The sequence below is a fragment of the Magallana gigas genome, chromosome 2 (assembly GCF_963853765.1).
Source record: "Magallana gigas chromosome 2, xbMagGiga1.1, whole genome shotgun sequence".
NCBI classification, from domain to species: Eukaryota; Metazoa; Mollusca; class Bivalvia; order Ostreida; family Ostreidae; genus Magallana; species Magallana gigas.
Window position 1 is genome coordinate 31805597 of NC_088854.1, and position 144179 is coordinate 31949775.

Below are 144179 nucleotides of genomic sequence, written 5' to 3' on the forward strand. Positions count from 1 at the left end.
AAAACCAAATTGTGCATCAGTAATGACATCATTTTCATCTGACCATGTTATAAGTCTGTTGTTCAATACGGAAGTAAAAAGTTTACACATGTTGCTAACAAGGCTGATTCCTCTATAATTATTAGGATCAGATTTATCTCCCTTTTTAAAAATAGGCACAATAATAGAAGAAGACCATGATTCAGGAAAGAAACCTGTTTGAAGTATACAATTAAAAAGTCTATGTAGGATAGGCAACAAATATTCTTCGAATTCAATGAAATATTCATTAAGTAAACAGTCGTCACCATGTGATTTACCTTTTTTTAATTTCTTAATAACTACTTTAATTTCTTCAACATCAATATCCTTATCCAGTTCTTCAAAAATACAATCTTCAGCATCATTGGAGATATCATTATCAATAGTAACATTGCTTTGTGAAGTTAATTTAAAATGGTCAAAAAACTCACTTAGTTGCACATTAGATTTAAAATTAGATTTTCGTTTAAATTTTGCAAAAAATTGCTTAGGATTATTTTTCTTAAGAATTTCTAGTCTTTGACCTTCATGCAATAAATACTGTCTTTTGCATTTAGCTTCACAAAGCTTATATGTGCGCCGGCTTCATTACACCGGCGTGAACTTCTCAATGATAAAGAGCATCATTTAATAGATTATTCAGGTGCTGATTGGATGAAAAGTGGGTTATGCTTTAAGAGTGAATACAAAAATATGGGCAGCGGAAAGGGCAAAAAATACATTTTTACAAAATCAACGATAAACTAAATTCAACAATCTAAAATAATATTATCAATGACCATAAATGCAAAACCAACAGTCTTCTTTGCAAAATAAATGTACATAAAAATCAACCAAAGGTATTTAAATACAAATCAAACACAAAAAGTAAAACCAACAGACATAAATGTAAAACGAACATACATCAACATGAAACAAGCGGACGCACAAATAAACGCCAGGTGGCGTTTTTTGGGAAGCAATATACGTCATCGATTATTGGAATCCGGGATGGTTCGCACCTATTCTGTTTCGCCCTGAGATGTTTCGCACCTGCCTCGGAGCGAAACATCTCACTGTATTTAGATATTTTTCTCGTATTATCATTCCTCTGAAATTAATTATTACCTATACAAGAATTGAAATATGGGTTTTTTTTAAAAAACCTATTGAAACAGTGCTTGTCTTTATGCATGCACCGCCAATTAAGAGAGCGTTCTTGCTTGATTAGGATTTTTATTTACTAATTTTATTAAGCCATGTCGTTTTTTATGGTCCAGAACAAGAGGTGTGAACTGTGTTGTTATAACATTTATAGCCTGTCATTCACTTGAGAATTACCTGTATTTTTATGATGAAAAATTTGGGAATGTTAATTACAAATGTAAAATATTATATTGTTAGCATAGCTCTGTTTTGGGGATCATTTAATTACATAAATTATCAGCTTGAACTTTACATTACCCACCCCCCCCCCCCCCTCCCCTGTATCCATTTTTTAAACTACGCCTATTGCCAGTCTTATTCTTATGGAAAAAGTCAAACTCGTTAAAATTTTTATTTCTATCCGACTTTTTTCTATTCTATAAATTGTTTATTTACCGGATGGCAGTAAATACAAAATTTACAAAGATGTCAAGTTGTAAATTTTGCATTACTTCCACCCAGTAAAATTAAAGTGATACGAAATGCAACAAATGACTGACAAATTGTACGTGAATAGAGGCGTGAAAATTTGGTTTGCTATAAATATCTATATAGATGTGCCATAGCCTGACGGAAACGGAAAGTCATAAAATAAACATTCTGTTTAAATTGTTATCATCAAATATGCATTAATTAATGCATACAATGTTTTCTATAACGAAGTTTGATTTATTTTCCTACAGTCTTATGCATTGTCTGTACAAGTAGTTTGAAGAAAATTTAAGCATGGCAGTATTCATGTCGCACTGGCGTCGGAAGCAAATTGAAAGTGGGGGGGGGGGGGGGGGGGGGAGGGGGGACTGATCCTCAGAAATATTGAGAGAGAAAAAACTAATTCCCAAAATCATAAAAATCCTAATCCGTGGGGGAGGGGGGGGGGGGTAAGGGTGGGGGGAGTAAACCTATACTTCCAAAAGAAAAAATCTAACCTACATTAAAAATTATTTTCCCCCAAATCATGAAAAATCTTAATCCGTGGTGGGGGGTGGGGGGTGGGTGGTGGGCTAGTATGCCTAAGACTCCAACTTCTCAATCGTTCAAGGTACATTAAGGAACAATTATATTTCCTGCGAGAAAAAGTGGGGGGGGGGGGGGGGGGGGGCTGAACCGTCTATTCTGCTATGTGCCTAATGGTTAGGTCTAACTTTGCAAAAAGCCTCCCCCCCTGGTTCCGAAGCCTATGTGTCGATAAGCTTGAAGTATTCTGATACATGCACTTGATTTTAATTCACAATGTACATATGTCTTGTAGCATTTTAAAAATGTTTTTTTCAGATATTTGTATATCATCATGTTTATGGGTAACAAATAAATGACTTTTTTTTTATAAACAGGTCATTAAAATATTATTTATAATTTTAAATAAATCCTAATAAATAAATGGGAATGGAAATAATATTTAACCCCACCTTTGCTATAAGAATAAAACTGGTAAAAATCGTAGTTAAATAGTGGATGCAGTTGGGTAATGTAAAGTTCAAGCAGATACCGGTAATTTATGTAATTAAATGGTCCCCAAAATAGATCTATGCTAACTATATATACATGTACATTTCTAATTACATCAACACTCCATTACATTACATTATATTACAGTCAGATGTTTTGCTCCGAGGCAGGTGCGAAACATTGACGTGGGAAACATCTCAGGGCGAAACAGAATAGGTGCAAACCATCCCGGATTCCAATAATCGATGACGTATATTGCTTCCCAAAAAACGCCACCTGGCGTTTATTTGTGCGTCCGCTTGTTTCATGTTGATGTATGTTCGTTTTACATTTATGTCTGTTGGTTTTACTTTTTGTGTTTGATTTGTATTTAAATACCTTTGGTTGATTTTTATGTACATTTATTTTGCAAAGAAGACTGTTGGTTTTGCATTTATGGTCATTGATAATATTATTTTAGATTGCTGAATTTAGTTTATCGTTGATTTTGTAAAAATGTATTTTTTGCCCTTTCCGCTGCCCATACAAAAATTTAAGTTTTTTAAAATGCAACTCAATTACGTAAGCGGAAAAAGAAAAGTCAATATTCCGCAAGGACCGAAATCCGTATCAGCACCAAACATCTGACTTTCAATTTATTTATTCTCTCAAAACCATATAAATGGTTCAAGAGGTACAAGACATATACATATATACAAACAGTCTGGATGAACAGAGCTGGATCAATTTGCTTGTGGAGAACAGATTTCATACATTTTAATTATGAAAAACATAGTTTTTGTTTAAATACACAATCCGACAAAAGATTACAGAACTTTATAGTAATTGGTTTAGCCTAGTATTTTCTTGCTACAAAATCTTTTCTTATTGAAAATAATACAATGTATGTTACATTCTAACAGGTAATGAAATTCGTCCCCAATTTGATTATTATTATACAGATTGCAAACTTTTTCGTGACGTTGTAAATTATATATTTCATCGACCAACATCTATATAAGAAGATGTCGATTACTTGTTGTAAATTTGAAAGTGAACGCACAAGATTGTAAGTTTGCAGGAATCCTCGACACGAATCAATTGGGATTTAAATGTCTATAACCTCGAAAGGCTACGTACAGGTGGCAGGGGATAGTTTCGAACGAAAATTTTGAAATAAAGGGAGAACCTGGGGTTTGGCTGGTTATTTGAGGTGTATAAATTGCTAGAATATTTATTGCATTCATTTTGTGGATAGAGGAGCTCATGTCAATTTCATTGATATATGACACTTTAATGCTGGTAGCACTTTTCATCAGATATGGAATGAAAATGCGAAACTGTGGACAAAATTTTCACTTTCGGTTTTGTGCTTGAAAAGTAGGGTGGGTTCAGAACACGAAATGTCACTCGAAAAGAAGGTGATTGACCCCCTATCAATTGGTACTTATTTGCATGGGTATACATTAAGCTACCAATCCTATGGTAGTTTATGGCAGTTGCTCGGGACTGGAGCGTGGTGCTGGACCCGTGAAAATGTGAAAAAAGGAAAAAATTTCAGAAATTTTTTAGACCATCCCTGGCTATTCTATATAGTGCTATTTGTAAGTTGTACTTGTTTTATTCTGAAATGTTTAAAAATTCTCAAGAGTCGGGACCATGTGTCCCCTGCGTGCAAACCAATTTTAGCAAATTTAAAAATCCACTGAAAAATTAAATCACATATATGAGCACTATCTGCCTCACATTTCCTCGACCAAAAATAAACTATCCCCTGCCACCACAGGTTTCAACAAAAATACATTATGTTGAGAGTCGAAGTACATGGCGATTCCGGTTATTAAAAAACTCACAAGCTTTCAAAAAATGGCAATGAGAGGTAAACCGATAACTAGTTGGAAATGTTAATGCAAACATATTTTAAATGAAGTTATATTGTGTATATCCTAAAAAAGCTAGTAATAAGAAAAGAAAATAGTTTTCATTCAGCAGATCTAGAAATCAATAACAACAAATTAAAATATACCGGCATATTATAATTCAACATCATGTTATAATAACAAACATTTAAAGCAATTTTTTTTTTAAAAGACCACCAGTTGGATATGAACCCAAAACACTGAATGTTTGTATTCACTAATCTAGGACGAAACCACTGAGCCATGCGAGACTTGTCAATATGCTCTATAAAGTACTGTTTGAAACAACATTGTCATATCAATGGACTTTAAAATAATTTGAAAAAGTACATAATTAGTCATCTCTGGGTCATCTCTCCATCTTTTTTTAAAAAGCGACATTTTTAATGTTGAAATATGTTATCTTTCCACGTTTCAAAGTGGAGAGAAGACCCAGAGACAACAAAATCATTTAAAAACAGTTGTAAATAAGTAGGATTTTGCATGAATTGCATCGTGTTGCTATATTTAGACCCCTATTATGATAAAACCTTTTGCATTTCAAATATTTTTCCACTTATTCCACATCCAACAGAAACCAAATAACGGTTATAATTCGAAAAATATTCAAAATTAATTGATGAAATTTTCACTCTCCTTGTGCGCCCAGATTCCTGCCGAATGTACATCTTAAGCGCCCACTTTCTTTCAGAAGAATATTTCTAAACTTTCTAAGTAATGCATTTCAGTGTTTTCCACAAACTAACTTGTTGTGTTAAAAAACTTTTAAGTGTTTTAAAAATTATGTTTCTGATTCCTTTAATTTACTGGGGTTGTTGATATCACTAAATTCCATTTTTGTAAGAACTGATCTATAAGCTTCTGATTAATTGAAGCACTTATCCATTTGGCACTGTGAAAATTTTGAACCATCCAAATATTACTTATTTCTGTTGTGTAAAAAATATTATGTATACATGATATCCATGGATTGGTGGACTGGTTATTGGTATATCTATTATACAAATGATATAGATGCATTTAAACAATTCTACACAATTTGTTATCATTTCCGTATATCAGTCTTCTCCAAAACGGTATCATTTTTTGTGAAAATACGTACATACAAATGGGTAAAGAGAAGAGATGACAGTATAGCATTTTGACTTTAAATTTGTTAAAAAAATTATTGAAATTTTTCTAGAAAATGGAAATCCGTTGGTTTCTTCGTATACCAAGATACCGGTTCTTAATTTAATAGGATTAAAAAATAAGGAAAACACTTTTTATTTTCATTATTTAAAAGATGTAAATCAGTTTCTAGAACTTAGATTCAAATAATGATGAAACTATATATTACACAGTCTCTCACCATACGAATAATTATCGCTAATTGCAATAAATTTTCTGACCCCCCCCCCCCCCAAATTAAAATTTAAAAATCTGCTCTATGTATAAATCAAAAACGAAACTTATGAGTAGAAAATTAATCGTATATTATGGATGGCTCAAATCATTTTAATGATGTAGAATGTTTTTGAAAAGCAAAATGTAGTTCATTTCAGTCATTAAATAACAATAATGGATTATTATATCAATGTCAGTGTCTATATACTAGGGCAGAATTTTGCTTTACTTTTACTTGAATATCAAATAGTTTGTCCTTCATTAATCTGCTTTGCTTTCTGTCTATCGACTAGTACTGACTGACAGACTCTCTCATATATGTTGTTGGGTATTCCTTGAATAATGAACCGAGCATTTTTTATTTTATAATTACGACAGAAATACCGAAAAGGCATTATGCAATACTGCCCGTGTTCTCCCTAACCCAGTTTGATCACGGATTTTGATTAAAATTATAGAAGCAAACATTGCAAAGTCGGCGATATTTTTGGCACACCATTGCTCTATTTAACCATTGTCTTTCGCAATGCCCAACCTAAAATTTATTGTTCATTTTCTACACCTTTGCACATGCTGCAATTTCTAAAAAAATCAAGTTTATTCCAAATGTTTATTATCGACTGGAAAGTAGAACAATGGAATTTTCCTGTCAATTATTTTTATATCATTAACGTGTTACGAGTTTTGCTGACCAGGTACATGCATTTACTCCGCCAGCACCGGCATTCCAATAGATACGTATAACGAATTTAACCATTTCTAGAAAAATATGAATTTTGATTTCAATATATATAGAGACCATCATATGTGAATTTTGTACAAATTATGCATATGTAAGTTATCATATGATAAATGGTCATTCAAACATGCTTACAGCTTTCATAAAACCAAGAGATGATTATTTAAGTTCCATTCAACGTTATTTCACTTTCGCGTACACTGAAATGCCAATATTGTCAGTAGTACCTTTTCTCACCAGTACCTCAGAAGAGTAACTAAATTATGAAAGTTTTCTTCGATAGACCAAATGCTTTTTACGCTCTGCATTTATGAAGAGTTGCAACCTGTTTTATGCGATTTAAAAAAAAATCAGTCACGAATGCGGCATTCTAGTGGTCATTTTTTTTTTTTACAAACCTTTATACAAGAAACTCTTGATACAGCAACTCTGTTTTATTACAATGGTCAGACTGAGAAATATACACAAGAAGTTTTCAACATTTCACATGGCGATTGTTATGAACATGTTTAATTCCAAAATCAATAAACAGCTATTCGAACATTGTTGGCACCACCTGAACCTGTTGGGTAGGACATTGCAACCACTGTATTAGAGGAAGGTTCCATCCAGACGGTTTTTGTAGTGCCGCCATTTTGTGATGTCGACATCATGGCCATTTGATTAATCGTGTTTGTTTGTGGCATTCTGTTTACCATCCCTGTCACTATGTTATTAGCAGGCATATTTGTCATGGTGTTCATCATGTTTGGTTCAGGCGCTGGTGCCATATTATTCATCATGTTTGGACCAGACATTGGTGCCATATTATTCATCATGTTTGGAACAGTCATTGGCGCCATATTATTCATCATGTTTGGAACAGACATCGGTGCCATATTATTCATCATGTTTGGTGCTGAAATTGGCGCCATATTATTAATAATGTTTGGTTGAGAAATTGGCGCTATATTATTCATCATGTTAGGTTCAGGCATTGGAGCCATATTATTCATCATGTTTGGTACAGACATAGGCGGCATTGGAGCCATATTATTTATCATGTTTGGTACAGACATAGGCGCCATATTATTCATCATGTTAGGTTCAGGCATTGGAGCCATATTATTCATCATGTTTGGTTCAGGCGCTGGTGCCATATTATTTATCATGTTCGAAACAGACATCGGTGCCATATTATTTATCATGTTTGGTTCAGGCGCTGGTGCCATATTATTCATCATGATTGGTTCTGGTACCGGGGGCATCTTGTTCACCATATTCAATCCTGCGTTCATTGGATTCATTCTATTTTGTCCCGACATCATACCATTCATCATGTTAGGCGTTGATCCCATCATATTGTTAGATCTACCCATGTTATTCATCGTATGCGCTGCCATAGGGCCCGACTCATGCATAACCATAGACATCATTTGGTTTTTCATCTTCATCATCATTATTTGTTCCATTGTGAAAGGTATCATCTTTCTGCCCTGCTGTGTGACGACTCCTCGCATCAGCGGAAGTGTCCCCACGGCAGTCTTCATTCGGGACATTGGCATCGGCAGAACAACCATTGTATCAGTGCTCCAGGATGCCGTCTGGCAGAGGTGGGGCATTCTGACCACCATGGGAGGTTGAGGTGGCTTCCTTCTCATGTTGATGAGACTGTTTGGATTGGGATTCCCTGCATTCGTTGGCCGAGAAAAATCTGTTCCTGGTCTACCCTGCTCGCCAAGAAAGGGGGCCATAGCCAACCGATTTGGGTTCTGGACCGCTTCCATTGCAGGATTGTTCGGAGCCCCTCCGGCGCCATTAGGACGAGCATTAGGATTTGGGTTCGAATTGGTTACACTGTGGATCCCATTACCACTTCCGGAAGGACTAATGATAGGTTCCATGCCCATAAAGCCCTGAGGCGAAACGGCTGTGGTCAACAGCAAAAATGACAGTATTCCAACTTGGAACTCCATGGTGGAAAGACTGTGGGCGCGAGACCTACGAAATAATGTCATTTGTATCAAACCGTTTGAATGTATAGATATTCAACGATAAATGATTTTCAAATCAATAATAAACATAATTTAACAACAAAAGTCAAAAGGGTAAGACACTAGTTCTATATACACGTGTACATGTATATTATATCTAAAAGGATCAAGAGCAAACGGTAGAACGTAGGCAAATCCAATTCCTATTGTATGTACATTTCACCTCTTTGTTTATGAGAAAACTTCGCAATCTTTGCTATATAGCCAAGGGTTTTCGGTACACTTCGCTCGCCTTAAATTGAGAAACCGAAAACCCTTGGCTAGCGAAGATGCAAAGTACAAAATGCATTTCTATTACCTTTTTTCAAATTTAAAAAAAGTAAATTTGTTAGAATTTCCAAACTGAGCAATGTAATCTCAACACGTGTCTTGTAGGTCACATGTTTTATACCTGTATTGTATTATCAATTATTTAAAATAGATCAGATATCTTCTCTCTTGCAAGATGTTTTACACCTAAGACTCTATTAACATTTAATTTTACAGGAGTGGAATACTAGAGTTTGACAAGTCAGCGACACCTGAACTACAAAGAAAATAATTAATTTGAAATATGATGTCTGCTTCTCATCCTGTTTTGTGACAAAAATTTCATGCGATTTAAATTCCAAACAAAAGAAGTACATTTTGACTAAAATGATTAAAAGATATTCATTAAAACATCGGTGAAGAATTGACAAATGACTAAACTACATGTAAATCATTTCAGTCTTTTTATTTGGCATTTACCCTTAGCATCTGATGTTTTATAGAAAATAGTATCAACACAATTGTATATTTAATATCTTTTCTAAAATTATGGAAAAATAATAAAAAAAAACAACTTACCAGTTTAAGAACTGCCACAGACGATGACTTTACTGCAACTAGAAAAGGTCTAAGCAATTAATTTATAATTGCACTTTTTCATTTGCGAAACAAAGGGGTACCATTAAGGAAAATCGAATACTTAATATAACAGAAGTCATATGTAAACAGGTACGTCTATGCGCCAAGCTAACTTGATTTCAGGTTTCATAAATTCAAATTCCAACGATTTTTACCCTTAAAATTAATTCTTAACTACATTCAGGTATATGTTTTTTTCATGAATGATTAAAAACTTTATATTAAAATATCAAGTCTGATCCTTTAGATAACCCTAATGAAACTGATGAGTGAAAGGAAATGAAGTCTTGTAATGTACGTGTTAATTTCTCGTCAGACATCCTTTCAATGTCGGCTGCGTTCAAAAACACATGTTTCATGATAAAAATATTCACGGGTTCTATATGTGTTTCAGCTAATTTCTTGTCACTTCGAGGTCTTTTTGATCGTTTTTTTTTTAGAAATGACCAAGCACACACACCGTACTCCGAAATGTCTTTTTCATGACATGGTACATTTTAAACGGTGTCGAAATCCATCTTAGGAGGAATTATCCAGAATTGCTGGATGACTTGGCAAGATTTTGCGCACCTTTTAAAAAGTACTTAATACCACTTAATCAAGAACAGTCCAAGTAAACTCGATAAGTCTAAATTGTTGTCTTTGGTGATGATGAAACTAACACGACAATCCATTACTTTATATTCAAGAATTATTGTGATAATTTAAGGAATCAATACGTATACAGAGAAATATTCGTCCTCATTTAGTTTTCGCCCCTTTTCGCTCTTGTCGTCAGCTGGCGAATTTTTGACTGGACAAATTCAAAACAATTTTTGAATAACTGGGATAATTAGAAAAAGTATCTATTTCTATGTGTGGCAGAGCGAATTCAAGACGGAGCAAGGAGCAAAAAAGTTTGCAAGGAACTTCAATGCCTTTTCTTTTATAGAGTGGGTCTGAGCGCCATATAATGGTAATCAGACCGATTTCATTCAACAACAAGAGGCCCAGGGGCCACATCGCTCACCTGAGCAACAATTGCCTTAATTCTGATCAAATTAGCATTACAGTATCAAAATATCTTGACAACTAAGTACAATAGATCTTGCTAAAAAAAATTGAAAATCTGCCAATTTTTATCCACCTCTTTCTTTTGGTAAATACCTAGCCCCTTTTGTTGTTGTACCTGTAAGATGATTTTTCTCTTTTCCTATATACCCCCCCCCCCCATTTTGTTGCCCCATTTTTCTCTAGGGTATCATGGTTTTATCAAACTTATATCTGCATAACCTGTGCTTTCACACTAAGTACTTAGTTTTGGACCGAAAAACTTTCCCAGAATATTTTTAAAGATTTTCTCGATACATGTATATGTAAAAATTCAAACCGCCATCACGGCCCCGCCCTACCACTAGGGACTTTGATTTTGAATTTACAATACCCGAGGATGCCTCTACACAAGTTAAAGCTTTCCTGGCCAAATGGTCTTAAAAAAGAAGATTTTTAAAGATTTTCTCTATATATTCCTATGTAAAAATTCATCCTCCCACTGTGGCCTCACCATACCACTGGACTATTATTTTAACAAACTTGAATCTATACGATTTGGAAATGCTTCCACTCAGATTTGGGCTTTCCTGGCCTAATAGTTTTTGAGAAGAAGATTTTTAATATATATTCCTATGTAAAACTTGATCCCCCCATTTTGGCCCCACCCTACCCCCGGGGACCATGATTTGAATGAGCTTGAATCTACACTACCTGAAGATGATTCCATTATAATTTGAGCTTTTCTGGCCTAATAGGTTTTGAAGATTTTTTAAGATTTTCTCTATATATTCCTATGTAAAAATTCATCCCCCTATTGTGGCCCCACCCTACCCCCGGGGACCATGATTTGAAAGAATTTGAATCTTCACTATCTGAGGATGCTTCCACTCAAATTTGAGCTTTTCTGGCCTAATAGTTTTTGAGAAGAAGATTTTTTAAGATTTTCTCTATATATTCCTATGTAAAACTTAATCCCCCAATTGTAGCCCCACCCTACCCCCAGGGACCATGATTTGAACAAATTTGAATCTACACTACCTGTGGATGCTCCCATTTTAATTTGAGCTTTTCTGGCCCAATAGTTTTTGAGAAGAAGATTTTTAAAGATTTTCTCTATATATTCCTATGTAAAACTTGATCCCCCAATGGTGGCCCCACCCTACCCCCGGGGACCATGATTTGAACAAATTTGAATCTACACTACCTGTGGATGCTTCCATTTTAATTTGAGCTTTCCTGGCCCAATAGTTTTTGAGAAGAAGATTTTTAAAGATTGTCTCTATATATTCCTATGTAAAACTTGATCCCCTTTTTGTGGCCCCTCCCTACCCCCGGGGACCATGATTTGAACAAACTTGAATCTACACTATCTGAGGATGCCTCCACACAAGTTTTAGCTTTTCAGACCAAATAGTTTTTGAGAAGAAGATTTTTGAAAAATACCAACAAATTTTCAATAATTCTCAATTATCTCCCCTTTAAAGAGGGCGTGGCCCTTCATTTGAACAAACTTGAATCCCCTTCACCTAGTGGTGCTTTGTGCCAAATTTGGTTGAAATCTGCTCAGTGGTTCTTGAATGTGAAAAGTTAACAACGACGACAACGACTACGACAACGACTACGACAACGACAGACAACGGACAAATTGTGATCAGAAAAGCTCACTTGAGCCTTTGGCTCAGGTGAGCTTAAAACGTGGAGAGATGACGCACTATACTTTTAAAATGTCATTTTGAATCCCAACAATTGAACGTTTTAGAAAAATAATACAAGTCCGTGAATTCGAGGCCATAGTCTCATACTAGTATAGCATTTAAACGGACATGAAATGGCGCAGTGGTTAGAGCACCAGACATTAGGTAACTTTATAGAACTAGGGTTTTTAGGTTGTGGGTTCGACACCACCATTTTTCCTTTCGTAAACTTCTATTATAACATATCAAATAAACTTAATTGAATTTTTTTTTATAATTGTATTTTACAAATAAACCAAATGGGCATTTGCGCTATCTTGTTCCCCCATATTCAAATTTTGCACAGTTATTTCCCAAAGTTTTGAGCAAGGAACATGGAATAACATAAAAAGTTTAACAATTGATCCTCAAGCCATTTCATGGCAGAACACCCCAAAAAAATTAAAATGCAGCACTAGTCAATGATTTATTGTATTGATGGAAAAATTAAACAAATCCTTCTTATAATATTTATCGTAATTTATTGTAAAATCTTGTTCATGTCATACAAGTCACAGAACATAGCATACGATGAAACACAATCAAAACACCTGCCATTTCACCTTATTCTCAACAAAGCTAGTAAAGATTGTGTATGTCTATGTATGAAAAGACACCCATATTCATCAGTTCACCAATATCCATCACTACATGTCTTTTTACACTATGTGTAATATACACTTTTACACGTTAATGGTTAATTGATCACAATCAAACAACTGATGCCAGTGTCCACCCCTCCCCCTCCATTCAACAAATCTCTCTCTACTGCGGTAGAGCCAGTAGAGTCTGTTGCTTTGATGGTAAATATGTCACATTTCGTGATTTAGCTAGATCTGTGGCGATTTCTTCCGCGGCCTCCATCTTTCTAAGTTCTACGATACCATCGCCGTAGTGCTTGAAGGCCTCAGCTATAAGTCTGGCACCCTCTGCATCACCTTCTGCTGAAATGACAGCCGCTCTCTTTACCATCTCGGCCTGTGTTGGAGAGGAGGAAAAACATTCTCTTATTTGAGATGATCAAAAGACAATTACAATCCAACTAAAAACTAAAATAAATTCATGAATAACCAACTACCTAAATAACTTAATGAACTTAAATAAATTATGAAAATTGTTTCCCCTAAAAAGGTAGAAAATTCTTACTAATATACACAATGCAAGCTTGATTCTATCTGTGGATTCCCTTCATGTTTGCTTCCGATCCTTAAAACTTTTTTCTTTTTCCAAAATTAGCTAATGCTTCATATTCAAATTTAACAATCTTAGCCATATAATTGCTTCATAATATTTTATATATTTCTATGTAAAATTAGACACCCCAAAATTGATGTGCTGGTAGTCCCTCTATGACCTCCAGAATTTGCAGTATTCATGTAGTTTTAAAAAAATTGACATTTTTCCAACTTGTAATTTCTACCAGTGTATAAATTTTAAATAACTATCACCATTTCTCTTTAGATTTTTTTTTCAACATGATTGTGTATATTCTTTCTACACTTGGATTCCCTCCTCTATTCTTATAATGGATTAAAGAATAACTTGACTCATCAGAAAATTCTTAAACTAGCTTCACTATATTCTTGATATTAATTTCACATAGTATAGCTTCGACCTTTTTCACTCAATATGTTTTTTTAATCATACATCTCTTATTTAAATCTGACCATCTCCCCAACACCCCTTTCTGATCCCAGTGGTTACTATATGACAACTTTGATATCCTGTGTACTTGCTTTCTTTTACATCAATATATTTACATTTTCCAGTGTCTTTACCTGTGAAAACGCTACGTATTGATTTTGTACTATATAACCCATAAAGCCAAATTGAGGCGCCAACGGGGTTTGCTGATTTATATTTAAATATTTAATTGTACGCTGTGTTAAAATTATGTAAATATAAGTAACAAGTAAACATTCATTGAATATTATGAGGTGATAATTTTGGGCTTCATGATAGATTTGATCACGCCCCGACCAAAATTATCACCTCATAATACTCAAAGAATGATTCCTTATTCCTTGTATAATATCTCATGACCTTAATTTTCTTCAGAATTTGTTTTTCTTAGAAAAACTGCCCCTTCCCTCACCAGCACATTGTTCCATTCCTGTATCTTTTTTGGAACGAAGATGGTACATGGATGTGAAACATCCTCAAATGAGCTTCTTTTTACATTAATTTTACAAACACTTCTATTTGCTTTAAAATTGATTTTCTTTCCTTCTATGTAAAGTTGAAATTTTACCCTTTTAGATCTGGAGTGGTAAAAATTCAATGTTGTGAGAAAATTAAGATTTTTTCTCTGATAGGCCTTAGGGGAAATATAAATGCACCTACTTAAAGTATGCTCACATATAAAGTCTACAATATTATGGAATGGTGTTTTGGGGAGAATGATAAAAACCAATTGTTTTTTTTTTAATTTATAGTTTGAATTAGTTTGGCCCATCTAACCCAAGGAAAAAAAAATCTTGGATGCATGCACCTCTGCATGTTTGTACTGTAAGCTCCTTTTAAAATGTTCGGCATAAACACTGGAACGTTTATTTTATTTTGCCTTTTTCTTACAACTAATCTTGCTTGGACTGTGTGTATGTTATGCGTATACATTTTAGCTTGAATAGCAACATTAATTAATTCTTCAGGAGAAATGCCGAATCATCTTACCTTTTCTACATTATATCTGGCCCGCTCCGCATCTTGCTGGGATACTTGTTTCATCTCAACAGCTAGTGTGAATTCTCTTCCAAATGTTAAATGTGTCTAAAAGTCAATAAAATATTTTCAAAGATATATAAACACTGAAAAATATTTTAAAGTATAAACAGTCAAGAAATTGATGAAGACAAAGCAAAAACATGAATCATTTTCTTTAAAATACAGGTATGGGTGTTGGATTAGTTGGAAACAGTTGAACATTTGACTATAAAGTATGTATTTAAAAAGGTACTTGATAGCTTTCAGAAACCCTTCATCTTGTTACATCTATTTTATATAAATAATGACAGCTGTATTTATTGTCGTCATACCAAAGAAATATCATCTAAGATTATTCCAAACTGTGAGGCTCTAGTGATGAGTTCTTCACTGACTTTTTGGGACACAATTTCTCTCTGTGTGATCATTTCACTGGCATCAAACTGTGCCTGTATTAAAGAAAATGTTGTTAGAAGACAGAAAATGCAAATCAATGATCAGTTTATTAATGTAAGTTTCTGCTTTGAAAAAAAAAAATGAAATCTGCACATAAAAGGGACCTAATATTTAGCTCTACGAGAAAATATGGGTTGACATGCCATAGTTGGAATTTCACATATACAAAAATTTTTTTGCTATTTACAATGCACTAAAAACTTGCACTCATTTCTGACTGATTTACCTAGCTACTAAACATTTAAGATATTTTGTCCAAATATTTGATAGAAAAAAATCCTCAGATAAATACTGTCGCTTTACTTTCCTCTATAACTTTTTAAAATGTCCTAAATATCTCTGTATATTGAAGAAATGGTATTTCTTTACACGTTAAAATTCACAATCTGCATGTACATATACAATTTCACTTTCTGAGGTCAATGAGGTTGTTTAAAAGAAAGTCTGAGGCTAATTAATTGAAGACATCAGTGGTAAATTTTCGTAAAAATATTTCGGGATCTCATCCACTGAATGAATAAAGCTACAGATCTGCAATACCTAAAATTGAAATCTGACAATCAAAAAATTCAAAATGCATTCTCTGCTTACCACAACTGCTTTTAGGACTTCATTTGTGATAGAGGGTAGAACTCTGTCATCATAATCTAGACCAAGGTTTGTGTAAATTTTGGGTAGCTCATTCACAACAGGTCGGAACAGAATACGTAATGTGATGTTAACATTCTGTAAATCTGTAAAACAAGACAATTGTGTGTTAATGAAATGAAGACAGAAGTCTTAATATCCTGATATTGTAAACAATATAAGATAAGTAAATATATTCCTGATAGATAGCTGAAGTAACATTCATTAACGTAATTATGTTTTAAAAAAGCATTTCTCTTTTTCTCTAATCTTTTTATCTCACGCTATTTCTGAATATATACCTAGAAAAAGACTTTCTACTTGCCTTTACTTCCAGTGATTACGGAGACATTTCTTGGCCGAGACCTGCAGTCAAATATGATTGGTCTCTGTACCCAGGGGACAAGAAAATGAGTTCCCTCTCCTGAAACTTTCTCTTGAACTCCTCTAAATCTGTCAAAAAGCACAGCTCTATGCCCTCCCTCAACTGTAATTATAAACCAAAGAAATGTTACTCCTACAATATAATGCAGTCATGATTTGGTGTTTCTAAGCAGTCATGTCTTTTGTGTTTCATAACAATTATAAATATATAAAGATCTAAATAACAGTAGTAGTAAATCATGACAAACAACCTTAAACTTAATCTAAATCTTTGAACACCAAAAACTTCAAAAAGATAGCTTGCAAATTAAATTTATACCTAAAATTTCTGATGAAACTATGTTAAATTTGGTTTTGTAAGCATACTCCGGTATCACCTAATTTATGCACTTACCATTATAAAGTGCGAGGTTTACAACGCTGCCAAGGCCAGCGACAGCAACACCAAGTGTTCCTAATTTGGTGAAAAAGCTAGACATTCTGTGCCAACTCTGTTAGATAGCTAATAAATGATAACGCAATAATATTTCTCCAAGGTCGCTACCACATGGAGTCGGTATTGACTGTATAAACCGGAACCGGAAATCAGTAAAAATGGGTTTGAATGAAATAAATTTCTTATAAGCAACAAAAAAATTAAATCCAAAGCAATCTATAATAAAAGGTTAAAACGTGTAAAAATGCATGTAAAAATTTAAAATGAAATAATTTTTAATTGTATGTAATTGATTTAAATTTTCTCCCTCACTGTACATGTCCTCATATAGCCGTGATCGTATAGTGGTTAGTACTTCGCGTTGTGGCCGCGACAACCCAGGTTCGAATCCTGGTCACGGCAGTGGCTGTGCAGTCGCTGTTGCGGCAGAGGATGACATTTTTTTTTAACACTGGAAGAATTTTTCAAGGATGCCAATATTTATTAGGCCTTGCAGATAAGAAACAACAATTTGATAAACCCATTCATGGTACCCAACTGACAAGCATTCTAAAAAATGGAAATTATCCATTTACGTAGTTCAGTTTATTTTCCTAAAGTATGTGGTGATGAATTAAATAAATCAAGTTCTTTTATGTAATACTGTTATGAGGTAAATGTCAAAAGAATTATTGTAATTTTTAGCTTGTTTTCACTTTAAGGTATGGCATATATGTTTTGAAAAAAAGGATACAAGGAAAGACAAAAAATGAATTTTTCACGAAAGATTTGGGTGTACATGTATATATTCAGCAAACCCGATCACTTTGGTTTATTTACAGAACACTCACATTACTCCAACTTTTCGACTGAATTGTATAATTTTGAAAACACTGTATAAGACGTACATCACAGATAAAATTCCATGGATCAAATACCAAGTTTTATCAAATTTAATCCTCTACCCGTTTAATGTGATCTCTCCAACTGTTGCAAAGAATGAGATTAAATTTTGTTTTAAAATTGTAAAATCTGCATGACAGTTTTTCCAATAAGCACACATTTTTCTTCAAACTGTCAGGAACGCTTATTAATCCTTAGGGGGGGGTTCTTTAAATTCATTGATTATTAAAATTAAACAATTTAACAACGGCTATCGCCTCAGTGTTGATTAGGGTGTATTGTACACCTCACCTGGCTCGGGCTCATTCAAGCAGGCAGCTTTGGTAGGCTTGACGTTTCACAAGGGCCCATACGTGGTTGGCATTGTAGGGTAATTGCCCAAATAATGGCATTAAGCGGATTCCAAATTACTACGATTTACCAGTGACTCAAAAAAAAAACCCTTTGAATAGCTGCATTTGTTTATACAACTGTTGTTCAGATGGAATGAAATTTGAAACCATAGCGAAGAAATCGTGTCCATTTTCTGGATAAAGTTCTGCCGGCCATCTGACCGTGTATATTTCATTTTTTGAGGGAATACATTTTCATTTTTTTCTGGTGTTGGATTGTGAAATTTCATTTTGTCTTTGGACACATATTGGAGAAACCTTAAATTACTCAAGCTATTTAAATTTTCAGCTGGAATGTTTAAATAATTATTTTTCTGCGGGAATATATTGTGTCTTTGGAGAAAAAGAGTGTAATTAGTTTTTTTTTCTTCTGCCGGTAATGGGTTTCTAACTGCCGTTACGGACACTAAAATCTGGGTAATACTACCGCAGTATAGGCCTATTCCCCAACCTGATTGCGAATTGATTTTTTGACAACAGCAGGAATTCCGAACATATTTTGGGATCGATTTTGCTTTCCCGTTGGAAATACAGGTAGGAAAATATTTATTCTTATTCAATACCTCTTAGAGGAACGTTCATTTTTTAAGTTTTGGGGAGATGCATGTGTGTGTGTGTGGGGTAGGGGGGTGAGGATGATGGCAGTCCCTGAAAATCACTATTTGCGAATAATGGTCTGCAATGGTTATCTTGGATTTTCCATTACTTCCTCTGTTAATATTGCATGTATTAATGAAAAACAATATTTTATACTACCAAAATGGGTAAGAGACCATATAGCAAAATTGTTATTGTGTTTGCACACGAAATGTGCATGTTGCATAAGACAAATCCTGTTCAAGCCCCCTTTTTCCCTGACCAACAATCAAGAATCCAATAATAAAAGAATCGAGCTTGTCGATGGCCTCGAACATGCAAATCTGACACTCCATTATATAGCCCTTTTTCATTTACTTTCTACCTATAGCCTCTTCAGTTCTGTGTATGTAAGGATTTAATGTGCATTTATATTGAGCATTGAGAGCGCATTATGTTGCCTTCAAAAAGACGTCCATTTAACTCAGTACATGTCAAGTGCAGTGAAGAGACTTGTATTATATATATAAAAGCTTAATACCCATTCTAAGATGATAAATGATATAAAAGGAAAAAAAGACAGATATAAAAGATTTCATTGGTAATCCAAAGATATGAACTCCGGTAAACTTGAGACGAAGATTTATAGACATGATGTGCTCTTTAAGACACGTACACAACCTACCCCCTTTGCTCATGGTTCGCGGAATTGTAAGCTGAGAAACAAGGAATGTCAAAATCTGTTCTGGAAGAGTGAAAGTTGTGCATTGATTAGAATCATGACTATAATTAAGTCTAAGCATAAATGTACATGTGCTCGTTAAAGAGCCCCCAAAGTGAATTAAAAACAGTTTACTTTAATTTACTTTTTGAAAAATGTTTTTAATATATATAAAAATCGTCCATACATTCATTGTGGTTTTAAACAAGCAAATGGTACACAATACTTTGAACAACATCCATCAAAACCTGCTATGCTCTATCGAGTGCTTTATATCTGGGGCAATTATGCGGAGCCTGATATTACAAATCAATTTTCATAAATTTCACCCCCTAACACCTAATTGTGGCCCATGGCACTCGATCCTTTGTTGAATTCGGGTTAGTAATGCAAAGGCTCTCAAGCAAGAGTGATAAGGCAAGGCATTTGGTAAATGAGGGACCCCATTAAAGATCTTATAAGAGAACCTTGAAAAAAAAAGTACTTATTAATTTTCGTTCTAATGCTAATGGACAAGGAGTTGTAGCCAAGATCAGAAGTTGGGAAGGGGGATTGTCCCATTAGCGTTTACAATAGGTTCTGTAAAAATACCAACGTTTCTGCTTGAGTAGCTAAGCGGTTTTGTTTAACCATTATTTAACCTTTTGGCTGACGTGTATAGATAAACTGACCGATTGTTATCAGCTGTTAAGATTTAATTCTTGCTTTGCGATTGTTATCTGCCATAAGATATGATCCTACCCGCCACAGAAATCTTATATCAATGAAGTTTGCACGCAGTTAATGATTCCAAATGAAGAAAAAAGAGGGAGGCACATGCATGTACTCTTAGTTAGTGGGTCGATGGAAATCTCGTATTGCTTCTCTTTGATCTCATTCAAAAATCAAAACACAAACCCACGCATCTTCAAAGACATTCAGGGATTACTTCAATGCCAGTAACAAATATTCAAGCATGATTTTAAGAGAAAATCAAAACGTGTGTTATATCAGTTTAAACTAGGCTGGTTTTTTTTTTTTACGGTGCAACCATCTTCATGGCATGCATTGAAATAATTGACAAATTTTCAAATCTTGGTGTCCCATTATTTATCGAAACTATTTAAATAGATACATGTACCATTTTTATGAAAATGTGAACTGACGTGTAAATATTCTATGCATGGGTTTTTACATTTTATTCGTTTGGCGACGATTATGCTGAAATTATAGAAATTTGATGGGGTTTCGTTTCAAGCCTATGTAATTTTTGTAACAAAGAATAAAAGGAAGAAAGAAAAAGCTAATGGGAATTCCTAGAGCATTTCCCATGTGTTATTTGAAAGATAAACTTAGAATTATGGAATTGATGGAATATTTGGCAAGAACGTTTTAATATTTGTATGGACAATTATTTGCCAGGTGTTGACATACGATCTAGGTATATGCGTACTCTTCAAGATCATTTTGCAATTTTAATGATTCTGCTACATACACCAAGTTGAAGTAAATTTTGAATCGAATCGTTTGGATAGAAAGCCGGCATAGTTGATGAAGAGTCATTCTTTAGGAACAATGCCAATATCGAATTTTTCAAGGACTTCGTCCATAATTCATACAAGAGTTGTTGGAAAGGGAAGGGGTAATTGTTTGAACACGTGTGCGACAAATTAGGTAGATCAGGTGTGATACGGGTATGTCAATTTTTGTAAAAGTTAACGTAAACCTGTTCAATCCATAATCCATGCATGTTCTCGATATTTCGGAGAAACGATTTGCACTCGCGGCGTAATTGCAATATCAAAACAGCAGGTCAGGAACTTCATGATCAATTGATTTCGATTTCATTTTCAGAGTTCTTTGTCATTCCGTATGTACAGAGTTTGGATTTCGCACTTTTGATTAAGCAGAAAATTAGCTGCTTTTGGCAGTTTTCACCGAGGGAAGCATTGTCCGCTCCGACATACAAAAATCCAAGTGAGCGAGCAATTTCGGTTAATCTTCTCCAGAACCTTTCAAATACATAAGTAAAATTTTTCCAGAGAGCCTTTGTCACCGACAGCTAGTTTAATCTACTGCTGTTTGCTCTATTTCTATAATCTAAATTACACGTCTTGAAAGAAAATTATTATCTGCAGCGCACAACGTTGGTCGCGGTTGGAATATTGATTTTTGTTTTGTTTAAAATACTTCTACAAAGAAAAAATAATTAATGGTCTTTGCGATAAATGTCAACATTGCCTGAACACAAGAAAGATATAAAAAAAATCTTTTGTTCTACGGCGCTAAATTTTTTTTTTATCTCTGTTGGATGGTAGTTTATTTTTACAATTGAAAATTGGACAAAGCAAGTCCTTTGAAAAAGCTTCCCAATCTTAAAAAATGGTGGGGGTCTTTAGAAACACCAAAGAAATACTATAGTATATAAACAATGTTCGCTTAATGCTGCACAGTTTAAGTTGGCACTCCAAATATATCAAACTTGTGATATCATTTTATCGGTAAATTATATGTCGTCACGAATAAAATAAATAAATAAAAAAATAAATAAATCTTTATGATGGGCGCTGAAGGTGTTAGAAACTGATAGGATATTTTGTTACAAAAATATAGGTAAATGCAATTGAAAATTGTTTTTTTTTTTTTTTTTTTTTTTTTTTTTTACACTTAATAGCTAAATCAATAAAACAAAGACAACCCTGTTCCAAGTTTGGCTCGACTCCCCCGTTACTTCGTCACTGTCACCTCTGTTCATTTTTTTCATTACTATGTTACATCCTTAATAGAATTTCAAACAATCTATTAAACAAATTTGTTATTGATATGTTTCAAATTTGCTGAATTTCAAACTATCTATTGCAACCAAATCAAGGTTAACCACTCAACAAACCCCTGTTAAATAAAATGCATCGTTCTTTACTCTAGCAGTATTTAACTTAACGCGTCACTGCAAACGTAAGAAACACATATAAAAAGAGAGTCCATTAGTTTAAGGGACGTCATAAAATGGGCAGATGGGGCAATTTAATACTTATCGTTTTCCATTGTTTTCAAGTTTTGTAAGAAAATTGATGACAACCTTTTCAAAATAAAAATTGCACAGTATAATTAATTTTTGACTGTCGATGTGTGAACACCCCACTGCGGATCAGGATCACGCCATACGCCTCAAACATGAAATGTTGCACGAAACCTCAAGAGATTCTCGTTTTCAACACTTACAAACATTTTACTATTGCATTATATATCATAATTCAAAGAAAGTTTACCCCTAAAAATTACCGATCGCGTTTCATAGGACCGGTACTCAATCTCGTGATCGCGTGATCGGTTTTGATTAATTTTTTGTCGTATGTTTTGTTTTTACTACAACTTGTTAAATTTGCAATATGACAGTTTATATATGACTTTTAAAAAAAATCATAATACTATAACAAAATGGCCTCAAAATTATATAAGTAAGCCAATGTATGGTATATAAATTCTTGCCTCATTTATCAAAGTGTTTATGACAAAAAAAAATAGATCATCGAGAATCAAAATTTGTACATGACAATTTGAAATTTTGATTTTTAATAATTTAAGGACAAATTTACGCACCTTGCACATCCTCAACTTCCGCTTCTTGAGGGACACCACAGCATGGTACAACCGATACCTGTGTTCTATTCAAAACACGACGTAAAATACCAGTACAATAGTCAAGATACTTTTCTACACTGTACACATTGTTATAGCTGTAGGTTACATCAAGTCATACTCAAATGGACATCCCCATGTATATATGTTTCTGTTTTTGTTTTCTTGACTTTTCCCCCCTCTCTTTTCTGTTTTTTTTTCTCCGATGCCAAGTGGCAATAGGCTAATATAGTTTTTCTTTTCTTCTTTGTGTGTGTGTGTGTGTGTGTGTGTGTGTGTGGTGTGTGTAATGATGTTTGTATATTGTTCTTTGTAAAATTTCATGCCACAATCTCCTAAGGGAGGAAATAAAGAAAGAATGATATATATGATTTAAAAAAAACCATAATACTATAACAAAATGGCCACATAATTACATAAGTAAGCCAATGTATGGTATATAAATTCTTGCCTCATTTATCATAGTGTTTTTTTTGTTTTTTGTTTTTAACAAAAAATAGATCATCGAGAATCAAAATTTGTACATGACAATTTGAAATTTTGATTTTTAATAAGCTAAACTTACATAAAGGACAGTGACTACATGTACTTTCAATTATGCCGTAGAGGCAAATAGTACTGTATGAATCTTTATTTTGGAGTTAAGAGTGAGAGTAAAGTCACTCTGTTGATTGAAAGCAGTGTCATTGATTATAATTGACCAAACAAGTTATTTAATGAATGAAGTTCTCGTTGCTCGGTCCGTGCCCAAGCATGCATATATTTAACCAAATCTCATGACACGATTAACCCATTTACAGAAGAAATCACACGGATTAAAGTTGTAGTACAAACGCCTGTTTGGCAAACAAAAGAACATTCACACTGACTTGTTTTAAATGCCCCCCTATGTTTTTTAATTTGACTTTCTCATTACCTTTGTAATGGAATTAGCTAAATCGAATCCAGGATCTGGGCAGCTAGGTACCAGGCGAAGAGGTTCCCTGGAATCGGTCGAAAACAAAGCTAAGTATAAAAACACCGAGCCGGGTAATGGAAAAGAACGTAAATAAATATATTTACTACAAATAAATCTCTAAAACACCCGGCAGGCACAAGTTGTCATATTTTATCAGAAAACATCTGAAAGAAAAACAAGAAAAGTGGTTGGAGAACATCACCCCTATATGTACATGTAACAAATTTGACACACTTCGTTTACTGTTGAAAAATTAACCTGGAGCAATCTACCCTCCTATAATTTTCAGTATTCAAAAATAGGGGCAATGTACCTATTGGGGAGGCAATAACACTGAGGTAATTTGGCTATATTTGAAAGTATTTAGGGGAAATGATTGCACTTTACGATATATTAAAATGCACCTTAATTGGTTAATAAAATATTACGACTCGATGCTCTTCGCTGCAGGTCAAACGTGTCATGATTTTCCAACCTTGTAGGTATTAATTTGATTTTTTACAATGACGAGTATCTTTCAAATCTAGTTTGTAGGCTCAAAACTATATGCTATCTCAGAATGACTGTGTAAAATCAGCAAAGTTTAATTAGTCCTGTAAATGACGTGTAATTCATTATAAAGAAACACCCGATTGACAGGTCGAATCCTTGGCATCGGTAAACACCTTATAAAAGATCTCCTAACAGGTCATTTTGTCTGCCTCGTGAATAAAATACTAATATGCGTTGTCAGTGCTTATTTGTTATGATCATTCGTGATGCATACAGTACCTGATAATTCTCCCCCTTCATTTATTTTAAGAGAGATATTTTTTTACACTAAACTACAAAAAAGAACAACGAATTAAGAGCTTAAATTTAGACGGTTTTCCTAAAAATTTGCGTATGCTATCAATTTAGGCATAGCGGAAAAGCAGGGACTTTATATATATACATGTACTTCCCGGTAGTATATTATGTACCTGAAGGGAGCTTGTAAATTTCTATTCATTAAAAGAAACTGACACTATAGAACCATTTTTTTTCATTCAAGATCGATTTACGTTCAAATCTTGTTTGGTATAAAAAAAAAATATCACTACACGATTAAGAATGACGAAGAATGGCGACCGTGTCTGAGGGAATATTACACCGTGTCTGCTCCATTCCAAGCTAAATTAAAGCTGATGGAGATTAATCATTAAAATGTTCTTTTAAGAAACTAAATGTCAACAGAAGACACCCTCCCCTCAAATAATATAACAATAGAGCAAAAACAACAATCATGCGTGCAAAACAATTATAAATAAACACAATCTACCCCCCCCCCCCCGAAATAAAGGTCATTATGCATTGTTTTATAAGTTGTCTCTCGTGGTTTATTTACACACACTACTTTATACTTCCGGTCTCTTATCAGCTTTGCTTTCTTTCGGTCACTTAAACATAAGTTGTTGCGAGTTTAATATACTAGGATGGAGATCACAAAACTGCCAGGTCAACACATGTAAAGGGAGTCACGCGTATTCATTCTGAACTTCATCGGAAGAGTAAAATCTGGCGGGATTTCCATCGTGTCAACAACATTTTAGAACTTCACTTGAAAAATTGTCAAGGGAAATCGGCTTTAGAATGGAAAAGGGTGGCGCCCAAGCACCAGTAAATTGTGATCTGTGCGAATCGGATTCCGTTGCTAACTGGAAATGCACGGACTGCCAACAGAAATTATGTGATCCGTGTCACAATTACCACCTAAAGCTCGCCGGGACCAAGCACCATAACATCGTCTCTCTGGCGGAGTCCTATTCTCAAGGTGAAGGTCAAAACATCGCCCTCGATGAGAAGGCGGGGAATACAACTGCGATCGCAGGCGGGACGAAACATCCTAAAATTAAGGACATTATGGAACAGGTAGATAAAAAAGAGAACGAATTGTCTTCGTTCGATCTCGTTGTTCAGGAGTGTCAAGATTTTCATAATAAATACGACAAAGCAACAATCGAAAACAAAGCTGAAATTTCTGAGATAAGTAAGAAACTGAAGGAAGACATCGACCGTATGGAAAAAGAAATGCTACAGACTGTTGACGACAAATCGAAACCCGACAAAACCGCCGTTGAACAAATGATCAAGGATAATCAAGAAACCAAAGAGAAGCATATAAAACAGTTAAGATATATCAAGCGACTGTTAACTACTCTAGATGATGCTGATGATGATTCGACCGTCGAACAATTTGCCAAAGACACCCTTCCAAAACTTGCTGCAATGAACATACCAAGCTTTTCAGTCAACGGTCTCCCGAAGCCGTTGAAGCTGAGAGCTGGAAAAGAAAGCCTGCAGTCCGTGTATGGAACGCTGGTCGAGGACAATAGATTTGGTTCTGGTCAGATGAAAACGTACAGAAATGAGCTGAAGTTTGAGCTAAAATTTAAGCCGGAGAAAGGCAAATCCAGTATCTACAGCATACAGATCCGACCGGACGGCAAAGCTTGGGTCACAACCTATAACTACCGGGTCTATTTAGTTCTGAGGTCTGGACATATTCACGATGAATTCGTTGTAAAATTTTTGCCCACTTACACCACTGTAAATCGCTATGGCACTCTGTACTGTTCCAGTGCCAGGCCTGAACTGCACATCATCAAGCCGGACCATACTATAACCGAATTTGAGAATTTGGCCCCCTATAGCACGTATGGTCTACACACGAACGCTGAAGACCAGCTTTTTGTTTGCTTGCAGAAGAGCGACTCTCCCGGTAAAATTGCGGTTTTTGCCGACAACGGGATGCTTTTGAAGGAGATCTGCTTTGATTTTGCTGGGCAGCCGATGTTTTCGGTCCCGAGGTATGTCACGGTGACGTCCAAAGGTCACATCTGCGTGGTGGATGACAAACAGTTGGTAGTGGTCGACCCGTCCGGAAAATCGAGTTCACGTACTAAACCAGAAGAGGACTGGGAAGGGAAGTCTATCATTACGGATATGAACGACAATCTCTTGACCGCCGTTTGTCCGCTAGAGTTTGGTCCTCTCCCTATACACGTAACAAGCGTGGACGGAAGAGTCGTCAAGCGTTTCACCGTTGAAGGTCCCGGGATTTCCGGCATTAATGCATTAGCTATCGACCAGCAGTACGAGGAACCAGTTCTTTGGATTGGTACCCCGAATGGTCACGTGATAATTGCAAAGTTTCTTGATATGTAGTTTTTGTCTTAAACGAAGATTTATTAAGAATAATAAAAAAAACTAGTCCAATGCATGATGTTGCGATTTTTGAAGAATCTTAAGATCATCACATCTTACTAATGTTTATTGTATTTATTGTATAAACATAAATATAATTGAATAAAAGATATTCTTTTAAAAGTCGTTGTTACATTGATATGATTATACATTGTTGTACATAGTAATAGATCTCGTTGTTTATTTCCGTTACATGCATTGAACAATTACTAGAACTTACTAAATAGAGTTAATGGATATGAAGTAACAATCATTTGCATATGCGACATTAGCATTTTAAGCTAACACGTATTATCCGATTTTTAGGATACCTCTGTATTTCAAACGATGATTAAAAATACTTCATATCTAAACTTCGATAAAAATAGTTACATGTTACGAGGTAAATTAGATTAAAGTCTTAGAAAATATTCGTCGCGTAATGAACGAAACTTCAGCTGGAACGCCCAAATATCGACCGCAATTAATGTACATGTACAGGGAAAATTTGTTCTTATTCACTGAGATTATAAAAAAAATTCACAGAAAGCGAAAAATGTTTCCGAACACTAGTACCCCCTTTAGTCCTATATAATAATGATAACCGGATATAATGAAATATTCAGTTAACCCAAAATTATCTAATAAATCGTGCCTGTTGGAAAAACGTTGTTCCATTGCCAAGAACAATTTTGCACCTGCATACCATTTACTTAAATTATGTTTTACATTTAAGGTCAGTAAACTTTTATGTAGGTCAATTGTATATAGTTCAAACGTCCGCGATTTTGTTAACACAGTTACTGTTGATGGTACATGTAGCGACCACTGTTGGCGGCGACCGAGTGACACTGTAGAAAATGGGTCGCTAATCAAAGACAGACCTAATCAAATGCTTAGTTGGAGAAAATGTCGATATTGAACAACATTAGATTCGTGGAAAAAAAACCCCCCAGCGCCCTTCGCTACTAAATACTAGACGCGGCCAAGAGTTACCGGAATCAATGACATAATTGGAATTAGTTTCGACACGAAAACATTCCTTGCAATTTGATTGTTTCCTAAAGGTTGAAGCAGCTTTTGCATCAGTCTCAATACTGGAGGACCATTCCTTTCTAAAGAAGCAAAAATTACGTAACATTTGAACTAAAAACCATTGCTAAAAAATTTGATGGCAGTAGTGATGATATAATAATTTTGACCCAGTTTTTTTTAAAAAAACGATGCCAACTTTTAAAATACAATTACGCGTATAATAAGGATCATATATCACGTCATTGAAATGACATTGAAGATGTTCTCGCGAAAATTGACGGTATAATTTGGTCTTTTGAAAAAATATGAATATCAAATTAATCCCAGTAGCATAAATCATTGACCTACATTTCATTGTAAGTAGGTCAAGTGGTATAATAGTAAAGATATGTATTTTGGGTGTGGGAACTGATTTTTGAGTTAGAATCCTTGACCCTCACCCTTCTAAAAGAAGCAAAGGGATAATCCTTGCATGGATATTCGAACTATGTCGAGCAATTCAACTAGAACCGTTTTAACAAGGTCTTGGACTTTCAGTAGGACGTTACTGTCTATTTCTTGCGTCAAAACAAGTTAAGAATGATGTTGATTTCGAGTGAAATATACATCGATTGCGTTGTCTTTTCTCAAAAGCCAGACAAATCTTGTTGATTTCAAAGAGCAATGGCTGAGTGGCCTGCAATGAAATCGACAGGCCTACGTCACATTGCGGTTTGACACTAACTACCCAAAGTCCAAGCTCTTGTTAAAATGGTTCTAATATTTACCTCTTTGGTTACCGTTATATTCTATATTAGAATATAAATAATGTGTGAATTGTGGAATCCTAAGTTTTATCGATGGTTGTGACAGGTCGCCCGTTCGAATAAAAGTCGCCACATATTTTATTACATTTATTACACTGTAAAATGGAGGGTTATCAAAAAACATTGTTCATGTTTATCATGGAGTTTAACAACTTTCTTACCAAGCACACTCAGATCACTTGCAATGAAATATGTTGCTTCTAACGGAAAAAAATACATCCTCAAAAAACAATATTAAGAAAATAAACTTTAAAAAAAAGTAGCTGAACATTGTTTGTTTAAATAACATGCAGTGGATTTATTACATATTCTGTAATTTAAATTTGAAATAAATATTACGACACTAAGCAGAGCAAACACATCATTCCGACTGTAACATGCATAAATGCTATTAATGAGGTTTTCGTTGAACTACAAACCCCTAATGGTTTATTGATAAAGAGCTTAGAAGCGTAGTCATACAGCGGTAAAAGTGATTTCCTCACATTGTATCGCACGGAACTCTTTATCTATTTGTCATCAAGGGCAACACGGTAATCTATTGACCAATCTGCGTTTAAAAAAATGGTTCCCGGAAGATTATTTAATAAAGTAATTGTGGTTAAGTTCCGTGTATGCTTGCTGTATCGTCCATCTGTCTTCCCCGTCAATTTTCATGCATCCTTTCAAGTTTAAGGCTACTCACTTCTGCCTATCGACATGAGTTATCTCTCTTGTTTGTCACTTACTTCCGCTCGTGAATTGCGGACCTAATGGACAGCCGTGAAATCCACGTGCACGGCAATCCCATCCATCTTACTATTTATTGCGATTCGAATTGAAGCCAAAAACACACTCGGGAAAACGTCGAAATAAAGATTTCTTTTCTACAATTTTTTTTGCGATTATCCCTGTTACACTGCTTTTTAAGATTTTTTCGTAATGCATTGACAAATGTAAAAAAAATTGTAGAAATGCATTTGGTGAAAGGATATTTCTTCAATGAAATGCAAATCTGTATTTCAATGCCTTATATGAAAATAACAAATATATCTAAAATTTACAATAATGTCAGTCCTGTGTATTGTGTATATAATATTTGATGACTAACACCCTTTTTTGTTGAAAACTCTTACTAAACCCCAACATTAAAAACTCAACAAGGAAGTTCTAAGGACAGTTCTTTGGGTACTAAAGAATAAAAAAAAACGGGGAGGGGATTATTCTTTTGAAACTAATACATAAAACTGCAGTCTCTGCGCATCAATTGAAAAAGATCTGGCATTGTATCTGAAATCTGAAGTGTTTTCGTCCTCAGTATTGGAAAATGCATCGATTTGAATGGGTGAAAAAGTGCTCGACTTATCGCAATTCGTAGTCTCACGATGGAGAAAAATGAATGTCCCATACATTAATACATGTATCGGATCTGTAATTCAGTGGTTTTGTATATATGGGATTGTTCAAAGGTCTTTTTTTTTATCTCTTTAAATCTCTTGCTTCCTTTGTTTATTCTCTTGCCAATCAAACATTCTTTAAAAAAATCGGACTAATCAATTTGTTCGAGAAACTCTTTTGAAAATAATGCATCCTTGATTACGCCAAAACTGACAGGTTTTTTTCTTTTATTTTGTAAACAATTCGAAAGATATTAATTTCTTGACTGAAATCTTGTTTATGGTTATAGAAGCTTTTGCAGTGATTCACATTGTAAATAATATGCAAAGACTACTTCGGCGTAGAAAAATCTAGATTAGTCATATCACACTCGAACGGTCGAACTTTTTTATTTCATGTGTAATTGCCTAAAGTCATTGCAATTAATTACATGGAGAGTCGTGGAATTAGATTAGAATTCCAGGTGACGAAATTGCAATTTAACGATACAGAAAATATCGTTATCGCAAGCATTTTGTGTCTTTATATTTCGGTGTGTGAAAGATTTGCCACCGATAAAGCTATCCTGGTTTTATTTTGCTTTGATAACCTTTTATTTCAATTGCACTGAACAATCTTAATGCACCCTTTGTCGGAAAGTTCATCTTATTCTATTGCAGAGTAGTATGCTACCCTAAATAGATAACCAAATTTTCTTAAAATAGAAACATGTCGACATTCATTTTCGGAATGGAATGTTGACATGTGAAATTATTGACGAATAAACCTTCTTCTCAATATTTACTCAAAGGAATATACAAAGTGAAAAGACCGAAGAATTAATCCGACATTTAAGTACTTTATCATATTACCACTAAACCACTAAGAGAGTTAATCCCCTCATAGCTTCTGTGTAATCCCCTATACTTGCAAGACTAACATTTTTATATTTCTCTACTTAATGTCTCTCTTGTTCCTTAAATTTCTTAGGAAAAAGTAATTGGTGAAGCTTTGAAGATATTTTTAATTTCACGTACCCCTGTTTTTCGAGTGTTTAACATGGAATTAACTTTTATATAAGTAAAACAACTTTTGTCACTCTCACGTCCGTTGGTTTGAAAATGTACTATATTTAACTAAAAAAAGAATAGGGACAGGATCACCAACTGGATTTTTGCCAGGTTAAAGAAAAACAGGAATTTCTCTTAGGATTGTGTCTGGAAAATATTTGAATTCTTTAAAGTTTTCTCTCTAATTTAAAACACGTTGTGGTATTTGTTTAGTTAATTTTTTGGATTTCAAGTCAATGAAAATATCTAAAATATTTGTTCCTGTTTACAGAATTGACAATAAAACAAAATAATCTTCTCCCGTCAACTATGAATAGGGTTTGCTTGATATAGCTTCAATTCCTTTATCAGTTGTTGGGTAGCATTCTTTTGCAAGATGTTTTTTCCCCTTTATCTTTGATTACGTGGAAATCGTCGGCAAAGGTACCTTTTTTGATTCCTAGACTTAAAACATTACTAGATATTGACCACTGAGTGTGCTAGACGAATAGCGTGTTATTATTGTGTATTCCATAACAGTGGTAAGCAATTTTACGTCACTATTACCGAAATTATAGGGCAATTAGTTCCACCCATTAAATCCCTTAAAATCGTCTTGTACATGTACCTCCCTCTATGAGGTTTTGAAATTGTTTTACATTCAAGTTACATGTAATTTTCAATATCAGTATTTGTTAACCAAGAAGGAATGTCAAAGTATTTTGGATTATTGTGTGGATCTTAAAGCATTTGTTAAAGAGAAATCCTCTTCAAATTCATTTCAAACTCTACGTTTAAATGAAGTGTCTGGAATTTAATATACTGTGTGGGCTGCTGTTGGGTTTTTGTTACTCTACATTGATCAATTTAGGAGATACCAAGACTCTTGCTTGGAATTCCACCCTAAATGCCATGTTTTAGCTCATATTGCCATATGTGTAAAATTTTTAAAGATCAGTTGTGGAATGTGATAACAATTTAAATGTGTGAAAGGGAATTTCTGTTTTCTTAGCGGTAACCATTATTTATTCAAAGGCTCGTTAAATTACACCTATAACAAAGATTTTAAATTGATGATGTATTGGGTTTAAATCTAATTGTTTGATAAAACAACACGACCGCTGCCTTATAGCAAATACACATGTGTGTGTATGTATGCAGTCTTCACCTGCAAACAGAGTGCTGCTTAAATATCTAAAACATGCACTTAAAGATAGTGCCTCTAGTATTCCCATCTTTCCGTAAATTAAACAAACCACTAACCAGCGATATGTTGTCTTTTTTTTTAGGAGATGGCTTTTGGAGATTGGGAAGAAGGACTGCCTTTGCTCAGGTTGGGATGAAACCTTCGTTGCTCCGTAATGGTTAGTTCACAAACATCTCAGAGCCATCTTGAGCTTAATTCGCAGACGATGACGGAAGTAAGTAACACAAATAATGATATCCGGGATTCCTCCAGACCTCTTGGCAAGCCGCCAGTTGGAAAGCATCGTCCTGTTCAAGAAAACGAAAATGATCCGATGACCACCCTTGTTAAGGGCGACTTAAAGAAAGTGTCTGTTTCCCCCCGTGTTGAGTTGATGTTAAACAATGAGCTCTTCAAGAAGTATCTCAATAAGCACGGTAATTTACTGGAGAAAATTGCTCAAAGGCAAGGGCGAAGCAGGGGAACATTGAAAAAGGCTTTCTCCAACCTTGACCTTTCCAAAATTGATCTCGAGGAAGAACTCCAGTCAACAAATAACTTGACTAGTCCTTCTAAACCAGTGAAGGAGGATAATAAAGAAAACGAGATTAGCGGAAATGACTCTGAATGTTCAGTATCTATGCAGTCTCAAAACCCAGCAGCAATAAGGGCAAAAAGGTCATTGTCTCTGACGGGTACCAGTGATCCCAATTTCAATGATATACAAGTAGCTTTGAAATTAAATGACGAAAAGACATATGGTCGGACAAAAACTAGGCGTTCAAAGTTTGTTATTCCAAGTTTTGAAGACTTTAAACGATCTCGGAAAGAAAAATTGAAAAAAGGACAAGAATATGTAAAAGATGTGCTCCGAAACAAAGAAAAAATACCACAGTCTTTCATGAAGAATTTGGACAAATGTGCATCGACGGTGACGTCATCTAGACGATTACCCAAGGAACCTAGCTCCTGTGTAAGCCCTACGCAAAAACAAAGGGTCTCAACTAATGACATCTCGAATGAAAGTGATGAAGTTTTTGCAACAAGCAGTAATGTTGAAAATTCATTTGAATCAAAACACGAGAAAATAGTACATGAAGCTATAATCCAGGGGTCAAGATCGCAAGAAAGAGTTCACAGAAAATTACCAAGTATAGAAAAATTGACATTAAATGATGATAACAAATCTAGTCAGCAGGACTTTCATCCTGGCGGAGAAACTCAGAAAGAAGATAACGAAGAAGTTGATAATACTCAAGTATCAAAGCTTGTGACAAGGAAAGAAAGGTTAAAGTCGAGTGAATCATTTTGCACAAGAACACCAGAAGTTTCCATCCAATCACCAAGGCGTTCTAAAAGTTTACGAACACCGGGAAGAGATGATAAATTAACACCATCCAAGTCATTCTCGGAGGATGTTGATCCACTGGAACTTTCCACGGATGGAAATACTGTGTATGCTACACTAAACATATTTTCCACAGACGTCGAATTGGCAGCTCATGCTACAGATACAGAGGAGGAGGAAGAACAAGGGATCCGCTCAAAAAGTAAAGATAAACTCGAAAATCATTGTAATTGTTGCATCCAGAAAACAAGTGATATTTGTGATGAGGATCCATCTCCGAAATCTGCTAGTGCAATAAACCCCCAAACAGTTTCTAGTCCAAAAGAAACCAATCCTTCTAACAAAGCACTTGTCCTTGGCAACAAGAACGGCTCCAATAGTCGAATCATTCTTCGAGCGGCACGTAAACGTAAATTGCCAACCAAACAAAGAAAGTCCAGATCAGATGTAATGAACCAAGGAGCAAACAGAGGGCTTCCGACTGTGAGGTCACATCCAAAACTCACGTCTTCACTGTCCGTTGACACAGTGACCCACTCTCGTGAACAGAAACTTGATGCAAAGAAACCGGAACCAATCCATCTCCCATTAAACAGGTCTCACAGCTGTGAAGTGTTTAACTTAAACAACTTTAGTCCATACTCTCCAGGGGCGTTTTCTTTTCCCAACAGTCCTAGCGATCTTGCTTCTTTCAGCTTTCCCTCGGCGGATAGCTCGAACCATGGGTCGGAGATTGATATATGTACCGCTGAGCCAGGGTGTAACTGTGAATCTGTCGACATGTTCCAATCGGACTCCAAGGTAAGACTCTCTCATTTTCAATGATAAATAATAGTTGGAAACCAATGATCTGTCTAGTTTCTCATACACATACGTATTGAATAAACGATACAGCTTGTAATTTATTTTCTGATGATAAACACATATTTTAGAAAGCTACTTTGTTAAGTTTTTTGATATTACTAAGTTAAAAATCTCTTATGACTTATCTAATATTTTAGCATTATTTTGTCTAATACCATAGTATTAGACAAAAGACAAATTAGACAAATTATAGTGGACTTTGGCAATTATCTTTTGTACATGATGAAAATACTTCTTTGGGACATGTCACACACGCTACACAAGTCTTTAACCGACAATTCAAAATAGTTAGTTTAACCACTTTAGGAAGGCGCTCTTGATCACATCCAGGTTTCTGACCCACTGTTTGTGAACGATACCCTTAATTTTGTACATAAATATCCTGTTCTGATCGTACATAGCACGAAATCCGAAGGAATCCTTTATAAAGTACTGAAATAAGGAGAAAACCAGTGTCTTTGACTTGAATTTGTTGATGAATACGAAGTTCGAAAGAATACTTTTCCTCCCAATCATAAATAAAAATATTTCAAAAAATGATAGCTTAAGGTATCTGATCCATAATAGCCTCAGATTCATTGAATCTAGGTGCATAACAGATATGTTTGGGCCAAATACTCAGTATACTTGGACATAATTTTCCTATTTAATATCATTATGTAATAGTGGATTGTGTCCTAATTAATGACCTTTTCCTTTTTTTAAAGAGATGTCCCCTTTTACTTTTATTCTATAAAAATTAATTCTAAAAAAATCTACATGGTATAAAATTTATTTTCAATAGTTTTTGTATTGTCATATTCTGCGAATCCATCTCGTCATCATATAGTTTCCGTACGGACAAAAATGGTGTCTTGTAAATTTCATTTGCAAATTCTATAAGGAAGACAAAAACATGAGTAACAACTGATGCAGTATTTTAAACTTAACTTTACATTCAAACTTTAGCTCAATGAGCTTAGAAAGCTTTATCTCTGTTACAACTTTGTGACATAATGGAACAAATTTAAGTTTGATATTCCGTTTGTCTTACTGCTACAATTTTATTGATTAAGTTGTATCCAAGATATAGGAAAGTTCATTTGGTGTAACACGCTTAGTATCGGCTATGCCTTCTTTATCAATGGGGACTACCCAATCCTAATGAGGTGTTTTGTATTTCATGCAGCTGGTCGTGTCCCGCTCCACTTCTGACGTCACGACAGATTCTCAGAGAAAACGGCGGGAAAGGAAACAGCGACCTTACAAAAGTGATCCCTTCAATGGCTCATCGAGACGAATTGACAATAAGCTTCACCAAAACTTAAGTAAGCTAATCGGTGGTCATTGGTATTTCTGCATATTAGACAATTCATGTTTTAACAATCAACTCAAATGATGTCGATTCATTGGAGAATCCTACTATACATGTATGTCAAAAGACCTCCTCCCCTCCTCACCAACTAAAAATAAAAACAAACCAAAAACAAACAAAAATCCCAACAACTATTTAAAAACACATTACAAACAGGGTATAACAAAGGGGTAATAAGGATCTAATACGAGTAAAATCATAAAAAGTTAATTTCACAAGCAGTAAATTTAAAAAAAGTTAAATCCATTATCATAGATGTACATTCATATAGCCATGTTGTGATTTTTTACGTCCGAAAACGACAACTCTCTGATCTTTATGCTTAATCGCTTCTGGTTGGATAACCCATGATGAGTGGCGAAACGACTGCTCAATGTACCCCGAGACACGCGGTAGAGCTATCTGCGTAGGACGTGTCGGTCCAAACAGCCTGCAAATTATTATTTTCATAAGCCCATTGACTTCGTCCATTAGGGTAGTCATTCTATAAGGTTATTGTACGTGTCAAATCTCAAATTGTTTTTCCAAAGAGAACGTTGCACTGGCAAATGCACATGCATATTGTTGGAGTCATCTAGTTCAATTGGTTTATCTTTGGGTAGCAGATGTGCGTGCTTTTGCGACCGCTAATCATAAATATACGCGTACAGAATGTCTGAATGTCCGATGCTTTTTGTTTAAATTAGACAATGTTGATATCTTGTACTTTTGTACATGAAACAAAAAAGACAATAATTTATCAATTAAAAACAATGTTATACAATTTATTGTAGCTGTTTTTGAGCGATGATTAATAAGCTACCCGAGCAGTACTGTAGTAGCGAGCCGAAGGCAAGGTGAATATGGTATTTCGAGGATAGCTAAATCACCGTATTAATCGAACCCCCACCAAACCCCCAGCAATAATTGTTTTAAAATACGATTCAGCGACGAATTAATACAGATATATCAAATTGAGTGTTACCAAGCGAAGATTTCAGTTTGAAGGCATAACCGAACAGACGAGAAACGCAATATTTCATTGGACAATTTATTTTTAGTCCAATGAATGTAAAGAAAATTATGGCCATTAAGCCCTCTTAAAACCAAGTAAATTGTAGAAGTGAAAGTGAATATAATAGCATATAATATTGCAATAACGGTATCCATGAAATGACAGTTACTGTAATTCGCGCGATCGTTTTTCTCCCCTTTTAATCAAACAATTCAAAAAATAGTAAGTTCCATGGTAACCTTGACCTTGTTTATGTTTTGTAAAAATCTACGGCAAATATTTCTTGGAGAAAATTGGCCAAATCAAAAAGCTGACGAGTAATTACACTATATTAAAACGACACTGACGTTCAAAACAACCCTTTTTTGAGAGAAACCCTTGTCGGGTTGCGCCGTTTCCAGTGTTAAATGCTCTTGGCACGCAAACAAACGACCATTTTTGGCAACAAACAAACGTCTTGAAGACCTAGTCAGGTCGTGGGACGCATGAAAAGTCTTCAAATCTCGGATGTACTGGTTGTCAAGGAAATCAAACAATGCTAGCTGAAATTAAAATGGAGTAGATAATCCGATGCACAAATATGGCAGACCACTAATCTATATCGTGTCAGCGAGTCGTCAGATTTGACAAAAACGCCGTGTATGGGGTGTCAGTGTTATTGTATCAAAAAATCAATAGTATATGCAAGGACATAGGAGTCTTGGTGCAGAAATGCATGTACATGCACAATTACTGTACATCATATTTTCAATATCTTTTTTATCACCTTTGAAAAAAAATTCATTGCAAAAGCATTGAGATACTTCAACGCATGGGTATTAGATATGAGTTCGCGGAATGTTCCACTCTGAAATGTGATTCGCGGGTGTATTTTGCGCAGTTTTACGCTTACAGCCTAACTATTGTAAATTTCCCCCACGCAAAAATAACTTTTTAGTTTACTGTGCATTTAGAATAAGCTTAGTTTTTCCTCTAAGTCAGTTTTACACCTGCATGTATACCCAATATGTAAGTCGCCTCTGGAAAATTTTGGGTTCGGCCAATTAGTAAGATTAACTTTCATCTTTTTTACGTTCCCGATTTTCAGTGTTGAACTCAATAAAATTCAAACTCGTACGTGCCATTTCTATGTAGATATACTGGGAAAGAACTATATATGATATTAGTCAAATTTGGCCCCCATAATTCGCAATTTTTAAAATGATTCAGGTACATTAATTTGTTGTGTTAATTTATGAAAGAGTTGATATAAAATATTTTTTCACCTATTTATTTGATTTATATGCACTCACTGGCAGTATTTGACGTCAGAAGTGACGCTAGTTTTATAATTCAATCAAAATCAGTCAAAAATTGACATTTTTCTTATCTTTTTTCGAATGGGAAATATAGAGCGACTCTTTGAACAAGAACGAACTTTTTGTCACTTATAAGTATTGGAGAGATACATCTTTGGTGAAAATATTTTGTTTTTTCAAGCAGTCGCTCAATGTTTCCTTAAAGAAAAACTGCTTCAAAACAAGTCGTTTTATGCTAGAAATGAGAAAATGGCGGGAAAAGGTAAACTTTTTGATGTCATATTTTTAAATTGTGGGCACTAAAATCAAAATGAAAATTATGAAAAAACTTCAAATGTATATTTGTACAAATAAAACAAAGAATTACAGTAAAATGACAATGTTCATTTTAGGGGGCCATTTTAGGCTCAAACCACATATAGTCCTTTTGTTCGGTCAATTTTCTTACGTCTGTGCGTTTAGGTCCTCCTTACTTCTGTAATTATTTCCCGTAATTATTGAATTATAATTGTTTAAAAATTTGCACCAGTAAAAACTGGTTAATCTGATTCCAATCTTGTGATATTCATGGAATTAGATGTCTTTTTAATTCAAACAATCATAATGGTTTGCATGCTTATTAAATGAAATTAGATTTTGTTCTTTTATCTTATCATAGATAAACATCCTTTTTGGGAGTTGATTTTAATCAACTCTCCTATGCACTTACTCGGGCAAATCGAAAGTGAAACAGTGTTTGGACCTAACCACAAATCAATACCGCAGACAACACTTAGTTTTTGAAAATAATCGATAAATTTAGATGCAATGTATTTTGAAGCATTGTTTTTCAAGAAAACATATTTATTATTATTATTTATTATAGTATGTATTCATACGCTAGACTTCAATGTACTAGTCTCGTTCAACCAGACGCTCGGATGTCTCCGTTAATATCCGACAAAACAGAGTCTCTCTTGCTTGTCGGAGATAAACGGAGACAGTCGAGCGTTTGGTTGAACAAAACTAGAGTTCAGTCTTGCCTGGATCCATACAATTTCTCAGAAATATTTCGATTACTGATACTACTTGCTAAATCACATATCGCTGATTTTAAAATAAATGATAATCGAAAAAATCAACTTCCGTCAGTACTTCAGTAATTTGATTCTTGATGTAAAAAGAAATTGTGAAAAATTCTGCACCGTCATGATTAAAATTCTAGCATGCGCGGATCCACGAAATCTTCCTGGTTGAAGGGGGTGAGGATGTTCTAAGGGATATATAAGTTTGCCAGGCGGCCCGAGGCATATTTTCGGTAGTTTCACTGTGTAAATTTAAGAAATTTGAATTTTCCAGGGGGTCAAGACCCCCCTTCCCCCTTCTCCTCTAGATCCGCGCATGCTTAGTGAAAATGGTGTGATTATATTATTATATATAGTCTGAACAATCAAAATATCTACCAGACTGTCATGTATTTGATGAGACTCTTGAACTTCAATTCCGTTTTTTTTTCTCTTCAGTGAAGAATAATTTTCTAATTCCTAAAGAAGAAGACTGTACAAACAATAGGAGTGAGTTTTGCATAGAAGATACAGAAGAACGGGTACGTGTGAAAAACTAATTTAACTATACATGTAAAGTTACTCCCTATTAACTTAATATGGAATTCAAAAATACACAAAGAACATGTACTTAAAGCTTGAACGTGAAAAGTATATAAAGAATGCAGATAAAGAATTTTTAATTGAGAAAGACAAAATAAATATGATTCCAAGTGTTAATGACAAAATACATATACCTGATTTTAAAAATATGTTTGGTACTGTCTACTCTATTTGAAATATACTATAGTAAATCTTTTTCCTACTTTTTAAAGATTCAGAAAGGTGATGAAAAAAAAAATCCATTTTCATGTTTCTGAAGTAAAAGAAAACGTTAAAAAATTTTGTTATAAAATCATAATTCAATTTTTTTTAGAACTTTTTTGGAAAGGACCCTTACCGAAAGATAAACCATCGTCTGAGTAACATCAGTGACGTCAGCACAGATAGTGGCGTCATTGGTCCGGATAGTATCCCGGATGCTCCACCCAGTCCTTCTAGTAGTATCTTCAGTCAGACTAGTCTGTTTGAAACATCAGAGGTAAACGGAAGGTTGCTTTTATCATCACTCTAATCATAATCATCATCATGATGATGATCATCATCATTCTTATCATCATCAGGCATTGTCATCAAAAAGAGAAAATTGTGTAAATTTATCCTTAAAATTTGGTTGTTTTTCTTTTTTCATTTACCTTTCAGTTCGATTTAAAATTAGAAACAGGACTGATATAGCAAATCAATCGTAAAACAAGTCGTTACATGCAGTTACATACATGTAATATTTAAGCAACTAGAATCTCAAATATTTTGAAGCAGGTCCTATTTTAATTACACGATCTAAAGATGATCTTTTAGATACCACAATGTTCATACAGGGGAAAAATACAATGTATGCTCCACCGGATACATACAATGTTGTTTCCAAGAATGGAAACAAATATAATTTATTAAAAGTTTACAAAGATTTTCTCTATTCACAAACCCCGATGAAAGATTGACTTCTGCTCACAGTAATGTGTCACTAGATTGGACAAGTAGCGACCAATCAGAGGGCTAGAAGCATCATATTGATTACAATCTGTCGCTGTAATATAAAAACAAGTGTACGATGATGTTGTGTATAGAATTATGTCAAACGCTCTCTAGGAGGGATGCGATACCGTTTTTGATTCTTTATCAGTGCATTGTTTGGATTTTTTTTTTACATATAAACATGGTGCTTAGTTTCTACGATGTGGTATGTTAAAACGCTAAATTACATTTCATTTTGTTTAAATGGATTAACGCTTGTTACGTTCTCTTTCTGGGTGTGAATTCATTGTGCATATCAATTAACAACACTTATAATTATATTTTTTTCAATAAGAAAACCATTGAAATTTTTCTTTTCTTTTCAAAGCTGCAATACTAAATATGCACATCATGCAATCGTTTATTTACAATTGCATTGGTTTTTTTTTAAAGATTGATTTTACATGGAACTTTAAGTTGAATTCCTTTACAAAGATACATGTAAAGCAAATTGAGTAAAATTATATTATTATAGAAAAAAGTGGTTGTTTTCTCCATAGGGTCAGACATGTACTGATGCAGACGAGAAGAGCTTTGGAGACCCCGAATACAATCAAGAGAAACATGAAAAAGAGCGCAGAGAAACCATACTGGAAATCAGGGACACAGAAATCAATTACGGAAGGGATCTTAAAATCTTAAAAGAGGTACGCACTATTTAGATTTTGTACTTATTATATATATATTTTTTTTGGGGGGGGGGGGAGGGGGAAATTTTTTACCACAAAACTGAAAAAAACCTCGATGAATGATATAATTAAAACAGTTGAATGAGAAATCTTGAATGCAATAAAAAATGATAAAAACTTCTAAATATACCCTCTGAGAATATTGACTTAAAATCGTGCAGAACTTTCTATAATATAGCTTCAACAACTGCGACATTTCAATAAATTAATATGCGTGTTTCAGGAATTTTACAAACCCATGAAAAATAATGGTCTATTGACGTGTGAACAGCTTGATGTTATATTTCAAAACCTGGAGGAGCTAATTGAGGTCAACAAGCAATTCACAGATCGTCTTCAGCAGACTGTAGAAGCCGCCATTGTTGCAGGGGATGAGGTAAAACATGCTTTTGTTTGGTTGACAATGGAAAAAATGAAGATGAATAACCATTGCACAAAATAAGTTTAAGTTTCTATGAATTTAAAGAAGAATTCGTGGAGTTTATGATTGTGAACAAATAGCTTTACTACCGATACGACTTAAAATAAAGCGTTACACTGTCATATTACTGAAAACTCATTAACAAGATTGGTTTGACAATAATGCTACACATGCATCATTCTCATTTATCTCTTTCTCACTTTTCAGCTTCTTTCAACGGTTGTCATTGGCGACTTGTTCTTGAAGTCAACCAACTTGATCTACACATTCGAACACTACTGCATAAATCAGGTAATACCTTTTTTTGTTTTTGGTTTTTTTTTTTGCCTTTTTGTGTCTTCTATCTAAAAAATTAGTACAATTTATAGAGTTTTTCACATTATTGCACTGAATATCAGATTCTCTTATTACTATTGTTTGAATGAAAAATTCGATCAATAGTTCTCGGCTTTCTTCACGATTTGAGCGCTTAAGCTTAAAATGTCGTCATTTTACCGCTCAAAGTCGTGTACAACCTAATCCCAGACAAGGCAGAAAGTCAATAGTCCATGGTCAGCGTTTGATTACATTAAAAAGGGGTAACGTGTAAGAGCGTGAGATATTCATCAATTCCGCTCCTCTACAGATAGTCTCTGCTGACGTCATCGCTTTTTGCTGATACGAGACTCGCAGTGCCATATTGAGCTTTTTTTTCACCGAGTCAAATTTCATTAAGTTATTGTTACACTTAGAGATTGATTTAAGAATAAAGAGAGATTACAGAACATATGTGGAGATATTTCATTTTTATCAACCTTATGCCAAAGGGTGATGCAAATGTACGTCATTGTCACCGGTGCATGTTCTAATATGCAATGCAAGGTTAAAGATTATATAACATGCGATCGGTTTAATAAAAAAAGGAAACCAGTTCATTATATAAGGTTACTATGTGGTTAACCAAGGCATATACAGGACACTGTATTCATGTCACGAGTAATAACACTCAAATTTTATTAGGAAACTGTAAAAAAATTATTAAAAAAATATCTGTCTACCAGGAAGGGATTTTTAAATTGGGTACAGAGGAAAACAATACTTCAACAATTAAGGTTGTCAGTCCTAACTGATTAATCGATGTCCATTCAACGATTAATTGAATTTGTTTTTTGTTTGGTTTCCCAGAGCCTGGCGATGATTCTACTTGAGCAACTGGAGAGAGAAAAGGACATTTTGCGAATCTTTTTAAAAGTGTGCCAAGACGAACATCCCATTTTGAGGAGAATGCATCTGAAGTCATTTTTGATGGTTCCCGTACAAAGAATTATGAAGTAAGTATTACATGTTGTACATATGAAATACGTGTACAATCGTACAACATTAGAACAACCATTACAAATTGGCTTATTTTATTAAAAAAAGGTAACTGTATATTTTAAAATTGATTTAAACAAAAATAAACAATTTTTACAGGTATCCTTTGTTGCTTGAACGCTTACACCGAGCGACCTCCCCCCACCACCACGACAGAGAGGCCATAATGAACGCAAAAACGAAAATTGAGAAAATTCTGGAACAGATTAACTCGGTTAGTGAACTTCTCGCCATCGGAGTTTCTTTGTTTCTAAAACAAATGAATTAAAATATTTACATAAGATTTGATTTTAGAATATTTTATCTTTATATTTTTTGGATTTTTTATTACAGAAAACACGAACAGTTAGTCAAATTCGATCAATTAAAAGAAAGTCGACCGAAAAGAAATACACAGTGACTGAGAAAATCGAAGTAACAAGGGTAAGTCGAAACGTCCATAACTCGCGTACTGTAAACCAAATCTTTATATTTGCGACGACATTATTTCGCGATTCATCGGAAATAATTTGGTTTGTAGCGACACATTTTTACAATCAAAATTTAGTTTAATTCGAAAATAGACAAGAATAGATAGGGTTACTATGGTACCCCATATCAAAGATATTCGACTTTTAAATAACTTGGATTTTCTTTGAGCTCAGTCGATCTTTAAGTTAACATAACTGAAGTTGTTTAGGAACTGGTGTATATTGTTTTTCGTGTCCGTAGCAAAAAAAACCGCTAGTCTTGGGTCACTAGAAAAATAATATTAAACACACCTGTGCTTTAACAGTCTACATGAGTCCGATCAAAAATCTGGTGCAGGTGTTGCATAATTATTTTGTCATTTAAAAGAAAAGAATAAAAAAAACCCACTCCTACACAATAAGTAATTAAAAGAGACTTGTGATAACTAGCGAACTTTTATCATGAAAGTATGAAATTATTATTATGATGTAAGCAGTATTCATTAGTGAAAAAAATGTCAATCGAAGAATGACCTATATTTTCTCGAAAAAGACTGAGGAGGCAGCTGGCGTAGGCATATGACTACTTTCAATGTAGATTTTTTGGTGGGAAAATTATTTTTAAAATATAATCCTATATCAAATTTGTTTCCGTCCACGTATTATATATGCATCGATAGTCTAAGCATTTGATGTAATAGTGTATATGCTGACCATGAACGAAACTATTTTAACTAATTTTTTTTTCAGCGCAACAGTGTAATGAATACTTGACTGTAGGAATTAGATCTTGGATAGATTGCAAACACTGATCGAATTTATTAAAACCGAGAAAGAATTGATGACTACTTCGCGACAAATTATATTCGCGAACATCGGGGAAATGTCATGCACGCGAATTAAATTTGGTTTACAGTTAACAGAAGGTTCTCTGTTATATTTCAACTCATGGCAAAGACATTTATTTAAAAGATAATAATTTAACGCACATTTTTTGTTTCAGGTCGCTATGGAAGTTTTGGGGTGGCATAAACAAGATGTCTGTGACATTCTTACGAGCCAGATGCAGGTAGCTCCATTGCTCAGCGATCAGAACTGGGCAACAAAGCGTCTACGCAACATCAAGTTCACTTCCGTTCATGCGGTCCTCTTGACGCTTGGACAGGTAAAGGCTTTACGGGATTCAATTTCCAAAATAAAGTATCATTTAAGAGTAGGACTTAAGAAGATAAGCATTAAAGATTGTCCATTGATTGTCCAATGTATTTTAAACCGCATCTGTTATATGATAGGAAATTGAAGAAGATATGGTAAAATGGTCCTTTTCTTTAAAACTTTATTTCTAGCCATTACATAATATTTTCGTAGATACAAATAACATTAACAAACATTCCTTTCATTAACAAAATATTTTATAAGTTTTTTTCTTTCCATGTGAATAACAAAGAATAAAATAAACTAAGATTCAACCATCTAGCTTACTTTTTTTTTTATCTTGACTTCTTATTCTCACTAGTTTTCAGTTCACATTTTTCATTGTACAAAAATTTTTTTTTTTTACAAAACTCTATTTTAATATCTATATTTGTAAGTTACAATAAAGTTTCCTAATTGTAATTGGTTTTAAAACAAAATTGTATTCTAAATGATTAGTCTATCGAATGGATAACAAAAATACATCATCTTTCTTTCTTTCTACAGGGAGAACTTCTTCATGCCGAAGAAGAATGTTTGCTGTTTCCAAAAAGAAGTCAAGTTATACAAGCTGCTATAGTATTAATTAAAGAGAAAAACGGAAAATTTCAAACTTTTCGAGTAAGTGCAACTAATATATTCCAAATGTTTTGAAAACATAACGCAGAAACTTGAAAATGTTAATGCTGATGATATTAATCTCTTATGCTTATTGGAATGGTGTACATATTAACCAATTTAATTTTCTTTTGTTGTTAATTAGGAACCTTTTCTGCTTAACCGTTGCATTATCAACGTTGACAGAGAGATGGACGACATTTTTGAGGTCATGGAACTGAATAAAGAATCTTGCTTATTCAAGGTAAAAATAAACCCCACTGCTAGTATTCCAAGCGACGCAATAGCTAAAAATTAAACACATTTGAGGAAAAAAAATATTAAATACCATTTTGATGAATTACTGAATGATTTTTTTATTAATCATTACAGAGCGAGGACTCCAATCTTTTCAAACTTTGGCTTCAAAACGTGAAGCAACAGACTTTGGATTTGGGGGCGTGGAGAAAACGCCGAAATGCATTGCCCAATATTATGATCAAGCATTTGGTGTGATCAACGGTAAACAAGAAAATAAACTGTTGATTTACCATTCCTCAAAGGTGATCTCAGGCTTCGTGCAAAATTTTTTCGCACATGCGTAAGCCTCTTCATATCAAGCTACACACTTGTCACGTTTTTTGTAATGTGACACCGCCACATTGTAGCGAAAGATGCTAACTGCAATACGTTGTGTAGATGTCATCTGCAGAAAATTGCGCCGTTTTGGAATCAGCGTCACGTGTTTTGGAGGACGAAAGCAGACGACACACATTATCATAATCATGTGTATTCCAAGGTTAACTACGACACTTAGAACTTTGTTGACAGGCGATAATAAGCCACCTGTCCATACTCAAGATTGTTTGATTGTGAATACCTTTTTTTTTCTCTCGCCCGAAAGTGCCATTGAAACTGTGATATTGATGTTTCGTTATTTGATGACAATCAGTTTTGTTAACAATGTGCTAAATTCTTTAACTTGAGATTCTATGGCGTGGATCTAGTTTATTCATGTACATATTACCCTGTTGTTTCACTGTTTCTTGTGTAGAAAAAAATGTTCACTGTTGCAAAGGGTGAAATTACGTGGTTGTTAATGCATTAACAGATTGCGCTCTTTAATGTCTGTTAATATATGTCTGTGATAAATTGTAATAATAACTGGTGCTTATATGGTTACTTGTAAGATAAGGTAGTGGTTTTTTCAGTTGTGATATTTCCTCTATCGGAATAAAATACTAATATCTAGGTATTTTTCTTTAAAAAAAATCTAACGTTATTTTCCATATGCCTTTCAATATTCATTTTGATTGCAAAAAAAAAAAATGATTTTGCTCATCATCGTTATTCATATTGCTGGTTTAATTTAATTTTCTTACATTTAAAACCATTTTGGCAATAATCCTCTTATTGAAAAGATCATGCTATTTCTTACATAAAGAGTTTACTGTTCGCAGCATCTGTTCGCACAAGTAAGTATATATGTTAATGTATTATTGAATTGTTTGCTCAGTTATTGAGAATAAAATGAAATTGAAAATCAATCCATGTTCTTTTTATTTATGTTAAGAAATAAAATCATTCGTCATAGTCCGATGATTTAGTTTCGATACGAAATTTATGAGCAACTATTAATTAATTTTAAAACATATTTCACATCACATAGGTTCGGATCGCTGGTCCACAATAAATGACTTTTATTTCGCTTAGGATTAGACCTGTTGTAAAATAATGTAAAAATCGGACATTTTTGGACTGGTGGTCTCGTTCAGCATCAGTATATATGGTGGATCTATGCAAGTCTGGACAGCTACCTACAATAATCAAATGTAGCATTTTAAAATTTGTACCACAGCACTTTAATACACGCAAAGATGTTCAGTGTATGTAACAGTTATATTTACTTATTAAAATGATGTGCGTGATGGGTTTTCATACGTACTCGAATAGGTGTTTTTGGATCACGTGATCAGGTTGTATAAATATTAGGACCATGCAGTGGCATGGCACTCTAAGCTTGTTCGCTAGTTGTACGGTTTTTAAGTATTGCGTGTAAGTTAAACTGGCAGATGAAATGGGTAAAATTATTTTTAAAAAACGCTAGCGAGCAGGTTTCCTATATAATATTTGTTGTTTTATGCATGTAGCACTTTATTGTTTACATTCAGACGAACGTAGTGAGGGAGAATATAAAAAAAAAAATATAGGTTTCTTTTCTGACAATTAATAAACACTCATGTGTAGTTTCGCCATTACAAAAATTGAAAGTATGGTACAACATTTCAACACAAAATAAGTGCATTAGGTTTTCATGTTTCAGTTTTACCTATATATATATCTATTGCAATTTAAAAGGAACAAGGGAATAAAAAATATTTAACAAATGTGTAAATGATTTAATCTTTGGTGATTTATGCAGGTTTGAAGACAGTCATTGCACCCCCTTCCCACCCCCTCCCAAAGAAAAAATATATACAAAAACAAAATAAAACCAGCAACTATAAACCCACATTCTTCAACCTGGTACTTAAGCGGTTGAAAAATGAAGTGTCTCTTTCTTTTTTTCTTTACAATGATCGCTACCTTCACGGCCCTTATAAATCATCAAAGAAAGCAGTTTAGTGTTTATAAATACTGTACCTCTCTCTAAATCCTATTCATTTATCCATGTTCAGTGATTAAAAGCAAGTAAATAAAGCCATTGTATAGAGAAACTTAAAGCCAAATTCATGTCATGGTTATTATAAGATGAACTGTTTGGAAGTCTGACGTCAGTCCAAGCATTTGTGCAATTCCTGATCTCAAGGTATAGCTAACGAGATAATCCACGCATTGTCAAAGATAAGACAATGTGTACAATAAATCAATTAGAGGTTTCTGAATAATCGTTATCCCTTCATGAAGTGCGAATTGCTATATCAATGGGGGACGGGGAAGGGGGGATGAAAATATATCACTTTATTATAAAGTTAGAGAGAGAGAGAGAGAGAGAGAGAGAGAGAGAGAGAGAGAGAGAGAGAGAGAGAGAGCGGAAAAAATAATTCGGAAACAGTTAGATCATGATTCGCTGTATAAATACAATCGGATTTCTTAGGAAATAGGAGAGAAAATACTCAGCAGATGTAAATATTTATTAATGAATTTCTTAGAGTATCCTTACGTTTGACGTCAATGAGAAACAGACCAGGATTAAGACTGAAGTGTTCAGATATATTAAGATCGGGCTCGGTCTCTGCTTCCATGGCAACTATAATGTTTTTTGTTCCAATAAGCATATTAAGTTTTTTTTTGTTTTCTTTTTAACATTGGACGTTTCATACTGGGTGTGGAGCTTGACTGCTTCTTAAGAATATTACCTTTAGTTCATGGTTGAATGCTGAGCAATCAATAAAAAAAGCTGCCATATTTTCATTTTGATGGAATGTTGAAATTGGCGTGTATTGTGTAATAGATCCGCTAGAACACAGAGACTTGACCTGCAAGATACAAAAGCAATCCCAAAAAAATAATAATCCTTGGCACCATTACATGTACCACAATATTTAATTAATTTGATTAAATTAATTACACTCAGAGCAAAAAAAAAAAATAATAAAAAAATAAAATAAAAAAAAAAACGAAAAATAAATAAAAAAGGTTTCTACAAAGAATTGCAAAACTAATTGCGTTGTTATGCATTTGTAAATTGCATTAAATTAATTAGTACAGTAAGACAGAGAACCAAAATTTAACCCCCCCCCCCCCCCCCCCCCAGAATAAGAAACCTGCAAAAAACTGAAAAAGAATTCATGCATATTGTAGAAAGTGGTTCTTACCGATTCACCCTTTAGCCAAGAACTTCTTGCCGTCGAGTTACACTTGTTGATGACAAAAGCCTCGGACGTCTGGTGTTTGGTTGTATCGGGACACAGCTCCGCCCTGTTGTCCTCTACGTGTAGATTCTCTGCGATGGACTCGATGACGCTGATCTTCCGGTGGCTGCATTCTAGTTTAAGGGGGGATATTACAGTGGTCGTCTGTGCATTGCCTTGAACAATGAAAATAATTTGGATTCCCACTCCTGTTTTTATATTAAAAAATCTAAGATATCCGTACAGAATCAATTCAATAAGCATGTGTTTGAAACGAATAGTATTGAAAATTTTCAACTATATTTTGTCCTTAAAAACCCAATGTATTGTACATGTTGTGAAGATAAACAGCTACGACCCGTAGTTAGTTAATTGCAGAGATGATTACGTCACAGACGGTCTGTTGCTAAAACAAAGCAGGAGACGCTCCTTCTATAGAGAAACGCAGTCTTCTTGACTCTCTCGATTTGCTACTACTTATTTCTTACGAATAATCTCTTTTCGTTTCTCCGCTTTTAATGTTTGAGTAAAAGTTTCATAGAAGTATGAACACGCTGTTTAGCAATGTTGAAAGACTTAAACAGACAGAAAAAGAACGAGGACCTACGAACAGGTAAGACATTTGACGTAGTACGTATACACGATAATATTTTCACTTCTTCAAAACAATCGAAAATTTTGCTTTACTAAACATGGGTAAAAACGAAAATATATAAAGGTATTCAATAGTATGCCCCAAGTTAATGCTTCCTCACTTTTTGGAAATTTTATATAAAAAGGGAAAAAATAAAATTTCTTCATCGATACATCATCTAGATTGTCACATGAACAAAAACAAACATCTAACGGAGATTCAAAATGGGAAATTATTTCATCGTTTTTTCACTCGGAACTACATGTACTCGAGACACCTCTTGAACGGTTGTTAACGTTATCCGGCCGGGTACTCAATGTAATATGTAATGCAAAATCATCGTAAACTTTCCATTTTTTGGTTTTGTATTGAAACCTGAAGCGGTAAAGTGTGTGTGTGTGTGTGTGGGGGGGGGGGGGGGGGTTCAGAACAGATAATCTGAACTTTTTTTCATTTTAGTAAGTGGTTGTACTTTGGGCACAAAGGATATATGATTATCGAGATATTGCGCTAAAAGTAATGGAAGCAGAAACTTGGGGCAGAGAATAACAACCAATGCATTCATTTAAAAAAAAATGCTTTATAAATCAGGGAGAGAACTTTAAACGGTTAGTTGAGTTTGAGAAGCAGATACTATACATGTAGATTCCTAATTAAACGCGAGGAATTAATTATAATATTAATATCCGGGTAAAATCGCAAAGAAGCACATCTCGTGAAATTTAAAACCTCGCTTTCATATATATTTTTGACATATTTAAACAACATGAAAAACTGTAACAAAAATTGCCTATTAGCGATTTTTTCTGTTCTCGCGATTCTATGGAAAACTGTTGAATCGCGGAATTAATAAGTCTTTCGCGTCAAATAAGGAATCTACAGTATTGTGTGGTACAGTAATTAGCACATACCAGGCTATTATTTGTCTTCATATTGATGTCAAGATTCGCTGAGCAATACCAAGCACCTACCTTCACACTGACAAAACTTTCTTTCGGTGTCGTGGTGACGGTGGCATTTACCCGTCTGACCAACTGCACAATTTGTACAGTGACTATCGTGGGTACATTCTAAAAACAGAACAAACCCAGTATGTAATTAATACGCTTCAATATTACTGTGATGTATATATCTTTTGAAGAAAATGGTCGGACCAGAAGTTGTTACAGTACAGATGGAAAAAAGAGAATAAATCAAGGTAGCTAATCCCTTATAATCGGATCACACCAATTATTTTATCTAGATAATGATGTGAAGCATAGCACGTTTCATTTGACCCGTCGGCACTTAAAATGAACCTATTTGTAATTATTGTGCATATATCTACGCACTAGTCTACGTTTATTCAAGATCATATAGCTGCGAAATAACATGTAGAACTTGTTTTGAAAAAATGAAATGAAAACAAGGATTGGGTTTGATAAGACTCCAAGAGATCGATAAATTCGTGCTCAGTAAGTTCGAGCACAATCGTTAATATTTAACGTGAATTTTACAGAATTCATCACAGAAGATAAATACACAAAAATTCAATCATGATTAGGCCTGTTGTAAATACAAATAACTGTAACAAGAAAAAACATTAGGAAATATCAAAGGAATATGCATAACGCGTCGAACACGTTTACTGCCCGGAATGTATATCACGTGACAAACACAAACACCATCACCAGCCCCGTAAAGGAAAGTGGTGTAGTTTGATAACTGTGCAAGGCGACTTTTCGACCTGCACATAAATTAAAAAATAATACTTCTTTTTCCGAGATCAGTTCTAATGTGAGGGATAGTTTGAGGCTAGTGATGCGATATCTGCAGTAAATAACAGAAAATTTAATGGTAATAATTTTTTCCGTAGAATTTGTGTAAAATCAAATCAATTCGTCAAAAAAAAAAAAAAAGCCGCAATGTTTTGTGCACCGTAAATTGCAACATTTTAACATGTACTGAACTGTAACTCCCAGGTCGTCCAACCGAATTTGTTCAGACCGGGGGCTACAGACCTTCATCTAAGCGAGGCACATGTTACCCTTTCATAAGTAAATAATAACATGTTGAATAAGAACATTGTACGATATTGCGCTCGTGTATTTTTAGGCAAAACAGGTAAATGAAAAATTAGGTAGTATCTGTTTATACCTATAGAAATGATAGGTTGTCTCCTTCGATGTAATCGCCTTATTTTATATTCGGTTTAAAACAGATGGTTATATTTCTGTTCGTCTAGAAGCGCATCCATATCATCATTTACAATATTCTACCTCTAAAGACTGATTATTTTTATGAAAGAAAAAACACCACCGCCAGTCTCGTTAGAACTGCTTACTGATCAGAAGATTAAATAACTGAACGTCAAATTGACCCCCCCCTTCCGAAAAAAAAAAGATAAAAACCCTTAAACAAAATAAAAAACAAGTTGAAAAATAAAAATCTGTAATGTACTGGTCAATCTTTTTGAATAATTTATTGCATTATTCGATTGAAACGACGATAGAATTCTTATTAACACTTGCTTGGACTGTTTGGAAGTAAAATTTCTAAAATTAAAAGTGTATTCAAAATAAAAGAATTATAACAACGCTACGGTATTGTTTAATTTCATGTATTATTTAATACTGGAAAATAACTCGTAGACTACCCTCTTTGTAGCACATATTTATACTTCTATGGTTGGTGATACAAACAAGCCTAAAATTTTAAAATTTTAAGCTTACTTTCTCAATATTTCTTTTTACAATTTAACGACTTAAAATTCTGCTTCAAAGAGATGTTTCGAAATCTTTTTATTTCATCTTAAATTGATTTTGAACTCAAATGGAGAATCTTTTGTGATTCAGGATGCATTGAATATCATGGTTGTAAAAAATCAATTGTATCACATATCAAAGAAAGTGAAAAGGACCACAATATGTTAGGAATCAAAACTAAAATCTGGTCAGTTAGACGAGGTCACTTTTGATCGCAGTCTCATTTGAACAATATCCCTTTTGTAAAAGTGAGACTGAGACCAAAAGCAAGCTTGTAAAAGTGAGACTGAGACCAAAAGTGAGCTCGTATAACTTTTATGACCCCGTGGCCAGGGTTGCTGTTTTGATGTACCAGTGTAGCAAAGACAACATAGCACGTCATTGACAGAATGTTGAGCTTGGGCCATAGCGAGATAGCAGTGTACTTTCAGGCAATTCCAAAAACGATCATCATCTTTTGTAATTATATTACCTTCACATCCACAGGTGTAATAACGCCCAGAACAGTATTGAAATTGATGATCGTGACAATGGGGACAGTCATGGTTAGTAAGACACTCTGGAATATATAAGAAGTCCCAATCATGAAACAAGAATCATATGCGTGTGATTTTAAAATTCTGCATGACGCTGCAGTAGAGAGTTAAGCGAGATATACAGCAGCATTTTATAGGCTAACAAAAGAAATAGCTAGACAAGTAATTTTTAAAGGAAAATATTAGGTATTACATATCTAGTAATATAATACAAAAACTATTGCTACGTGTAATTGTAAATCACATGCAAATGTTTTGAACGCTTTTGAAATTTTACCAGATAGTACATATATGTATGTTAAATGTGAAATGGTTATCAAAGTAAATGGATTCATTCAGACCCATGTGGGTTTTTTTTCACAATACGTAGTATGTTAACTTTTTCTAAAGCAAACATAAACTGGTGAGTTTACGTATTTAAAAATTGGCAAATTGTAATTTAACTCTGTGTGTGTTACCTAAACACTGACACTGGCCAGACGAATCGTGGTTTGTTTTTAAACATCGGGACACCAGATTATGACCGTCACAATTTCCGTGCCTGCAATCGTGGTCATTATGGCAAGACTGATCTCCACCACTCACTATCACTGGAAAGAGTTATTTTAATCTTTTTTTCTGTTTTTCTGTCAGAAATATTACGGAAATAAGCAATGGTTACCATTTAATTCAGCATAATTACGATGTTTTACCAAAGAAAGACAACCTTGAAAATAGTGTCATGTTGTAAATTTTATTTTAAGTTTACTGTAAAATGTAATTTCGTAATTTTTATGACAATATGAACTGAGCTTAAATTTTTCAAAAAAAATGTTTTTTTTCTCAAATTTTTAATGTCTAGAATTTTCAACATGGATATGTTTGATGCTCTGTCAAAATTTAATTAATAAATTTAATAAATAAATTTAATTAGTAAAATATTGAGTAACAAGCGAGATACGTATGAAAAAAATTGTTTATTATTCAAACAAAGCTCGAGTTTTGTTATTGCCCACAGATGTGTTGTAATAATAATAAGCATCAATCTTTCGTAGCTTTTCGCTGTTGATGAGGAATTTATGAACACATTGAATCACTTAATCCTGTTTGCCACAAGTTATTTTGTTAAAAAATTGTAATTTCTTTATTTTACACAAATATAAGAATCGAACATTGTTTACAAAACAACGATTTGTTTCCTCTGAAGTTTGCTTGTAGCTAAACTTAAAATATTCAAATTGAATCTTTTAAAATACTACTATACAAGTAGGCTGTCATGTTGTAAATTTTTTAACATACTGGATGGGTGTAAATACAAAATTTACAAGATCACAACAGTTGTCATGTTGTGAATTATGTATTTACTACCACCCAGTACATTCAAAATTTTAAACATGACAAAACCTTTATATACATTAAAATTAAAAATAAAATATTCATCAAATTGGGTCTTAATCACTTTATATAGCCTTCACAACAAAATCTAGTTATAGAAATTTACGAGATATAACGATAAAAGATAAAGATTATAATAATGTTAACATGCATGTTATTTACATGAACATGAAGATTTATGATGGAACGGGCGATAAAATAATTTTGACAAGCGACTTATTTATGTCAACTTTCAAAATTAAAAATATGAAAATCGGTATACACTATAATTTCTTTCAAAAATAGTTTTCATTCTTATCACATATACCATGAAAAATATTTAATATCTGGTTGTGGAATAACAGAGGTTTATCAAACATTCAAGATCTAAGACGTATATAGTGTAAATATTAATTTTTAAATTACCTATATACAACAAAAGAACATACGCCAGTTTCATGTTGATTCCGTTTCAAATACGAATGTTGCCCTCAGAAAAAAACCAATCTTCTCACAAATACAAGTACACAACCCGCAGCAACTATTTAATACATTGACCTCCTATTTGTTGTTATCGAGGCATGCCGAAACACACGAATGTTAACGAGAAATTAGTTCAATATATCCTATCAGCGTGTTGTAAGACCTTCAAAGACCAAAGAAACCTCTACAGGACAGTGGTAACGTGGGCAGATATATATATATATATATATATATATATATATATATATATATATATATATATATATATATATATATATATATATATATCTTAGATTGTCAAAATAATAAACAAATGATAACTTAACGGATGTTCTACAGAGATGCAGTCAAATTAACAGGCAAATGGTAAACAAGGAGTCTTGTCTTGTTTTCGGCTTGTCAAAATATCAAAAGTGCATTTGAATAAATGATCATTAAAACAAGATGAGAAGATTTTATTACAGTATGGTATTTTGCGCAAACATATGATTGATCGATTGCTGTCACGTGACCGTGTTGTAGATTCTCTTCTTCACTTTACTTTATTAAAAAATAGAAAGCTCACTACCAGAATCCAAAAAAGCACAAGCCACAATAAGATAAACACCCAATACAATATAAACCAAAAAAATTGCTGTTATTTTTTTGAAGAAAGTCATTTTTGGCTCACCTTAGCCGAAAACTCAGGTGAGCCTTTCTAATCAAAATTTGTCGTTGTCGGTCGCCGTCGGTGTTGACTTTTTTTTGGCGTCGTAAACTTTTCACATTTTTATCTTCTCTAGAACCACTGAGCCAATTTTAACCAAACTTGGCACAAAGCATCCTTTAGGGGATGGGCTTACCCCTTTTAAATGAAGGCCACGTCTCCTTTTGAGGTGAGACAATTTAGATCTATCAAAAATTTGTTGATATTTTTCAGCAAATTTCTTCTCAAAATCAAATTCGCCAGATAAGTTGTAACTTATGTGGAAACATCCTTAGGCAGGGTTATTTCAAAATTGTTTAAATCATGATCCACGGAGATAGGGTGGGGCCAGATACAGGTCAAATTTTTAACACAGGAATACAGTGAGAAATCTTTGAAAATCTTCTTCTAAAAACATTAGGCCAGAAAAGCTTAGGTATGTAAATTCATATTTGTTCTTATCATGATTCTTAGGGGTGAATAAAAAAAAATGGGGGTGGGGTCTAGATTTTATATAAGGAAATACAGAGAAAAATCTCTAGAAATCTTTTTCTCATAAAACCAATTGGCTAGACAAGCTTGCTTGGTAGTGTCAGTGTCAGATCCAATTATGATCCTCAGGGATAGGTGGGTCAACAATGGGGGTCTATTTTTGCATAGGGATATACATAGGAAAAATACATGCATGTATATAGAAATCCTCTCAAAAACCAATTGGCAAGATGAGCTTAATAGCTTGTGTGGAAGCATCCTCAGGTAATATAAATAGTTTGTTCTAATCATAATGGTACCGTAGGTAGTGTAGATTCAATTTTGTTCAGCTCATCATCCCTGGGGTAGAATAAGGCCATAATTGCGCGGGAGGGAGTGGTTGGTTGCTCAAGCTCAAATGTTATAGTATATGATTGTTCTAAATGCAAGCATTTGTCGATTTTCAATTATTACACCCTTAGTGCAGCCCCTGAAGAATTCTGGAGGCACACAATAGATTATATATATATCAATGTAGGTTTATTTCATATGAATAATTGATTTTCTTGATCTTGATTTGTTGAGAAGTACAATGCTATATTTGTGATATATCTATAAAATCATCCTGGCATAAAATGGGCTCAATGTTTTGCATTTTCAATATATGCAGCGAAGACGGGTGCAAAAATGCCACCTTTGCACTAGCATATCGTGTTATATCTGGAAAGTTTTTTTTAAAAAAAGAATGTATTCTACTACATTGTTAAGATAGTTTGTATATGACTTATCGTGGGTTTCACTTCTCAGCTGAGCAATGTGGCCCATGGGCCTCTTGTTGGTTAATTTATTATTATGATGTTTAACAATTATAGCCTTTTGATATCGGCCAATACATGGTTTTATCGACCTGCAAAGAGTATAACGACTTTGGACTTCGTCCTCAGTCGATATGCTCTCGTTATATCTATAAAATCATGAATTGACCGCATTTAAAGGCTATAATTGTGTAACATGATTTTTTTTCACTTTTCTGCAATTTAGCATAGAAGTAGTAATTAAAGTTAAGAAAATAACATAGACTAAATTTTGGTGGAACATTTGCGTACAAAATTTCAAAACTTACTGTTTTTCGTTATCCAGAATAATTGTAGATTTATGTTATGTATTCCCATTTAAAAACAATTAGGTTAGTGCTGGATTTTTCTATAAATATCAGAGGCGGATCCAGCAATTTGGAAAAGGGGGGGGGGTTCCATTTGATGAAAATCAATATGTGCAAAATTCATCATTTGTCAATAAACAAGGACTTTTTGAACGTTTTCCTGCGTATACAACTGTATTTAATAAACATTTATCTCATCACTATCTATTTCACATCTATATCAACACCAGAGTGCACTGCATTATTGAGTGTTTTGCCGTTTTGGTTTAGGTAAGGAAGATTTGCATAATATCTAGCCTTAAGAAACCCATGTTTCCAGCAATGAGAAAGTGCGTCTATGCTTGATAGAAAAGAAACACTAAGAAACAAAAAATAACTCAGACTAATTACGAGAAACTATTATAAAAATGGATATTTTGGTAAATTTTTTTTATGTCTTTGATGTTTTTTAATTCTGAACTATTTATCGATTTTGATTTCTATTGATTGCCTTCTTGAATAAAGGTCTAAATGATAGGATATGACAAAAGAATGGGGATAATTTATCTGCTGAAAAGATGGTACGTGTGTAATACAATGGTAAAAGCAATTGTCGTCCCAAGGAACTTGATGTGACCTCTGTAATGGGTGCGCTACATCATCCGGACTGGTACAGAAGCGAGCATATTTAAAAAAAGTTTTGAAAAGTTGTGCATTTTCATAATGGTTTACATATAAACCCTTTACAAGGTATATTTGTAACAGAATTTTCGATTCTTGGAAACAAACCAACAAGATATCTGTGAGCCAATGCTCACTAGTGATACCCCCGCTCTGATGTGAATATGCAAAATAAGCAAAGTCGACATTTAACAGAAAGCTGGCATCCGATTGGTACAGAAATATATCCCACAATATGGCATGCCTAAACAAATAGTGTGTTAAAATTTCAAGCATCTGCGATAAATAGCTGCTGAGAAATCTTTGATGAGAATTGGTTTGAAAATTTTGGCTAAAATAAACAAAGTACTCATTTAACAGGAAGTTGACGTCCGATTGATACAAAAATATATCCCACAATATGGCATGCCAAAACAAATAGTGTGTTAAAATTTCAAGCATCTGCGATAAATAGTTGCTGAGAAATCTTTGAGGGAAATTTTTTTGAAAATTTTGGCTAAAAATAAACAAAGTACTCATTACACAGGAAGTTGACGTCCAATTGGTACAAAAATATATCCCACAATATGGCATGCCTAAACAAATAGTGTGTTAAAATTTCAAGCATCTGCGATAAATAGCTGCTGAGAAATCTTTGAGGAAATTTGGTTTGAAAATTTTGGCTAAAATAAACAAAGTACTCATTTAACAGGAAGTTGACGTCCGATTGATAAAAAAATATATCCCACAATATGGCATGCCAAAACAAATAGTGTGTTAAAATTTCAAGCATCTGCAATAAATAGCTGCTGAGAAATCTTTGACGGAAATTTGTTTGAAAATTTTGGCTAAAAAAAAAAAAGTACTCATTTAACAGGAAGTTGACGTCCAATTGGTACAAAAATACATCCCACGATATAGCATGCTTATACAAATACTGTGTAAAAATTTCAAGCATCTGCGATAAACAGTTGCTGAGAATTCTTTAACAAAAATTTGTTTGAAAATTTTTGCTAAAAATAAACAAAGTCGTCATTTAACAGGAAGTTGACGTCTGATTGGTACAAAAATATATCCCACGATATGGCATGCCTATACAAATATTGTGTAAAAATTTCAAGCATCTGCGATAGATAGTTGCTGAGAAATCTTTGACGAAATTTTGTTTGAAAATTTTAGTTAAAAAATAAGCAAAGTCGTCATTTAACAGGAAGTTGACGTCCGATTGGTACAAAAATATATCCCACGATATGGCATGCCTTAACAAACACTGTGTAAAAATTTTAAGCATCTGCGATAAATAGTTGCTGAGATAAATGCGACAGAAATTTTTGTTACGGACGGACAGACAGACGGACAGACAGACAGACACACAAGGGTAAAACAGTATACCCCCTCTCCTTCGGAGCGGGGGTATAAAAAAGCTTTCTTTTGTGTTTAAAAGTTTGTATGAAGGTAGCTAGCATTCCAGAAAAATAGCATAATCCGCATAAGCGGGTCATGTAGTTTTCTTTGTATTTTTCGTATGAAACGAAGTAAAACTCATCTATTATGATTATTTAGGTTAATTAACCAAACAATAGATTTGAAAGCGGCTTTTTAAAGTAAAACGAATGCGTGTACTCGTACTTGAACGTCGCTCTACTCGATGGCTTGTGAGTTCAAAACTGTATGAACTATATTTGATTTTTTTTTTAAAGAAATAGAGTAGAAAATACATTGTAGATGTTATTATAAATCTGTGATACTGCTTAATTTTATGTATTTTTTCTTTAATTTTCCACATGTTTACTCAGTGTAGTAAACACCGGATGCTGAAGGGGAGTACAATATACTTTATTTCGATAAAAAAATCGATAGGGTTTTTACATATAAGAACAAAATTATGGGACGTAGTACGAAATTCTTTAAATAAGCAAATTTAAAAGCATTTATTTGAGATAATTACAATATTTCTATTTTAAATGGGAAAAATTGCCTTTAAATAGGCATTAAACGTTTTAAAAAAAAACCTCATATGTCCCAGAGAAAGGGGGGGGGGGGTTCCGACCCCCGGAACCCCCCCCCCCCCCTCTGGATCCGCCAATGAATATGAACTACAATAAAAAATATTCGGATTGCAGACTGTGTTTTTAAAACGTAGGCTTCCAAACAAATTACTAATCCATGACTCTTGCTCGTTGTTTTAAATATGTTTCTTAAATAATTATCATGAAATTTAATTTTCATGTTACTATATTTTAATTTACACATACATTGCAAATAAAATATTTCTATCGTTTTTTGTTTTTTTATTATAGCAATTCTAAAAAATAATTAACAAAAAAATGTCAAAAATCTTCGAATTTTGATACGAGTAACGGGTTAAATTTGTCGGATCGAATTGCAATAAACCGATTAGCAATTCGGCAATCGATTGCTATCCCAAGTAAAAATGAAAAAATATATTTTAAAAATTGGAAGCCTTAAAAAAATAACCAAAATATCTTCAAAAATTTTGGAAAATTAGAGGATATATGGGCTAAGTAATATACATTTCAACTGAAATAGTTATTTCAATTTAGCACTATGATGGTTCATCAATTTGAATTACTGAAACGTTATATCTATAATAGAATCTACTGCCACACAAATAACTACACCTATATGAATCATGAGAAATAAAATATGACCTTGATCTGACCTTGCTGCGAAAACAAGATGCTTGATGATTGATTACTTTGATTAAACTGATAACATTATTTGGTAATATGGTCTGTTCGACTGTGTGAAAATTTCATGACTTTTTTTTTATTATAAGGAGTATCTCTGATAACAAGAAGACTCCTTCATTAATAGTTGATGATGGAAATGCAATTACTGCAGAAAACCAGGAATATAAGAAAAGTACAATTATGATTGTTTTCTGTATGGTATACATTTACATGTATCTGCGTGTACAGTGTCAATTCAGTAAAGCTCGAAAATAACGAATACAAATACAATGAATTCGAAATATTAATGAAAGTTAACTCAACTTCATTTATTTCCCGGTAAATCCTACTTAAACAAATGGAAAACTATTGTACATATTATTGAACAAAGGACGATGCGAATGCATGAGGAATTTTATTCTATCTAAGTGTTATAAATATGCTGAACACACAAGGTAAACCTTAAAAACTCTTGGAGCGTGTAAAGGCTTGAATGAAAATATACAAAGAAGCCATTTAATGTCATTGTAGCTGACTTGGCATTAATATTACAGTAGTATAGTATAAAAATCTGACATCTTTGGAGTAGTTGTTTCATTCAATTGCATGACCATTGGAGAATAAAGGCAAGTTTGTACCGCTATCTGTAATAAAAAAAAATAATTATAAAGGTATAAATTATATGAAGACACAATGTTATGCAATAATTTAGTTTTTATGTAAATGTACAAAAAATTAAGACAATTATATATCAATTTTTAATGAAGCTTGAGTGAAGATCTTTCTGACAGAAACATAAATACATTGTTTTTTTTTATAACTTGCAATAACTTGCATTAACACTATATTGATAAACTGAAATGGTTGTTGACATTGTGTCCCAACAGAAATATGTACATTCATATACACATTACACAATTACTATAATGGGTATTCGAAATTTTTAAATATGTTTGTGGTAAAAAAAAAAAACATGTCACAGTCGTCCTCAAGATACCCGATTCTTATTCTTTCTTCAATAGAAGCAATATGAATTGCGATTTGCATAATTAAATGAACAGTCAATATTGATACTTTATAAAGGCTCATATGTTATGAAATATAGACACAGGTTTTGCACTTATTCCGTAATATTTGCACTTTTTTTAAAAGTAAAATTAAAGTTTTATTAGTTGAACGTACTGTAAGACCAGTGTTTTCGCCATCAGCAGTTGCCGTGCAACCAATGAAGAAAGCCGCCATGTTGTCACCATTAACGAAGAAGGTAGAAATGGGTGTGTATGGCGAAATTGTATTTTTTGAGCACTCCATCTTGACCTGCAACAACATCTAGAATCTTTAGGAAGATCAACACAATATACGATAAACAATGATCAAATCAAGTCATCAGTAAATATATCGCAATTTTAAATTACATGTACCTAGTGTATACTGTTTTATATGTTTAATTCAAATTGTGGCGGGGGAAATGTTGCCCTTCAGAAAATCATTCATGGTATAAAGAAATTTCTTTAATGAACGTTATAGTATATGCTCCCCATTTTTAATGAAAATTGGAGCATAATACTTTTAAAGTTTCGCTTGAACAAACGCTGAAATTTACTTTTTAGCTCACCTGAGTAAACTCAGCTGACCTATTGCTATCTGTTTTCGTCCATCGTCGTGCGTCATCCGTAGTGCGTTAACAATTTTACATTTTTAACTTCTTCTTAAAAACTACGAGGCCAATTGTTACCATTTTTGGTGTGAGGCATATCTATGGTACGGGGAATCTAAGTTGGGGAATTCATAGCTCTACCACCCCCAGGGCACCACAGGTGGGGCCAAATATGGAAGAAAAAAACACATTTTTAAAGCTTTTCTTTTCTACTCCCACACATGTGAGGGAAAAACTAGTTGCATGGTTATAATGTTCATGAAGCCCTCAAGCAAAATTGTGAATTTCATGGCCCCTGGGTCAGGGGTTCAGGCTCTCGGGTGGGGCGAATATGGCCATATAGTAAAATGTATTAAATCTTAGAAAATCTTCTTCTCTACTCCCATATGTATTTGTTAAAAACTAAATGCATGATTATAATGACCATGAATTTAAGCCCTCTACCAAATATGAATACGAATATGGCCATATAGTAAAATGTATTAAATCTTAAAAAATCCCACACATGTGGACCAAAAACTGAATACATGGTTAAAATGTCCACTAACTTCTCTACCAAAACTGTGAAATTCATGGCCCCTGGGTCAGGGGTTCAGGAGGGGGGGGGGGCGCAATGTGGCAATATGGTATTAATGCATATTATGTTTAAAAATCTGCTTCTCTATTCTCACACATTTGTATGAAAAACTGACTTCATAATTATGTTTGCCAGGAAGTTCTCTACTAAAATTTTTAATTTCATATCCCCTGGAGTATAGGTTTTATTTTAGTATTGGTGTTAATGCATAAAATGTTTAAAAATTATCTTCTTTACACCTACACACCTGAAAGGAAAACTGAATTCATGATTTTGTAGACCAGATCTTTAAGTTTTTCGCTAGAATTATAGGTTTCATAGTTCTTTTTTAAAGATTTCAGGCAGGGAGCTGGTCGTCATTACAAATTCATTATTTATGATTTTTTCTACTCCAGAATGAAACCTTATCAAATGCATATGTGAAATTCCTCTACAAGTTTGTGTATGGGGTATATGTTACTCATGTGACTATTGGCTTCTTGTTTATATTACAGTCACGTGATGGAAAAACAAACTTACTCAATACCAACCATTTATTAATCGACATATACCGACATTATTGTTTAATATTTAATATTAAATTTTTAAAATAAATAATTTATAACATTAAAGGTACTAACCTGTTCGCCTTTTGACCAAGAACTTCTTGCCGTCGAGTTACACTTGTTGATGACGAAGGCCTCGGACGTCTGGTGTTTGGTTGTAACGGGACAGGGCTCCGCCCTGCTGTCCTCTACGTGTATATTCTCTGCGATGGACTCGATGACGCTGATCTTCTGGTGGCTGCATTCTAGTTTTACCAGTGGCTGTTGGGTAGTTGTAGTAGTAGTAGTAGTAGTAGTAGTAGAAGTAGTAGTAGTTGTTGTTGTTGGAGAGGCTTAAAAGAATATAAAAATTTTCAAAATTACACTGATGGTCCATTGTTATTTTTTATTTTCATTCACAAATTTACTTGACTTTATATCAGTTAACACACTTTATTTACATATTAAATAAAATCTTTATTTTGTTGAATTCTGAAATAACATTGACAACACAATATAGTTATTTAGAAATACCAAGAACATCGTCAATACTTTATTATTATGCCCTCCTTCGAAGAAGGGAGGGCATATTGCTTTGCTGCTGTCTGTCGGTCTGTTGGTAGGTCGGTCGGTCCACCAACAGTTTCCATTCATTTTCTTAACAGAGGATGAACATGTTGAAATTTGGTATACAGGTTTATTATGATAATATCTAGGTCAAGTTCGATATTGGGTATGATCGAGCCATTTTCGACAGAGTTATGGCCCTTGGACGTAGAAAAATTCCAGTTATTTGCAGTTTCCGTTCATTTTAGCAAGAGCAAGAACATATTGAAATAAAATTTAGTATATAGGTTTATCATGCTAATATCTAGGTCAAGTTTGATATTGGGTACAATCGAGCCATTTTCGACAGAGTTACGGCCCTTGGACTTAAAAAATTCCAGATATTTGCAGTTTCCACTCATTTTCTTCGCAGAGCATGAACATATTGAAATGAAATTTGGTATACAGGTTTATCATGATAATATCTAGGTCAAGTTCGATATTGGGTACGATCGAGCCATTTTCGACAGAGTTATGGCGCTTGGACTTAAAAAAATTCCTAATATTTGCAGTTTACGTTCATTTTCTTTGTGGATGTTTCCCAGGGAGGGGGGCATAAGTGTTTCACAAACATCTCTTGTTCATTGAAAAAAGTTATTTACATGTCATTCATATAATTGTAACAAACATTGTAAAGAAAATATACATAAGATGAGTTTTATTTCAAATGGCATGTAATCAATTTAAAAATGAATAGTCCAGGTTATTTTCACGTACACGTCTATGTATTGCGCATCATATTATTGTAAGTTTGTTTAAATTAACAGACCCCCTACCTTCACAATGGCAGTGCAATCTGTGGTCGTAGCGATTTCGATGGCATTTACCCGTCTGCCCTTCAGGACAGCTCTGACAGTGACTGTCACGGGTACATTCTGAAACAGATATTACTCTTCATATATATATATATATATATATATATATATATATATATATATATATATATATATATATATATATATATATATATATATATATGTACTATCCTTTAAAAGGGCTCGATGGTCGTGGTGATTTTTACACCATTTTAATCTCATTAAAAAAAGAGCTCTGAATAAAGAAATAGAAAAATGATCAATTTTAAAAGTAAGGTTATTTGATTTTTTTCTGTACTAAATGTTATTGATTGACCAAAGTACCATATGGCGAAGTTTAAGGCAAATTGGATGGGTAATTTGTTAAAAGATATTGTTTTCCCTCGGACTGAAATATCAAACTTTCATTGGTTTTAACAAGGAACGTGACTGCCGGATATATCTCTATGTCCGCCTGTAGAGAAATAATATTCGGCAATAGGGCCAACGCTTCGCCAATTCCTCTCTTATTTTTTAATATTTAAGAAAGGAGTCTTCTCGTTATCAAACATACTTCTTATAAAAAGAAATTAATGAAATTTTGACACAGTCAAACGGATCATATTACCAAATGAGTCTATCAGTTTAATCAAATTTGACATTTTGTTTTCGCATAAAGGTCAGGTCAAGGTCACTACCTTTTTCCTCAACATAAAGGATCATAAAAATAAGTGTAGCTCTTTGTAATTCTGTAGACATTTGTTTAAGATTTGAAGATTCTTTAAAGAAATGATAGAATATCAGAATTTCTGTCAGCTTATACTTTTAAATTGGAATAAACATTGAAACCAAAATTGATATTACTTTGCTCGCATTTCCTCTAATTTTCTTAAATTTTGTAGAAAATTTTGATAATTGTTTATGCCTCCAATAATAAAAAATTTCTGATTTTTATGTATTATGAAGACTTTATATAAAGATATAAATTGACCGAAAAGCTTATATATTGACCATTTAATAAGAGAGAAAAACTGATAATAGTGATTTTTTCCATAAAAAATTAATTTATAGAATGGGCGCTTTTAAAAGCTTATAAAATGTAATTTGATAGGCGAATCAAATTTTAAAAACATCTTCTGAAACAAACAAAGTATCATTATATTAGTTGACATTAGTAAAAAAATCGAACATTAATGTTATTGTTTTTAAAATACTAAAAAAGACTCATTAATCTGCAGCAATTCTAAATTGCGAAACATGTGATTTTTTCCTATGCGAATATTACGCAAAAAATATAGTCAGCATTGATTACTTTTTCTATGCCAAGTTGTATGATAGTATAAAAGAAGGAAAAATATACTATTTTAATTTTCTTTCATCTTGATTTAATGAACAATTAATCAAATTTACGTTTGACAATTCGAAAACCAGAAAAGAATTCATCCTTAATACAAAAACCGCGTTCTGTAAGTTCTTGAAATATTTGGAGTAATTGCCCTTTGAAGTTACTTTTGAATTAGAGTTATCTGCACTATAAATTGATGTCACATTGTTTGTCTGGAGCAGAATAAAATAGCAGCGTCGAGACTTGATCATACCTCTGAGTTGAATATATTCTTTTGACTTATGCCAAAAGGATTGAACACAAGTTCCAAAAACTTAAAGAGTCCTCTCCATGTACATAAAATATTACAATTTCAATGCCATACTATGCCTTTAAGATTTAGAACATTTATAGTGCACTTACTGAAATACAAATAAATCATTAGTTATAAAAGCTGTAATACTGTGCAAATCTAGAATTAGAATTTGGGTGGATAAGAAAGTTATGCAAATAATTTAAAAACATAGATAAATTTTCCATACTTTTGTATAAATGTATGGACTTCTTTAAATAGTTTTATATAATTTTCTTCATGATATAAAGTTTTGTCGCCCCAAAGTATAAAATGTACATTAATTATATTCAAAAAGTTAAAAATGATAACATATTATACATAATGATTGTCTTTATAATATTTTTTTTACAACCGAAGAACAAGTAATGTGCAGCTTCTAAACTTCCACATTAACACATTGCATTGGGTTGACTATTATGTTACATCGCTAAAGATCATATTTGAAAACACAATTATCAATTTATGCCTTAGTTTCATATGAATGATATTTTAAAATCTTTAGCCAAAAGAGAAATACTTAGGAGGCTTTGTATAATCGTTCTTTAGTGTTAACGTTTTCTTTAAACAGGTCGAGACCACTATATTTTGTGACGTCGGCATAAATTTGCATACTGAATTAGCCATCTGTTTACTTTTATCGACAAACCAATCAGGTGAATGAGTTGCAAGGCATTGTGGGCTACTACAAGTTTCATGGTATACAAAGCGTATTGAAAATATATACCATTTTGAATTGTCCTTTGGAAACTCATTATGAATGATTTTTCAGAATTTATGAAATTAATATGGACAGTTATGTCTGAACTTCGATTTCTATGCTCACATTTAAAAAATATTGCATATGAGGACTTATATCAACCTATTTAAATACCCCATTGTCACTGTTCAAAAGAGAGGTACGTCCTATAGAATTAGAAGCAGCGAGTACCGTTTTTTCACATGATATCCCATATTTAAAGCAACATTATTAGAATGCGCGTTGATATTTTCTTCAGGGACACTCATCAGAATGCTTCACGGACAAAATACTATATGCTGCACAGCTTGCGCTTCTGCGTTTGTATATTTGTGCATTTCTACTACCGTGGCTATTCACGTATGTTACAAATGTACAGTTACCTGTATTTATTTCTAGTGCACAATGATAAAGTCACCAATACACAACTGTGCAGTTTTTTCTTATCAAAACCTGTTTGTACTTGTGTGCGTATGTTTGTCAGTCGTTTGATACTGATCATTTTTGAAGCAACAATTGATCAACTAAAACAACAGTATTTTTCAATGTGAGCATGGAACAAAGTTAATGGTACGTAATCTTTCCTTTTTTACCTTCTAAAGTAAAAATCAAGATGTACAAACATTCCGGGAAGCAATTAAATATTGTGAATAAAACAGACAAAAACCACGTGCGTCTGTTGAATCGTAGACACGTTGTAGACCGTCATGCATTGCAACTCATTCACTGGATTGGAGAATCTGTTTGACGAAAATACTGTCACGTGTTAAATAATGCTATCCATATAAGGTAGTGTACCCGACCTGTTAAAATACTTAATGAAGTAGCTTCCCTGGTAATATTACTCAGACTATTTCACTAACGAATAGTGTCAGGAAAAAATAACTTGTTAAAAAACTTCTTATCTACATCTAGGCAAAGAATAGTTTGAGGGGTTTTTAGTATTATAGTTGGAAGTGCATTTCTTCTTACAGGGGTTATATCTTTTAGACAAGAGGGAACACGATTATTATGAATTTTGAACATAGTAGATAATTTGAAGCGGTTTCGCCTCATTATTAATGGTTCCCATCCTGTTTCCAAATATATAGAGAATTTCTTGAAGCTATGACTCAAATACCTGAAACTATTCTTGCTGCATATAATTGAACATTTTCAAGCTTATTAATATCAAATTGGGTACATCCAGACCAAACTTCAACAACATAGTTGTGGTCTTATAAATGATACATACATTTGTACTAAAATATCTCTAGATTCAGTAAATTTAAGTTTTTTAAGTAGACAAAATATATTGTAAGTCTTTTTACAATAATGTCTATGTGATAAGACCAAATTATATTTGAAGATAACAATGCTCCTAGATGTTTGTGTTGTGAACAATTCAAAGCACATTATAAAACAACAAATTAGGAAAATTTTCAACATTTTTAAAACTAAAGAATACAACTTTTGTTTTTGTTTTTGTAGATTAAATTCTAGAGGCCATTGTTTTGATCATTCTTTAAGTAGAAAAAGATCATAATTGATATTATTTTCTATGACAGAAATATTGTTTGAACACTGTTGTAATGTACTACCATCAGCATAAAGTCTACAAATTGATCTCATACCTCTTTGGAGGAGAGGGAGAAAACGTTTGAAACAGCAACACAATATTGTATATGAACTATGGGACAGCGAAGATTTTCAAAACTATTTGAAATTTTGAGGAGACCAACTATTTGAAATTTGACGATATGTTAGCTACATGTACTTTTATGCATTAATTTTTGAAGATCATCGCTTTAAAAAAAAATGTCTTAATTGATAGTCTTCGGAAAAAAAATACTTATTAGGTTTGCTGACTGACTACAGATTTACATCGGTAACAAGTAACAATGTATAGTATACGTAATCTCATATTCTTTTAAAGCAAGAACTACAAAAGTGACGTAACCCAAAAACAATAATTATTTCTTTTCTACAATGCAGTTTATTAACATGCATCCGTCCGATTATTCCTGTAACTAAACTTTCAGAACTAAATCTAGTTAAATAATATAAATAAAATAATTATCATACGAAATATTATACAACTATTGTTGGTTTTTTTAAAAAAATCAATAACGATGATTTACCTACCTGATAAGTAAAATATTTATCGAACTGGAGGCGAGGTGAATATTGTACTTCGAGGGTAGCTAAATCATCGTATTGATAATTAAAAACAGCAATAATGATTTTATTATAATGATTAAGCGACAAAATGATACAGACATATCAAATTGATTATTCTCAAGCGAAGATTTTAGTTTGAAGCCAAAACCGAACAAATTGAGAAACGCGATACTTCATTGGACGATCTATTTTTAGTCCAATGTAGAGAAAATCAAATGTTATATTGACCTCTGAGGTCACTTGCACTTGAATATAACGTTCTGTTTTAACTAGTTAGATATGAGCCAATCAAAGAGCTTTGAGTTAATCAAACATATAATGAAATACATATACGATATTGTTGAGAGGTGTAAATAAACTTTAAAAAACCATGACAAAGGGAGGGAATGAGGGACACTCGCAATATACAACACTAGGTATTTTTCATCAACGATCATCAACGATCATTCAGGATATAACATATAAAACTAGTCTTATTACCGTAACAGTGACAGGTGTGTTGATGTCCAGAACAATATTCATGAAGGTGGTGATGGCAAGAGGAACAGTCACTGTTAACAAAACACTCTGAAACAATTCAATTTACATACACTATACTTGTCAATTGCATTAACTTAAAAGAAATTCAAGCATGATGAAATAAAAGTTTCTGCATTACAAGAGCAAACGAGTTGGTTAAATATTTACGATATTGTAATACGTAGTGTGTGTGTGTGTGTGTGTGTGCATTTGTGTGTGTGTGTTTGTTTACCTACGCACTGACATGTGCCGAGCGACCTGTGATTATTAAAAACACATCGATAGGTCAACCCATCTTCACAATCTGAGTCGCTACAATTATTGTCACTGTGGCAATAGGTCGTGTCTCCATTCACCATCACGGCACCTGTGGGTAATTTTTAGATATCAAGATATAAATTTATCTCATACTTTCTTACAATTGGCACAGTGTCTCTCGTAAAACAATCATTATCATAAAAATAAATATAAAAATGATAAATGAAAGAATAAAAAAAAATGGAATGGATTTACATATACTGTTGATACGAAAAATTACATTATTTCGGTTTGTCGATCAAACTTTCGTTAAAATCCAAATTGAAATAAAAAAACACACTCAGCACAGAATATGACATAATATATTATATCACTGGGATATTGTTAATTGAAATTTTTTATCTTTTCATTTTACATCGCTTGAGCTTAAAAGGTAGTAATTTTATTTTTTTGATCATTTCTATTGAATTTATTTTTTGTTTTTCTTTCTAGGTAACATTAGAGGACAAAATAATTGCCACTCCCATATAAAACTTTAGACAAAATATACTATAAACGACTAGAATGTGTATATGTAATTGTAACTTACAGCAAGTAATAGGTGTAACTTTTAAAATTTGATTTTCTCCATTTGTACCGAATAAACTTTCATTATTTTTTAATTTTATCATTATCTCTTATTAATGTGTGCAATTTTATTTTTTCATATATATATTCTAAAGCTATCTTATGAAATTATATCGATTTCATCTGAAGTGTATTTTTTTGTATAATAAAGTTTCCAGTTTTGTTGTATGTACTTTTATACTGTTAATTCTTTAAATTTTACATTGCTTGAGCTTAAAAGGTAGACGGACCAAACAATGGGTTTCTTTAAAGAAGTTGGACCAATTGAATAACAAAAATACAAAATTTATTTTTCAATCATTTTGATTGATTTTTTTTGGCTCTCTAGATAAAATTATAAGACAAAAATATAAAGCTATCCATCGAATTATATCGAATTCATTTGAATTGAGTGCACATTTTTCTTATGCGTGATAAATACATATTTAATTCTGTTGTATATACGTTCATATTGTTCAACTTTTTATTACTTTTTAAAGTTTTTCAATATTATGTATTTGCATTTAGTGTTCATTATGAAATTTTCATTTGAAATTTGCATCGTATATATATTCATATTGTTCAAATCTCATAAGTATTGATTTCTATTCTAAATTTTTTTTCGTGTTTACTATAAATATTCAATTTCAATTATTTTACACTGTAAAAATTACTAGTATTCCCTTTGTTCTGTAATGTTGAGTATTGCATTGTTTTATAAGCATTATTTATTTCTGTTAATGTGATTTGTTTCAAATAAGTTTACGTCAATAAATTCAAGTACACTCGATTATGTGTAGTATCATGACGTCAAGAAATTATTCAAATGCTGAGAATACCGTATCAGGAACAGGCTGTCCAGTTTTATCAAGAGAGTCATCATGAATACAACTTTGACAAATAACCCTTTGGATCGATGAATCAGTATTTTATATTTACATCTACCAAGTATTATTCCCTCTAATTCTTACAGAAACTTATATTTAATTCATAGCTCTATAGAAACAGCCAGACTGAAATTTATTGATAGAAATCTACAGCGGCTGAAACTGACAAGAAATTGAAAGGACTAAAAATTGACACACCCTTTTTATCGATTGGTCGAAACCTACAAAAACGCATGAGGAATCACGAACTGCACGATACAATCATGATGGTGTCAGACTCATAGTCTCACAGGAGACGATTTGGCTGATTGTTCAAGTTAGCTAACGTACTTATGTACATTAACAGTAATTTAGTGAATTTACTTACTTTTCATAATCATTTTATTGATTAACTTACAGAAAGATATTAATATAAACAATGAAATGATTTCTTTGATAATTCATGCGGGTTATGAAGTTAACAATCTTTGCAGAAAAAAATTACATAACCCGCTAACGCAGGTTATGTGTTTTTCTGCAATGCCGCTACCTTCATATCCCGAATGAATCACCAAAGATAGCATTTTATTGTTTATATGAATATACAAGCATTTGATCCAATTTTGATTTAGATATACAATCACGTCAGCCCTTTTCATTTTGCGAAAACTCGTAGCCACAGTGCGAGTATATGTATCAATTCAATTCCATACAAAGTTTATTGTAAATAGCTAATTCACATGAAACATCCAACGAATGAAATGGCATAATTATAAACATTTATAGAGTTATTGGTTATTGATAAATAATAAAATGACTAAAGACTTTTGCTATTTAATGTAGCACAACGAAAGATCACAAGTTCACGTTGATCAACATTCGAATTTGTGAGAATATAGGAAAACACATTCTTATGTGGGTAAGAAAGCGTAATTCAAGCGCAAAAAAAAAACTAAAATAAATAAAAAAATTATATGACTGTATTTAGATTCATCAATTTGAAAACAAAACTTTTTTCTCTAAAAACGATTGGTCATAGAGAAAACAGAGACGTGGCGCAACAAAACAGAAAGCAGAGTGTCCTTTCTGACATATATTATTTTTTAAATAATATCTGCAATATGACTATCATATTGCAGATATTATTTCAAAAAAATAATATATGTTAGAAAGGACAGGAGACTCCCGCCCGTCTAACATTGTTCACAAATCCTCCTTTACACACTGAAAAATTTGCCACATTTTGTCTGAGAATTAAAAAAGAGTTTTACCTGAAACCACACACAATAGAATAATGCACATCAAGTTCATGTTTGCTCCGTGTTTGTGCAAGTTGCTGTCATTGAAATTAATACAGAAAGCTAATCTTTATACAAAAAAATCACGTTTTTCAGAAGAGCGGCATTTCATAATATTGACCTTATCTCTTGTAGTAAGATCGTGACAGGCCACAGTACGTTAATAAGAAATTTTATCATATCTAACATAAGTGTATATTTGGAATGCAGTCTCAGAAATGACGGAAAGAACGTGGTTTCTCTCTCTTCATTCACTGTTCAAGCAATGATCCTTTCTTGTTGCAATATTGCATTCTATCAAAATGCAATAATCCATACATAATCCATTTGAGCAATGAATACACGTATTTGTGAGTTTTGACGCGTTTTCTATTTAAGTGTGGGAATTATCATTTAGTGCAGAGCACCGGTCACTCAACATTATACCATAAATCCGGCAATTTTTGTGATGACTTAGTTTTCGAGGTCATTTTTACATTGCAAAAAATTCAATATTCTGTGGATATTCTGGCAGTTTTTTTCTGTCACCTCTTTTTGACATTATTATCACTTTGATACAGGGTTTTGTAATTTGGATAAATATGAGGTATATTTGTTAATAAAGAAGATCAATGTATGGTATTACGTATATAAGTAATGTATTGAGTAACAGATCCCTCCTTTACTGATTTGTTTATCTATTATAATTTTGAGTTGAGTTGAACTTATTTTATTGACAAATGATGCCAAAAGTATTAGACACAAGTTCTAAAAACTTAGAGAGTCCTCTCTCTGTTATATATACATGTAATACAATCCAATACCAGCTAACATTTATGATAGTTATAGTACACTTAATGAAATAGAAACAAATAACTGGTTCTGAATGCTGTTATACTGTGTAAATTTAGAATTAGAATTAGGATGGATAAGAAAGTTATGCAAAATTACATTTAAAAAACTTGGACAAATCTTCCACACTTTTGTATAAATGTATAAAATTCTTTAAATATTTTTATATTTCCATCATAAGATAAAGTTTTGTCACCCCAAAGTATCAAATGTACATCAATTTTATTCTAAAACTTCAACGATAAAATATTATACATAAACGCTTGTCTTAAAAGGGAATGGCCACGATTTTGGTCAAAAATTGTTTTTTCGATTTTAATGTTTACAATGCTTCAGTATAGCATTTTTAATAGGCAACCAAAATTTGATTGTCATTTGTTGATTTATAAGCGATTTACAGAGCTTACAATTCTTCGCTATGTAAACAAAGCCTTTGATTACATTTTGAATGTTGAAGTAAACATTCCAGTTTTCGACCTCAAATAAATGTGTTAATTGTTAGTAATTGTTTATTTATGCTTAAAATGAATAAAAAGAGAGAAAAATCAGCTTGAAAAAGATTTTTAACTGGTATATTTAACCTATGTAAACAAAAACAGGGCACGAGCCTTTTTACATGACGAAGAAGTGTGAGCCCTGTATTTTGCTTAAAACTCATCGACTGGCACCCATATTTCATTTGATCTTTAGAAAAGCATTCCTCAAGCATTGTAAATAATAAAAACAGTAAAAACTAGAAAACTGACCAGCCAGGAAGGGCCCGCTATGACAATTAATAAAGAGAAGTGAAAAAAACTTTGAATTCCATCCTCTTTATATTAACAATGATGGAAAATAAATGCCCGGCATAACCCTGATGTAAATAACTGCAATATATATAAGGTGGTAAAAAAAAAATGAAAATTATAAGTAACAAGTGTATTTTTAAAATTTCAAGATAATTCCTGAATGTCCAAAAACTCTAAATAGTAACCTAGCTTGTATCTGCATAAAACAGGGATAACTTCATGTCTTATAAAAAAAAAAACTAAATTAAATGTGTATTTAAAAAAGATTTAAACAGGTGTTTTATAAAATGCAAGCCTTCAGTGAATGCAAATACATTGTATCAATAGGGTTGACCTCAACTTCAAAACAAACATCAGTTGCAGACAAAGGTGTTCATTAATCTTCATATGACATATAGAGATAAGCCTCTAAATTTTCTGCAGCAGGCAAGATAATTAATCCCAGGGGATTAATTGTTCTGCTCTCTCATCCTTTTTCTCAATTTACAATAAGATTTTTTTTTTCAGAAATGACAGAATGGGGTTATTATCTGATTACCTGTTAAATTAACAGTATAAAGGCAGAAAAAAATAAAATTAATAATTAAAAAATAAAATAGTGAAAAAGGATATCTTAATATATATATTGATTTTAGAATTCAATGAAATTATCATAAATCATTGTGTACGGTATTTTAACCAAAATAAAGTATGAATATTATATATTTTAAATCCATATTTCAAAGAATGTACACAATACTACACATCATTCAAAATTGACCTTAACTTCAAAACAAAGTTCATTTGCAGACACAGGCAGTGCAGTAATTAATCTCAATGTGACAGATAAAAATAAAGCTTAGGATTTTCTTCCTGTGGAAGGTTAATTAATCCCAAAGGCAAAGTTACAACTTAAATAAGCAAAACGAAGAACAAGTTATTATCCTTCGTCATTAATAATAAGTGACAATGTCAATCAACTATCGTGGTGTTCTTGAGAATTACTGGAAAAAGAAAATCAGGTAAGAACATAAAATAATACTCAGTTTGTGAAAAAAACTACATTTATACGTAATATCAAAGTAAAAGAATTTGTAAACCACACTGAAAAACGAATGTTTTAACTCTTAATGATGAATAAATATGAAATCATGCAAAATATTGTTATTCAAGATAATTAACTGTTAAAATGGCATCTTCCATTGTCTTACGAAATGTACGTTTAGATGGATACATCTTTTTGAAGTCAGTGTATGTTTAACTGACCTGCAGAATTCTAAACTAAACTATAACATTCATAATTAGTTTTATTAGTTATAAGTGTGAAAACCCGATAATTTTCGTACAATAAAATCATTATCTGGCCTTTAACAATTATACAGCATTTTTTTTTGTTTTTCTGTAACATTTTAAAATGTTTTATTACATTATGATATGATTTAAGGTGTTCAATTAAATTTGAACTTCAGCGATGAAGTTTTAATTCTATGTAAAATATCCGTGATATGTTCGTTAGCTTTTACCATATGCATTGATTTATTTCCAATCATTCCCCTCATTTCATACACATCTCAATAGTTAGTAAAGTTATAAGCAGTTAGTATAAGTATGGAATAATTTCTCTTGCGATTAATTTGGAAAGAAGGCATGCGTGTAAGCCTTGTTTATGCATACTTGTAGGCTGGGTGATGATGTAGCTAACTAAAAGTATCTCGTTTATTTCTTGACAAGTGACATCCAAAAGAAATAACCTTCTAGAGTTATTTCAAAATTGAAAGAAGATGGGTGGATAAGGCGTGTAAAATGTCTATGCATGGAAGGATAGTCTACTAAAAAAAATCAAAATATCAACAAATCTGATATTTTTAAATAATAAACCATTGAAAAAACAAAGTATACTTAAATATCATCGACTTGTAACCTTTAAAAAATGCTTCAATGCTGGAAATGTGTTGATTCAAACTGGCGTATACGTATTAAAACCTCCATATAGTGTCAATTTTTAGAACTCCAATGTCTTTCCTTTTAAAGAGTGGGTCTGTACTCCATATTTTTCTTATAGTCTAAATAAGGTCTAATGGAAAACAAACGGATTTCAATCAACAAAAACGTGGAGATGAGATATGACCCACCATACATAAAGGATATCATTTTGTATCCCAAAATTTGAACGTTTTGGAAAAAATAATACGTCCGTACATTCGTCGTTTGAGCACAAGACATAACCAGACATACATTTAAACTAACCTTATAAAATCTATTAACAAGGGTTTTGAGTTGTGGATTCGATGAAACCAAAATATAAGGCGTTTTTTCTTTTCTTTATTGAATATATTAAAGACTGAATAAAGTTAGAAACTGTGCTATTGCAATCTTGTATATTAATAAATAATAATATTTGTATAATATTAATAATAATATATAATTTAATAATATTATTAAAGTAGATGTAATTGTAAAAGATAAATTCAAAATTGTATTTTACGACTAAACAGATCGTGCATGTGCGCCATCTTATTCCCCAATCTTCTATTTATCCTCTGTGTACAAAGAGGTGTTTTGTAGCAAAAAAGAGTGTGAAAAGATATGCTGATAATTATGGGCAACCTATTTATTTCTAATTACTTAAACATTTCTAAGAAAACTTTTTGGTTTTTATTCAAAATAAACTTTGCTTGTACACACTAAACTTTAATTTAATTGACAAAAGCACCAATATATTTTTCTGTGCCTCGTCTGACCGCTAAAGAGGTTAGAAATAAAATCTACCCAAACTCAAAATATCGAAACGAAAATGAAGAATATCAAGAGAAACTCTTGTAAGAGTTATAAAAGTTTAGTAGAAGAGCTGTACACAAATGAATGTAAGCATAGGTGAAGCTTCCATGACGTTACTTTCGCTGTAAAATTGTGTAAAAATCCGATATCCTTGGAGTCGTAGTATCGTTCAATTTCATGACCATAGGGGCATCATGGCAGGTCTGTACTGCTATCTGTAAGAAATGATTATGAAAATAGTGTACTGGCTTTACTGATCGATGTTTCTTTGGGCATTTCTAAGAAAATGTTAATATCTCAATTTCAGTATGCGTAAAAAAATAACTTCTTATTCTTCTAACAGACGGGATACATACAATGAAACAAATACCTTGAGTTTGTTTTTCAAATCACAGCATAGATTTTCTTTCAAATTTTACTTCCCCTGTTTTACACGCACAAGTGATTTTTTTACAGAATGTCCAGGTTATATAAGTAAAAAGCTTGGAATATACACTACATATTTTAGTATCACTTCATGTTTTAAAGTATAAATATAATAAATTGAGGTTTTGTCTTATGATTTATTTTCGAAGGGTTTTGTCATTGAAGTTATAACTTTGGTTTGAAATTCAAACAGATTAAAAGCTAGATCTCATGGAAGAGAGTTTGATATAATTTCGTGTCCTAAATACGTGCATGCTGTTTTCCAATTTATGAACTGCAATTTATTGCATTTCAAAGGCAATGATTTGTTGCCTGAACACTGCAATACTGTATACAGGGTTGTTTTCACCCCATATTATCTTCGCCCTTCTTGACTTGCAAACAGTTTCGCCCCGTCTTGAATTCGCCCAGACAAGGCTGTTATTTAAGAAAAATAAGTCAAGACATTGGAATTTGATTTGTCATAAATTCGCCCGTTTACAAAGTGTACAAAATGGGTGAAAATAAAACGGGGCGAATATTTCCCTGTATATATAGTATTTCTTAGATAATTTTAATTATGCAGTGCGTTGAAAGACATATGATTATATATTTAGGCACATTATCCGTAATGTCAGACGAGTGCTTTGTCTTGAGTATTCACTAAATATCAAAATAGACGTACTGTTAGACCAGATATTACATTATCATCAGTTTTCGTGCAATCAATTAAAAAAGCCGCCATGTCGTTTCCTTGATCAGAAAATGTCGAGATGGGTATGTATTGAGATACATTGTCCAAACATTCCGTCCTGACCTACAACAAACATTCAAAACATGTCAGAAATGAAGTGTATAAACATATTATTTTCCCCAAAAACGAGATGTACCAACCTGTTCGCCTTTTGACCAAGAACTTCTTGCCGTCGAGTTACACTTGTTGATGACGAAGGCCTCGGACGTCTGGTGTTTGGTTGTACCGGGACACAGCTCCGCCCTACTGTCCTCTACGTGTAGATTCTCTGCGATGGACTCGATGACGCTGATCTTCCGGTGGTGGCATTCTAGTTTTACCAGTGGTTGTTGGGTAGTTGTAGTAGTAGTGGTAGTAGTAGTAATAGGAGTAGTGGAAGTAGTAGTAGTAGTAGTAGTAGTAGTAGTAGTGGCTGAAGAGTGTTAAAGATAGAAAAGACAATGAATGAACAAGGTCGAAGTTGGAGTTATGGTAAAAATGTTTGACCTGTAACGTCAATGTATTATTTAAATAAAACTTTTCGATTATATATCCTAGTTTTAAATTATTGCTTCTTTGTTATTGAATTTTGGTAATTGATTTCCGAAGATTATACTCAAATCCAAATTTTATGTAAGTAAAGTATGTCATATTTGATTTACTAACATGTGTATACATGTGCCAAATTTAATACATATCATACTAGAGTTAGCCATACTTAGAGTTTGCCACGATGGAGGAATCATTGCTTTAAAGGTTCTCTGTGTCGGTATGAGTGAATTATAATTTATCCTTTCACATCTTGAAGATGAAGAGATGCTAAGAAAATTACCTGGTAAGTTATTTCTATTGTCTATCGGATTGACTGCAGTAGCTCAATTTTACCTTTCACACGCATCTCATACATTTGTTACTTGAAGGAACCGAGAAAGATTTTGATATATATAAGTACTTTCGATAACTGAGTATCCATTACATCCTAAGCTACCACTTTTAAGGCCTCAATTTGGTGACTATGAAATGTATATTTGTATGTGTACCGATTATTGTGGGTCAAAGATGCAACTACGTCTAATGCAACTTTGTGAGCTAGATTACCCTGACGTATTTCAATTTTTTAAGTGTCATTTTCGGGTACATACATATTTCCGAACTTACTTCATATTTGTTAGTAATCATTTATTATTGGTATAGTGGCAGCGACAGGAAAATAACATCCATAGTAACGATAACGCACAACACACGATGCAATCGTGCTAGTTCGACATAAACTTCTTTTTAGTGAATTCACGTAGATCATTTAAAACATGCACGGAAACAAAATTTGCTGTTCACCTTTATTTAGAACCAACTTTTGTTTCTTCCTAGGTGACAGATAACAATGTTTAAGAAGAATCCCTATAAATCCTAGATAAGATCTTATGAATCCTATTGAAAACTACTTTGTATCTCACCAAAAGTCTTACCCGATTTAGCATGCTATCCGAGAGCATAGTTGCTAAAACTCCTACACAAACATTTGCCAAATCTAGTAAATGTACGGTATACTCAAGAAAGAAAAAAACCCTCTAGATCTTGGACGACAAAGAAGAGGCAGCAATAAACAATCACCACAAATAAAAAGCCTACTACAAAGAACATATTCTTCACGTAACATTTGACAAGGCGCGGACAATCCAACAAACAAAGCCTAAAATATTCAGTAAGCTTAGACTCCAATTAGATTTATCTTTCAAGAAGATGTGGCCATTTATGAATTATCACTGATGGTTAGTGTAGAAAAGGGGCACAACCTTACTTTGTGTGTGACGATAGCTTATGTCAAGTTAGGAAATTTAGGCGACCTTGCTCCCATGTGAGTTTGAAGATAATTATATGCATAACTGCAGTCACGAATCATTTAGCAAATCATACGTACAGGTAAAACAGAAAACTAGATCGAAATGCATATTCCTCGAGTCAAAGAACCAGTCTGGTATCCTTCCAATCTTAAGCAAGCCGCTTTATACTTAACCTGGAACATCTAGTTGGTTCTCCAAATATTTCATTAGACTTCACCAGCAAAAATACTACTTAGTCAGATGAACAAATTGAAGAATCATTTAAACCATTATTTAGTCGTTATTAACTCGAATCAAACTCGAACAAAGTTAAGGGGGATGTGAAGCCATCTTGTACATTTGAGAATAAGAATGTAAAAATTTCTTGAACTGGCTTGTTTCTGTCCGAAACTGGCCTAAACATTTATTGAACTGGCTTGTTTCTGTCCGAAACTGGCCTAAAATGTTGCCAAAAGATATAAAAGCAATAAATTTGAAGTCCTACATGTCATTTTGTTTGAAAAGACTTAGTATGCATACAAGAACAGGACAATGCCTTTTTAATCACTCAGAACAGATGTCGAACTGTGCAGCTACAGACTTATTTCGAATTTTTAAAAATCCGAAAAAATATAAAGGTGGTTCATTGGTGTCCTCTCTACAACCATTTGTGGAGAAAGAGTTTAAAGAACGGCAAACACTAACGCCCGTTTCCCGCCTATAATTTACATCCAAATATTTCGGAATTGCTGTCAGATATTCAAAAACTAAGTTTTCTACTAAAACGCTTAATCAAATCCTTATCAATTTATATCAAAATAAAATTTGTAATCAAATCATTTATTTTTAAAGAAAAGTTTTGCTAACGCGGGGTCTTAAAAAAATTTCATTGAAATCGGTCTCTATGAGTGAGGAAAATATTATTTAGCGGCCAATATGTATATAAAAACTTAATAATAACATATTTACGATATATATTAAAGTAAAATTTCATTTAATTCATATTTGTTAATTATTTTTCGAAAATTTACAAAGCAAAATTCTTTTTTGGGATATATTTTGGTCTGTAGACATATGTTCCCCCCCGTGAAACAACAAACCCTTTGGTAAAAATATGCTAAATAACAATAAAAACTTTTGTTTCCCATGGGGCGGGGGGGGGGGGGGGGTGTTTTAAAAACATTTCCGTTTTCCGTTATTTTCTATTATGAAATGAGTTATTTTAACCTAAAATAAAAATTAAAGTTATCTCTCTTTGTTTGACCAAATCATTTTTATTTAATGAAAATATACATAAATGTTTACATTATTATAAAAAAAAACTTTAATTAGACAACTTTCAAAAAAATGACTTTTAGTTAGGCGGCTAAACAATGCTATCGTTCGCAGTCCTTTTGCTTATTTGAGTTGTAACTTTGCCTTTAAGTAAGGTACCCTATTCTTAAAATGGGCCTCTAAAACCACAAGATATATTTGTCTTCATGTGTCTATGAAGGTACATTGCAGATATATTTTCACTGAAATATATTATGTATCTATACTTATATATTTAGGTATTTTGCAAATAAACATAAACTACAAAATGCCTGCACCAGAGTACTTGCTTACACCTTTCGTATTTCAATACGTGTGAGATGATGTCCGTAAGGTATAATTGCATATTACATGTAACTGATAAGTTATTATTGTGATATTAATCAAAAACTTACTGTTTTGTTCACTTTGTATTTGTAATTAAATTGTCTATTCAGTGTTTATTTGCGAGATGGTGCTTCTGACTCTCGCATGCGTCGTATAAAACAAGCAAGAAGATGCAATACAGTATTAAGGGGAAAATATAATGTCATTCAAAATAACACCAAAAAGGTAACATATTCCCCGCCCTACTTAAACTACTGAATTATATCTACTTATGTCCATCCTTGAATAAACAAATTGTACTTCTGTTTGGTTAGAAGCAAAACTTTATTTCATTTTTGTGTAAAAAAATTACTTTAAGTGATGTTAATACATTCAAGATTTTTGTACCGAGTTTTGCCGGAAATGCTCGAAAATATATCCGTATAATTTGTACGCGATACCATTAAAGAATTCAATTTGTTTGGGGTAATCCTTTATAAATTTTAATGCAAAGAAATACATAGAAATCATTTTGTAATTTAGTGGGAGAAAAAAATAATAAAAAGTGGTGGTAATACCTTGACATATGCAATCGTGTCTGGTCTGATTGTCTGTAATGCATTTACCAATTTGGCCAGCATGACAATGGCAATGATTGTCTACGACACAATCTGAAAAAAAAACCAACACACCTGTCACTTCTAGTAACAAAGACGCTGCAACATTCTATTATATCCTCGAACTTTATCTTGATAATACAAATTAAGGAATAATGAATCATTAAATATTTAAATATAAATAAGCAAACCCCGCTGGCGCCTGATTTTGGCTTCATTTGAAGTTATGGATTATATAAGTATAAAATGGACACTGGAAAATGTAAATATTCATATACCTAGTAAAAACTTATAAATAACAAGATGTCCATTTTAGAAATTTATCTATCCAGAAGACATTGTATCCGATTGCAATAAATACTATAATATAAAAAAGAAGGTACATTTATCAAAACGTTTTTATTTTCTATTGTGTAGTTAAACAAAAGACACAGCATATGATTTCCGGACTTTTAAACTGTATTGCAAGTAGAACGTCAAACTCTAAATATCGTTTAATTGGTTAATCGTAAATGGAAATATGTACATGTATGAATAAAAAATTCATTCAATTTCAATGATGTAACACATTAAAAAATCCCACCTTATAATCTTTTATTTGGCGATCATGTACAATATTTGGACAGCATAAAGAGTCCATGTAAAGGGCATATACTGGATCTAGAGATATATTCGCCCCCTTTTTTCGCCCCTCTCGCCCTCGTTGTCAACGGCCGAAATTAAGACCGGGCGATTTCCTATGTCTCAAAGTATTTTTTTTATTCACAACGTTGTATGCGCGAATGCAAGACAGGGCGAAACCTTTTGCAAGTGAAAAGGGCGAAAATAACCCTGTACGCAGTTGTGAAATTTAACCATACCTACACAGTGACAATGCCTGTCATGTTCGCTACAATAACGGTGAGGACCCTGCGCATGATGATGGCCACACAATGGACAGTCACCAGCTTGTTTACATGCTGTAATAGAGAACAATATATAAATAGTGCCTGTTACTATTTATTTAGTGTCGATTGGCAATGGTTTTCTCGGGGTGTCAATTTCAACAGTAATCCACCCAAACAGGCATTATTTAATATATTATACTGAATGTCTTATTTTTTAAAGAAAATTTTACTGCTTTTATATAGAAATTAAGTGAATTCTACGGCGAACCGTACGCGCATAATTTACGCGCATGGCACCTAATCCTACCTCTACCTTGTGTAGAGGTCCGTGTTTGCTCTGCTCCTCCTTCTGACTTTTGATTTTGGAACACTGCTCGTTATCAACAGATTTCATGTTTGTCTAGAATACTCAACTAAGCTATTTATAACGGAAGCCAAAATTTTATCGCTAATTGTAAAGTTGATTTCAAATCTTTTATGTTAAGAAGCTCGTGTAATGTGTTTTTTTCATTGGTTTTATATACTAATAAAGGCTTTTTTACGTAGAATTTTCTATCTGCATGTTTGTTATACACATGATTTAAAAGTTTTATGTGTTATCATAATATATATTTTTCTATTCAGCAAACTGGGTGGTAACAACCCCCCCCCCCCCTAAAAACCCCCCAAAAATCCCGAGCTCTGGATTATCGTTAATAACCTGAGTAAGGACGTAAAAAAGACAAACTGACCGTTTAAAATGTCTATATCAATAGAAGGCATTGTCAGGTCTTATTTTCTATTTTAACTAATAGTCGTGTGTGGAGAGAGAGAGAGAGAGAGAGAGAGAGAGAGAGAGAGAGAGAGAGAGAGAGAGAGAGAGAGAGAAAGAGAGAGAGAGAGAGAAAGAGAGAGAGAGAGAGAGAGAGAGTTACCTGCGCAATAACATTGACCTTTGTAGTAGTGGTGTGTGTTGGGAGGATAGAGTACACAGTAGCCGCCAAATTGGCACTGCATATAGTTACAGTCCCTGTCTAGCACACAACTTTGTGAACATTTTACTACAACAAAACAAACAAAATAAATACATATGTCGCTTAATTTAATTTACTTATAAAATTCCATGGATTTATTGACCAGTTCATTTTTCAACTTGTAGATGACAGAAATTGTTGAATATATTTTTTTTTTCAGGGAAAATGTTATAAATTAAACTTTAAATCAAACTCCGATAGTAGAATACCTGAGAGAGCACAAAACAGCAAAATACGTTGAATCATTCTATTTATTTTGTCCCTCCTTTAAGAAAAAAATATATGATTTCGTTATAAAGGAAAGAAAGAGGCAAAGAAGCATTGACTCTCGTTAAAGATAAATCATGACTGACCTCTATGTCTAAGCCAGAAGTACTGATAACAAAAGTGACTGATTATCCATGTCAGGGTTAAAATAAAATCAAAGTACTGTTAATACTAAGAGAAAGAAACATTGAATTTGTAAGGCTCGGTCACATTCTCTTTGTTACGAATGTAAGGGGATGACAAACCTTTCAGCAAAACCTAAAATGCACACCATTAGTGTAAGGTGTCCGCTAACGTACGTGGATAAGAGTGGTTAAGAGTTGGCACAACTCTCCTACGCAGTTACTCTGGCAAAACGGAAGTAAAAAATGTTTGGAACTAATCACAGATCATGGTAATATATCAACGCTGGCAAAATAAAGTACTTGATTCGATGCATTGTACTTTTCAACGAAATTCCTTAAAAAAATATTCAAATTCTTTCGTACGAACAATTTAGAGTTTTGTAGTTGTTTACATTCCTACGACACTGCTTACAAAGGAAAAAATAGTAGGTTGCTGTCATTGACTTCATGGAACTAAATGAATATTATCCAATTTAAATTCAAATCGGTTCTGACGTAGACTCTATAATTAAATCCTTTTTAAACAAAACCACTGTTGTTTCTTTGTGAAAAAAATTCTCGGATATAAACGAAATTAGGTCTAATCTTTAAACGTGCAAATGATTAACTATCCATCATAGGGAAATATTTAAAAAATCTTGTCGGAAAAGCTCGAAAAGAAAAGAAATGCTTTTCATAATATGCGAAAGAAAAACTAAACTACGTAACTACTGGTATTGTATATCGTCATACAAACAAAAAACGCATATGATTATCTTTGGTTTTAGAGAACAATAATTTTTAGAAATGGCTTCCTAATATTAATGTTTCATGTTACATTTATTTGTGCATTGAAAAAAGTATGTAATGTTCTAAACCCTTATTTGGTAAATGTCAGAATATGTCATGAAATTAAATAGATGTACATTTCTGGGATTATATTTTTTTTTCCGTATGCACTTTATGTGTATATTTATATATGTAGGACTTTTGTATTGTTCAGTTTTCATTTCTTACACCTTTTTGTATGCACCGTTCTCTTTTTTCACATCACATCAAATACAGTGTATATTAAACATTCTGGCAGAAATTTTATATCCGTATGTCAAGTGATATATCTATGTTTTGTTGATTTGCACGTTTGTGTACATTTGTTGGTGCATTTTACGTCTTTGATGTTTGAAAGCCGTGATATCTGTCAAACCGGTGTCATATAATTATAATATTTAGATATTATGAAGTACTGAACCTGGGACCAATGCACAATATTCTCAATCCGAGTTCAATATTGCCAAATATTAAATCTCCTATGAACTATTAAACTCGTGGTTTAAACTTTTAAGACACCCCTATAATTTTCTCTTTTTATTACAGGTGCAGGGAGAGGTTTGATATATATTTTTGTGTCGGTGAAATATTGAATATCACTTGCATTTTTATTCCAATCGGATAAGGTTGTTTTTAAATATTAATTCTTAACTCATTAAAAAATCGTTAAAAGAGAGAATGATGCATTGTTAATTTTATGTCTTTGCTGTATATTTAAAAATTAATCCAGACATAAAATTTAATATCTATAAAAAATCATAAACTTCATTTGTTTAGTTTGTAGAGTAACCTGAAATTATCATTGGAAGTTGTTCCATATTACTTTGCGTTTAATCTTAAGCCATAAGTCACATTATCTGTAGTTTTGAATAATCATTGCTTGAACTAGAATTATACATGCGTTTACTTACAGTAACTACTGTATTGATGCGCTCATTGATATTCTTTGCGGTCATTCCGCCATTGAAATCACCGCTAACAAAAGCCAAACGTTTTAGTTTTTGCACATGGAGGTGCGAAAGTCAAAAGCATGTAGGGATGGCTACTTTCGTTGCATCGGATCCGAAGTTTTGTTTTGCTCTTGCAAAATTGTTATAAAACGTTTACTTACTGATCTCTATCATGAAATAATTCAATAGACTACTATTTATATGTTTTGTGCTGCTTGAAATACCACTGAACATAAACAAATTTGCCTTTGGGGTTTACTGCTTGTGAAACAGAAGCGAGTGAGGTAGACGACATGAACATTTCTGACGAAGAAAGACATTTATTTAGTAAACTTCCCTGTGCATCATACATTTCAACCATCAACAGCTTTCAGAGTCTACTAAAGATCTTTACTATCTACATTACACACATCTTATTCAAGTGTATCTCGTATTTGATACAAGCTATAGAACAATATCCAAAACATCTTTAACAACTATTGTGGACCATGGCGAATCAATATCAACACGATTTCGCCGATATCGTCGATATTGACACAAAGTATTGTTATGAAAAGTACAAATGTGCAATGTCTTAATAGCTTCAAACATATGGGTAAATCGATAAAGATAAAATTTCGTCGCTATCGACGCAAAGTACATCAGATTTTCTTTATCAGTGATTCCAATGCATATGTATATCAATACGATATACTAGATGTTGACCTAAATCGTGATTACAGAAGCAGTTTTATGTCACTCAAGGTGTGCTTTTATTTGTTTACGTACAATTTATAAAGTGTTCTAAAAGAGGTTTTATTTTTTTTTTTGCAGGAAAAGTAAGAAGATATTTTTTAAATATTATTTCGGCATTTAATTTCAATTATCTAAAACGTTTCTTGGAAACCTTATTTGTCAATGTTTGGAATATATTTGGCTTGTTTTTATAATCATAATATAAAAATAATTAATATAATCATAAAATAATCATTTGGATATTATTTGGCTTGCTTTTACACAGAAAGCTAATCAATCTAATGTATGAATAGACAAAAGCACCCTCAATTTCACATTTATCCAGATACCAAATATTATTAAAAAAATAAAGAGTAAAATAAAAAAAAAATGTTTCAGAGTAATTATATTTTGTTAAAATATTTGACCAAAACTGCATATAAGCATCAGTGAAACCTCCATGACGTTATATTCGCTGTAAAATAGTGTAAAAATCCGACATTCTTGGAGTCGAAGTCTCGTTCAAGTTCATGATCATTGGGGCATCATTGCAGGTCTGTACTGCTATCTGTAACACGATCAATTTATCAAATTATTACGACTTGATTTGTCAGTGGTCGTTTCTCATTGAATTTTTTAAAAACTTCAATATGCGTAAAATATAACTTTAAAATATGAATACACTATTCACTGGGTACATTAAAAAAAACAATTATATGAACTTTCAAATCATACGTAGATTCTTTATCTCAAAATTTTACTAGACCTGGGTTACATGCACATTTTAAAGAATACTAAAAATTGTCAAGACTATATAACTAGTTTCAAATCTTGAAAAATACCTTTCATATATCAACCAAATGTTCAACAAATGATTGAGATTTTACAAAGTGCGTCTTCTACAATCTGAACAGATTAAAAGCTTAACATCGTTAAGAATGGAAAGGAGGAGGGATTATTTTTACGCCCCCTAAAACATTTGCTCTGTTAAATTCAGGCAAAACATTGTTCCTTGATCATCGCAAAGTTTCGTAGATGAGATAAATGTTTTCAATACAAGAGGCCAATAGCCCTTAACGGTCACCTGAGTACCATGTCGAGGAGTCCATATACGTTTTATTCCGGAGTAAAAAAATAACATCATAATAGAGTGCATGACCTGATATTGTAAAAGTACAAGAAAATAGTCGAAAATAGTTTCCCCATATTTGTTAACTTTCAAGACAGTTTTAAGTGTTTTTATGTTTTCATAGATAAATTAAAACAAGGTGGCTAGTAGACATGTTTTATTAAACAACCTTCCATCCCCCCATCCCCAGGGGCAGACAGAAACTCTCCCTGTGAGCATTTAAACAAAAAATATAAAAGAGAACAACATTAATGCTTAAAAATGCATATCAACTTCTGCTCCAACTTCTGAATCCCCCCCCCCCTTACATAAACTTTGAAACACCATCTGGTATGTATACCAAAATCATTTTACATGTACTGTTTATCTGTGATTTGGTTAGCAAATTAATACTTTACTATCTATGAGTCTATTTATTTATTTAAAGACTTCAAAAACTGGGGGTTTTTTTCAATAAATAAAAATACTAGCAAATTTTTGTTTTGATAATACAACTTCTTAATTACATTATATTTAATGATTATTAACTCCATTATGAAGAAGCAAGGGAAGATAACTTCATTATGAAGAAGCAAGGGAAGATGACTCCATTATGAAGAAGCAAGTGACATTAAAATTTTAGACAATACGATCGTGAAGCAAAGTGATGAAATCCGTGCCAAATTAGACAATCCTGCGAAAGTGTGGAACTTGAAGTCACGATGCAGGAATTGCAAGACAAACTTGAATTAATTTATTAAGAAGAAGAAAAAAAATCCAGAAATCGTTAAACTTGGAGCTGTAAGCCGCGGTCCTACCAGACCAGGACGTTATGATTCTGGACAAAACACAGCCCAGTAATTCAAGGAACAACCGAAAACATGTGTTTTAGATTGCTATATATACATATATTCCTGACTAACATGATTTTCACCCATTCGAGGACTTTTCTTTGCCGCATTTATAGTATTCCCGCCTACCCAACCCACTGATCGTTAATCTTTAATAGAAAGTAAACAGAAAAGAATTATAGGTTACACACTTAATGTGTATTTTTCTTTTTTTTCTTCAAAACAGATGTTATTATTGTAAATAATTCATGTTCGTTTGAAAGCAATATATATTAACATGAAGAGAGTTACCTGCGCAATCGCAATAACCCTGGTGGTGCTCAGATTGGAAGACACAATGGCTGCCAAATTGACAATTCTTATCGTCACAGTCATGGTCATGCCAACAACTGTGCATTGAACATGGAACTGCAATAAGACAAACAAAAACTAACAAGTTGATCAAAAAAATATATTGCATATCGAATAAAAATACATAGAACACGACTCGTTTACAAAACAAATATCTTTGAATATGATTTTGTACATCGCCTTTGCTTCAAGGAAAATGATTATTATACTCATAATAATCAAAATTACCACAGTATAATACCTGCTAGAGCACAAATAAACAAAATCTGTAGAAGCATGCGATTCATTCTGTTCCTTTTTGGAGAACAATGAAATGGTTTCGTAATAATAGATCTTATATGCACATAAAAGAAGCCTCATATTACCAAAATGCATGCAGTTCCTTATCTTGTGTAAAGAAATATTGATCTTTTTTATAGACGTCGTGACTCACTTCTATGTTCAAGCAAGAAGTATGATAACGTAAGTGACTGTGTTTATCTTAGCTAGTAATATAGAGTCAAAGTACTGGAAGAGCAAAAAAAAAATAATCAAACCACACACACACGCTTAAATTGTAAGGCTCGGATAGTTACACATTTTTGGTACTGTTAATGAAGGTCAAATAATGGCAAAGCTTTCGATATGTGAAGATTCTTTGCATGTAGAACGTTTTGAGCATCTTCATTTACGCCAACAGAGTCCGCTCTATTTCGTTTGTCATGCATTGGATGAGCGTAATCGGGCGATTCGAGAAAATAATCTTTAATCAGTCTCCTTCTGGTGAAACTTGTGTTAAGTGTCAATCAAATTTTGCTTTTTTGTTGATTGAACTACATGTTTATATGAACAGTATGAATCCTGTTATTTCGTTTAACAAGTGCCGCTTTGTAAAATATTTGGTAATTTTTTCCCATTTTTTATTCTGGCAATCATTTCATTTCGATTTCACCATTTAAATTGTATACACCGATTTAACTTATTATAACTTGGCCTAGACACAAGTTGAGTTTAAACTAGATTCTTAATGTGTCTTCATTCCCGGGAGTATCATAGATCATCCGGGTGACGGAGTTAGGTTCATAAGTTATGATAGCACGTGTGATAAACGTCGTATTCAGGGGGCTTATTTGAATAATAATAAAAATATTTTTGTTAATTATTATATAATTTATAACGTTTCAGATTATATTAAGTGATTGCAAATGATAAAAACCGCAAAAAAAGAATTTACAGAGAAACGCGGAATGTTTTCTGCTTATGGTGACGGAGTTTGGGTACTTGGGGATAACGTTTATATATGTTTACTGATTGTAATTAATGCATTCTTTGAATTCTGGTTATGATATGCCGACTGATTTATTTCAAAAATTTTTGATAACTTTTGATGTGTTCGGATTAGTAATTCAAATGTTATCAAATGTTGTTGTAGTTATAATTGTAAACACTTGTATTGATCAGTGATCTTCGATTATCCGAAAGTGATAAAGACCTCCTGTAAGGAGAAGATACCTTTTTTAATAACAATAACTCTAGTTTTAGGGAAGACTGAATATATATTTTTTCGTTTGGAGTCTTAAAGTTTCCACTTATATTATAATGTTTTCGTTGATATTGATAGTTAAACTTTACATTAACTTTGATTTGTTTATACGATACTTTTAATAAAATAACAAAGTTTAAGTGCAATCAATAAACGACAAAAGCTATAGAGAGAGAGAGAGAGAGAGAGCGAGAGCGAGCGAAACACCACTTTATTAAAGACAAAAGGAAAAGAAAGCAATGTTGTTATTAGTGTACAATCGCTATCCAAGCAATAATCATTTCAATAATCTGATTACATAATTGCGATATATTATTAATTTCGGTACACTTTTTTGGATATCATATATTTCGTTTTTTTTCTTACCTATTAATTAAATCATTAAGCAATGTTGTACCGTTAATGTTTCCCTTTATTAAAATATTAATATAGTGTTTTTTATTTACCATTTAAGATAAAAGACCAGTATTGTAACGTTCAAATTTGTCAAGTCTTAATGAATATCAGGCCCGTGTTAGGTTTGAAAAAAAAACATTAAGAGTAAATAAACTCTTTAATAGTCGTGGGGTTTTTGAACGATGGTTTTACATAACAAGCATCAGTGAAGCTTCCATTGCGTTACTTCTGCTGTAAAATAGTGTAAAATTCCGACATTCTTGGAGTCGTAGTCTCGTTCAAGTTCATGACCATTGGGGCATCATGACAGGTCTGTACTGCTATCTGTAACACGATTAATGTATCAGATTATTACGACTTGATTTGTCAGAATTCGTTTCCAATAGAAATGTTTTTAAACTTCAATATGCGTAAAATATAACTATAAACTATGAATATATACATGTAATTGACTGGATACATAAAAGAAAACAATTGTAAGTCCTTTCAAATCATAACGTAAAGTTTTTTCTCAAATATATTTAGACCTGATTCACACACACACGTGTAATAAAACATTCTACAAATTTGTCAAGACTATATAATTATAAATCTGGGGGGGGGGGGGGGGGGGGGGGGGCTTTCATAGATAAAAAGTTTAAACAAGAGGCCTATGGGCCACATCGCTCACCAGAGCAACAATAGGCATGATAAAACCAGCTTAATGGATTCATAATAAAATAAATGTGGACAATGTGGTATATAACATGTAGATCCTGTTATCTTTTTGTGTATATTTTTGTGTTTATGATCCAGTCCCTTTTCAAACTGGATGATTTTATAGTCATATCACAGGCTGAGCATTGCAGGTCTCAAAAAGATGCTAAACAATTGTTTATAAACGGGATATAAACCTACATCACACTCTGAAACCCTTGTGAAGCCCAAGAATCGCCCAGGTGTCAAAGTCTAAACAATTTCGAAGAATCAGCAATATGTCAAATGCTTGTTTAAAAGTAAAACCATATATGATAACATTTCAGTATTTGTGAATAATTAAAATGTTTTTCTTTTGTACAACTAGATCCCCATTGTGGCTCCACCCTAATCCTCAAGGTTTTGATTTTAACGAATTTGAATCTATACTATCTGAATTGTTTTCACTTAAGTTTCAGCTTTTCTAGGCAAATGTTTTTTTTGGCGATTTTTAACAATACATTCCTATGTTAAAATTTGTCCCCCCCCCCCCGGTTGTGACCCCATCCTACCTCCAGGGACCATGGTTTGAACAAACGTGAATCTACACTACCTAAGGATGCTTCGACATAAGTTTCAGCTTTCCTGGCTGACCGGTTTCTGAGAAGAAGATTTTTAACGATTTACTCGATATATTCCTATGTAAAAAATCGACCCCTCATTATGGCCCCGACCTACCCCCTGGAGTCATGTTTTTTTTTTACAACTATTAATGTACACTAACTGAGAATGCTTCCACATAAGTTTCAGCTTTCCTGGCCAAATGGTTCATGAGAAAAAGATTTTTAAAGATTTACTCAATATATGATCCTTTGTAATACATGTATTCGACCCCCAATTGTGGCCCCATCCTACCCCCGGGGGTCATGATTTTCACAACTACCTGAGAAGCTTCCACATAAGTTTCAGCTTTTCTGGCTGATTAGTTTCTGAGAAGAAGATCTTTAAAGATTTACTCTATAGAGTTAAACAAATTTGAGTCTTCACTACCTGAGGATGCTTCCACATAATTGTCAGCTTTTCTGGCTGGTTGGTTTCTAAGAAGAAGATTTTTAAGAATTTACTCTATTCAATTCTATGTTAAAATTCGACCCCCTCCCCATTGTGGCCCCATCCTAGATCCGGGGTCATGATTTTTTCACAACTTTAAATCTACACTACCTGAAGATGTGCCCACAAAAGCTTCAGCTTTCTTGGCCAAATAGTTCTTGACAAGCAGAATTTTCAACAAGGGCACCGCTAAGCGGAGCATCCCCTCGCGACATGAGTTATTGTGTGTAGGGATGCATTATTTAGGAATATATAGTTATGTTAATGAGAAGACCACATTCTACTAACCCTCCATTACTGGAAAAACTACATTTTCTTTACCTGTACTAGATCTAAATCCAAAAATATCAAGTTGTTGATTTGAACTGCTTACTTTCACTTCGGTTTCAAAGAAGTGATGCGGAAGATTGATAACTCTTACTCAGAAATTTCGATTGATAAATCGTATACAAAGTTGATTATGACATTCACTTAATGAAATAATAATTTGTAATAGTATTAATGGTGGGGAAAGGCACAGGCATTTTTTATTTGTTATTTTACAGAAGTGTACAATATATGAAAAATATTTTTAGTTTTTAACGAATTTTGTCATAATGTAAGCCCCCTCCTTTACAATGGTTTAATTTTATCTTATTAATAAGTTTTTGCATATAAATTTGACCAATTAATATGACATTGCATTTGTTTTAAACTTTTACAATAAGGCATATTTATGCAAAGGTTGAGGAAATTCTATTGGAAGGTTTTTTTTAATTTACTAGAAAATTGAAATGGAGTGCACACATACATACATGTACGAACACACATACGCACGGTAGCGATGCTATATCCCCTTCGCAACAAGTTGCGCGAGGGGATAATAATTCCTAATTTTCTCTCCTTGTAAAAGGACGTGGTCCTTAATTTTTATAACTTTGAATTTTCTTTGCCTAAGGGTGCTTTGGCCAAGTTTGGATAGAATTGGCCAAGTGGTTCTGGAGAGGATGTTGAAAATGTGAAAAGTTTTACAGACAGACAGACAAAATGTGATCAGAATAGCTCACTTGAGCTAAATAGTTATTGAATTTTTGTAAATTGTCCCTCTACAATCTGAACAAATTGAAAGCTAAATATCAATAAGAATGAAAAGATTATTATTTTTGCGTCTCCCAAAATATATCGATTACCCGCTGTTGAATTCATTGAATTACAGAGGGAATGAACTTCTCCCGGATCATTGCAATAATTTGTAGATGAGATAAATTTACATAAATTAATTAAATATCGATATATTCTTTTAGCTCGTTATATTATCTTTAATGTCAGTGCTTTGCGTTGGTTTAGCTTTCAATGTGAGTTTAATTAAAATAGACGTACTGTTAGACCAATGACTACACCATCGGTGGTTTTCGTGCAATCAATTAAGAAAGCCGCCATGTTTCCTTGATCATAGAAAGTAGAGATGGGCGTGTATGGAGAAATTGCATCATTTGAACACTCCGTCTTTACCTGCAGCAAATATTGTTAACAAGTGCAGAAACATGCAATTATTCCTTTAAACGAGCTTTATATAAACGTAATTTATTAAAATCTATATACTTTCCTAAAACACACACAACTTTGTTGACCTCTATTTCACAGAGCGGCTATGCTCTGAATTTAGGCAAATTAGTAAACCCTTTAATAGGCAATTATAACTGCTTATCGACCTGTTTAGAAGCAGCACGGGAGATGACCATATGAATACTTGTGTTATGTCTTTCCGTGTTATATTTATTTACAATTTATTTTTACTTCATTGTGCCATGAAATATAAATATGCATTTGTTATACTTGAGTTTTGTTCTAAAACAAGATATCTGTGAGCCAATTCTCACTAGTACATGTAATACCCCCGCTCTGATGTTAATGTGCAAAATAAGCAAAATGGACATTTCACAGGAAGTTGACGTCCGATTGGTACAAAAATAGATCACACGATATTGCATAGCTATATAAATAGTGTGTTCAAATTTCAAGCACCTGCAATTAATGGTTGCTGAAAATCTTTGACGAAAATTTGTTTAAAAATTAAGGCTAAAAATAAACAAAGTCGTCATTTAACAGGAAGTTGACGTCCGATTGGTTCAAAAATATATCCAATAATTTGGCATGCCTAAACACAAAGTGTTTTAAAATTTCAAGCATTTGCGATAGATAGTTGCTGAGAAATCTTTGACGAAATTTTGTTTGAAAATTTAGGCAAAAGATTAACAAAGTCGTCATTTAACAGGAAGTTGGCGTCCTATTGGTACAGATATACATCCCACGCTATGGCATGCCTAAACAAATAGTGTGTTAAAATTGGAAGCATTTGCGCAATTTATAGTTGCTAAGTAAAATGTGACAGAAATTTTTGTTACGGACAGACAAACAGACGGACAGACAGACACAAGGTAAAAACAGTATACTCCCTTCTTCTTCAGAGCGGGGGTATGATACCATTAGATATTGATTGTATATACAAGTATACTAGTGTTTCTAGAAAATCTACCTATCACAATTCACATCTAACTGCTTTCTGACCAACTCCATTATATATACATGTATGTAAAAAAAAAAACACCCCAAAAATATTTGTTTACGGTTGGTCCCTTCTCAGCAATGTTTTGGTTAAAGTGATATGATGTTTTTCTCTCTTGAAATCATTAGTGTGACATAAGCTATATAGTGTGTCTGGATAAATAAGCGTGACATAAATCCAATGAAGTCATGTCTGTTCCTAACTACGTACTTTCTGGTTTCACCAAAAATCTTTAAAAAAAACGAATGCCATTTTCATAACAGATTTTCAGGTATTTTTTAATTTTTAAAGTTTTGAATACCATTCTCATACAGGTAAAAGGAATTATAAATAATTATATATTCCTAAATCAAATATTATGTGAGAAACACATCAAAGTAATTTTTGTTTATTGATAAACGGATAAAAATACTTTATATATGGAAAGTACAATAAATATGAAACATATTACAAATTTTGAAAATATCTTAACATATTTTTGTGATTTAATGGGTATAAACTTTCTAATTTGGTTCACTCGTTAGGCAAAAATATTTAGGGTTAACACTCTATTTCCTCTCTACAACTTTAAAATCATGTCTACTCCCATTTCACTCAATCAATTTGACCTTGGGGAAAATGTCATTAATTAATCTTTCCTGCACATTTTCTAAGTAAATTATATTTGTTTTACAAAGGCGTCGTTATTTTTTTTTAGAGAAAGACATGTGATGACTTTGAGGTATGATCACAATATTCTTTTATGATTTTGAATTGAATAATAACATGCAAACCTGTTCGCCCTTTGACCAAGAACTTCTTGCCTTCGAGTTACACTTGTTGATGACGAAGGCCTCGGACGTCTGGTGTTTGGTTGTCCCGGGACAGGGCTCCGCCCTGCTGTCCTCTACGTGTAGATTCTCTGCGATGGACTCGATGACGCTGATCTTCTGGTGGTTGCATTCTAGTTTTACAAATGGTTGTTGGGTAGCAGGGTCTTGAATATACAGATAAGATTCATGTCATAAGTGCATGGGTAAAATATATACATTCATACATCAATCAAATTGCAAAGTTTCCAGTTATGCACTTTCGGGAAAGCTTAATGTTTGTGAATTATAGGTATTTATCTACGTCCATATAGACGTTTGGGGAAGACTGAGAGAAAGTACCAACAGGATGGTATAGTCTATGGATTGTTATGTGTATTTTTGTTTTGAAAATAATATGATATGATTATATGAAGAAAGAAAAACCCCTTAACAACTGAGGTAAAACTGGATCTCTGAGTGGTATCACCAACCACAAGATAACAATAAAATCGAGGAAATTTTGATTGTATTTTAACCAAGAACACCGCAAAGCGTAGCATCCCTTCGCGAAATAAAGATATTATGCGGGGAAATGCATTATTTAGGAATAAACATGTAATTGAAGAGACATTTTTAAAAACCACTTTGAATTAAAATATTTCGTTTATTCCTATCCCCATGCACGCTCTGGGTGTATCCATGGGGATGGGTGCATTTACATGGTTTACAATCCTCCTATTACAAGTGAAAACACACCACAAACGTGTTAAACTTTAGAAATATAGTTTTAAAAATTTTCTTTATCCAGTGTCATACATTTTGCATTTAAACAATTAGTGTTCATATAGAAAATAAAACGTAGCTAAGATCTGGTGATTTAGTCTTCTGTATAGGAAATTCGAGTTATCATGTCATTTAACCCCAATATTTTAAAAAGAGTAACGTAACTACAGCGATTTACATGAAATGAATTCCAGGTTAATCATGTTGCAATATTCGTCTCTTTCGAATTTTAAACCTGTTCTTCTTTAAGTAATTCGGCTCAGACCGCTGCTTGCTTTGATTAAATAAGGATGAACTCTCCTGCTTACTTCAGTTTTTCACATTAGACACCCTTCCAACTCCCCGTTTCTAAAAAAAACCTTTTGCTTCTTACCTTTACAGGGCCTACATCAAACAAAATATCAAGTTGTTGACTTTAACAAACCGGATGTCGTATATATAAAATTTCAAAGTGTTGTAATTTTAAGAATATTTTAAAAAATATATATAACAGAATTCCTTGAAAATGAAAAGTATTTGTCCTTTAACCATGCTTATGAAGTGTAGGAAGTTTGATAAACATGCATACCAAGGTGTCTTTGAATCTTGCTGAAATGGGACACACATACATACTGGATATCAATTATCATGGATTTAATGAAAATCAGTTTCAAGTGAAAAGTTTCAACACATGCTCGTTCTTCTCTTGCCAAACCAACAGAACAGAAAAATTGTAACTAGTGGTTATTCAAGTTTGTTGAAATCATGATCACATGTGGCAACAAATAGGGGTCGATTTTTTTTCTTCAAAGAATTAAAAGAGAACAAGCATTCTGAGAGTATTGCATAAGCAATACACGTCCCCTAACGGTTTGTATTATTCTATGAAAACTTCGAAGCATACTTATATTTCAAAACTATTATAAACGAGATGTTATGCTTTAATCAGAGATAAAAGAACAGAGGAAATTCAAACTACATAGTTGATTTAGAAATTAAATAAAATGGGTAAAATACTCTAGTATAATTTTGCCAATTCCATAAAGTATTTGCTGGTAGAAATTTGTGAAAATAATGCACTGTTATGCATAATATCAATTCTTACCATCTTCTGTACCCCGATTCAACCATGCAACCCGATAACGAACCTGATTGTAATAATACAAAAAACCCTGTCGATTAAATATACAACACAATGCTTGACACTATTTTCCACAACTTATTTGTTTGTTAGAAACAATAAAAGGAATGGTAATACACAATATCATTACTGACTACATACTTTCCTCGTTTATTCAATACACATCAAACCTGATAACAAACCCAAACATTCAAACATTGGAATATAAAAAATTAACTTTCTCGAAAATGTGTCAACCAGACGCTACAAAAGTGTAAACTTGATCTGTAGTTTGTCAATTTGAAGCTGTTCAGCAAATTTCATATTATTCCTCAAACGCATAAAAGAAAAAAGTGTGGAAAACTGAAGTGGGACAGACAGACGGACAGACGGACGCAAAAGAAAGCTATAGTCCCCTCCGGTGAAACCGGTAGGGAACTAAACATCTTTGAAAATCTTCTTTGTTAAAACGATTTGGCCAGGAATGTATTTATAAATATTACTTAAACACGTGGTCGTGTTTGTTTATTGCTTACATTATTGTCACCTAGTCAGGTGACATTGATATTCATAGCACGGGCTATGAATGACCGTGAAAGTTATTGTGTACTAGTAAAGCCATTCGAAGGCTCTTTTTCGTGCAATCAAGACACGTTTTGTCATGGACGACTCTGGCGACGAAATTGTTTTATTAGAAAAAGGCGAAATCAACCAAACTCCAAAAGAAGCTGTTGGAAACCCTCCACTGGATATTGCCGACGTGGTGAAGCTCGTCACCGACGTTTTGCAGACACAATTTCAAAATTTATCAGGTCATCTCAAAGCAGAACATTTGGAGTCTATCACTAAAAAAATTAAAAGAAAATTCTATTTTGAAAATTAAATCTGAAGGGAACCGTGCACAGTAGGAATTTAATGCCGAGATTTTCGAGGGTCTAGATAAATTATAAACAAGAGCTTTTGACACTAAAGATAGCGAGTCAGTTGCTATCATAGGAGAATTGCGGAAAAAATAAAAAACGTACCAGAAACATATTTGAATAGCTGATTCCTCTCCAGCCGGGTGGAAAAGGTTAATGAATATCAATCAAGAGAAATTGCGGACAACTTGGATGACGAAAAGAAAATTTGAAGTTCGGAAAACCGCGCTCTCCGATAACAAAAGCAAGGGCATTTCACCCATATGGCACCCACAAGACTCCCTCAGCGGCGGCGGCAGCCAAGCTTAGTTCTTCTGTGCCTTCTGCTACTTCGTTTCAGCCATTCACATACCAGCAACATCGCTTTCGTGGCAAATCTGCACGACGTCAATCACAGCCCAGTGACGTTTGCTTCAACTGTTTTTCCACAGGACACTGAAAAACCAACTGTCCCCAAAACAAGTCACAAAGTCAATGATAAATATAAAAGTTAAAATGGCTATTCTACAATTCCTGGCCAGGTGAAATGCTTTCAGAACAATTATTAAAAGCAAAGTTCAGGGATAAAACACAGTTTGAAAAGAAAAATTGGTAAATGGAGAGAAATTGGTACAAATCCATTTAGTTTGAAAGTTATTGAATCTGGCTATGAAATTCCTTATGTTTCAAATCCACTTAAAATGTGTTTTCGTAATAACAAATCTGCCATTCACAATGTTGAATTTGTTTTTTCAGAAATTTCAGAGTTGCTGAAAAATAAACGTTTTTTAAAAGTTCCTTTTCAGCCATATGAGCGCAGTCCCCCGAGTTTCGCAGAAAATAAAAACAAAAAGAGGTTGTTCTTGATCTCAGTAGGTTAAATAAGTACGTCAAGTACGAAAAAATAAAGTTCGAAGACTGGAAGACGGCATTAGATTATTTCGAAAAGGATTTTTATTGCATTAAATTTGATCTGAAATCAGGATGCCATCATATATATATATATATATATATATATATATATATATATATATATATATATATATATATATATATATATATATATACAGTTGAAAAATATCAGACTTATCTAGGGTTTCAGTGGGATAATAAATATTACTGCTTTACAGTTCTGCCATTTAGTCTTTCATCAGCTCCATTAATTTTAATAAATGTTTAAGACCTCTGGTGAAGGTTTTGAGAAAAAGTGGTATAATGATTGTATTGTATCTAGATGTTGGGTTAGCATTTGCCTCAAATAAGAGTCAATGTATTTTAGATTCTAATTTCATTCAGAGAATTTTGTCAGAAACTGTACTGGTGGTCTTTATAAACAAATCACAGTTTATTCCAACGTAAATTTTTGAATGGTTAGGTTTAACATGGAATTCAAATTCATTTTCCATTTCAGTTCCGGATAGACGAATAGAAGACGCTGTTTGTTGTTTGAAGAAAGTAATTGGTCGTTTCCCAGATATAAAAGCGAGAGAATTGGCACAAGTAGTTGGAAAAATCATTTCCATGACACCAGTAATGGGTAACATGTGTAATATAATGACACGATTTTCGTCTATGGAAATAGCTACAAATGAATTAAGGGATTCCAAATTATCTTTCAAACATAGAGATCAAGTTTTTGAAGAATTGAATTTCTGGATAAAATGTATTCCTTGTAAAAATATAAGATTTCTACATTATGTAAAGAGAAAAAATGTAATCATCTATTCAGATGCAAGCAACTCAGCATCAAGTGCATATACAGTTCATATACAGTTGAAGATAATTTTAAGGTTTTCCATCGGATGTGGAAAGATGAGGAGAAAAATATGAGTTCGACATGGAAAGAGTTGAAGGCCATATAATTGGCGTTGGCATCTTTTAAGAATTACAAGAAACGACAATGAAGTGGTTTAATGATAACCAAAGTTGTGAGAAAATAGTACACTCTGGTAGCATGATGCACCATTTACAAGTTATTATACCATATATTTTCAAAATGTGCGCCGGTAGCAAAATTTCACTTGATGTTCAGTGGATTCCGAGATCAGAAAATGACAAAGCAGATTTTTTTCGTAAAACCATAGATCATGATGATTGTGAAGTTATTGTAGAATTTTTTGATTTTGTTAGTTTTGTGTTCGGACCATTCACTGTAGACAGATTTGCAAATTTCAATAATCGTAAATTGCTTAGATACAACTCAAAACTCTGGAATCCTGAATCAGAGGTTGTAGACTGTTTTACAAAAAAATTGGGTGGGGGAGAATAATTGGCTAGTTCCTCCCATTCATTTAATAGTCTCTTCCATAAAACATTTACTCTTTGTAAGGCCTACGGTGTTCTTGTAGTACCAAACTGGCCGTCTGCTGTTTTTGGCCAATGTTATTTGATGAAAATTTATATTATAAGACTAATGTGAAAGACGTGTTATTGTATAAAAATAGAAAGGAAATAATCATTCGAGGTCAGAACAGAAACTGCTTCTTTGGTTCTTAATTTTTTGGTTCTGGAATACTTGTGGTAAGATTGAATGCTACTCATTTGTAATGAATGAAGATGTATTGCAGATGACATGGCTCCTTGTGCATCTTATTAAATATAATTGGACTTGCTTATATGTGGCGAATACAAACGGTTGATTTATTGCATTTGAATAATGGTCCTGATACTTCAGAGGGTGTATTGCAGATGATGAAGGTCCTGATACACCACAAATATTGTAATTTGAAATGAAGAAGATATTGATGTTTTGTTTAAACAAACAGATTTTTCAGATATATTTAAAGTGGGCAGATGGATGGGCATCAACAACGAAAGTACAGATCACCGCCTTGAGGAACTCGCATCAGAACTACCTCGATATTGCATAACGTCCAAGGCCGACAACACAGCAAAACAATACAGGTACGCTTTTAACACCTTATGCAAATGGTGTAACAGCTTTAACCCTGTGATTACTCCTTTTCCTGCTTCTGAAACCAATGTTGCATTGTATGTCATTCACTTGGCACAATACAAATCATGGGGAAAAATTCATTCATGCTATTAGCTTGGTACATAGCCTAACAGGCTATGTAGATCCATGTGATTCTGTCCTGTCAAAAATATTAAGGAGGGGGCAATCAGAGAAACATCAAAACCTGTGATTAAAAAAAAAGGAGAGCCCATTACGCCAGAACATTTGAAGGCCCTGGTTTCTACATTTGGAAAGGATGACAATTTGTATAATTTGAGAACGTTGTGTATGTGTTTTTTAGGTTTAGGTTTTAGGTTCTGAGATTCTTAGAATTAGTATATATTCGTTATTTAGATATTTGTTTACAGGATAATTGTGTACAAATTAACATTGTTAAAAAAGGAAGACAGATGTGTATAAGACTGGTCAAAAAGTTTGTATAGCTAGAACATTCTGAGACACATGTCCTAAAAATATCTTAGAAAAGTTATTAGGATGGTCAAATGCTGACATGCATTCTTGTCAATATTTGTTTAGTTCGGTGTCTGTTTAGTTCGGTGTCCTTTTGTAACAAGTCTAATTCTTATAGACTTAAAAGGGATAATCGTCCGATTTCGAATACAAGAACAAGGGAGAAAGTATTGAAGATTGGTCTAGAAAAGTCAAAATTTGGTGTACATAGTTTAAGATCGGGCGGTGCTACTTCTGCAGCAACCGCAGGGGTTGTGATAGACTGTTTCAAAAGCATGGGCGGTGGCAGTCGGATAGGGCAAAAGATGGCTATGTCAAAGAAAATTTATCTGAAAAACTTTCAGTCGCAAAAAAATCTTGGCATTTAGCGAGTTTTCTTATCTTCTTTATCTTCCAATTAATTAAAACAGCACTTTCAGAGCGCTTTACATCCTACTAACGATTTTTTGTTTATTATGCCCCCCTTCGAAGAAGAGAGGGCATATTGCTTTGCTGCTATCGGTCGGTCAACCAACAGTTTCCGTTCATTTTCTTCGCACTTATTGAAATGAAATTTAGTATACAGGTTTATCGAAATAATATCTAGGTCAAGTTCGATTTCGGGTACGATTAAGCAATTTTCGACAGAGTTATGCCCCTTAGACGGAGAAAAATTCCAATTATTTGCAGTTTCAGTTCATTTTCTTCGAAAAGGATGCACATATGAATAAAATTTTGTAACAGGTTTATCATAATATCTAGGTCAAGTTTGATTTTCGGTGCGATCGAGCAATTTTCGTCAGAGCTATGCGCCTTGGACGTAAAAAAAAAATCCAATTATTTGCAGTTTCCGTTAATATTCTTAGGTTAATCCTAATAATATCTATGCCAGGTTTAACTTTTGGTACGATCAAAAAATTTTTGACAGAGTTATGTGCCTTCAACTATTTGTAGTTTCCGTTCATTTTCTTCGCAGATGTTTCCAATGGAGGGTGCATATTTTACAAACATCTCTTGTTTTATAAATATTTAATGTTCGTTTGAGTAAAACGAATAAAAACATTAATGTATTTATTAATGTAACTTAAACACGTTGTCGTGTTTGTTTATTCTTTACATATATTAGTTGTTATTATTGTCACCTAGTCAGGTGACAATATATAAATAGTGCCTGTTTGGGAGGGTAACAGTTGAAATTGACACCCCGAGAAAACTATTGTCAACCGACGCGAAGCGGAGGTTGACAATGGTTTTCGAGGGGTGTCAATTTCAACTGTTGTCCTCCCAAACAGGCACTATTTATTTTGTTATACTGAATGTCTTTTTTAAAAATTTTAAGAAAATTTTACTGCTTTTATATAGGAATAACGTGAATTCTACAGCGAACCGTACGCGCATAATTTTCGCGCATGTAATATTTTTTATTGTTATACTTTCATGTTAAATACTGAAATCTGATTGGTTAAGACGCAGTTAATAATATTTACTATTACCCTCAGCGTTAGCAACGCACTTGGCAACGGGTAACATTAAAAAATGTTACATGCGCGAAAATTATGCGCGTACGGTTCGCTGTAGAATTCACGTTATTCCTATATAAAAGCAGTAAAATTTTCTTTAAAATTTTAAAAAAGACATTCAGTATAACAAAATAAATAGTGCCTGTTTGGGAGGATAACAGTTGAAATTGACACCCCTCGAAAACCATTGTCAACCTCCGCTTCGCGTCGGTTGACAATGGTTTTCTCGGGGTGTCAATTTCAACTGTTACCCTCCCAAACAGGCACTATTTATATAATGTTACCCGTTGCCAAGTGCGTTGCTAACGCTGAGGGTAATAGTAAATATTATTAAGTGCGTCTTAACCAATCAGATTTCAGTATTTAACATGAAAGTATAACAATGATTTTTATAGCACGGGCTATGAATGACCTTGAAAGTTATTGTGTACCAGTAAAACCATTCGAAGGCTCTTTTTCGTGCAGCCATACATCCCACCCATCTTCCAAATGCTTCGTATTGTATGCAATGTCTAAAATTTTTAATTTTATTTTGTAGATGTGGAAGATGTGGTTTTGAAGGAAAGAAATTGTTATTGAATATATTTAAAACTGCACTTTCAGAGCGCTTCACATCATACTCACGACTTTGTGTTTATTTTATAAATATTTTATGTTCGTTTGAGTGAAACTATTAAGAACATAAACGCTGTTATTTGCGAGAAAGCACCCCCAGCTAGAGATTCAAGTTTATTGAAATCATGATCCAGGGCCACAATAGAGGTTCAAATTTATATATGTGAAAATATAGAGAAAATTTTTCATTTTTTTTAAAATAAAACCAATGTGGTATGACTATAAAATCATCTTGTTACCAAAGGGGCTAATGTTTAACATAAGAATATTTTTAAAAACATTGAAAAAACCCAATTAATTTCATTAGAATCTTTCTACTAAAGTCTGTCCAGAGTTAATGTTTTCATCATTTTTGATGACTTTTTAATAAAATGAACAATTCATATCGATAAAAGGGGAAAAATCCAAGATGTTTTAATTGATACAACATCTGTTTTTACCCACAGATTTTACAAGAATGATAAACACATCAAACGATGATTCAAAATCGGAAATGTTAACATCTTTTAACAATAAAGAGATACTCGGGATATTTCGCACAATCTTTTATAGTTATCATCCGGATACTTGCATCTTTTCTGCAAGCAAAAAACCCAGTAGTTTCATTTTTTTAGTTGTGTATTGAAAATTGAACCAGTAGAGGGGGTGTTTCAAAACAAATACTTTGGACTATTTCATTCTTGTTAATGGATGTACGTGAAATTCATAAAACACAACTTTTACAATTACCATGACATACGCAGTGGTGAGACGTGTGCCCGAAAAAATGAAAACTGCTACATTCACTTATCTGACCGGCACTGCACTGACAATGGCCGTCTTCGAGACACTCTGAAAAAAAAAATGACGAATATAATCTCTCCATTAACCCCTCAATCTGATATAAGAAATTTTATAAGAAATTTCTATATTCTAAATATTTATACATTTTAATAATGTGACCTGTTGGCCAAGCCTAAACACCTGATTCATTAATTTGATTTGAACTAGGGGTCATTGGTTTCAAAAATTTGGAAGAGTGCATCATGGACATCATAACGGCTATGTATTTTCCCCCGCTGTGGAAGAAAACAGAGCAAATTTTCTAAGATCAAATACATTTTATGTTATGCAAACTTTGGCTTCTCCCAAGGGCCTAAACCCAGGCGCCAGGAATTTCACAATTTCAGTGAAGCGCTTTCCGAACATCATAACCACAAATTCAGATTTATCATTTTTTCTCCTCCTATTGTGTAAGAAGAAGGTAAACACATTACTCTTATATGGCTTTATTTGCCCCCTTAACCCTCTAATCAAGGGTCCAAGAATTTCCCAAATTAATGAGGGGCTGTAATAAATATCGTAACTATGCATTTAGATTTTCGATTTATAAGGGAGTAGAGGAGAATAATAAATGTTCACTTTATGACCATCTTGGCCTCGCCTTTGGGTCTAACCCTCTGATCTAGGGCCATGAATGCCATACATTTAGTTTTTATCCACATACGTAGGAGAGAGAAACTTTTATCCATATACGTAGGAGAGAGAAACTTTTTGATTCATGCCTTTTTTAAATATTTGGCCTCGCTAAATAAGCCCCTGGGTGGGAAGGTCATATATTTTACAATTACAATGGTAACAAGTGTTCGTATGTTTATAGAAGCTTAAAGCCCTGTCATACCGGAGCTTTGTCCTTAAATAATGTAAAACGCCAAGGTAAACGCAGTAGAGTCTCCTACAGCGTCGTAACAACGCAACGGCATCTTCGTTCGTCGCGGTGGGATCGCCTTGAACTTTTTAGAACGCCATGCGACGGCGCGCACTTTGAACATGCACAGAGTACGCGCCGTGGCTCTGCGTTCTGATAAACACGCCGTAGAAGCGAAGTGAGGTCGCCGAGACAGCGCCGTAAGATCTCCAACAGCGCCACGAGAACTCCGTTTGCGCGCTCAAGGAACGCAGCTAATCGCAGTGATAAGTCAATTGCGCTTGCACGGAGACCTCACGGATAGCTGCAATAATGTAGCCCTCTCCGATTTTTTTTATATCTGATGTTTACTGGAGAGGGCTACAATTCCACAGGATCTCCGTAATCGTGCAAAATTAATTTTTTAATGTGGCTAACTTCGGTCTGAAAAGATCGATTTTATATTTGACTTCGTTTAGATAAAATGATTTTTGAAATCAGGTTGAAGAAATTAACCGTATATAAATCGAAACCAGATAAAACACATCAGCATGTTTACCAGTCGTCTTTTTCAGCAGCCATGACAGTTCTCGCGTGATTTTATGGGATGTAAATGATTGATCTTACCTCATTATATCACTAAAACATCATATAAGGAAATGGTATATAAATGGAAAATTCATGTTTACCGCGTTAATTATGTTTAAAATAGAAGAATTCCTATATTCAGTTCAAGATCCGCTCCTGAATTCTCATTGGCTGTCCCAAAATAAAACCGGTCAAGGTCAGTAAACATGGCGGACAAATTCAACTTTCGTTGTTGACATACACGAAAAATAACCGATATATAAACTGTACTTGATATTTTTGGATTAATTCATGCCAAAGACATCTACAACGTTTGAGTTCAGGTAAGAAATGCAAATGTTATTGTCATTTATAAATGATTTGAGACGAAATCGTTGCGAGAGTGAATCACTACCGCACTTGCACCATTACGGAAATCCTATGGAGTTGTAGCCCTCTCCCAAAAAAAAATAAATCGGGAGAGGGCTACATTATTGCAGCTACTCACGGAGTCCTTTGGGATCTCACTGAGTCTCTATCGCGCTCTCACTGCGTATCCACAGCGTTTGAGCAAGTTGTTTTTCATTTGGCTGCGTTCACATAGCGACCCCAAAGAGCTGTTGCTGCGTGCGCTCTCTTGACGTTTCTTCTGCATTTATACCGCGCTCCCTCGGCGTTTCAGAGCGTTGTCATCCAGACCACGAAAACTCGAACAATGGCTGTTGTACACTAGCAAGCGATGTAATAATTATCAAACTGGATGTAGATGACTATGTCAAAATTAGCATTTACTAATATTCCAAGACCTATCAATGAACGTAGATGGAATTCACGCCATTTGTTTCTGATGTTTTCACATCTTTTCTATGTTTTCTAACAAATAATAACGGATCTTTTTTGTAGACCTGACTACTAAGAGAACGGATCTTTTTTGTACACCTGACTACTAAGAGTTTCGTCCTAGTCCTTAACAAATTGGTTAGAAGTAGTTATGTTTCATTTACAATGTACCTTTTCATAAAATCAAAACAATTTTTTAATCATTTATTTAGTAGTTGTAAATTCTTGTTTGTTTCCCATACAATTGTACAAATTAATATTAACCTACCAAGAAGTAAAGAACGTCTTGTGCACGCAGTCAGCGCGCAGAGCACGCCGTGGACGCGCGGTAAAAACTCCTAGAACGTCATGGGCGCTCGGCGGAAACTCGGCGAAAGCGCAGTTAATCGCCCAGAAAAACTCCGTGGAAACGCAGTTACACGCCGCGGGAGCTCCGTAATAACGCCTTGGTCGCCGTTAAGACGCCGTGACATCTGCACTTGTAAAATTTTCAAATAAAACTGTACATTTTTTCTGAATTTTCCTTGCGATCCTACGGCAATTCCATGAATTTTACAACGCCGTGAACACGCCGTGGGGACGCAGCTTGGTGGAACAGGGCCTTTAGATAAAAATATAAATTATTATAAGGCGACGCTAGACGACGGACGAATCCAATGGCAATAGGTCACCCGAAAGACTCGGGTTACCTCAAAATGATACCTATGCATCTGCAGGAGCGAAGGTGACATCTACTCCCATATTGACAAGAGTGATCGTGACAATCGTGATCCTTCCAACAGCACTGTGAAAAGTTCACTACAATAAAGTTAATAACATATGAAATTAAAAAAACACACAAAAAATAAACTGTTTAGCGTTTTATTAGTTTGAGCTTTTGATCCGAAAAGAAAATATAACAATCCGTTTCTATAAAATAAAGAATGAAATTAAAGATTGTCAGTAGTCAAATACCGGTACAAAGAAACAGGAGGCTGAGAAGAATTCCATTCATTCTGTCTCTTTTCTGTGAAAAAAAAACCCGAAAGTGGTTTCGCAGTCACTGGAAGGGATCTTTTCATTATCAGAAGTTTATTATCTTGTTGTTTGGAATATTGACCTTCTCCTGTTTAGAATAAGGTCGTGACTGACATGAAAATGTAAATGATTTAACGTTTCCCACTGTCTTGGTGATAACACTACGAATGAATTTTGTGACGAATAGTCCAATATATTTTATCAATGACTATTTTAGTATTTAATCGTACAATTTCTGAATAATAAGTATTAGATATAATTTATTAAAAAAACCAAACAAACTTTGAATATTATGAGGCGATCAAATACGGTCAGGCGTAATCAAATCTATCGTTATTTAATCAACCTAAACTGTAATTGATCACCTTATGGTACTCAAAGAATGAACCTTTTTTGGGAGTTGATTTTAATCAACTCTCCTATGCACTTACTCGGGCAAAGCGAAAGTGAAACAGTGTTTGGACCTAAGCACAAATCAATACCGCTGACAACACTTGGTTCTTGAAAACAATCCTATAAATTCGATGCTATGTATTCTGAAGCATTGTTTTTCAAGAAAACTTATTTATTAATACCATGAAAATAGTAAAATTTTAAATTGTACAAACAGTTTAGATATTTTTTAAAGTCGTATCTATTCCTACGCTAGAGTTCAATGTAGTCTCGTTCAACCAGACGCTTGGCTGTCTCCGTTAATATCCGACAAAACAGAGTCTCTCTTGCTTGTCGGAGATAAACGGAGACGGCCGAGCGTTTGGTTGAATAAGACAATAGTTCAATCTTGCCTGGATCCGTACAATTTCTCTGAAATATTTCGATTACTGATACTATTTGCCATGCAAAATCACATATCGTTGATTTTGAATAAATGATAATCGATAAAATCAACTCCCGTCAGTACTTCAGTACTTTGATTTTATTAAAGGGACATGGTCACCATTTTAGTAAATATATTTTATTCGGTTCTTTGAAGTTAATTATGCTTCAATAAAGCATTTCTAATAGTCAACCGAAATTTAAGTGTCAGTCGTCGAGTCATAAGCGAGATACAGAGCTCACACTTCTTTGTTATGTAAACAAAGTTCAAGTCTTGGTTTTGTTTTTATTTTGTAAGTTGGAAAGAAATTCCAGCTTTTGACCTAAATTGATCGTGACAAGCTCTCGGAACTGTTTATTCATGTTCGAAACGAATTGACTGACTGAACAATCAGCTTGAAAAAAAAAGTTCTTACCGTTATAAAACTATGCAAACTGTGGATTCGCCATTTGCGTAATGATAAGTTGAGATTTGAAACATTTGTGTGGAATAAAAACAAGTTTGTCTGTGAAGATCACTTTGAAGAAGACGCATTCGAGAAAAAAATAATGGCAGAGTCGTTAGGATTTAAGTGCTCAAAAAGTCCCTCATAATTTGAGCTTTGCCAACGATTGTTAAACTGGGACAAGGAGGCCTGTTCATGAGTTTATCTTAAGACTAAGATATGTCTCAGATTTATCTTATGACACATCTTAGTCATAAGAGAGTTTCTCAAAGCCGTTCAAACTTACGACACCTTTTAAAATTCATCCTCACTTTAAGACATCCCAATAGTTGTCTTATCCTCAATAAACTTAACAATAAACATGTAGATTGTGAACCATCACTTCTTAAAATAAGAGGAACTTGATATATACACGATGTCGTAGTATTTTGGGATATAAATAGGTAAATAATAGATCTAGATTACACGTATTTTGCAATGAAGGATTCACTAAATATATCCACCTATAATTTTTTTTCTTTAGTTTTATCTAAGTTAGAATTTAAAACAACCAATATATGAATGAATTATTTGCGGAAATATTTACGTTGGGTGGGTTGGGGTGGTAACGATTGATACTCTCTGATATATAAATTTGCTTGTCGGGAAGGGGGGATCCGATACCTGTTTTCAGTAACTTTACTATGTGATTTTATTATGTTTGAATTTAACCCTCCCCCAAATCCACACATGCATGACTTATGTTACATATCTTGAGTACACAATCTGTTTTCATAATTTTTCCCGTCAAATATTAACATGAAGATCTAAATGAGCCTTTTGTAATATGCATTTTATTAAGAAAATAATATGCGGCGAATTATACAGGCACGTAGCATCGTTTTTGAAAGTGGGGGGGGGGGGGGGGGGGCAGACTCATCCAAAAAAATCTTGACAAGAAAATAAAAAAAAGGGAAATTTTAAGTGTACATGTAATTTGAAATAACTCAAACGTATATTATGACGTGCTGCGGACGCGCACGTTATGATATAGAAGAGGGATCCCTCGAACGTCATAATATAAAAGAGGGTATTCAAATCGAGTAAATCAACATAAATGAAGACAGATGAAAATATTGAGGAATCGCTCTGCTCACCTATTTAAAGATTTGTAGATAATACCTTATTGAATCCCTAGAGGAGTTATTTGAAACCTTAACCTTTTTAAAGAATGACTCCAAGGATCGTACTTTTATATGGAATCTTTACTTGCAGATGAAAGTGGTGAGGAAGAGGAAACATCTATATCTCAGGAACAAAATTTTATTTAAAAAACAAAAGTATATAAATATTGTTTTTTAAAGTAGATGTTATCCTGAACATCGTGCATGCATATTTATTTGTATATTTTAAACGAAAATTGTCTTATCCAAGGTATCTACCCGATGCATGCTACTTTCTGCCATGATGTAATTAATCAGTCCTCGTTCCTGGTTATCTTGATGTGAAAATCGTCTGGAGAGATCTTTCCCTCAAATTAAAATCGCGCATTCAAGAAACTAATAAACGCAATTTATTTATTACTCCAACGTAACTCGATATGAGTTAAGTAATGTTATGGAAATAAATAAATTAACCATTTCTCTAATAAATACATCGAAAGAAAGATAACTCCTCAATATGAGGTTCTCGTAACTTATCGCCTTTTGGGGTCCTTACATGTATATTACGCGTGCGCAGTAGTGTATCGCCCTTTCTCAGCTTCAACCTGGAGAAAATTCAACCCCTACCGATCCCACCCTATCTTGAAATGTTATATATTCCATATTTTTTTTTTTACGTGTTTCTGTCTTTTTTCTGTATTTCAGATTCGTAATCCTAGAAGTATCACAGGGTGGTCCAAAGTATCTGATACTGGTTTGAATGCCCGTCATAGTTTCAAGGAACAAATTTAAAGTTAGTGATACATACCGTATGAATATACAAGGAGTACAGTTTTATATTACATGTATATAGGTAAAGTGCAGTTTGCATGCTTTACCTAGCAGAGCTGGGAAGTTATATATTAGCATCAAAATAGCAGAATTACGTCCTATGGTATACATGACGTTTTTCGTACTTTCATTACGTTCATAGATTAGCGTCATGGCTTTACAACGACAGTCGTGGCGTGCAACTGTTATCAATCAAACGAATTTTGCTTAAGCCTGCCCCTGATTCTGTTTACTTCCAGGTCCGTGGCCAATAATCGGGTTAACTTTAATTGACACTTTGTTTGATTCAGACATTGATTGACAGTGAGTCATTGAATAATTCTATTGATATATTGCAGTTGGTGGATTGTCATAATTGAACACATTGAGTGATCAATTATAGTGATACATTGATTGTCATATTGAGACATTCGTTAAAGCAAAACTTTGATTATACTTTATTGATTTGCATATTGATTGATTGATTGAATAAAATATCGTTTGAATTATTGGTTGATTGATTCATTCATCTTGATTGATTGATTGTTTGGTTCATTGAAGATCTAACATCATATCTACCCAAAAGTCGATGCTATATTTGCAAACAATTGAATAGTTTATGATGTACTGTTTGATTAAAATAAAGCCGTGACAGAGACTGCCGATATGGTGTTGTTGATCTATTCTATTGAAATAACATTAAATTTTGTCAAATCTTCATTTGTGTGTATACTTTAAAACATTTTAGGTAAATAAACTCACTCATTAGGTAAGTATCAAATGTTCTTGTAAGTATAAATTTTGATACAAACTCCCGCTGACTTAGATCAGCCAAGCGTGTCCACTGCTTTACTCTCATGCTTGTTATTTCGGGATAGTTAAAAACGAAAACGAAAAAAGGTTTGAAACTAAGTTCACAATAATTACTGATCAGGTAAAATTCAAAATCCAGTTACAGTGTACGGAAATCATCTCACATCCGTCGTAATATCAAAATTGTAAACAGTAACCCATAAGGATGCTTTGATAAGTTTAATGACAAAATGTTGTTATTTTATAGGATATTACGAAGGCCCAGATGGTTCATTCGAAATGGAATGCTATTGCAAGCTTGGAGAAGGGAAAACAATCATGTTGGTCGATCTAAAAAAAACATTAACATACGCAAATAATATATTTGATTTTATCACTTGGGACTGTATTTTCCGATTTTTGGGACAGTTTTGTCAAATAGCTTTATAACCTGTCTTTGTGCGAACGTGACTACATTCGAAATTAGCGAAGTTAGCAAAACATAAGTATAAATAATAGATATAAATAGTAATCTTTACGTCATCGAAAACAACGATTTACGGTGATTTATTGTGCGCAATATAAACAATCAAACATAACTAAAAAATATTTTTAAAAATGCACAAAAATACATGATACTTTTTATATATATTTTATATTTGAAGAATAAATATTTACATTTTCCATTGTATCTGATGTAACACAACGAATCGATTTTGTAATATATACAGTATAAAATATTTCATTAATGACTAATATTTAATCGTACAATTGCTGAAAATTATATATAAAAGAAATAAGGAGTCATTCTTTGAATGATGTCCAGTGATCAAACGCGTACCGTTAAGCGTGATCAAATCTATCATATTGGATTTAATCACCTCCGGTCGTATTTGATCACATCATAATGCTGAACGAATGATTTCTTATTCCTTAAATAAACGTTATGAACGTTCGTATATAATGAAGAAGTCGGACATCTTTGGAGAAGTTGTTTCGGTTATTGTCATTACTTTCGGTGGATCGCTGCAATTCTGGACCGCTACCTACAATAAAACCAAAGCTGTGAGGGTAATTCAAAAATATGTATTATATTAATATATCAAAGAAACCGACTCTATAACTGATATAAACTTTCACCTATTCATAATCCTAAAATCGGTCTCATTTAAAAGATATTGATATTTATTTTCGGGGAAAATATATATTGCTCACGAACACATGTTTTAGTGGCAAGCAGAGTTTCTTTTTCGGAATACCCGGTTTCAATATCGGGACGTACTTTTATAAAATTATGAAAAGTGAAGAAATCTTCTCGTTTTTAAAAAAATATAAATTATGCTTAGATAACCAGGAAACAATTTGCAGATGCATACTTATAAACAAATGAAACGTTGTTTTGCAAAATCTGTTCTGGCATAACGTGGACCAACTATCTTTATAACCTGTCTTTGTGCGAACGTGATTACATTCGAAATTACCGAAGTTAGCAAAACAAAAGAATAAATAATATATAGATATGAAAAGTAATCCTTGCGTCGTCAAAAACAATGATTTACGGTGATTACAAGAAATTTAATTTATATTTTTTCAATGTCAATCAATAACATTGATTAGCCTAAATTATTTAACACTCTTTTGTCGGATTAGGATAAAAATTACGCATATAGAAAAATAAGAAATGTTTTGAAGTGGCCTATACTCGGTGAACACATGCATAAAAAAATCAAAATAAAGAGACTGGACAACATTTTGACAAGGTTAAAAACATAAGAGGAATATAAAGTATTGCCCAAGGCCTTTTTCGGATATTCATTTTTAAATGAAAAAGCAGTATCAAAGTGACTGGTACAAAGCTGATTAAAAAAGGAATTTCTGGCAAAGTTCAGAAGACAAAGCTGCCATATTCAACACAACCTTGCAAGCTAAGACATGAATAAACCACATTAGTTCTTCGTATATGTATATCATCAGGAAAGAGAGGCATACCTTGATACCATCAGCAGCGTCTGTGCATGCTATGAAAAATCCTGCTACATTTTCTTCACTTTTGTAAAAAGTTGAGATTGGAGTGTATGATGGAATAGTTAGTTGCGTTGAACACACGGTTTTCAACTGTTTGAAACAAAAAAAGAAACCAAAATTAATCAAGCTTTTTTTCTTTAAGAATGGTTGTATTCATCGAAAAGCATTTGTTTTCTTCTTCTTAATGCCGGTATATATTTGATAATATTTTTTATTGTTTCATTGTGATACATACCGAAGTTTGGCCTTGTGTCCACGAGCTCCTTGACTTTGAGTTACACTTGTTCATAACGAAAGCCTCGGACGTCTGGTGTTTGGTTGTACCGGGACACAGCGCCGCTCTGCTGTCCTCTACGTGTAGATTCTCTGCGATGGACTCGATGACGCTGATCTTCTGGTTACTGCATTCTAGTTTCACCAGTGGTTGTTGGGTAGTGGTAGTTTTATGGGTAGTTTTAAAAGGCGTAGTAGTGAAATGTGCTTTGGTTGTTTGAACAGGAGTGGTTGTTTTTATATCGTGATGGAAATTATCATGGTGGTCTGTGAGTGTTTTCGAAGTTTAAAATTAATTATGAGGTAGAGAGAAGAGTAAATGCTTTAATTGAACTCGAGGAAGAATTTTGTGAAATATATTTGATAAGTACAATATACAAAATACATGGCGTGATTTTCAGATAAGACAATAATTTTAAGAAAGCCATGCATGCCTATAAAATTGCTGTGTATTTTCAATTATTTTTCATTACCTCAATAATTTATTGAATATATTTCTGTAAAATATCAAGTTTAAAAACTTTGTTGGAATATTCAGCTTGTTGGTCATATGGTCAAATCCTGTAAAATTCAAATGACCTATTAATACAGATTTGATACCACACCCCTATCATCTGATCCAAGTAAAGTTTTTAATCTTGGTATTTATTACCAATGTTTGCATGTAAGAAATTTTGATATATATAGTTTTAGATAGGAAACAGCAATCCTTAATTGAATGTTGCTTAGGCGTAGCATAACGTAGGTTGTGGCTATTGAATTTGCAAGGTACGTTTTATAATACAGAAGGGAAATTTTAAATTATTGAAGGGGTAAAGGAACTTGTTTCGTCAAAACTGAAAAAAATCATTATGGAGTCGGACATACTCTTTCTTTTATATATCATAATCTCTTCGAAAAAAAAGAATAATAAAGGCATGCATGTAAAGAAATGGAACAAATTAAACTTAAGATGCCTTATATTTTTTTTACAGTATTGAAAAATCTAGTTAGTATCGTACAAACGATTTATTACTGCCCCCTGAAGAACAATATCTTTATTTGGAATTGAATAAATTAAGAAATAATTCGTCAAATACCACAAAAAAACATTTAAAGAAAATAAATACTACAAGGAAAAGGATAAACATTGCATATTACCGGAACAAACACATCTGAAGAAGTAACAGTGCGCTGGTTCTGATTTGCACCAAGAAACACAGTCGGAATCATGTCCACATCCATGTACATGAAAAATTTCATCAAGTATGAAACACAGTGCCTGCTCTGAAGAAAGAAAAAAAAAGTATTTTTCATATCCTTGGTAACAGCTGTGTGTTAAAATGTTCAAATTAATGAATTATCACGCATGAGAGGTTTCGTTCATTGTTTACATCTAGTAAGTTCTCCCCAGATAGAAAAAGAAATCCATTTGTTTTTAAACCGACTTAATTTATATCAAGCTTTAAATGATAATTTATAAATATAATAAAAGTCCCTCCACTTATTTAATTTATACTTAAACGGTAAAGATAAAATACAAAATTAAGTTAAAAGGGGTGTTCGTCCAAGTACTGAATCAATTTTTTGCATGAATGAATTATCTGCATATTATTGATGTTGAATAGTTACTTTTATTTATATCAAGAGAGGTTGAGAGTATGATAATCATCAATTGTAATGGCCAATACATAATTATTTGCTTAAAAGTGTTTTGTTATTGTGTGTAAAAAATATCGCATACGTTTTCAAAACTTGGTAAATTTTACATGCTATAAAATTGCTTAACGAATCTTATTTAGCATTGATTTAAATGTTGAGGCGATTGTAGAGTATAATTTATGGACGCTGTAAGACGGGGTTAATTTTATTTCATATGTATATATGAATAAGCAATACAGCAGTTTTCGAACTATTTCAGACATACAGATATTTAAACACGTACATGTATTTATAAAATGATGATGTGTTACATTTGCTTACAAACTAAAACTTCCTTTGATCGAAATGGATGGGTTAGAATGATTTCGCTACCGATCTTGAACCTAGAATATTTATCTTTGACTTTGAAATTCATCACCAATAACTAATGAATGTGTTGAACCTTCTGTAGAATTTTTTTTTTACTTTGTTGAACTTCTACGCGTTTAAAATTCATTTTAATTCGATGCACATTTAACAAAACGTGAGAAGTTATATTACTTCTATTTATACTTCATTTGCACATGCGCATAATGATTTTTGTTAAGTTCGGATCTAGATGGGAGGAGAATCTGTCGTGGAATTAAATTCACATAGTAATTTAAAGTTTTTCAAAAAAGGCCTTAGTCTCCTCCCCACCCCTGAAAACTACATTATCCCTGAAACACATCCCATACCGCCATTTTTTAGATTCGCACATGTTTGTATAATCCAACACACTTAATTTCCTTGATAAAAAATTTACAGGTTATTAATACAGCAATTCATATAGTGGTAGATTTAAAACGAATTCATTAAAATTTAAATCAACAAAAAAGTCACAAAAGAATTACCTGATGATATGGAAAGAAAAAGTACAAAGTAAAAAAAATCCGTTTTCATTTTTCTTGTGTCCGCACAGTCCGATACCGTCGGGTCAGAAGTTATGGTATGGTATTAAATGTGTTGGGATTGTGATAAATATGAGCTTGCTTTTGACCATGATCTCATGGTCACATTGGTAGTTCTTATCAGGAAATGTTCATTTCAAATTCAATGAATTGTGATAAATAAGGAAACACTTTATTTCAAAGAACTTACAATTATTCGGGATTTTTTTGTGTTTACAATAGAAACTTTATGTTCGAAAAAATATGCATCGTGAGATAAAGTAGAATATACATGTACCTGTTGTATTATGGGTCCAACCTCCCCCCCCCCCCAAATAAGCGTCAGTTGGTGTCTATTTTGTAAAACTTGTGGTCAGAGGTCACATGTTATGTTTAGTTTAAGCTGTTTAAGGATCATAGGATAGGTTTCGTCTGGTTTCAGTTTAGAATGGTCAGAGTTTACGGAGATTAAAAAAAAATATCTTTAGGATCGCCGTGTGTTATTTAAAAAACATTTTCAGCTTTGCAAATACTATTTTAAAAAGATTGTTTGCTCGTTATAATGGAGTGTCCAGATTTCGATTAATAGTGTATTGTTGTCTGAATTTTTAACTTTTCGAAAAAGTTGACCATAGGATGGCTTAAGATTTGGTTCTTTTTCATTGAATTTTATTTTCAATGAACGTGAAATTGTGAAGTAAAAGCATGCATTTATTTATATTATACAGTCATGTGAATGTAAAATGAATGTGGTTTTGTGTATTATTATGTATTTAGAATTACATTAAATTGATATACAACACATGTGGGGATTGGGGTACTGTGCCTAGGCGTTGTCACAATTTTGAGGGCATTAAGTTCTCCAACTGTAATTTCGAGTATTAGACATTAAATCTATTTTTAATTAGTTTTATGATCTCTTTCAATTTTTTTTTCTTTTTCAATTAAAATTTATTCAGTTGGTTGTATTTTAAACTGCATTGTTTGTGTCAAGCTTTCATAATCATTAACAGATGTCGTTTTCCAGGCGTTAACTATAAATGTAACATCTCGTAATATCACATGTCTCATCACGTGTATGTGGCACGCTAAATTCACAAACATGAACGAAACAAAGTTTTACGTTTGATAAGCAACGAAAGGTGCAGTGGAATAGATAGTATCACACTATTATAGTTAATAAACATTATCTTAAGTTAAAGAATCATTTAATTTGCCAGAGTTTCCATTTGGAAAGCTGTAATTATTATAAATTAAATTTTTAAAATCACTGTATAATTCCAGTGCATGCACGACAACTCGTGCATGCTTGTTAGCAGTCAAGTGTTTTTGATACCATGAATATGTTATGCATTGCGCTTAAAGTGAAGCGTCTAGTAGAACTGATTCTTATAGTCTGCAAAAAATAAAATGGCCAGATATAGATGCTATTTTGACCGTTTGACCCACCCACGCCTCCAACGATTACAAAACAGATATTTGCTGCTCTCTGTTTTTCGTTTCAGTAACTTGTGTTTAACATTTGAATATAGAGAGTATGTATGCAGAACTTGAACATTCAAATTGTTGGACTCGTGCCTTAGCAAATTGAGGATAAAATCCTGTGCATATTAGGACATTGACGAACTTCCCGTGTTTGTACTTGTGCCTAGATATGAAAAAAAAATTGGATGTGAGCGTATGGCGGGATGTTGTGGGACTTCCTTAATATGTTTTCATCGTTAATGGTGGTCGTTTCAGATGTGTACATACTTAATATGAATCGGATATATTTCATTTTTTATTTCACGAACTGTGTAGTTACTGTAATAGGTTTGGCAAATATTACAAGAAAGAAGTTTGTGTTCTGCAATATTTTGATATTAACAATCAGTGTTGGTGTTCATATTGTAATATTGACTCAAAAGAAAAGGGGTAAGAGTGTAATAGTGTGTATTAAGTATATCATAGGCTCAGTACTGCCACGCTCATTTTAGCACTAGATAGTGGGGTTAACCCTTTAGCTCAGTCGGTAGAGCATTGGTTTTTAAAGGGGCATGGTCACGTTCTTGGTCAAAAATTATTTTCCCGGTCTTAAATTCAATGTTTACAATGCTTCACTTAGACATTTTAATAGTCAGTCAAAATTCGTTGAGTTATAAGTGAGTTACAGAGCATACAATTCTTTGCGGTGTAAACAAAGCTTTCGTTTACATTTTGAATGTTGAAGTAAAAATTTCAGTTTTAGACCTAATTGAATATGTTAAACGTTAGGAACTGTTACTTAATATGCTTAAATGAGTAAGTAGGCACACAAACCAACTTGAACAAAGATTTTTCACTGGTATATTGAACCCATGTATACAAAAACAGGACACAAACCTTGTTTACATGACAAGGAATTGTGGGCCCTGTATCTTGCTTATAACTCTACGACTGGCTCTCAAATTTCACTTGATCACTGGAAATGCATTCGGTAAGCATTGTAAATAATAAAAACAGAGAAATAAATCATGACCATGCACCTTTAAACTGAATGGTCCCGAGTTTGCGCCTAGTTGTGGTCATTCCTTCTCTTCAATTACAAAAATATACAAGCAAATAGCTTGCGAACTATACATGAAATTTTCTGTAAGAACGTGGGGGAATAAGCCGAGGCATACACCCACTTAAGTTCATTTGAAAAACCCACAATTCTTTTTCTTACAAATACTACTTTTGTTACATTAATTAAGCATATGTAATTATTTGCATTCAGTATTGTCAAAACCTTCAAAAACTGACTTTAAATCTAATTGATATTAAGACATTAAATATGTATATGCTAATTGAGCAACGAAATGCTAATGAAATCGGATGTTCAGACTATAGTTTTTTATGGAGTGGGTTATCATACCATTTTTTAAGAACGTATACTGATAAAACATTTAAATGTCTATCTTTTTGAATTTTCAAAAAAATGATACCAAGACCCACTCTATGGTAAAAAGCAAGTTTTCCTTCTTCAATTTTCAAGATGATCATGATGGCAAAGACCGAATTATGCTTGCGCAATACTACATTGACTTTGTTATTTAAATGGATTAAAACATGTGATTCCGTGGTGTAGGAGTTAGCGAGGAGTTCTTGGAACATAAATATGTCGAAGCAGGTGTTCAATTCCAATGAATCGTGTTGTAAAAAATGTTCATGTCTCTGTTTGAATTCGAAAAACTCATTTGACGTAAAGAAAGTAAAAATTGCATTATTATGAATTAAAAACACGCACTTAATCCTTCTATAGTTTTTTTTTAGTTAACTGCTAAATACGTTTCAATAATCTTTCTATAGTATATTTATTTTTTAAAATAAACATTTTACTTTGTTGAGGGGGTACAAATTATGGACTTTAAGACGAAAGATTGGAATTATTCTAATTACACGCACATAATAAATTCTCTGGAGATATGTATACACGTACCACGTATTATTCTAAACGCGTGGTTGTCATTTGAAACATACCAGTGATAGGATTGTGGCCACTTGCGGGCATATGCCTCGGCTTATTCCCCCAGGTTCTTTGGGGATAATAGTAAATTTTTAACGACACAGCAGTCTGGGTTGGGGCGGCGGAACTCGGGTATTACAATGAAGGAGGATTTCTCTTACATCTAGCTCAGAACTCTGGGTAATCTATTCTCAGAACTGGGGAGTATTTTGGATTTGTTCAGTGGTACATGAGAGATCAGCTTAATACTTTGGGTGGTACATATGTATATCCCTAGAGGTGTGATCCCCAGCTAATATAATTGTGTTTAACCAGGGGAGGAAAGTTAGAGTTAGGGTCGGAGCCCAAACTTTATTGCCTTCTTCATATGTGGCACGCACTCTTGGTGGGGTTTCAAAGAGATGTGTTCCCACCACAGTCACATGTGGAGGTGCTATCGCGCCATGCAGGTGCTCGGAAGGTCATCCTTGAAGGCGGATACTGTTTCCCAGGGTTGGTTCAATGGATCAAAAGGACAAAATTTAAAAAAAAATCACTGCTACCAGGTCTAAAATCAAAGTACTGAAGTACTAACCGGAGTTGATTTTATTGATTATCATTTATTTTAAAATCAGCGATATGTGATTTTGCATGGCAAGTAGTATCAGTAATCGAATTATTTCTGAGAAATTGCATGGATGCAGGCAAGATTGAACTCTAGTTTTGTTCAACCAAACGCTCGACTGTCTCCGTATATCTCCGACAAGCAAGAGAGACTCTCTGTTTTGTCGGATATTAACGGAGACAGCCGAGCGTCTGGTTGAACGAGACTAGTTCATTGAAGTCTGGCGTATGAATACATACGACTTCAAAAAATATCTAAACTGTTTGTACCATTTAAAATCTTACTATTTTCATGGTATTAATAAATAGGTTTTCTTGAAAAACAATGCTTCAGAATACATTGCATCTGAATTTATTGATTATTTTCAGGAACTAAGTGTTGTCAGCGGTATTGATTTGTGCTTAGGTCCAAACACTGTTTCACTTTCGGTTTGCCCGAGTAAGTGCATAGGAGAGTTGATTAAAATCAACTCCCAAAAATTGAAAGCATTGAGATAGTGAGCTACTATAAATATTATAATTTTTTTCTTAATATGCAACGGATAAATAGAGTCCCTTAACATGAGTAATAAGATTAATCCATTATTACTCAGAACCAACGAAACGGGACCCACGTTGTCTTTATTACAACGTTGTTTATAAAGTAAACTATTTTGGGGGGGGGGGGGCAAATTAAGTATAATTAAACATTATATTGAGTAATCTTTATTTGTATTAAATCAAAGTAGATGTATGGGGGTGGGATGGGAGAGGGGGGTCGTGTCAATCAAACACGAGATTTTCGACAACCTGACCTTGACGACAGCTATAACATTGATATGATATAACGGTGATCATGAAAGGCACAATCAGAAGCCTTTTTTAATAGAGTGAAACAATATAATATTATTGCATTTAATATTTAATGGGCTATTAACTTAATGTACGTTTACTATAATTTTTCATGTTAATTTTTATTTTGCAATGACATTTTTCCGTCATTTGAATAAAAAAAAAAATTTCATATGTACTTCGAATTTGTTAACCAGGCATCATTTTTTTATCGCATTTATTCATTCATTCGTTCATTCAGAACTAAAAACAAAAGTAGCATGATTGTTCAGATTATGTTTTTTATGATAATATCGTGTAAAAATCGCTGACATGCGGTCTGGTAAAATCTGTAATATTGATGATCATGGGTGCTTCTGTACATGTCTGAGCCGCCATCTGAAATATAGAAGCATTGAGACCTGTGATTATCATTGTCGGCGGAAGATTGACGTCCTATATCTGGGTTAGAACTGATAAATTAATATAGGGATATGTAACAAATTGAAAACATGTACTGAATATGATAATAATTATATATGTGATTGAAGGAAATTATCGTTATTTGTTTACATAAATACAATTAAATAAAAGTTGTAATAAAACTTTCTAGCAGTGAGCGATTAGTGCGTAACTACATGTACGAGTATTTAATGGGTGAGTCTAGTGCTGTCGCTATCAGGTATATTAAAGAAATTGGATCCAAATCTACTTATTACAATGTAAGATATAATACGTCTATCTTTATATGTTTGCCTCAGTTTAAAATGCAATGACGTCCTTGGAAATAACGCGTCGTGCGATGCCTTCTTTATTGTTGGCAATATGGCAAACGAAACGTCTTATCTTCATATTGTAAAAAAAAAATACTATAAACTATTGAGTCCTCGACAAAACTAAACTTATCATGATAATTATTAGTCCCCTACCGGTTTTCACCGGAGGGGACTATAGCTTTCCTCTGCGTCCGTCAGTCCGTCTGTCTGTCCGTCCGTCAGTCCGTCTGTCTGTCTGTCCGTCCGTCAGTCAGTCCGTCTGTCTGTCTGTCCGTCTGTCTGTCCCACTTCAGTTTTCCACACTTTATGCGTTTGAGGAATAATATGAAATTTGCTGAACAGCTTCAAAATGTCAAACTACAGATCAAGTTTACACTTTTGTAGCGTCTGGTTGACATATTTTCGAGAAATTTAATTCTTATATTCCAATTTTTTAATGTTCGGGTTCGATATTCTGCATAACAGTGCATTGGTTTTACAATTTCCACAAACCGGTAGGGGACGTGTATTGCTTATGCAATACTCTCAGAATGCTTGTTGAAAGCATGGTACGTTTTAATCCACAAATTTTCTTAAGTACATGAAAAACAGATTTTGGGAATTTGAAGCACGTTTTTTTTGCTGTAGAATTTGATATAACATTACAATTTTTTCTTATTATACATGACAGGGTACATGTACCTTAAATCCTCTATCATTGCAAGCGATGAAAAACCCGGCCAAATATTCTCCATTTGGTGTAAATGTTGAAATGGGTGTATACGCCTCTAAATGTGGGAGTTTGTTGTCACATATAGCTTTTATCTACATAGAAAGTAATGTGATGAGGAGTTCATCAATGATAATGTAAATTCTCTTCAATTGTTAGAGAGACTATTAAAATTATATTATAACTATGAACACAATTTTATTTTTTAATGCTTTCTTTGTTTGTGGATTTTTTTCATTTTCATTTGTTCTTACATTTTTAAGCTTTAGAAATTCATCATCCAAGACAATCTTGCTACTGTAATAAAAGTCTAATAAACCTGGGGAAGAATCCAAACGACATCAAACATACACAGACTCAAAAAAAGTATTTTACTGTATCGGGAAACAAGAAAAAGGGACGGCGGTCTTGAATGGTAATTTAATTTTTCCTTCTGAAAATACATAGCATACATACGAAGTTGATGTGCAAATAACTTACAGATAGGCCTTGAGACCAAGAACTTTTTGCCGTCGAGTTACACTTGTTGATGACGAAGGCCTCGGACGTCTGGTGTTTAGTTGTACCGGGACATAGCTCCGCCCTTCTGTCCTCTACGTGTAGATTCTCTGCGATGGACTCGATGACGCTGATCTTCCGGTGGTGGCATTCCAGTTTTACCAGTGGTTGTTGGGTAGTGGTAGGTTTCTGTGTAGTTTTAGGAGGAATCGTCGTGGTAACTGGTGCTATTTACATACAATGATCAAACATGTGACTTATCTGTTTAATTTTTCTTTATTTTCTTGTTCAAAACAATTGATTATAAAGAGTGATTTCGGGTTAGTTTATTAATAACTACTTGCATTGTATTATAATTCTTAGTACAGGTAATTTAACACAACAGAGAATAAATGCAATGTACATGCACCAGAGAGCACTAGGTAACATTTTATAAACATAACTAAATTTGTATAAAATAAATATTATTATGCCTATTTCTTATAGCTCACCCGGGTCACAGTGGCAGTTGTGACCACCAAACACGTCTTTGATGCATCTTGGCGTCTCTCCGCCCGCACAGTGGCAATGACTGTCTGTGTTGCATTCTTTGAAGGACAAATGTTACGTTATCTAATCAACATCTGTCTACAGAAATTTGATTAAAAATTAGACGTGATCATTCATAATTGAAAAAATGCTGATTTTTAGTTACATGTAGCTTACCCCCGCATTGGCATTTATAGAAAATCCAAAAATGCGAACAGTATGGATGTGGGCAATTCAGATGACTGCAACTACTTTCGTCTACACAATGGCCTAGAAATTAGATATTTATATGTTGGCACAATAGGGATTTTGGACAGGTTGATTTTTTTATGTAAAAAAAAAGATTAATGTAATGATTACATGTAAAGATGTGCAATTGACATTATGGAAAGTTATATGATAGTGTGAAGTAGCCAATTTGAATATGTAAGACGGACAGTGTTGTCGTCAACGTCTCTCAGAGAGAGAGAGAGAGAGAGAGAGAGAGAGAGAGAGAGAGAGAGAGAGAGAGAGAGAGACTTACAATAGCATTCTTTTCTAAATGGGTCGAAAGCAGCTACGTTATTGTTTGTGCAGCTGTAGTCATGGCAGCTGTTATCATCATGGTCAGCTGTAAAATAATCATCACAATTCAGACAAGATAATATTTTATTTGAACCCAAAAACTTGCTTAAGGTAACCATGAAGCTTACTTGTATATTTCCCTAAATTAAATACCAAGAAATTCCACTTCCATGATTTTTGTAGAAAATTTGGTCCTTTCAAATTTAGAAGTCTATGCTAAAATAAATGGTCAGCGTTAACCCCCTTAATTCCAAGGATAGATTTCCAGGAAACTAAGCAGGTGTATTAATCAATCAATCAATACTAGAAATTCCGATTTCATTATTTTTCCGCAAGTTTTGACATTTTGGAATGTGGAATTTTGTTGTTAAAGACAAAAGTTTAGAAGTGAATATTTGCGGAAAGTTTCGATGCGATAGTTTTTCCGGGAATTAATCAGTACCAAGCTATTCATAATGTGAGAAGTGGAGCTTTTTTTTATCGCCTCCTTACGATGTAAGCTAATTTTCAATACACAACAATTTATCTTAATCATAATACTATTTGTGGATTTGTACGAATTCCTGAAATCAATACCAAATATGGCGAAAATATGGCGATGTTTATCTGTACACAAACAAATTATATCCTACTTTTTCCTGAATTTTAAAGTTCCATGCCTTCTTACCTTATATTTGCCGGGTTTTTTTCTCTGTTTGCTCCATATGTGTTTTAAAGAATTATTACAACTGCAGTTTAAATATAAGATATATAGTTTTTCACCAGATTTTTTAGGGCTACTTGGATGGTAGAACAAACTCTTAAACGAACTTTTTTTCGTCTTATTTTTATCTTTAACCCATCATGTTATATATCTATTTTTTAATGCAAATAATTAAAATAAAAGTACCTGCTACAAGACTCAGAAAGACAAGGAGGCAGTATACGATCATTCTCAATGTGGACTATAGACACAACAGTTTGTTAATGAGCGCTGATACTACATTATGGTAATACTGATCCCTTATCTGTGGGTCCTCTCATTTCATTACACTCATACACGAAACTATTTATCATGGCAAACATTTGGTTATAATTTTTCTGGCCATTCGCCAAATATAAAATAAAACATGGGACTTTTACTTTTGTTTAGAATTTAACTCTGAGAATTCATTAGCTTTATTGAACTAGTTTATTATGAAAGCTTAAATTTCTAAAAGGAACTCTCTTGAATACCATCAACAAACTTTTCGTTCTATATGATTTATGCACCTAAGATCTTTTCTTTAAGAATATACGACTTAAAATAACTCAATTTCGACATGAATATGTACGCTTACAGGCGCTTGATTCTGTTCTGAACTTTGTTACAGAATTAAACGCCAGTGAAACGTACACATTTATGACACCTTATTGTTTACCCTATGCAGAAATAATAACACAATAATGTACATGTATCTAAATCCGAATTAAGTGGAATGCCTCCTTAATCCATGACTTGCAATCATTTAGAGACAATGCAAATAAAAGTTTGTTTTCACGACACATGTATGCACATGTACATCTCTGCATTGTACCATACTAGTATAGAATTCAAACAAATCACCTTGGCTGACACTTTGGTTAAAACATATAAAACAATTCCAACCACTTATTGTAAGTTAAAGATTTTAAATTTTATTTTCCCACAGGACTTGCAGGTATAGTCAGATTCTTCGGAATCAGTGATCCCAAGGGACTACTGAGCGCTCCAAAGGGCCCCACTGTGACCCCATATTTTCCTGAAAGTGAACTGATGCCTTTCGCTTGTGTTATCCAGTCATCCGTATCCGGGCCCTGTGCATTCATTTGCCAAGTCCAGCCACCTAACACAATAAAAAAAAAACGATTAAAAAAACGAAAACAAGTGCCAAGGAATTCGTAAAATTGGTTTTTATTTTCCCTCTTTTGACTTGGGATAGCTAAAAGTAAATACGGTTTTAATTAACTTTATTTTATAGTTTTAAAAATATACGACCAAATGATACTGCATGAAGGTAAAACGTTGACTTCCCTGGATAATCATCACAACCTACCAGAATAGCCATTGGAATACAGGTGATTGAACTGTTTCACAATGTCCCATTTGGAGTGCGGTCGCCCTCGCACCTGGTTAAATCCAGCGATGACAAGGGGTCGGGGAGGGAGATGGTCCCCTCCCATATGGTACTCTGTGTAATAGTGCTGTATTAAGGGGAAAGGAGTTATTTGTATTTTAAGGATGTTGGATGGTCTACAAATAACACATCAGGTTTACCTTTAAATTTTAATTATGATTTTTTGTTGCAAAAAATTATTACCAAGTGAAACAAATTCAGATATTCTAGCCTTAATTTTTTTGTTCATTAATTATCATTTAGATATTCCAGCATTAAAATGTTTCTTTTAAATATTTATAAAGAGCTCATCTTAACAAGGAGAACAATATAATCCAAAATTGACCACCACAGAAAATAAAGCTCCCAGTTTAACTGAGTAATTTCGATCCTAGATTTTACTCAAATATAATATGATTTGTTAATATTTCTTTATTGATCAAATGTATATTAATAATTTAATTTACTGGGCACGTCATCTATGATATAAAAGCACGGTGAGAAACTGTAGTCTGATAAAGAAATTACTAACGTTAAATGGAGCCCAATCGTCATATCTGCCTTCACTTTTAATATCAAATGAATACGTAGACCAGAAACTTAGGTAGCCCTGCAAGAAATATATATATCTATTTGTTTTTGAAAAATAAAAAAAACCCTCTCTCCCTCTCTCTCTCATATTATGTTTTATGCGGCTTCAAATAATTAAATTATACTAGACTTTGACCCATGCGTGCCCGGGTTGACATTGCATAAATATGATATCGGACATTTACGATATAACTGTGTCTCGGGACAGGCCTTCACCACATTTGAAATGCCTCCCATATACTCGTAATGTAGCAAAAAAATTGCAGAATCACTCCGAAACGATTTTGGAGAAAATTAATGAATACGCGTTGAAAATAACTGTTTTGAGGTTGTTAATACATTTTATCTAAAAATTTTATTCATATTAATGAAGAATTCAACACTTTTTCACCAACGTTTTTCACTCGCTTCGAATTTACACACCATGTTGACATTCTGAACTCTCGGGACTTTTCATATTAAATGAACTGAGTGAGTCTAAGAGTTATATCCGGTATTTCTTTTGATGAACAGAATATATGACAAATTTTCAATGAAAATTTACATGTATTTGGAATATCGTTTCTGAGGTTGTCCATGCAAATGTGATATTGTGTAAACATAAACTACAACAGAGCCTTCTGTGATTTAGCGTGAATGTAATGCGCATGCGCACGATTGTAAAATCCAAAAAATCCAGACGATTTTCGGATTTTTAAAAGGAATTTTCGTTGATTATAAAATAGTGAAGCTTGATTGAAAAAAAAAAATAAAAACAAATCTTCAAGTACCAATAATGTTTAAAATATTTAAAACAAAAGACAGTACTCTTTCCGATTTCTCGGTATTAAAGCCTAAAAATTCGAGTCTATTATTTTAGTATAGTAGCATAGATACATAATTGATGAATGTGATCAAATTCTGAGTACAAAGTCAATGAAGAGGTGTTTGAGCGTTTAAAGCCCTTTACTTCGCATTTATATTGAGTTGTGAAAAATCCTTTTAACCGTCTATCCCCTCAGGAAATGCTATTTCCCGAAGGAGATGAATTTTTCCAAGAAATCATTATTATTTCCAAAACTCTTTAGTTCGTGCAATGAATAAAGAGAGAGACCAAATTTTAAGCTCTAAAATATCTTCTAAGCAGCTAAAACATTCTTTCGTTTCTCTGAAAAATATAAATTACATATAAAACAATTGAAAGCCAAATCTGACTTATGGTGTAAAATCAGATTTTGGCGTGTCGAGATATCGCAAGATGAATAAAGCAAACATGGCATAAATTTATAATGAAACAAATCACCGGTATTTCAAAAATGAAATTTTAACGGTATTAAACGAACAAAGTAATAGAATACAATCATTTTCAAAGTAGCAACGTTTTAATTGGTGAGATAAATAGAAATTTTCCGAGTTATGAAACTTTAAATTACATATACATGTATGTAATTTGTTCCCTTGCTTAAATGTCTTACAAAAAAACTGAAGTGTATGATTTTGTTTACGCTCATCAGTAAGAAAGTTGTCAGAAACAATTTATTTCTAAAACCAAAAAAAATCCAATGTAATTTTACATTTCTTTTAAAAATATGATGCTTTTTGTCTTTCTCGTAAACTGTTTAGTTTGAACTGAAAACAGATTACGAAAAAACAATAAGCATGTCTATTATATCAATGCAATCAATCATTGAAACAAAGGAAGAGCAATAACTTTTTTTCATATTCTTACGTCATCAGCGCCACCGGAAATGTTAAGGCAGTAGTCGTGGTAGAGGTTCTTACAATTCCATTGGAATGTATTGGTGATGATGTTGAAAGAGCTGGCAGTTATAAGAGGCTCTTTGTTTTGTGCTTTGTACAGTTTACGAATAGCAGAAGCTTGGAGATTAATAAATCTGTAAAGATGGGATAAGATAGGATAGAAGCAGAAGCTTGAAGATTAATGATGGAAATGGAATGGGATGGAAAATAATCAGTTTTAAAGAAGATCGGAAACGGGCATTGTCAGGATTTGAGCTGAATATTGGAAATTAAAGTGGATAAAATCGATAACTAGATGAATAAGATACTGAAAAATAAAAAAAATAAAAATTCAACGTATTTCACGCTTTATTACTAATACGTTTAAAATACAGATGGAATGCTCCTAGGTTATGTCAAATTCAAATTTGCTTTTTTTAAGTTTGTATTTGCTTTCAGCTTATAATACGTAAACGGAAACATTGCCTGGATTCTGTTTAATATAAAATACAGAATTGGGATCTCTGTATCTTGCTTTTAACTCCACGACTAACACCCACATTTTGTTTGACCATACCTTAAGTTTATAAATCATTCTTAACATGAAAAATGATAAATTTTATAATTTGTAAACGTTCAACTCATATCGTGACCATGCCCATTAACAAATAGAGTACAATTGCTGTTCATCAATATTTAGAACTTCAAACAGAGCAATCTAATGGTTCTTTTGTTAACATCGACATGGACAATAAATAGTTTGTGCTTATTTGACTTTCACATTCAATAATCTGATTGTTTAATTAATGTAATTTCATTTGACCTTGATTAAATGGAAAGCAAAACTCCAAAACCGAACGGCAAGACGGTGTAAGTTGTTAGTTTCCACATTTATGATCTGAATAAATTTTATTTTGTAGTAACTGTTACACCTACATCTTCTTTCTATACGAAAGTGACATTAATGTGCGCAAGATAGTAAAATTTACCTACTTTTACCTTAACACGCCATAAAAGAAGATACCAAATCTCAAGCATGCACATTGTGTTTTGCAAACAACGAATTTGGAGAGAAAAAAGTTCATACAATTATGTTTTCAGGAAAATACATATGCCTTTGAATTTCTTTTGGAGTATACAGCTCCTTGGCCCAACCGATGGCTCTACCCGAAGACTTGAGCTCCAGAAACGTGTTGTCCCAGCAGGGGTTCTTGTCCGTCACATTCCTCTTCATCACACCCTCCGGTTGATTAATAATGTCCCAGCCCGCCATCGCCGGCTCGTTCATTACAGCCGTCACCTTGCAAAACATTACCAAAGCAACTATAAGAAGCAATTACATATGCATACTACATTGTACATTCAAAACTCTTAACAAATAGCAATAAAAATGACAAACACTTAAATGAAGGTTAGACATAATTATAATGGATTGAAAGGAGGATAGGCTAAATTCACTAAATTCATTTTTTTTAAATCACGAAACAATGATATGGAGTTTGTACGTGTAACGATTGCAGATCGTTTCGTTGTCGGATTATTACACCGAATTTTAATAATAATTTACAAAATTCTTTGAGGCAATAAAACAAAGCCAAAAGAAAAGTATCCTAATAAATGTGTGTGTTCTTTATATTCTTAGATAAAAAGTTGTGCATCGTTATTGCTGAGTTAACTGGGAAAAGCATTTTATTTGTTGTTGTTGTTGTTTTTTATGTTGTTGTGGTGAGTGTTTGTGTGTATAACGACGTTATTTTAAGTAGGATATTAAATAAACTATCCATCAAAAGTTTAATAATTGTGACCATATAGTAAAATATAATAATAATGTAGGGGTACCATACGGCTTTCCATAAAACACCTTTTTCCTCGTATCGTCTGATGAAATGCCGACTGACGCCCGAATAATCCCATTTTTTGCCTTAAAAACCGTTTGTGTTTTTTTGGAAATGTGACTGGGATTTATTTATAAAGCAGCATGGTCAAGATTTTGGTCAAATTCTATTTTTATGTTTTTATTATGAACAATGCTTTAGAAATGCGTTTCTAATGATCAAATAAAATTTGAGAGTCATTCGATACAAGATACAAGACTCACAATTCGTTGGCTCGTGTCCTGTTTTTGTTTACATAGGTTCCATACACCACTAAAAAAATCGTTTCCCAGCTTATTTGTCTATTTTTTTTATTTTATTTTAAGCATAGATAAACAGTTCCTAACGTTTAACACATTCGTAAAAGGTTTAAAACTGAAAATTTTCACTTCAAAGTTCAGAATATAAACAAACGCTTTGTTTACATGGCGAAGAATTTCAAGCTGTGTAACTCGCTAATGTTGCTCAACAAATGACACTCAACTTTCGGTTGCCAATTAAAAACGCCTTTCTGAAGAATTGTAAATATTAAAATCGGGAAAATAGTTTTTGACGAAAATCGTGACCATTCCCCTTTAATAATTGCATTTTTCAGTTAACAGTAATAAAGACTTATCAAGTACTCTCAACGTCCGGCTCTCTTACGTAATTTTTTAAATACTAAAAGAAGTACAAATGCATCATATAAAGAATTCCCACACGTCTTAGCCAAAAAGTATGACTAGTATCTGCAGTGAAACAGCGACAAATTACGAACAATGCTATCAACATGCAATCTGAAGATCTACTCGTTATGTCACACGCCTTATATTTTGAGGCAGCTGGCAATAGGAATGAATAAGAATAATTATTGCATCTCTCAAATAACATGCAAAAGTCATAACTGAGCATTCTCTATCGTAATGGATAGGACAATTATCAAAGAATTAGAGGAAGGGTTTCGTCTGTTTGGGAGCGCCAACGTTCAAGTATACAAAAACTAGTCTCTTACTATTGGAGTGAGCGCTGTGAGAATGTAACTCTGTAGGTTGACTTCATCTTTAATTAAGCCGTGAAGTCTTTCATTAATGACAGGCGTAACATAGGCTCCATTCCAGAGACATATGAACACGAAAATCTGGTTCATGTGAGCGAATTTCAGATATTCCATCAACTCTGGAATCAAGGATTGCTGAAGGTCGGTTCCAATCACAGTACCACCCGGACCAAACATCGGAGTCCCCTGACCCTCGATGTGCAGGAACAATCCTAGGAAATGAGAAGGGCGCCATTTATAAGGTGTAATGTTAAGTTCATTTGTCGCTTCACAGAAAATTAAACAAAACCTAGACGAGCTCCAAAATAAGATTGAAGTCTAAGTCTGAGATAAACAATAAACTCCAGTTCGATTTTTGCTTTTGAAGCGTTGACAAAATATCCGTGTGAAATAAAAATGTTTTGATATTGTTTATTTACAGTTTGGAGATTTATTGCTTTCGTACGGTTCTTTTTCTTCAGTCTCGTCTCTTAATGGCTAAACAGAATTGTACAAAACTCTAGGATATGATATGCCTGCATTTCTAGTTGTTCACCCATTTATAAATTTGAGGTTGGTGATCAACCATATATTTTTGGGGGGGGGGGGGGGGTGGGGGTCAAAGGGGGGTGGGTCTAACATTGAAACATATGGGAAAAATTTGACAACAAGCATACTTATTGAATTTCCACCCGCAGCTTTAAGTGTGGTGAGGTAGGTCTGGAGAGGTATCATCGAAATTGTAAAATAAAGTCGATTTCCGAAGTCACCAGTGGCATAATTAAACCAGGCCTGATTGGCGCCGACAAGGAATGTTGGCTGTTCATCATTGCAAAGGAACTGCGAGTTCTTCTTGCACACGGCTAGAATTCCTTCAGTACACACGAAATGAAAAGAAAGTTAAAAAGTTAAAAACATATACAATATAAAAAGAACTAAACAAAATGCAACAAAACTGTAACCCTTTCCACCCTGGAACAAACAAAGCGTTCGAAAAAGAGACATGACATACTAACAACAAGTAACTTGTTTGGTTTTTTTTTAAATGAAATAGAATAATTTTTTTTAAATTATGATGAAAAGAAAATATTAGTAAACAACAGAAAAAAGACCAGGAAATGTCAACGAATCAGCTTAATAAACATAATAGAAAAATAAAAGCAAAACGACATAATGCAAAATACACATCCATGCATGTAGATCAAATAAATTTTAAATTATCACTATTTATCAAATAATTTACACATACTTTACTTTGTTTAATAACTAGCACAATCAATCGTTTTAATACTTATGCATTTTTATCAAATGCAGTACAAAACCTTCCAATAAATTTAGTTTTATTATGTGTTTGTGTTCAAGTTTGCGGTTTGAGAAAAAACAAAAAAATCTTCAACAAAAAAGGAGAAAAGTCCAAAAAAGTCTAAACCGCACACACATACATACATACCTTCACATGGTTCTAAGCAGAAAAACAGCGAAATAGCAGCTAAAAACACCAGTGTCTGAAGAAAAAAACCGCAATCAATATAATTTATACCTTATTGTCTTTGAATTTCAATTGATGCTTGCATTTATGTTTAAGTGTTAAAAAAATACATTGTAATATGAAATAACAAAAAATTGTTTCATTACAATAAATTAAAGTAGGCAGCAATTTAAAAGCCACACTACAACTATATATTTTTGATACATATTATACTCTGTTCTAAATATCTGCTTTCTGCCTTATCGATTTCAATTTTAATTAATTTCAATTTAAATTAATTGAGGAGTATATTCGTTTTCATTAAAAATCGCCAAAGAGTGACGTAAACAATAACTAGGGGAAGTCTATAAAACTATAAAAAAAAAAAGTCTATAAAAAAAAAGTATATGTGTTAATATTCTTCAAAACTTTTTGAAAGTTAAATGAATGCTGATTTAAAATCTATTTATTGGAGTGTATGTAGTTTTAGTTTGGTTAATTCTATGTAACATGGTCAGTAATATTAATATTACATGTACTACATTAATATCATAAAAGTTAAACTCCAAAGAATAAGATAGGGGTTATTCACGAGAGAGAGAAAGAGAGAGAGAGAGCATTCAATTTCTTTTTCACTACTAGATTATAAAAATTCAACGGGAACATTCGTGAAGACAAAGAGAGTTATAATAGCTTTATTCTTTGATAAATTACCACACATACAGAAATCTATTTTTATTTTGAAAGGTTTTTTTTTTTCATTGAAACTGTCAAAAATAATTAAATATACAAGCTATCACTTCTGAGGATTTACGCCATCTTAGTCGTATTTTAGGCATTATGTAACCGAAGAGCCAATGATTCACATTCCACGTTAGGTTTACTTTGAATTAACGTATAAATAACTCTTACTCATTCATCTTAGTTTTAACATTTAACATGTTTCTAAGACAAGAAGCGATAACAAAATATTCTCAATCACACGGGGGGAAAAACGAAAAAAAAAAGGATTTATGCGGCTTTTACTCTCATGATGCCTAAGTAAAAGAACACATTAATCAGTTGTTAAATTTAACGTACCATTTCTTCAGAACAAAGTCCTATGACCTCTCGCCCTTTTTGTAAACGGCTTGTAAGTTATCTTGATAAGGCTAAACGGATAATGGTCAAATATCTTTAAGTAATATTGTACGTTAAAGTGTTCTCTGTTTACAAGATCGTGTATTATACATATATTTATTAAAAACAAAAATTTTAAAAATCGGCGTTGTTTAAAAGACATACATGTAACTAAATGTATTTCTGTTATTGAGTGCACTTTGCCCCCAAATAATAGTGCATGGACCTTGGGTTATATAGTATATATTACTTGTATACCGAGTTCCTGTACCAAGCAACGATAGAGATATTGATAGACCGAAATCGCTCAATTGGCTGAATTATTAGTCTGTTTCATAGCCTCCATTTTTCGATCCGTCGGTTTTGTGATGAATGTATGCATGTATGATGGTGATTGCAAGTTGGATGGAAAAGTTGCATCATATATGGCAATCTAATACATGTAGCAGAGAAAATCAAATTTTCTTTCAACATTGTTTACTTCATTCGGATCCCGTGTAAAAGTGGTTACTTGTTTGATTGTTCTCCAAGCTGATTTATTAGCTTGTTGTTTAGCAAATCCTGGTCACGTAATCCTTTTGTTAAACTGCATGTACTCGTATTTCACGTTTGTAAGACCATAGCAAATTGCTGTATTTTGGAAGAAAACACAAATCGAACAGAACAGAAACACAATAAAGATCGTTTGCTACCGGTATTTTTCATTTAATATTAGTTTATCATTTTATTGTTGTCTATATTTATTTGGAGATTAATTATCAACACATATTCCTCTTTATATAGAACTGTGATAGGAAAACCTATTCATAATATCACTTGTCAAGTAAAATGAGTATGATGTCCTTTCTGATATTATTTATTTTATGAAATAAAATATACAATTTAATATTTTGCAAAGAAGTGTATATCTGTGACTTTTTTGTGCATTAAAAACGTTTTTCTAACCTAAATATTGTAGGGGTAATTTAAAAAACAAAGAGAAATCTATAGGTTTCAATAAAATTTATTTTCATAAATTACTTTCATCTTAATATACAAAACGTTTTTTCGACACTGCATTTCTGATTAAGTATGAGTAGAGTGTGAGTTTTAACTAAAAATAAATATATATTTTTTTTTAAAGAAAAAAAAACCCACAAGCACTCATTGGTTAGGAAAGATGAATTTTGGAATGTTTATTTGATATAATGGTGATATTCTACAGGTGCAAACCATACCGTGGAACAAATATTCGCAAGACAGTGCAAGAAATTTTTAATACAAAGACTTATTAATCTATAATGCTAACTGAATTCATTTGTTTATTCGCGTGATTTAGATTTATCTTATTCGCGTGTTCAAATCTAGCTGTAAATGGTTGTGTTTTGAATATCAAATCTACAGCGATTATTAATTTGCAATTTTTGGAAGTTCAGTAATGTTACTGGCATGTAACTCTGTTTCTAAGCTTTTTTTTTGGTGACGTTTTCTGTAGTTTGTTAAATATGATAATTAAACAAAAAGGGACAAAAGAAAAACAACAAGCCTAGGAATCGTGGTGAAATCATGAAATTTCAAATCAGACTAACACAATATTGATAATATAATATAATTGATCAACTATACAACTGATTTTTTGATCTCATTTACAAACGAAGTAAAAATAAAAAAAACAAGCCAGAGTTGCACGGTAATCCACTAAAGGCAGCTGGTCCTGCTCTTTGAACGTAGAACCATTTTAACAAGACCTTTGACTTTCGATTGAACGTAGCTATCTATTTCTTGCGTCAACACAAGTTAAAAATGACGCAGTTTCAAGCAAAATATGCACCGATTGCGTAGTCTTAGTTCAAAAGCTAGACAAATCTTGTTGATTTCAAAGAGCCATGGCTGAATGGCCAGCAGTGAAATAGACAGGCCTACGCCACACCACTACGTAAAGTCAAAGCTCTTGTTAAAATTGTTCTATTTGTTTAATCAGCTAAGAGAGCGGGATGGACCTGGCCATATTTAGGCTATATTTATCTCCCATTAACTAAGAGCTCTGTTTAAAGATACAAAAAAAAAATGGTCAAAAGTTATTATTTTCCGATTTTTTTTCTTCTAAATATTAATGGTTTTGATAACTGCGAAAAATATCACATTAAAAATTTGACATAGGATCTGATGGTTAGTTTGTTGACTAGCTAGCCATTATCTAGTAAATGAAAGGTGCATACAAGTTTATGAAACTCAAGATATAAATAATTTAATGTTTCAATGGTACTTCATACACAATAATATCATTTTAAAGAGGAGATCAAGAAATAATATGCGGGTTAAGTATTAAACCAGGAGACAAAACCAGATGTCTCCCTTTACTAATCACACCCATGATGCATTTTTGTGTTCCCATACAGATTTTTTTTTAACTTTGAATATTTCTATCTTTGAAGGGAGACTGGTTCTGATAATGTAAATTAGTTAAATGTTTATAACTTACTAAGATAATTGGTTTGTAAGAAAAATTATTTGATACTGTGATGAACACGATATCGGACAAAGCAGCCTAATCCCGGTGATCGTTAATTAAAAAAATCAGAAAGAACATACCTTATCTAACAGATAAAATATTTGTTTTACGCATCGTAATCTTTAAATAAGCTGTCCTAAAACTCAATTATACTTTATATATATATATATATATATATATATATATATATATATATATATATATATATATATATGAGTATGTAATCAAATGACGCGCACATACGTGTATTCAGCCTGAGACCAGCACATAGACCAAGGACTTGGTGTGACACGAATTTTCAAGAGAATTGTTTGGTGCTGCTGTAAATAAACCCAAACATGCCAATAATATACTGATTTTGTAGGTAAATTATTGTAAAATGATTGGAAGATGTTTGCCCTTCCCCATTGCGTTTCGCCTAAAAGCAAAAATAATTGCAATTTACGGAAAATGTACTTTACGGAATTCGATGTTAGATACCTAAATGTTAAATGTTATTATTTAACTATAGGGTGAACTTTAATTGCAGAAACAAGAGTCGTTGCGTTGAACATGACATCCCATTGAACGTTTCTCAACATTTTCTGTGATTCTCTTGCATTTACATGTATAAGTAAACTATTAGCAACTTGAAATTTTTTGTTAAAAAAAGTAGTTTATATATCCACAGTACACGTTCTATGAACTCATATGGTTTAACAAAAAGATTAATACATGTACTAGTATATATTACATTAACATTTTAGATAGTTCTGATAATTAAAAACAAATGAAGCCATCGTTTTAAAATGGATCAACAGAACAATAATAATTTTGCTTTTTTTAATGACACTCTAGAAAAATCCTCTCACTCTGATTATAATTCACCGACTTGTGACAGTTGGGCATCTTTAAGATCCCCCATGAGCTTTCACGCACTTTGGATTTACGTTTTAATACAATTAAGAGGCCTGTGGATGAAGATATTTTAGGTCACGTACAGAGTTCATGTTTTATTGAAAATTCAACATTAAGATAAAAGAGTATCTTATTCTTTAATACAGAGTATTTGTTACGATTTCATAAACATGCACCTTGGGGCGAACTCAAATATTTTGTCAAATGTTTACAAATTTGTCAACCATGACAAGCATTTAGTTGTGTCAATGATTTCATTAAAAATTTCCGTATGATTTCATATGATAACGCAGTGAAAGCCTTTAGTTATCAGCCCTCTTTTCATTAAAACATTAAAGTTGTACTTAAAGGGACATGGTCACGTTTTTGGTGAAATTTTATTTTTCTATTTTTAACCGGGTTTTTCAACGGAAAAATCCGGTTATTAAAATGGTGAAAATGGCGGGCGGCTGCCAAATAGGTACCCACATTGTACGGATAACTCCTCCTACAGTTTTCAAGATAGGAAATTGTTCTTTTGCTGATCAATTGTACATATATCAGAGGTGTGCATATTGCTAGGATTTTGATTTCTGATAAAATATGAAAAAATACCAGCTTTTGAACATAGTCATTTTTTGGCAAAATATTGCATATAGGGTACATGTACCGTCATTTTACAGATAACTCCTCCTACAGTTTTCAAGATAGGATATTGTTCTTTTGTTGATCAATTGTACATATTAAAGGTGTGCGTATTGCAAGGGTTTTGATTTCTGATAATTTATGAAAAAAATACCAGCTTTTGAACTTATTCATTTTTTGGTAATTTAAAAATACTGCATATATGGTACCCTTATTGTACGGATAATTCCTCCTACAGTTCTCAAGACAGGAAGTTGTTCATTTGCAGATCGATTGTACATATATCAGAGTGCATATTGCTAGGGTTTTGATTTCTGATAATTTTTTGAATAAAAAAATACCAGCTTTTGAACTTAGTCATTTTTTTGGCAAAATTTTGCATATACATGTAGGTTACTCCATTTCACTAGGTACGGTAGGTAGTGATTATCAATTCAGGGTTGCATGGATTATGGATATAGTTCACATAAGAGAAAATCTGGTTTGCTGTCACATGACAGCTTTTCACTTGTTTATTGTTTACAATGCTTTTGAAATGCATTTCTAATGATCATGCAACGAAAATTTGAATATCCGTCAAAGAGTTATTAGCAAGCTACAGTGCTCCCAAATCTTTCTAAAGTAAACAAGGCTCGTGTCCTGTTTTTAATTTGTAAACACTAGACTTTGACCCGGGTTGACATTACATATGGTATCGGACATTTACGAAATAGATAAATCTACACACCGTATAGTTGACATTGACATAACGAAGCTGTAAGCCTACAATAATGCTATTAATTTCACTTCACTCTTCTTAGGTAGAATAATCTAGTAACTGTGTCTCGGGACAGACCTTCACCCAGTAAAAATGCCTCCCATATACCTGTAATGTTGCCAATAATTGCAGAATCGCTCCGAAAAGATTTTGGAAAAAATTAATGAGGCTGCATTGAATATAAAAGTAAAATTATTTAAAACAACCCATTTTGAGGCAGGAAATACCTTTCATTCAAAAATTTAATCCATTTTAATGAAGAATTCAACACTTTTTTCACCAACGTTTTTTATTTGCTTCTTATTTACACACCATGTTGACATTCGGAACTCTCGGGAACTTTCACATTAAATGCACTGAGTTAGAGTTATCTCCCGTATTTCCTTTGATGAATTGAATATACGACAAATTTTCAATGAAAATTTACATGTATTTGTAATATTGTTTCTGAGTTCATTCATGCAAATGTGATATTGTGGAAAACATAAACTAAAGAGCCTCCCGTGATTTAGCGTGAATGTAATGCGCATGCGCAAGATTGTAAAATCCAGATGATTTCCGGATTTTTTAAAGGAATTTTCGTTGATTATTAATAAGCGAAGCTTTTAAATTCTTCAGAAAATATAAAAACAAATAAGTCATCCTCAAGTACCAATGGTGTTTAAAATATATAAAACAAAAGACAGACGTACTCTTCCGATTTCTCGGTATTAAAGCCCAAAAATTCGAGTCTATTATTTTAATATAGAAGTATAGATTGGTTCATTAAACCGGTAAAAGTTCTATTTCAAGCTTGCTTCCTTCTCTCTCTCTCTCTCTCTCTCTCTCTCTCTCTCTCTCTCTCTCTCTCTCTCTCTCTCTCTCTCTCTCTCTCTCTCTCTCTCTCTCTCTCTCAATTCGTTTTAAGCACGAATAAATAGTTCAAAGTGTTTATCACAATCATTTAAGATCTTAAACTTGAACTTTTACAACAAATTTAAAACGTAAACAAAAAGTTAGTATACATGGCAGGGAATTGTGAGCTTTGTATCTCGCTTAAAACACAAAAATTTTGGTTGACTATTAGAAATGCCTTACTGAAGCATTGTAAACATTAAAAACCGAAATAATAATTTTGACAAGAATCTTGACCATTCCCCTCAATAATAACCATGGCCCATTCGCATATTTAAACTTTTTAAATCATGAAATACTGGCCTTTCTTTCGCTCTTTAACAGAACGTTATCTGCTAACTAAAGGCTTTAACTTAATCTAATTAATTTTAATTCGACAAATATTCCTTCAAAGCAGATTGATTTAACCATAATTGCTACAGTAACTAGACTTTTGATACAATGTGCAGATTTTTTTTCAAGCGTAGCTAGCCCGTGTAATTTTTTGAATTAAATCCATCCACTTAAATTGCTGCCCCGATTCAAAAAAACTTCTCCGATATATAAGAGAATATCGATTCCGCACCTAAAAAAATCCATTATCATAATGTTTTTGTGACGTCACAATAATAACTGTTTTTAAACTTTAAATTGTAAAATCTTTTTTATTCCCATTCATAAAGATATCATAGACTTTCACTATAACTTATCTATAACTGCATCAAAAACATACTCTGTGACAGCAATGTTGAAAAAGTAGCTATAAGAATGAAAAATAATCCGAAAGTCAATTCAATAAGCACTTTAACCCCTTTGATTACTCTGTGTCACAACACAAAAAAGCAAGCGATTTTGAAATAGGGTAAGAACTAGCATTTGATTATCCATGACATCATAAAATAATTAATTTTGATAATCGATTTGCCAGTTACGAGTCGTTGCACATACATGTATTGATAATAATTTGACAGCTAGGAGTTGGAGAGTCGAATTTTTTCAGAAAGTTTTGAAAGTCTATTAAAACGTTCTTTAATGCTTTTGCGAAAACGATTACTCATCAAGACAAATATCCAAAATATACTTTGATTAATAATGATATTGACAAAGTCAAACACTGTTTGACAAATTGAATCCGTTTCATCGGAAATTAGAAGGTGATCAAAAAGATATTCGTGCATGTAAATGCCGAACAGAAATGTTTGTAGTATATGATTGAAAAGGTAAAGACACAATATAATGAGTACAAACTTCGTAGCCTTTGTTATCTGAGAATTTCTTTTCGAATTCTTTGTTTGGTTTTGTGTTTGAAGTCTGCTTTTGCGTAAACGGTGAACGAGCAAAATTGTTGCAATGGTCAAAAGAATACATGGAAACACATACAAAATTGCTTGTTTTATCATGTCGTTAATAAAATACGATCTTGAAGAAGACAAGTCGCTATCATTATTGAAAAAATATATAAAACAAGAATGGTATATTCCCGGTTCAATAAAAATTTCTGCATCGAAAGAATTCAGTGCCGTCCACGTGTAGACTTGCAGAAGAATTGAGGAACACAATATACAAATTTGTAAAAATGACGTTCTCTTCAGCGAAAACACACGGGCTGCCCTGAATGGATAAAAAACGACGAAACATCTCTGGATGCCAAGAGAGACCGTTGTCCAATTTCCACACGATATAGCAATGGTGTTAACAGACTCTGCTATGAAAAGAACACTACACCAATAATCCGGCGGCTTGTCTGTTTCGTTTCCCCACAAAATTAGGTACTCAGATTTCGTAAGACCTGCAAGGCAACTCACAGAAATCGACAAGGCAAGGCTGAACAACAAAATAGCTGTTGAGGAAATGCATTTCCGGTCTACTATTCCGTAAATAAGAGCGCAATTCGAGAGCAGAGTTAGCGTCACAATAACAAAATATACGTGTCCATCCACAAATGTTTTCCAACTCTTCGTATAATGGAAGATAAATTCAAGTGCAGTGTAATAATTGTAATATTCAGATTCATTCAGGTTACCGAAATGTCCAGTGTCATCGTAATAGTCCAAAGAATCGTTGTTCATATTATGTCTGAGAAGTCTTTCTATGCTACCCGTTTATCGTGATTGAGAACTCCGATCACTGCACCGTAACCGTTCTGTCTAACATGGCGGCAGGTACACAGAATATCACTTAGTTCATTAAAAGCATTGACCTATGCGAGTAAATTAGTTACAATTGTAAA

The 144179-nt window shown here is 33.2% G+C and overlaps 8 protein-coding genes, 2 long non-coding RNA genes and 1 other non-coding gene across 14 annotated transcripts; 2 read left to right on the forward strand and 9 right to left on the reverse strand.

The window, feature by feature from the left end:
* Window positions 1-7078: 7078 nt before the first annotated feature.
* On the reverse strand, window positions 7079-9687 carry LOC105317901 (circumsporozoite protein-like). The gene is made up of 2 exons (XM_011414707.4): window positions 9540-9687; window positions 7079-8658 (listed from the first exon to the last, which is right to left on the reverse strand). The coding sequence occupies exon 2, from the start codon at window positions 8631-8633 to the stop codon at window positions 7200-7202; it is 1434 nt and encodes a 477-aa protein (XP_011413009.3). The 5' UTR covers window positions 8634-8658; window positions 9540-9687; the 3' UTR covers window positions 7079-7199.
* A 3366-nt stretch (window positions 9688-13053) lies between these two features.
* Window positions 13054-17116, reverse strand: LOC105322860 (prohibitin 1). The gene is made up of 6 exons (XM_034446901.2): window positions 16929-17116; window positions 16476-16637; window positions 16115-16257; window positions 15400-15516; window positions 15038-15133; window positions 13054-13342 (listed from the first exon to the last, which is right to left on the reverse strand). The coding sequence occupies exons 1-6, from the start codon at window positions 17011-17013 to the stop codon at window positions 13130-13132; spliced, it is 816 nt and encodes a 271-aa protein (XP_034302792.2). The 5' UTR covers window positions 17014-17116; the 3' UTR covers window positions 13054-13129.
* A 184-nt stretch (window positions 17117-17300) lies between these two features.
* On the forward strand, window positions 17301-17372 carry Trnah-gug (transfer RNA histidin (anticodon GUG)). The gene has a single exon. It is a non-coding gene; the product is annotated as a tRNA-His (tRNA).
* A 745-nt stretch (window positions 17373-18117) lies between these two features.
* On the forward strand, window positions 18118-47434 carry LOC105322822 (uncharacterized). Of its 3 annotated transcripts, none has more exons than XM_066076174.1 (16): window positions 18118-18778; window positions 32857-34902; window positions 36134-36272; window positions 40114-40196; window positions 40571-40735; window positions 41769-41915; window positions 42181-42333; window positions 42586-42669; window positions 43543-43688; window positions 43831-43945; window positions 44065-44154; window positions 45184-45345; window positions 45473-45490; window positions 45882-45995; window positions 46138-46236; window positions 46365-47434. In XM_066076174.1, exons 2-16 carry the CDS (start codon window positions 32929-32931, stop codon window positions 46485-46487), a joined length of 3612 nt encoding a protein of 1203 aa, XP_065932246.1. In that variant the 5' UTR covers window positions 18118-18778; window positions 32857-32928; the 3' UTR covers window positions 46488-47434. The 3 variants fall into 3 exon arrangements, with proteins under 3 accessions (XP_065932246.1, XP_065932248.1, XP_065932247.1); XM_066076175.1 differs by lacking the exon at window positions 18118-18778 and adding an exon at window positions 31983-32109; XM_066076176.1 differs by lacking the exon at window positions 45473-45490 and having other exon boundaries at window positions 18119-18778; window positions 46365-47433.
* Window positions 47435-47653: 219 nt separating this feature from the next.
* LOC117681614 (uncharacterized) lies at window positions 47654-55751 on the reverse strand. Its single transcript, XM_034446902.2, has 7 exons — window positions 55519-55751; window positions 54198-54329; window positions 53676-53762; window positions 51431-51529; window positions 49790-50001; window positions 49331-49450; window positions 47654-47788 (listed from the first exon to the last, which is right to left on the reverse strand). Exons 1-7 carry the CDS (start codon window positions 55550-55552, stop codon window positions 47687-47689), a joined length of 786 nt encoding a protein of 261 aa, XP_034302793.2. The 5' UTR covers window positions 55553-55751; the 3' UTR covers window positions 47654-47686.
* Window positions 55752-61627: 5876 nt separating this feature from the next.
* Window positions 61628-73635, reverse strand: LOC105322821 (uncharacterized). The gene is made up of 7 exons (XM_034446907.2): window positions 73479-73635; window positions 70710-70844; window positions 70439-70525; window positions 65366-65464; window positions 64080-64336; window positions 62408-62542; window positions 61628-61869 (listed from the first exon to the last, which is right to left on the reverse strand). The coding sequence occupies exons 1-7, from the start codon at window positions 73516-73518 to the stop codon at window positions 61774-61776; spliced, it is 849 nt and encodes a 282-aa protein (XP_034302798.2). The 5' UTR covers window positions 73519-73635; the 3' UTR covers window positions 61628-61773.
* Window positions 73636-77624: 3989 nt separating this feature from the next.
* On the reverse strand, window positions 77625-85703 carry LOC105322819 (uncharacterized). The gene is made up of 8 exons (XM_020065074.3): window positions 85489-85703; window positions 85186-85241; window positions 84878-85003; window positions 83937-84035; window positions 83038-83130; window positions 79181-79452; window positions 78972-79103; window positions 77625-78096 (listed from the first exon to the last, which is right to left on the reverse strand). Exons 1-8 carry the CDS (start codon window positions 85515-85517, stop codon window positions 77995-77997), a joined length of 909 nt encoding a protein of 302 aa, XP_019920633.3. The 5' UTR covers window positions 85518-85703; the 3' UTR covers window positions 77625-77994.
* A 2446-nt stretch (window positions 85704-88149) lies between these two features.
* Window positions 88150-109683, reverse strand: LOC105322820 (uncharacterized). 2 transcript variants are annotated; one of them, XM_066076178.1, is made up of 6 exons: window positions 109538-109683; window positions 109286-109381; window positions 106240-106341; window positions 97171-97373; window positions 95212-95343; window positions 88150-88407 (listed from the first exon to the last, which is right to left on the reverse strand). In XM_066076178.1, exons 1-6 carry the CDS (start codon window positions 109575-109577, stop codon window positions 88306-88308), a joined length of 675 nt encoding a protein of 224 aa, XP_065932250.1. In that variant the 5' UTR covers window positions 109578-109683; the 3' UTR covers window positions 88150-88305. The 2 variants fall into 2 exon arrangements, with proteins under 2 accessions (XP_065932250.1, XP_011420018.2); XM_011421716.4 differs by lacking the exon at window positions 88150-88407 and adding an exon at window positions 92206-92391.
* Window positions 89660-91797, reverse strand: LOC136272939 (uncharacterized). Its single transcript, XR_010711004.1, has 3 exons — window positions 90391-91797; window positions 90090-90206; window positions 89660-89947 (listed from the first exon to the last, which is right to left on the reverse strand). It is a non-coding gene; the product is annotated as an uncharacterized lncRNA (long non-coding RNA).
* A 4625-nt stretch (window positions 109684-114308) lies between the features above and the next one.
* LOC105340632 (uncharacterized) lies at window positions 114309-118577 on the reverse strand. Its single transcript, XR_010710246.1, has 5 exons — window positions 118418-118577; window positions 117045-117170; window positions 115867-116171; window positions 115596-115721; window positions 114309-114652 (listed from the first exon to the last, which is right to left on the reverse strand). It is a non-coding gene; the product is annotated as an uncharacterized lncRNA (long non-coding RNA).
* A 5037-nt stretch (window positions 118578-123614) lies between these two features.
* LOC105340630 (mannan endo-1,4-beta-mannosidase) lies at window positions 123615-136339 on the reverse strand. The gene is made up of 15 exons (XM_011446801.4): window positions 136269-136339; window positions 135171-135225; window positions 134398-134592; window positions 133697-133953; window positions 131947-132131; window positions 130821-130986; window positions 129054-129131; window positions 128462-128609; window positions 127297-128251; window positions 126367-126453; window positions 126021-126113; window positions 125807-125902; window positions 125298-125542; window positions 124790-124912; window positions 123615-123731 (listed from the first exon to the last, which is right to left on the reverse strand). The coding sequence occupies exons 1-9, from the start codon at window positions 136269-136271 to the stop codon at window positions 128064-128066; spliced, it is 1275 nt and encodes a 424-aa protein (XP_011445103.3). The 5' UTR covers window positions 136272-136339; the 3' UTR covers window positions 123615-123731; window positions 124790-124912; window positions 125298-125542; window positions 125807-125902; window positions 126021-126113; window positions 126367-126453; window positions 127297-128063.
* Between the last annotated feature and the right edge of the window lie 7840 nt (window positions 136340-144179).

What these genes read in the sequence shown, in the direction of transcription:
- LOC105340630 (XM_011446801.4), bottom strand. An exon ending in CTGCTTAGAACCATGTGAAG is followed by an intron (nt 134,593 to 135,170) that starts GTATGTATGTAT and finishes TGTGTACTGAAG; the next exon opens with GAATTCTAGCCGTGTGCAAG. An exon ending in TTTCCGGTGGCGCTGATGAC is followed by an intron (nt 129,132 to 130,820) that starts GTAAGAATATGA and finishes TATTTCTTGCAG; the next exon opens with GGCTACCTAAGTTTCTGGTC.
- LOC117681614 (XM_034446902.2), bottom strand. Translation starts at nt 55,552, where the DNA reads ATGAAACTGGCGTATGTTCTTTTGTTGTATATAG. An exon ending in AAAGTTTTGTCAGTGTGAAG is followed by an intron (nt 50,002 to 51,430) that starts GTAGGTGCTTGG and finishes TCATTGTTCAAG; the next exon opens with GCAATGCACAGACGACCACT. An exon ending in CTTGGCTAAAGGGTGAATCG is followed by an intron (nt 49,451 to 49,789) that starts GTAAGAACCACT and finishes TGTATCTTGCAG; the next exon opens with GTCAAGTCTCTGTGTTCTAG.
- LOC105322822 (XM_066076174.1), top strand. Translation starts at nt 32,929, where the DNA reads ATGGTTAGTTCACAAACATCTCAGAGCCATCTTGAGCTTAATTCGCAG. An exon ending in TAGAAGATACAGAAGAACGG is followed by an intron (nt 40,197 to 40,570) that starts GTACGTGTGAAA and finishes AATTTTTTTTAG; the next exon opens with AACTTTTTTGGAAAGGACCC. An exon ending in GTCTGTTTGAAACATCAGAG is followed by an intron (nt 40,736 to 41,768) that starts GTAAACGGAAGG and finishes TTTTCTCCATAG; the next exon opens with GGTCAGACATGTACTGATGC.
- LOC105322819 (XM_020065074.3), bottom strand. Translation starts at nt 85,517, where the DNA reads ATGGTGTGCATTTTAGGTTTTGCTGAAAG. An exon ending in ATTTTAGGTTTTGCTGAAAG is followed by an intron (nt 85,242 to 85,488) that starts GTTTGTCATCCC and finishes TTTTTCTTAAAG; the next exon opens with GAGGGACAAAATAAATAGAA. An exon ending in GCTGTTTTGTGCTCTCTCAG is followed by an intron (nt 85,004 to 85,185) that starts GTATTCTACTAT and finishes GTTTTGTTGTAG; the next exon opens with TAAAATGTTCACAAAGTTGT.
- LOC105317901 (XM_011414707.4), bottom strand. Translation starts at nt 8,633, where the DNA reads ATGGAGTTCCAAGTTGGAATACTGTCATTTTTGCTGTTGACCACAGCC.
- LOC105322860 (XM_034446901.2), bottom strand. Translation starts at nt 17,013, where the DNA reads ATGTCTAGCTTTTTCACCAAATTAGGAACACTTGGTGTTGCTGTCGCT. An exon ending in AAACCTCGCACTTTATAATG is followed by an intron (nt 16,638 to 16,928) that starts GTAAGTGCATAA and finishes TTATAATTACAG; the next exon opens with TTGAGGGAGGGCATAGAGCT. An exon ending in CGTAATCACTGGAAGTAAAG is followed by an intron (nt 16,258 to 16,475) that starts GCAAGTAGAAAG and finishes CTTGTTTTACAG; the next exon opens with ATTTACAGAATGTTAACATC.
- LOC105322820 (XM_066076178.1), bottom strand. Translation starts at nt 109,577, where the DNA reads ATGAATGGAATTCTTCTCAGCCTCCTGTTTCTTTGTACCG. An exon ending in CCTCCTGTTTCTTTGTACCG is followed by an intron (nt 109,382 to 109,537) that starts GTATTTGACTAC and finishes ACTTTATTGTAG; the next exon opens with TGAACTTTTCACAGTGCTGT. An exon ending in TCGCTCCTGCAGATGCATAG is followed by an intron (nt 106,342 to 109,285) that starts GTATCATTTTGA and finishes TTTTTTTTTCAG; the next exon opens with AGTGTCTCGAAGACGGCCAT.
- LOC105322821 (XM_034446907.2), bottom strand. Translation starts at nt 73,518, where the DNA reads ATGAACTTGATGTGCATTATTCTATTGTGTGTGGTTTCAG. An exon ending in ACACACCTGTCACTGTTACG is followed by an intron (nt 65,465 to 70,438) that starts GTAATAAGACTA and finishes TATCTGTTTCAG; the next exon opens with AATGTACCCGTGACAGTCAC. An exon ending in CTTGGTCAAAAGGCGAACAG is followed by an intron (nt 62,543 to 64,079) that starts GTTAGTACCTTT and finishes ATGTTGTTGCAG; the next exon opens with GTCAAGATGGAGTGCTCAAA.